At 38.5% G+C, this 139,008-nt stretch overlaps 15 protein-coding genes, 1 long non-coding RNA gene and 3 other non-coding genes across 31 annotated transcripts; 9 read left to right on the forward strand and 10 right to left on the reverse strand.

Moving 5' to 3' along the window:
• The first annotated feature begins 3,426 nt into the window (after positions 1 to 3,426).
• LOC103429179 (uncharacterized) lies at positions 3,427 to 5,784 on the forward strand. 4 transcript variants are annotated; one of them, XR_011571574.1, is made up of 5 exons: positions 3,427 to 3,906; positions 4,381 to 4,534; positions 4,679 to 4,850; positions 5,370 to 5,485; positions 5,649 to 5,784. XR_011571574.1 is itself a non-coding variant. In XM_029107996.2 (3 exons), exons 1-3 carry the CDS (start codon positions 3,724 to 3,726, stop codon positions 4,787 to 4,789), a joined length of 453 nt encoding a protein of 150 aa, XP_028963829.1. In that variant the 5' UTR covers positions 3,573 to 3,723; the 3' UTR covers positions 4,790 to 5,004. The 4 variants fall into 4 exon arrangements, 2 of the variants coding, with proteins under 2 accessions (XP_028963829.1, XP_070661596.1); XR_011571573.1 differs by having other exon boundaries at positions 3,573 to 3,906; positions 4,674 to 4,850; XM_029107996.2 differs by lacking the exons at positions 5,370 to 5,485; positions 5,649 to 5,784 and having other exon boundaries at positions 3,573 to 3,906; positions 4,674 to 5,004.
• Positions 5,785 to 10,163: 4,379 nt separating this feature from the next.
• On the forward strand, positions 10,164 to 14,037 carry LOC103442634 (uncharacterized). Of its 3 annotated transcripts, XM_070805491.1 has the most exons (9): positions 10,322 to 10,520; positions 10,660 to 10,834; positions 11,356 to 11,471; positions 11,641 to 11,700; positions 12,444 to 12,582; positions 13,068 to 13,134; positions 13,366 to 13,437; positions 13,525 to 13,590; positions 13,807 to 14,037. In XM_070805491.1, the coding sequence occupies exons 1-9, from the start codon at positions 10,463 to 10,465 to the stop codon at positions 13,939 to 13,941; spliced, it is 888 nt and encodes a 295-aa protein (XP_070661592.1). In that variant the 5' UTR covers positions 10,322 to 10,462; the 3' UTR covers positions 13,942 to 14,037. The 3 variants fall into 3 exon arrangements, with proteins under 3 accessions (XP_070661593.1, XP_070661592.1, XP_070661594.1); XM_070805492.1 differs by lacking the exon at positions 11,641 to 11,700 and having other exon boundaries at positions 10,164 to 10,520; XM_070805493.1 differs by lacking the exon at positions 10,660 to 10,834 and having other exon boundaries at positions 10,367 to 10,520.
• Positions 14,038 to 15,469: 1,432 nt separating this feature from the next.
• On the forward strand, positions 15,470 to 16,174 carry LOC103442930 (uncharacterized). The gene has a single exon (XM_008381716.2). It carries the CDS (start codon positions 15,470 to 15,472, stop codon positions 16,172 to 16,174), a length of 705 nt encoding a protein of 234 aa, XP_008379938.2.
• Positions 16,175 to 21,009: 4,835 nt separating this feature from the next.
• LOC103442642 (nucleobase-ascorbate transporter 1) lies at positions 21,010 to 25,782 on the forward strand. Of its 3 annotated transcripts, NM_001328981.1 has the most exon segments (17): positions 21,228 to 21,303; positions 21,465 to 21,478; positions 21,822 to 21,939; positions 22,042 to 22,139; positions 22,238 to 22,414; positions 22,451 to 22,567; positions 22,852 to 22,952; positions 23,041 to 23,116; positions 23,620 to 23,679; positions 23,765 to 23,952; positions 24,032 to 24,128; positions 24,240 to 24,371; positions 24,494 to 24,552; positions 24,647 to 24,738; positions 24,823 to 24,900; positions 24,980 to 25,140; positions 25,273 to 25,485. In NM_001328981.1, coding segments are annotated over 17 exon segments (1,857 nt in total).
• Positions 25,783 to 27,283: 1,501 nt separating this feature from the next.
• On the reverse strand, positions 27,284 to 27,364 carry LOC114827216 (small nucleolar RNA snoR77Y). The gene has a single exon (XR_003776434.1). It is a non-coding gene; the product is annotated as a small nucleolar RNA snoR77Y (small nucleolar RNA).
• A 57-nt stretch (positions 27,365 to 27,421) lies between these two features.
• Positions 27,422 to 27,576, reverse strand: LOC114827224 (small nucleolar RNA snoR2/U65). The gene has a single exon (XR_003776442.1). It is a non-coding gene; the product is annotated as a small nucleolar RNA snoR2/U65 (small nucleolar RNA).
• Positions 27,577 to 27,702: 126 nt separating this feature from the next.
• On the reverse strand, positions 27,703 to 27,769 carry LOC114827225 (small nucleolar RNA U49). The gene has a single exon (XR_003776443.1). It is a non-coding gene; the product is annotated as a small nucleolar RNA U49 (small nucleolar RNA).
• Positions 27,770 to 28,846: 1,077 nt separating this feature from the next.
• LOC103421564 (AUGMIN subunit 2-like) lies at positions 28,847 to 39,963 on the forward strand. Of its 2 annotated transcripts, XM_029107998.2 has the most exons (7): positions 28,847 to 29,157; positions 29,441 to 29,566; positions 29,654 to 29,758; positions 30,178 to 30,246; positions 30,610 to 30,723; positions 36,545 to 36,832; positions 39,575 to 39,874. In XM_029107998.2, exons 1-7 carry the CDS (start codon positions 29,035 to 29,037, stop codon positions 39,650 to 39,652), a joined length of 903 nt encoding a protein of 300 aa, XP_028963831.1. In that variant the 5' UTR covers positions 28,847 to 29,034; the 3' UTR covers positions 39,653 to 39,874. The 2 variants fall into 2 exon arrangements, with proteins under 2 accessions (XP_028963831.1, XP_028963830.1); XM_029107997.2 differs by lacking the exon at positions 36,545 to 36,832 and having other exon boundaries at positions 39,302 to 39,963.
• Positions 39,964 to 44,622: 4,659 nt separating this feature from the next.
• Positions 44,623 to 49,809, forward strand: LOC103442644 (uncharacterized). Of its 2 annotated transcripts, none has more exons than XM_008381448.4 (10): positions 44,623 to 45,143; positions 45,275 to 45,366; positions 45,724 to 45,865; positions 45,991 to 46,260; positions 46,347 to 46,494; positions 47,140 to 48,312; positions 48,432 to 48,670; positions 48,765 to 48,838; positions 49,211 to 49,319; positions 49,444 to 49,809. In XM_008381448.4, the coding sequence occupies exons 2-10, from the start codon at positions 45,302 to 45,304 to the stop codon at positions 49,474 to 49,476; spliced, it is 2,253 nt and encodes a 750-aa protein (XP_008379670.2). In that variant the 5' UTR covers positions 44,623 to 45,143; positions 45,275 to 45,301; the 3' UTR covers positions 49,477 to 49,809. The 2 variants fall into 2 exon arrangements, with proteins under 2 accessions (XP_008379670.2, XP_028963832.1); XM_029107999.2 differs by having other exon boundaries at positions 44,685 to 45,095.
• Positions 49,810 to 49,970: 161 nt separating this feature from the next.
• Positions 49,971 to 51,670, reverse strand: LOC103442645 (small ubiquitin-related modifier 1-like). 2 transcript variants are annotated; one of them, XM_070805472.1, is made up of 4 exons: positions 51,460 to 51,670; positions 50,391 to 50,540; positions 50,169 to 50,228; positions 49,971 to 50,098 (listed from the first exon to the last, which is right to left on the reverse strand). In XM_070805472.1, exons 1-4 carry the CDS (start codon positions 51,535 to 51,537, stop codon positions 50,087 to 50,089), a joined length of 300 nt encoding a protein of 99 aa, XP_070661573.1. In that variant the 5' UTR covers positions 51,538 to 51,670; the 3' UTR covers positions 49,971 to 50,086. The 2 variants fall into 2 exon arrangements, with proteins under 2 accessions (XP_070661573.1, XP_017190055.1); XM_017334566.3 differs by having other exon boundaries at positions 49,971 to 50,228.
• A 10,945-nt stretch (positions 51,671 to 62,615) lies between these two features.
• Positions 62,616 to 65,147, forward strand: LOC103442646 (glucan endo-1,3-beta-glucosidase 12). The gene is made up of 3 exons (XM_008381451.4): positions 62,616 to 62,865; positions 62,960 to 64,276; positions 64,856 to 65,147. Exons 1-3 carry the CDS (start codon positions 62,781 to 62,783, stop codon positions 64,894 to 64,896), a joined length of 1,443 nt encoding a protein of 480 aa, XP_008379673.3. The 5' UTR covers positions 62,616 to 62,780; the 3' UTR covers positions 64,897 to 65,147.
• A 2,367-nt stretch (positions 65,148 to 67,514) lies between these two features.
• On the reverse strand, positions 67,515 to 68,720 carry LOC139188247 (uncharacterized). Its single transcript, XR_011571558.1, has 2 exons — positions 68,564 to 68,720; positions 67,515 to 67,737 (listed from the first exon to the last, which is right to left on the reverse strand). It is a non-coding gene; the product is annotated as an uncharacterized lncRNA (long non-coding RNA).
• A 2,588-nt stretch (positions 68,721 to 71,308) lies between these two features.
• LOC103429090 (palmitoyl-monogalactosyldiacylglycerol delta-7 desaturase, chloroplastic-like) lies at positions 71,309 to 72,911 on the reverse strand. Its single transcript, XM_008367238.4, has 5 exons — positions 72,592 to 72,911; positions 72,380 to 72,520; positions 72,079 to 72,222; positions 71,874 to 71,980; positions 71,309 to 71,787 (listed from the first exon to the last, which is right to left on the reverse strand). Exons 1-5 carry the CDS (start codon positions 72,868 to 72,870, stop codon positions 71,523 to 71,525), a joined length of 936 nt encoding a protein of 311 aa, XP_008365460.1. The 5' UTR covers positions 72,871 to 72,911; the 3' UTR covers positions 71,309 to 71,522.
• Positions 72,912 to 76,429: 3,518 nt separating this feature from the next.
• LOC103429183 (palmitoyl-monogalactosyldiacylglycerol delta-7 desaturase, chloroplastic-like) lies at positions 76,430 to 77,853 on the reverse strand. Its single transcript, XM_008367322.3, has 5 exons — positions 77,491 to 77,853; positions 77,239 to 77,379; positions 76,968 to 77,111; positions 76,762 to 76,868; positions 76,430 to 76,667 (listed from the first exon to the last, which is right to left on the reverse strand). Exons 1-5 carry the CDS (start codon positions 77,776 to 77,778, stop codon positions 76,454 to 76,456), a joined length of 894 nt encoding a protein of 297 aa, XP_008365544.1. The 5' UTR covers positions 77,779 to 77,853; the 3' UTR covers positions 76,430 to 76,453.
• A 4,098-nt stretch (positions 77,854 to 81,951) lies between these two features.
• On the forward strand, positions 81,952 to 83,952 carry LOC103442663 (palmitoyl-monogalactosyldiacylglycerol delta-7 desaturase, chloroplastic-like). 2 transcript variants are annotated; one of them, XM_008381469.4, is made up of 5 exons: positions 81,952 to 82,344; positions 82,418 to 82,558; positions 82,769 to 82,912; positions 83,146 to 83,252; positions 83,355 to 83,952. In XM_008381469.4, the coding sequence occupies exons 1-5, from the start codon at positions 82,066 to 82,068 to the stop codon at positions 83,620 to 83,622; spliced, it is 939 nt and encodes a 312-aa protein (XP_008379691.1). In that variant the 5' UTR covers positions 81,952 to 82,065; the 3' UTR covers positions 83,623 to 83,952. The 2 variants fall into 2 exon arrangements, with proteins under 2 accessions (XP_008379691.1, XP_070661574.1); XM_070805473.1 differs by lacking the exon at positions 82,418 to 82,558 and having other exon boundaries at positions 81,986 to 82,344.
• A 696-nt stretch (positions 83,953 to 84,648) lies between these two features.
• Positions 84,649 to 105,961, reverse strand: LOC139187750 (uncharacterized). Its single transcript, XM_070804329.1, has 11 exons — positions 105,870 to 105,961; positions 105,474 to 105,589; positions 105,356 to 105,367; positions 104,945 to 105,130; positions 104,181 to 104,774; positions 86,445 to 86,743; positions 86,173 to 86,386; positions 85,946 to 86,059; positions 85,704 to 85,798; positions 84,981 to 85,527; positions 84,649 to 84,749 (listed from the first exon to the last, which is right to left on the reverse strand). The coding sequence occupies exons 1-11, from the start codon at positions 105,959 to 105,961 to the stop codon at positions 84,649 to 84,651; spliced, it is 2,370 nt and encodes a 789-aa protein (XP_070660430.1).
• Positions 105,962 to 117,891: 11,930 nt separating this feature from the next.
• On the reverse strand, positions 117,892 to 119,648 carry LOC103429093 (palmitoyl-monogalactosyldiacylglycerol delta-7 desaturase, chloroplastic-like). Its single transcript, XM_008367242.4, has 5 exons — positions 119,292 to 119,648; positions 118,968 to 119,108; positions 118,639 to 118,782; positions 118,420 to 118,526; positions 117,892 to 118,330 (listed from the first exon to the last, which is right to left on the reverse strand). The coding sequence occupies exons 1-5, from the start codon at positions 119,607 to 119,609 to the stop codon at positions 118,075 to 118,077; spliced, it is 966 nt and encodes a 321-aa protein (XP_008365464.1). The 5' UTR covers positions 119,610 to 119,648; the 3' UTR covers positions 117,892 to 118,074.
• Positions 119,649 to 123,128: 3,480 nt separating this feature from the next.
• LOC103429092 (clathrin coat assembly protein AP180-like) lies at positions 123,129 to 126,030 on the forward strand. The gene has a single exon (XM_008367241.4). It carries the CDS (start codon positions 123,576 to 123,578, stop codon positions 125,895 to 125,897), a length of 2,322 nt encoding a protein of 773 aa, XP_008365463.2. The 5' UTR covers positions 123,129 to 123,575; the 3' UTR covers positions 125,898 to 126,030.
• Positions 126,031 to 129,541: 3,511 nt separating this feature from the next.
• On the reverse strand, positions 129,542 to 132,867 carry LOC103429091 (protein ARABIDILLO 2-like). Of its 2 annotated transcripts, none has more exons than XM_008367240.3 (2): positions 130,650 to 132,867; positions 129,542 to 129,799 (listed from the first exon to the last, which is right to left on the reverse strand). In XM_008367240.3, the coding sequence occupies exon 1, from the start codon at positions 132,408 to 132,410 to the stop codon at positions 130,695 to 130,697; it is 1,716 nt and encodes a 571-aa protein (XP_008365462.1). In that variant the 5' UTR covers positions 132,411 to 132,867; the 3' UTR covers positions 129,542 to 129,799; positions 130,650 to 130,694. The 2 variants fall into 2 exon arrangements, with proteins under 2 accessions (XP_008365462.1, XP_008365461.1); XM_008367239.4 differs by lacking the exon at positions 129,542 to 129,799 and adding an exon at positions 130,127 to 130,289.
• Between the last annotated feature and the right edge of the window lie 6,141 nt (positions 132,868 to 139,008).

A 139,008-nucleotide genomic window follows, 5' to 3' on the forward strand; every position in this document is an offset into this window, starting at 1 on the left:
CTTCAAAAGCATTCCAAAATAATACATCAAATAAGGTAGGGGTATTTTCATCATTTTAACGGTATTTCTTTAATAATTTATTTTTTGGTGTTTTTTTTTTAAATTAGTACCTCACAATAAGCTAACAATAATGTGATTCAATTTCTTTATTTTTAAACACGTTCCAAACATCTCAAGAGGCATGTAATACCGGTTATAAAAAAAAAATTTTGCACACGGATAACAATGTGATTAAATAAGTTATCAAATGATTGTTTTTTTTTAACAAACGATATTATCTACACTAAGGAAGAGAGAGTGGGCTTAGCCTAAGAATGAGCTAGTAATAATGTGATTCAATCAGTTATTTATTAAATATCATTTTCTCTATTTTTAAACACGTTTAAAATATCATAACAGACGTGTAATGCCGGTTATAAAAAAGGTATTTCGCACACGGATAATAATGTGATTAAATTAATTATCAAATGATTTTTTTTAAATAAAGAATATTATCTATACTAAGGGAGAGGGGGTGGGCTTAGCCTCACAATAGGCTAGTAATAATATGATTTAATCAATTATTTATTAAATATTATTTTCTCTATTTTTAATGTAAATTCTATATAAACCGATTTTATTATGTAAATTCAGCTGCTTTAATTGGTTTATGAGGGATTTCTTTTAACATGATCTAAAATTATTTATTTACTTCAAATATTTGACTTTTTTTGTTTGTCAATTTATGCATATAAATACATTTAAAATATATAAGTTGCAAGTATCATGTCGTGATTTAAAATATATCTTTTACACGCGCGTTAGCCCGGGCATGAAGGCTAGTGTTCCTAAAAAGAAGAGGAATTCGGGAAATCTGGTACTGCTGCAGCTAATGCCTAATTTGCCTACAGTGACGATACCCCGTTTTGACTGCTTAAATCTGTTGTCGGTGCCACCAACATCCACTTGAGTTGACCATACAAGCCCGCCGAGGTTAGGCTCCTCTGCTTGCGGTGTGACCGGCGAAAAAGCAAAACCGGCGGAGCCGGTCAAATGGAAGCACCGACTGGCTGTGGACCTGGGCATGTTCCCTCGCTGTCGGCGAGGGGAATTTACGTAAACAGTGATCAAAATTTGATTTCGACGTCGGCACATGAAAAACGAAGCTTCCCACCAAAAGCATTGAAACGGAAAGTCAAGAATTTTTTCACTCGTTTTTGTTTTTCATGGGTAAAAATACATTTTCTCGTTTCCCACATGATCCTGACTGAGTGAAATAATTTCATAAGTAATTTTTAACTTAATAGAGTTGTCATTCATTTATCCGTCAAAATGCTTTTAATATAGTAAATAGTCTTATCTAAACTAATTCTCTCTATCAAACGAGACCTTAATGTCATTACAATATCAAGTATAGTAAAGCCTTGAGCATCAATATGCTGACTACCAGTGCTTAATTAATCTTGACATGAGGTGGTATTGAATTTCTTACACTCTTGGTCTTGGGTTATGCTCCGTACAACCAAACACTTTAAATGCCCTATTCAGTTATAATGCCACGTTACCAGACTCAGTTATGGTGCATTTTTGTTTATCATCCTCAAATTGTGGTATTGTTCACCACCCTACTTATTACCATTAGATGAATTTAAATTTTGAGATTTGTGTATATCTGCTACACAGATCTTAAAATTTAAATTCATCAAACGGTTGCAGATAGAGTGGTGAATATCACATCATTTGAGAATCACGAGGAAACATATTCGCTCCTTGGTTTAACCCTAACACGTAACGTAATTCAATCAATTGATATGATATCTAGCTGCTGTTGGGTTAGTGCAATTTTGGTCCATATGATCACATCGGTCCAAGTAAGGACTCCGGCCCAACTAGGGCTTGGGACCCAATTAAAAGGCTACACAAAAGTGACAAAACACTTGAATTGCGACGGCGGGTCCCCAGTTATCCTATTCCCTTGTGGGTCCCGCCCCCGACTTTGTCCGACCGAAAATCACGTGCAGAACACGTGTCACTAAGAATCTCCTTTCTTCTCAAATCATGTTGATGATCGCGCTCCTCCAGAAACGAACTCCCTCTAAGTCTACTGTGATCCGATGTGGGTGGCTACCACCGTACACGCCCTTCCTTCCAGTTCATCTTCACCACCGGTCCGAACCCGAAACTCGTGTATCATAATTTTCCGAAACCGAAATCGTTCCGTTTCGGACGCTTCGGTGTCCGGCTCCGCCTTAACAAGTATAAAGTTTCGGCGGCGAAGAAGCAGCTCACCGAGTTGGTGAATCAGAAACCAGGTCAAAGTATCTCACCTTATACTATTTATTTTACGATAATCAGAACGTTGTGATCATTTTACTGGCACTTTGTGCTTTGTACTTGATTTAATGCTTGTAGAGACAATTAGAATATTACCATGCATAAAGTGCTTGAGAAATTGAGAGCGGGATGTCTCCTATCCATCTCAGGTGAATACTCGTTACGCTTCTAATTATTCAGTCGGAAATTTTGGTTTGGTGTTGATTGGAGGTCAAGTTTTCATGGTTTCCACATTGACGTTTTGAAATGAATGTGGGTATACCGCTTGCACAGACAACCAGCAACCCTAAGAAAGTGAAGGGCATAATTAGCAGAAAGTTGGACATGAATTGGGGTAAAAGTCATTGTCTTGATTCTTAAACATGGTCTTCAAACTAAGAAGGCATCACATCTCGTGAGTTATAATGTTGACTTGATGTAGGAAAATATCCTAAGTTCGAATTTTTATTCATTTGTTGATTGAAGAACGAAGGTACCGAAATGAGTTTGATTTGATAAACCCCCTCTTTAAATTTGTTCACGATCGAGTTAATATGCATATATGAGTTAGGTTTGTTATTAGGTCAGTATATTTATCTCTTTAAACTCAAGTTCGAGTTTCTAATTTGAAGTAATTGTTGTAGAATATAGTCCTTATAAAAGAAGAGGCGGATCCGCAACACCACTTTTTCTACACAAGTTTTTACTTGGACCCACTTTGTAATGTATTTCAAAAATCCGACCCATCTATCTTTTAGGTATTTTCTCAAAGATCACATCTACAAAAAATCACTCAAATTTGAAGCCGTATTGGATTAAAGGTTTAGAGTTTCTTTGTTGAACTGTATTTATTCATTTTTTTTCATTACAAATAATTGTTTTAGTGGTGTTGGATTTGTCTTTTTTTTTTTTTTAATTTTTTTTTTACGAGGACGATGTTTTAAAAAACAGACTATTTAGATCGTTGAAATACTTTACGTGTAGGGTTCCACAAAAATTTGTGTTAAAAAAGTGGTACCACGAATTCGTCGCATAAAACAATATTAAATTTGAGATTAGCGTTTCTAAAGTCTAAACACGATATTAACTTAAAAAATAACCTTTCTAAAATGAATGCTCTCATATTAATTAAAGGAAAAAGAAGCTGATGGCGGGCGAGAACTTCAAATTGCCCGGGAAAATTCCAGCTGTCGATCACATCCAAGTCAGCGTGAGAGTTCAGCTCCCCCACTGGGCCCCACCCCGGTCGTGCCACGTGTACGTTGCCACCAACTGGACCGTTTACGCGTCGCTTTCCAACGAACGAACGCACACTGCATGAGACTTTAGCATTCGGCAGTTCTTCTTCTCCGTCCAGGAGAGAGTGAATTTTCGTCGGCATTGAAGGCGCCAAATTTTTCTAGGGTTTTTGGAGATTTCGGATGCGCGCGAATGTCGTCGTCGGCGGAGACCAGCGACGGAGAGCACGAGGTGGAGCTGATCGTGCACGACCCATCTGCATCGGGGGATGACGGTGGCGAGGCCGTCGCAGACGAGATAGCCCCGCTCTTGACGCAGCCGGAGAAGCCCAAAATCAACATTTTCACCCTCTCTTATCCTCGAGGAACATCTAAGGTACTAAAACTATTCCCTCACTTCAATTTGATCCAAAATGTCAATTTTTTTCCTCGAATATTTTTGGTTAGAGGAATTTTAAATGTATGAAGATGATAACATTTCTAGGGTTTTAATATGTTGCCCGGTTTGTTGGTTGTGAAAATTGGGGGAAGTGAAACTATGATCGACTTGTTTTTTATTTTTATTTTTTGAAATTTTGTTCAGTTTTCTAGTACTCCAAATCCAAAAGTAGTTAAACTTTAGTTCAGGAACCAAAGCAGTGAAATTATGAAAATGCTGTTGATGGTGGTTATGTAGTTTAATGCCTCAGTGGATGGGAGCGATTCATCGGTTTTGGTTCCGTCTTAATAGCCTAGTGATTGTGTTGTCATTTTGGAGGGAAATGTAGAAGGGAAAGTAAAGTATATGAATTCTGCAATGGTGGTTTTTGGTTGATTTGATTGATTGTTAATATTGTGTATCCGTGTATAGGATCGGGTACGGAAACCACTTGAAACGGAGACATCCTCAGTAGCTCAATTTATTTCGTGGGTATGGAGTGGATCGAGATGCTCCGGTGTATTGTGTATGGCCATCTCATGTACCATCTACTTTGTCATGGAATTTTTTGCTGATGTTTTTTCTGGTTAGTAAGTTCTGCATTCTATTCATCACTGAATTGCAAGTTACATGGCATATTATGCACAGAACCTTTTTCCGCTCTATGTTTTCTCTCTCTTTCGCCCTTTTTCATTATATGTTATGTTTTTGTTTTATTATGGCAGTTCAGTCCATTCCTTTGCTTGAGGCAGCATTTACAAGGTGTACGATTATCTTGGTATTGTCATTTGTGTGGTTGAGAAAGTGTGGACAGCCAGTATATCTGGATTGGCAACTGTAAAAAATCTTTTGATTTCCAGAGCCCTTACGGGGTATATCTCATTGATGTGTTTCATTTATTGGTAAGTAGCCTTGTATGATTTTTCTTGTTTCTTTGCAAGGAGTATTCACTCATTCTCTGGTGTCAATGTGTTCATGGCATGATACCTGCCTCGTGGACAAACAATTTCCATACTGTATTCTGCCTGTATGCAAATGATATGTTCTTTTTACCCATATGACGCTATATTTAGAAATAAATATATGATTAATATTTATCATATAAGAGCATAGAGTTAGAAATAAATATACGATCTCTTATAAGAGCATAGAGTTAGGATAGTGTAGGAGTCTAGTACCCAACCAGATCAAATAGTAATTCAGCTGTTGGCTCCAATGGAAAAGCTGTTGTTTTAGAGCATCCAAGTATTTGGCTAACTTATGTCTTTAAGTTTGTTCATGTGTCGAGTGTTCTTCATGTGCTCTACAGTATGTTTGAAATGCTTTTCAGGCAGCTTGTGGGCTCTGCCCTTATAAACTTGATTCTGTAATGGGTAAGCACCACATAAATAACCAGAAGTTGGCTCATTTTTTTATTTCAGCATTCAAAGGTTACCTTTGTCTCAGGCTATTGTATTGAGCTTCACAACTCCAATTATGGCTTCAGTTGTGGCCAGAATCATTCTACATGAGAAGTATAAGATTGCAGATGTTGGAGGTATGTAGTATATAATGATTATAATCATTGCTTCTCACTCTAGTTTGAACATAATGTTGCATATCTGTCTTTTTTTGAAGGTTTTAGCTTCTGGAAAAGTTTCTTAGGCTACCTTTTGATAGTCAGGGAGTGATGTCTTTGTCGATTGTCATTCATTTTCCAGGTCTTGCGTGCAGTTTCTTTGGTGTGCTCTTCATTTTCAGACAAATGCTTACCACACAAGGTACAGAAGTGAGTTAACATAATGTTATATTACATACTGGATATGGATGATTTTGATGTGTAGTAAGAGTTTAAACAAACTCTTCTGGTCTCTGTCTAAAAGTGAACAAAAATTTGAGCGTCACTTGGATGTATTGTGTATGTATATGGTGTTGCATGGCTTATCATGTCTTTTCACTTTAGTGAAAGAAAACTACTCTGAGATAGCAGTCCGCCAAGGGCACGTATACTGTCTTACAAATGAGGAAGAAAGTGTATGTGAGTTTTGTTGTGATTGGCTCATAGTTTGAGTTGGCAACAATTTTGATAGTTTAGCTTTATGTGCTACAGGGAAATGGCTGTAGCAAAGTGTTGTCTTTGTGTTTGTTTGCACGTAAATATGTATGCTTTCTATGCATGAAAAAAGTCTACTTTATAGGCTAGGTTTTCTTTTCATGTTTTCCCATTTGCATTTTTCCCTTGAAGGTGGCATTGTGATTTGATTAAAGGCAAAGGGAGGGGATGCATAGTTTCATGCAAAGCATGTGGAATGATAAAGGAAAAGCAAGGTTTGCTGTTTACTTTGGAGACATAATCATCATGGAAGCCTTCCGTAAAAACTGGGGGATGAAAATGATGGCCTTTATTTAAATGCAAGGAATTGCTTGCACTGTATATAAATGCTTGCCGAGTGTGAAGAAAAAAATGGGTGCATCCGGAAAACACAGAGGGAAAAGAAAATAGAGTGAGAGTGAGAAACTCTAGGGGAGAGTGAGGCTCTTGGAAAAATTTTGTGAGTGTACAAGAGATTGGGGTTTGGGTTATGTCAATTTAACTCATGTATATTTTGTACTAGTTATTCTCATAGTGAAGAGCAATATCTCTCCGAGGACGTAGGCAGGTTTTTGCCGAACCTCGTAATTCTCTTGGTGTCTTTATTTCTTGTATTTTAAATTGTTCAACTGTGGGTTTATAAGTTGGTGAGATAACAGGCCAAAGCACAACAATTGGTATCAGAGCTTTGTTGGAAGCTTTGGTTCATTGAAGGTTCAGATTTGTTATTCACCATGATGACTACAAACATGTCATTTTCAGTTAAGAAGTTTAATGGGAAAGGCAGTTTTACTCTTTGGCAGATGAGAGTAAAGGATGTCTTGACTCAACAAGGCTTGGCTAGAGCTTTGAAGGTAAAAGATGGGAAGCCTCAAGAAATGACAGATGACCAGTGGGAGGAGCTGGAGGCGCGTTGTGTTAGCACGATTTGACACTGTATAGCTGATAACATTATCAATAATGTTATGGATGAAGATTCTGCGCCTGCACTTTGGGAGAAGTTGGAAAAACTCTATATTGCTAAGAGTTTGACCAACAAGTTGCATTTGAAGCGGAAACTGTACAAGCTGAAAATGGATGAAGGTGGGAATCTCATGGACCACATGAATGTGTTCAACGGATACTTGGATCAATTGAGGAAAGTTGATGTTAAGGTTGAGGAAGAAGATAAAGCCCTCTTACTTCTTACCTCACTCCCAGATTCGTATGAGAATCTTGTGACAACCTTACTGCATGGAAAAGATACAGTAAGTTTGGAGCAGGTGCAGGCTTCTTTGGTGTCTTATGATACTCAAAAGAAGAAGACCATTGTTGATGATGGGTACGAGACTGCATTAGCTGTTCAAGGTGGGAATGGTGGAAGAAAAATGAAATGAGGTTTTGAGAGAGACAGTAGGTGCCAATGCATGTGCAGCTGCTGCAAGCTAAAAACACCATTTAGCTTCAGACAGGATCTCGACACATCCTCGTCTCATCCTGTAGGATTTCCCCCTCTTTATTGTCTGCAACTTGGAAACTCGTCAATGCACCCGTTTCCAGCAACAACCCATCGAGCCAGACAAAATTCCCCACACTTCTCTTCCTTCAGGACCATCTCATCACCTGTGAATCCCATAGCTCCACCTGCTGCAAATCCCTTGCAACACTCGAGACTAAACATCACCAAGAGAAGTGTTGCTTCGAGTACCTAGAGGGCATACTCGAAGTCTTCTGCCACAAAATTGCTATTACTCGGACCAAGATCATCCTTTCTTTTTCTCAAAGGACAATTTATCCTTTTATGCCCGAATTCTTTACAGGCGTGGCATTGTAGACCCTTACCTCCGGACTTGATTTGGACCTACTGTCTCTCTCAAAACCTCCTTTCATTTTTCTTCCACCATTCCCACCTTGAACAGCTAATGCAGTCTCGTACCCATCATCAACAATGGTCTTCTTCTTTTGAGTATCATAAGACACCAAAGAAGCATGCACCTGCTCCAAACTTACTGTATCTTTTCCATGCAGTAAGGTTGTCACAAGATTCTCATACGAATCTGGGAGTGAGGTAAGAAGTAAGAGGGCTTTATCTTCTTCCTCAACCTTGACATCAACTTTCCTCAATTGATCCAAGTATCCGTTGAACACATTCATGTGGTCCATGAGATTCCCACTTTCATCCATCTTCAGCTTGTACAGTTTCCGCTTCAAATGCAACTTGTTGGTCAAACTCTTAGCAATATAGAGTTTTTCCAACTTCTCCCAAAGTGCAGGCGCAGAATCTTCATCCATAACATTATTGATAATGTTATCAGCTATACAGTGTCGAATCGTGCTAACACAACGCGCCTCCAGCTCCTCCCACTGGTCATCTGTCATTTCTTGAGGCTTCCCATCTTTCCCTTCAAAGCTCTAGCCAAGCCTTGTTGAGTCAAGACATCCTTTACTCTCATCTGCCAAAGAGTAAAACTGCCTTTCCCATTAAGAATTTTTCCAAGAGCCTCACTCTCCCCTAGAGTTTCTCACTCTCACTCTATTTTCTTTTCCCTCTGTGTTTTCCGGATGCACCCATTATGATTATGTCTCCAAAGTAAACAGCAAACCTTGCTTTTCCTTTATCATTCCACATGCTTTGCATGAAACTATGCATCCCTTCCCTTTGCCTTTAATCAAATCACAATGCCACCTTCACGTGAAAAATGCAAATGGGAAAACATGAAAAGAAAACCTAGCCTATAAAGTAGACTTTTTTTCATGCATAGAAAGCATACATATTTACGTGCAAAGACAACACTTTGCTACAGCCATTTCCCTGTAGCACATAAAGCTAAACTATCAAAATTGTTGCCAACTCAAACTATGAGCCAATCACAACAATCTCCACCTTGGCGAATACACCATGCAAAAATCCTTGCACCCATCACCAAAGCTCATTGGCCTTACGTACCAGCATACACACCCTGAATCAACCTCGTTGGTCCTGTTCCGATTCAGTCACTGCCAATGCATGTGCAGCTGCTGCAAGCTAAAAACACCATTTAGCTTCAGACAGGATCTCGACACATCCTCGTCTCATCCTGTAGGATTTCCCCCTATTTATTGTCTGCAACTTGGAAACTCGTCAATGCACCCGTTTCCAGCAACAACCCATCAAGCCAGACAAAATTCCCCACACTTCTCTTCCTTCAGGACCATCTCATCACCTGTGAATCCCATAGCTCCACCTGCTGCAAATCCCTTGCAACACTCGAGACTAAACATCACCAAGAGAAGTGTTGCTTCGAGTACCTAGAGGGCATACTCGAAGTCTTCTGCCATAAAATTGCTACTACTCGGACCAAGATCATCCTTTCTTTTTCTCAAAGGACAATTTATCCTTTTATGCCCGAATTCTTTACAGGCGTAGCATTGTAGACCCTTACCTCCGGAACTTGATTTGGACCTGCTGTCTCTCTCAAAACCTCCTTTCATTTTTCTTCCACCATTCCCACCTTGAACAGCTAATGCAGTCTCGTACCCATCATCAACAATGGTCTTCTTCTTTTGAGTATCATAAGACACCAAAGAAGCCTGCACCTGCTCCAAACTTATTGTATCTTTTGTACTAGTTATTCTCACAGTAAAGAGCAATATCTCTCCGAGGACGTAGGCAGGTTTTTGCCGAACCTCGTAATTCTCTTGGTGTCTTTATTTCTTGTATTTTAAATTGTTCAACTGTGGGTTTATAAGTTGGTGAGATAACAGGCCAACACTACTACAAAAGTACCCATTAGTGTCGATTTAAAAACCGACAAGAAACGTATAATATTGTCGGAAATTAAGCAAAATCCGACAGAAAATGAGTGCAGTGACGGATATAATAAGCGACAGAATTGCCTGCGTCAGAAAATGAATTTTCCGACAGAAAAACTACTAAAACCAACAGAAATTGTGTCGGATATAACCGACAGGATATACATTATATAATAAAAAATAAGAGAATTTATGTCGGTTAAAACCGACAGAAAGTATTAAAACCGCCAGAATTTCTGTCGGTTTTATCCGACAATAATTCTTATTAATAAGAATAAATAAAAGAATTATTGTCGGCTAAAACCGACAGAAAGTATATTAATAATAAAAAAAAATATAAATCATTTTCTGCATTTTCCATATCCCCTGGCATTCACCAACCGAAACCTCGCCGGAGCTCGATCTCGAAAACCTCAGGGCCCTTAAAGTCTTAGGCGCAAGGGACACCGTTGCATGCCATCTGATTGTGTTGTCATTTTGGAGGGAAATGTAGAAGGGAAAGTAAAGTATATGAATTCTGCAATGGTGGTTTTTGGTTGATTTGATTGATTGTTAATATTGTGTATCCGTGTATAGGATCGGGTACGGAAACCACTTGAAACGGAGACATCCTCAGTAGCTCAATTTATTTCGTGGGTATGGAGTGGATCGAGATGCTCCGGTGTATTGTGTATGGCCATCTCATGTACCATCTACTTTGTCATGGAAATTTTTGCTGATGTTTTTTCTGGTTAGTAAGTTCTGCATTCTATTCATCAGTGAATTGCAAGTTACATGGCATATTATGCACAGAACCTTTTTCCGCTCTATGTTTTCTCTCTCTTTCGCCCTTTTCCATTATATATTATGTTTTTGTTTTATTATGGCAGTTCAGTCCATTCCTTTGCTTGAGGCAGCATTTACAAGGCGTACGCTTATCTTGGTATTGTCATTTGTGTGGTTGAGAAAGTGTGAACAGCCAGTATCTGGATTGGCAACTGTAAAAAATCTTTTGATTTCCAGAGCCCTTACGGGGTATATCTCATTGATGTGTTTCATTTATTGGTAAGTAACCGTGTATGATTTTTCTTGTTTCTTTGTTAGGAGTATTTACTCATTCTCTGGTGTCAATGTGTTCATGGCATGATAACTGCCTCGTGGACATAAACAATTTCCATACTGTATTCTGCCTGTATGCAAATGATATGTTCCTTTTACCCAAATGAGGCTATAATTAGAAATAAATACATGATTAATATTTATCATATAAGAGCATAGAGTTAGAAATAAATATACGATCTCTTATAAGAGCATAGAGTTAGGATAGTGTAGGAGTCTAGGACCCAACCAGATCAAATAGTAATTCAGCTGTTGGCTCCGATGGAAAAGCTGTTGTTTTAGAGCATCCAAGTATTTGGCTAACGTATGTCTTTAAGTTTGTTTATCTGTCGAGTGTTCTTCATGTGCTCTGCAGTATGTTTGAAATGCTTTTCAGGCAGCTTGTGGGCTCTGCCCTTATAAACTTGATTCTGTAATGGGTAAGCACCACAGAAATAACCAGAAGTTGGCTCATTTTTTTATTTCAGCATTCAAAGGTTACCTTTGTCTCAGGCTATTGTATTGAGCTTCACAACTCCAATTATGGCTTCAGTTGTGGCAAGAATCATTCTACATGAGAAGTATAAGATTGCAGATGTTGGAGGTATGTAGTATTAGTATATAATGATTATAATCATTGCTTCTCACTCTAGTTTGAACATAATGTTGTATATCTGTCTCTTTTTGAAGGTTTTAGCTTCTGGAAAAATTTCTTAGGCGACCTTTTGATAGTCAGGGAGTGAAGTCTTTGTTGATTGTCATTCATTTTCCAGGTCTTGTGTGCAGTTTCTTTGGTGTGCTCTTCATTTACCGACAAATGCTTACCACACAGGGTACAGAAGTTAGTTAACATAATCTTTATTACGTACTGGATGTGGATGATTTTGATGTGTAGTAAGAGTTTAAACAAACTCTTCTGGTCTCTGTCTAAAAGTGAACAAAAATTTGAGCGTCACATGGATGTGTTGTGTATATGGTGTTGCACGGCTTATCATTTCTTTTCACTTTAGTGAAAGAAAACTACTCGGAGATAGCAGTGCCCCAAGGGCACGTATACTGTCTTACAAAGGAGGAAGAAAGAGTATATGAGTTTTGTGTCTCACTCCTCTATTGTTGACAAAAGAAGTTTAAGCTTATATGTGTGATCGAGAGATTTTAATGCATGTCTTTAGATCATATGTCGGTAAATTGTGTAGTAACCATGAGAAAATTAATGTCTGTAAAAGAAATGATCATTTAAAAGGCCTAGTATAACAACTATGTTGTCTACTTACATTTCTTCTGTTATGGCCCCTGCTTACAGCATAAAGGTCGTACCCAGTGCACAAGGCTCCCGCTTTACGCAGGGTCTGGGAGAGGTAAATGTCGGCTAGCCTTACCCCCATTTTATGGAGAGGCTGCTCCCAAGTCTCGAACCCGAGACCTACCGCTCATGGGCGAAGGCACTTGCCATAATGTTACAAAATCTAATCCTCAAATGGGGCCTTCTGCATGCAATAATGTACATTTTGCGTGTTTCCTATTGCTCTTCCAAGAATTGTGGAATACTAACTTTTGAATTATGCATGAGGATTAGATAAAAATGGAGGAAAGAATACAAGTGTCAGGGGAAGCAGCTATATCTTTGCAGTCTTGGCCGGTTTACTCTCATCCATAACTGGTGGAATCAGCTACTGCCTTACAAAGGCTGGATCAAAGGCATCTGATCAGCCACTGTAAGATTACTGATTGCTTATTTGTAACTTTAACCTGCATAAAAATGGATATAAATTATTCTCTCCGCTTTCAATTATCCTTGACTCGATTAATTCTATAAACTTCAAGAAATTATGAAATGGATGATAATGTGCTCTTTCTCTTTTGTCTGCCAAACTTTTGACACTGGAAAATTGCCGTACTGTTAATTCATTTTCCAGTATCAGGTGCATTTTATACAAAGATGATAACCTTTATTTACGAAGTCTATAACTGTTTAGGTTCCATGATTATCCATGCTAGAAAAAAAATTAAAAAACATCTAAAAGTTATATGTTATTGTGTTGCTTCTCTTAAATGTACATAATACGTTTACCAAAAAAATATGTGCATAATACAGGGGTAAGCAAAACATATTTATTGCATCCAAGTGTTATCTTTGAAATTTTGGAAATAAGTTTTATGTGGTAAAGTTACCTAAGTAAATTCTCTGTCCAATTTTCAGGTTGACCGTATTTTCATTTGGTTTACTGGCTAGTCCAGCTTCAGGAGTTTGTTTGTTTGCCGTTGAGGTAAGTTGACTTCATGGTTTCAATGCTGTGCGTTGTTCTATTATCATTTCAAGTTTACCATATTCCATGTTTAAAGTATCGCTGATTGCCTAGCAACTTAAAATCATCTACCTAATGCTTGGATTTCGTCGTCGCTGAGAGTCACATTTAGCTTCAGTGCTTTCAGGTTATTATTTTTACATGTCATACACTTTTTAGGTTGTGCTAAATATTTACCCATCCTTTTTTCAGGAGTTTGTTTTCCCAAATTTATATTCATTTTCAGTTATGCTTGTACTCGGTGTTCTGGCCTTTTTCGCAGAGGTGTGGTTCGGAACTATTTATAGACTTCTATTTCTCCCAATATGCTCCAGTAGTTACGGGCTTCTCAACCTATGTGCTCGATGTCAGGTGTTCTTAGCACGTGGACTGCAGCTTGAGAAAACTGGCAAAGTTGCAAATGTTATATACATGGAGGTACGTTTCCTGTTCAGATGCCATTACCGCTCCGCTTGATTTGATTGTTAATCAGTATGAATAGTAATGAGATGCAGTAAACAATTAGGAAATCTGCAAAGTGACATTGATGACTGTATTTAATCGGATAAACAAACAAGATCAACTGCTACGATTCATCCAAACATACAATTTTTTTAACCATAGAAAATGCGTTCATGTTTTTCTATGTTTCAGGCTGCACTGTCACAATTATGGGGCATTGGATCGTCGAGGATAGCTCTATCTTTGGGTCGAATTATCGGTTGTGTGCTTATTTTGATTTCTGTTAGTTGCACCATGTATATTGGACCCGATAAAGATACGGCATGAAAGGTACAAATTCTTCTGATGTACCTCCTCTTGTATGCACTGACACCTGATTATTTCTCCGCTTCAATAGTTCAATGCGTGATAGCAAAAGAAAAAGTTTTTTTTTTTTTAATTTTTTATTTTCGAATAAACGATATTATTTATACTAAGAAGGAGGGGTGGATTTAGCCTCACAATGGGCTAAGCAATAATGTGGTTCAAATTCATCTTTGCGAGAATCGAACTTAAAACCTCTCACTTACACTTACAAGTAAAGAAGAATATCACTAAACCATAGTGCTATGTGTCAACAAAAGCAAAAGTTAAAGCCTTCATTTGCAACTGATTGACATGACTCGCTTTTCCATGGACCATTTGTGGTGATGGTTGGGATGAAGCTTAAAGTTAAAAGCTTTAAACCCCTACCAAACCATTTTCGGTCATTGGGCTAAAATAAGTCTAGAGAAAAATAATTTTTGAGCCAGATTCCTCCAAAGAATTAAGCATATAGACCCACCAGTACCCATGGGTTGAAGCCCCGCCAAACTAAGCATGACGGAGCCCATGCAGATGGCCATTTGGCCGCTACATGGCTCTTGGTTGATCAACAATCCAAATAATATGACCGTTGGATCCGTTAGCCAACGGTCATATTTCAAATTATTTTTGTTTTTATTTATTTTACTTATAATTCAATGGTTGTGATTACATGATATTAATTATGACGGTAAAAAAATCATTCAACAGCCCAAAATTTAACATCTCAAACAATTATTATTTTTTTATTTAATTCAAATTTCACCTAAAAAAACTCTATAAAACTTACATTGTGCTATTTTTCATTATTTATCGAAATTTGAATATTTTTATGTTAAATTTAGTCATAAAAATCAATGAGAATAGTTTACATAAAGTTTATTTTTGAAAAGGTCACAAAAAAAAGGCTAAAATTATTTTTTTAATAATCTTTGGCAAACTTTTTAAGTGGTAACGAACTATTAAAAGAGAAAAACTGTTTCTAAATAAGATTTAAAGTTTTTTTACTTAAATTTTTAAGCTTTATCCAACGTGGTGATAAAGCTGCAAACAAATAGAATCGGCTTTTAATCCGATAACATCACCTACATCCTATCCTACAACTGCCAGAAATTCTAAAAGGAGCTTTTTTCTGGCAGAATCTGAAGTGATGGTTGCCTACCCTTCTGTAGAAATTTGGGCTTTTCTCTGAGTTTGGCTATGGACGTCATGCTAAACTGGCCCATGCCTACTTAGCCTAGTACGAAATATGCTTGTAGGTATAGTACATACTCCATAGTCCTACGTCATTTTGATTGCTTGCGGCGACATATGAGAGTGGACAACGTCTGTGGAGTGTGGTGTTGTGGATGAGTCAGAAATTCATCTCTTCTTCCGTTGTAACCTCAACCACCTATTCTGGTTCTCCTCTCCGCTTCAGTTGAACTCCTTTGAACTGGTAGGTGTTGACTTCCTATCTAGCTGGGAGTTGTTCTGGTCTCGGGTCAAGGGGAGGGACACCGTGGAGGAGATCATGCAGGAGTTTGCCTTTGGGTTACGGAGACTGTGGAAAAACAGAAACGAGGTGGTTTTTAATGGTGTGCATAGGCAGCTCTTGGAACTTTTGGAGTCCTGGAGCAGGAACATCTCTGAATTCAGAGACGCTACGCTCAGTGCGACTGAGGGAAAACAGCCTAGGTGTCGACCGATGATCTCGTCCTTGGACCGTGGGGGTTGCAGATGGGAGAAGCTGGCGTTCGGGGTCCTAAAGGTCAACACCGACGCCTCGTGGTGCAAGACCACTCTCCGCACGGGGGTGGGATGGGTTTGCCGTGACTTTGCGGGACTTTTTCATGGTGCGGGGGGATTGGGTGTTGAGTTGTGTCACTCTGCGACTGCTGGGGAAGCCTCTGCAATTAGGACTGCTCTCATGGCTTGCATTGACTACGGGTATGACAATGTTGTTATTGAATCTGATGCCAAGGTGATTATTCAAATGCTTAGGCATGAGCTGCCTCATGATTTCAATCTCGAATGTATTCTTGGTGATATTGAGGTTCTAGTGCGTAGGTTGAGGTCTGTTTCGTTCTCTTCCGTGCCTAGGGAGAGCAATGTTGCTGCTCACTCGGTTGCTAAGTTTGTTTTCAAGGAGGGTCGTGAATTTGGGTGGGACTGTATTAGGCCTGAATTCTTGTTTAACATCCTAGCCCAGGATGTAAATCTCTCTATTCGTATCTAATATATTTCTATCTTCGGGGAAAAAAAAACGATATAGAAATTTAAAATACAAGTCAAAGTCGAGATTTTTCACTATCAAATGAAGAAGAATATTACTAGACTGTAACATTAGTGGCATAGTCCTCTAACATTTAACAAACGGTTCTTATGTCAAGGTTTAATTTTCAATCAAAATTTTATGGATAATGAAGTACATGCAGCTTATACATACTTCTCTAACCTGTCGCCTCCTACTTCATCCAAACTTGAAGTTGCATAACTTCAAAAAAAAATTTTTAGCAGACGATATTATTTACACTAAGAGAGAGTATGAAAACAAAAATGAACGGTGAGAGGGAGAGTGAAAGAGTTATTGTTGCTGAATGGTGGTGTCCTTGTTGATTAACTATAGGGAGACCAAGAGAGTGACAAGTCAGTCGCAGAAAGGGAAAGAAATATGTGCAGCCAGAGTCATCTGCAAAACCCTCAGCAACTCATGAGCTCACCTCACTTTATTCCCTTAAATATTTGGTGATATTTTCTTTCTTGGGTAAATCACTCATGATAGCTGTTGTCATAGATGAGTACGCAAGGAACAGCAAGCCCTTACTCTATGTACGAGCACAAGTCGGTATATAAAATGTTATTATATAAGTGAAGAGATTGATATATTTTTTAATGTCTTTTTATTTGTATTATAACACGTAATATACTGGCTTATGTGCCGAGCAAAAGCAAGTACACACTGAGACCTAGGTGGTCTCAAGATCACCGAAGTTCATAAAACATACATGTGAACCCTCCGAATGTTTTCTACGGGTACCTTTGTAACTACTAAATGTTTGATATAACACAAGTTAGGCATATCTTGACAGGTTACATAGACACACACTCGACAAATTCTCTCGATATCACTCATCAAATGTTCGATGAAATGCCATAGTGAAAAACTAAAGAATATGCGCTTCGCACTCTGTTTTTATCTAAAAAACTTGAATCTTTAACACTGGGACCACTCAAGATTTGAATCCTTGATCGCCATTTGTACCAAATATACTAAAAAGTCTCTCTGATATGGCACGTGTACATTGCTACTATATATAACGTTTTGTGTTAGTAATATATTGTCATCGTGTGTTAATTTTTATTATATAATAATATTGTACGAGCGGCACAAAATATCACAATAATAGTGCACCATTATCGTTTAAGTTGCTCTTTTCTTAATCATTTGAGGAAAAAAAACAGAAGAAAAAGAATAAGGTCAAGTAATTAGAGTGGGGTGCAGCAAAGAATATGGCCAAATTACAAGATTTGATTTGATGGTGGGGTTTGGGAGGTAAACAAGTTATTCCAAATTCGAAAAATATTAAAAAGGGTATTAAAGATGATTATTTAATTAATTTTGTTTTACAAGAGGGGAACAACATCTGTTGTTACAGACACAGACACTGAGACACACATGCTTTGACTAACGCATTGCAACTTATAAAATAATATATATATATATATATATATATATATATGTATGTATGCACATATAATAAACATGCATTATAATTTATCTTATGCTACACTGTTCCATATTACCGGACAATTTTTTCATTATACCAGTGTTATAAAAAACGCACCTCGATGAGTACTTAGGTGGCTTCGGAGGAGGGACGGAGGTGGAAACGCCTCTACCTAGGGATAGTAGGTGAAAACTCGCCTAGACGTGGTTAAGGAGCGTCTTAGGGACTGCTATGGCGGTCGAAATCCTTGCTTGAAATTTTAAGGGCACCCCTCGAAGTAAGGTTGGGCTTCTGAAGTTGTGTCCTTCATTATTATTATTATTATTATTTTTTCTGTTGTAGAGGCAGCATCTTCATGAAAAAGACGATCGTAAAGAAGAAGAAGAAGATTTTTGGCCCGAAACGAAATCGTTTTGAGCTAAGTTTTGTAATCTTTTTTATAACCCACAATAGTCCCCAATTATTTACATCACGTGGGCTTCACCTAAAACCTCAAGACTTTCAGTTAGTTGGAGTTATCGATGAAACGCCTTGGCTTTGCCTCCGTCTTTTAAAACATTATACTATCCAAAAATTGCATGTCCATCTAATTCTCATATGAAAAAAATGTTGAGATTACTGTCAGGGCATTTGAAGTAGTGATTTTACATTCTAACTTGTAATGCAAGTGATTATTTGGGATAGTTGTAACCACTGTCTTATATGCCCATTTAACAAGTATATCGATAATTACATAATCAAAGTATCCGTATTATAATCAATACGCACGAAAAATATGTCAATAGTCAATAACGTACCGATATAATTAACATGCCAATTGTATTGTAGGTGATGAAACTGTGTTTTTTTGTTTTGTTTTTGGTCGTAGGGCACAAGCAACGAAGCAATCATAGAGTATACGATGAACCTATATATATATATATATATATATATCTGTCCATCATAAACCCTAGTTCAAATGACATCATGCAAACTTTTCGTGCCAATAAAAAGCAATTTCAAAAACCCAAAAATTTCGGCCCTTATCTATTTTCTACAGAAAAATAAAAAAGTTCGGAGCCTGAAGCCACCCCACCCCTCGTTTTTAGGCTGGCAAATGCATCCAACAACACAAAGATTTTTAGAGAGAGAAAGTAGGGAGAGAGAGAGAGAGAGAGGGAGAGTGTTTTGGCTTTTGGAGATTCTTATCTTGTGAACTTGAAAACGAAACAACAGCTAGCTCAGACGACGATAGTTGGTTTTCGTTTTAGAAAAAAAAGGGATTGGATTGGATTTGTTTTTACGTTTTTAAAAATTAAAAAAAAAAAAAAGGATTGGATTGGATATGTTTTTGCGTTTTATAAAAAGTTTTAAAAAGTTTTTTTTTGAAAAAAGCTGGAGGAGGGGAATCGGATTTCGTGGGGAAGGGGAGGGAATGTCATGCTGGTGGTGGGAAACCGGGAAGTGGGAATATATGTTGCAAAGCAGAAGCCGAAAGCTCTAATTAAACACCCGCACGTGTCTTCCCTTTCTTTGACTTTTTGACCCACACTTTTTACCACTTTGGTCCCCCCTCTTTCCACTTATTTACCTCCCACTGCCACAGTCCGCTTCACTTGGGCAGCCTCTAATGTTAGTTATACTTTTAAAATGACTGAAAACGTTTTTGGTGAAAATATTTTTAGAACCAATATTTAGTAAAGATGCACGTAAATATTGAAATAGCACTGCTTCCTGAAAGAAGCACATAACTGATATTTTTTACAGAAAACATTTAAATGCTTTTGAAATCCAATTTTTTCTATATCTAAAAGAATTTTCAATCATTTTAAAAAGACATTCACACCAACTAATATTCCCTTACTTTCCCCTCTCACAAACAAAAACAAAAAATAAAAAGGGAAGGACAAGTAATGTAATTAAATGCTCCGTCAACTTCTCTGAAAAAATGTAACCGTAATTCAGCTCATTAACTTGCCCCCGGTCCCACATACCTGTGACGTTTCACTGTGGATTACCAACAATGACCTTCTCTTGACCAAAAGTTAAATCAACCAAGTTTCCAAAAAAAGATAAAAAAATAAAAAGTTAAATCAACCATCTTCTGGTTCTGTGCATAAATAGCTCTTGGTCGTTCATGTATTGCAATACAAGAGCATCTTTAAATAAGACTGTCAAATTTAAAATATTAAATTTTAATTTGATATCTGATTTGTTAATTTGATATATTGTCAATATTGTTTTTTCACTTGATATGCCATATTTATTGCTTCATTCATGTTTTTTTTTAACAAAAATAATAAAAGTTGAGTTGTTGTTGGTTTAAAAATAATAATATAATATTTAAATATGCTAACATTTAAGGTAAGTCGAGTGGAATGTCTTTTCGACAAAAAAAAAATGTGGAATGCTGTTGGAAATAGCAAAAATAAAATTTGAAAGCAGCTTCAAATTTGACATCTCTTTGTCCATGTCATCTTTTGATATCTCGATTCAAATTTGACCTCATATTTTTGGCACAATTATCATGTCAAACATTATAAAATGTTGTACAAAAAAAAAAAGAGGTTACGGAAAGTCTCACTTTGAGAGAGTCTTTTTATCATTTATCTTGCAAAATTCCTTAACCAAAAGTTAAGCTACTGAACTTTCACAATTAGTTATGTGCGTGAGTAGTTCTCAGTTGTTGATGTAAGTAGATTTTCTAATGCGTAAACAATTACATTCACTAACGCATAAATGGCCCATTGTTGTTTTGCCAGAACTCGTGTTAGTTAAACTAGAGAGCTCCATTTGGACTTTTACCTACAACCCAAGTATGGTAATGACAGTTGCTCGCATGCACGAGAGTTTATTAGATTTTGAAGCAAATGGACGCTACAATGCATCAATGACTATGTGTAACTGTGTCTCTAACGCTGTCGTGGACAACTGTTGCCATCACATAAGTTAAGAGTAGTACACTAAAGACCGATTTGTTAATGATGACATTTGTTCGGACGCACATAAACAATAACGAACCGTAAATTTGTATAACTCAGTTCAATTAAAGTTACTAATAAAATCCCGTGACGGGAAATACACTGAAATAAAATTCTGCGTCAAACCCAATGATCAACATGTCACAATTGAATGCTGATGTTATGAGGTTCTCATTCACAGTCATATAGAGTCCCATAGAGGTCATAGAGTATCCTTTCCTTGGGCCCCAAAAAACAAACCACTCATAAAAAAGATTTGCCGTACAACAATGGCATGGACAAAAGCGTCTTTTCAATGTTGAAGGAGGACAGCGGCCCCAAATGGGGAGAGGGCAAATGCGTAATATCGTATATAGACTGTTTAAAGAGAGGGTAGAGAGAGAGAGGCAGGCTGGCCGACGACAGCAGAGAGAGCGTCACAGAGAGGCTTTGCATGTTGTTCTTTCTCTTTTTTTTTTTTTTTTTTCTGAGTGTTCTCTCTCACTTTATATCTCTGCAACTTTACTTTATTATTCCTTCTTCTTCTCCTCTTTGGATTTCTGGGTTTTTTTGGTTTGTGTGGAAGTAATCTGAGCAGCTCAGTTCACAGGAGGATTCAACAATGGCTGACATTACCCACCCTCCCATGGATCAGCTCCAAGACCTGGAGTACTGCATAGACTCCAACCCTCCTTGGGGTACTCTCTCCTCTCTCTCTGTTTTTCAGAATATCTGAGTTCTGTGGGTGAAATAACAAATGGGGTTCTTTGGATTTTTCAAGTCGGTTGGGGTTAGCTATCTCTGCCTCTGTCTAAGCATCAATCTCCATTTTTGTTGATCTGGGTTTTGGTTTTTGAAGCCAAAGGTTATTGGGTAAGAGAAAAGTGAGGGGTTTTTGCTTTCAAGGTGTTTGCTTTGGTGGCTTCAATGGCTGCTGAGATTATATTTACTGGTATTTGAAATTTCTTCAGAGAGTATGAATTCAAGCAATGTCGCACTACTTTTTTCTTTAGGTGTATTTTTTGAGTGTCTGAGTTGTTGAGTTCTGTGAGTAATTAGAAAATCTGGGAATTTGAACATTTACCATATCGAGAGACTGGTGGGGAATGTGATTTTATTATCCAGAAGTTGGAACAAATATAAAAACTTATATGCCTTGTCTGGTTGCTGGGAATATTAAATTTGTAATTACTGGTGAAATGCAGCAACTCATTAGGAAATACTAATGAGGAGAGGAGGGTTCTCATTACCATTTTGCCCACCAGGGCAGAGCTTCTCCGCTGCTTGTGGAGCAGTTGGAGTTGTGAATCATGCTTTAGACATGGCATCTAATGGTCAATGTGTGCATTTTTAAGGATTAGGGGTGGTGGGAAAGTATGCAATTTGTTTGCTTGATCATTCATTTGTATTTATTTGTTGAAGATTTTGTCTTGCAGCTGAAACCATACTTCTAGCATTTCAAAACTACATCATGATGCTTGGTACGAGTGTAATGATTCCTTCGGCGCTGGTCCCTGCAATGGGAGGAAGTGATGTAAGCCAATCTTAGTGCAAACCAACAAATTTATTCTGGCAATCTTGTTTGGTCACTCTGTTATTTCTTTTAAATACCGTTTTCTTGATCATGACCAGGGTGACAAAGCACGAGTCATACAAACGCTACTCTTTGTTGCTGGAATTAACACCCTTCTCCAAGCGCTTTTCGGAACCAGGTTGCCTGCGGTAGTTGGGGGGTCCTTTTCTTATGTCATTCCCATAGCTTATATTGTGAGCGACCACAAATTGCAACGGATTGCTGAACCTCATGAAGTAAGTAACTCTCCTAGTACTCTTCACCATATGCAGTGTGTCTGGGATGCTTGTGGAAATAAATATATGCACCAAAAATTTCATGACATTATAGCGCACGTATTGGGGACGAATTGCATGCTGATTTACTGGCAGCTGGATCTGGAAGATCAAGTACCTGAGTTTGAGAGTAATATGCAGAAATGTAGCTTCATTGCAAGCTTACCCTGCAAAATGCGATGTCTCCCAAATGTGGATCATTTTAAGGCTGAATAGGAGGGGGAATGAGTGCATGCGATTCATAAGTTTTGTGACTTTAGATATTACAATTCATGTCAACGGAAACCTCAATCCCATCAGATATTTATGCCTTGATTTCCTATTTAGCAGTTGTACTTTAGCACCTTTCTTATTTGATAGGGTATTGAAAGAGATCTTCCCATGTCATGGGTTTGCAGAGATTTATACAAACAATGCGTGCCATCCAAGGAGCTCTAATTGTAGCCTCCAGCATACAAATCATTCTGGGTTACAGCCAAGTTTGGGGTCTTTTCTCAAGGTATGGCGATACTAGAAAATGTAAAAAAAAAAAAAAAAGCTCCTATTCTGTAATTGATTGATTTAGCACCATACGGGTTATCTTGCAGGTTTTTCAGTCCACTTGGCATGGCACCTGTAGTTGGATTGGTTGGCTTGGGATTGTTTGAACGGGGTTTTCCTGCGGTAAGTTTTTCTATGAGAGGCAATTTATCATTCCCTTAGGTTGACCCCGGAGGAGCTTCTATGCCACATAGTTTGTGTCTCATTTGGTGCAGCATTTCTTTTTCTAGAGAATCACAAAACTTTCGTCCATTTGTTCTAGAATATCCCACAATTCTGGAATTTTACTTAAAGAAGACCCCATTAAGCACTTCAGCATATTGTAAACATTTTGCCATAGGATATTTTCACTCTCAATGAATTTTGTATATCCCATATTTTCCTCCAGAACCTCTCCCCCTTTAATGAACTTTTCTAATATATCTAAATTGTCATGTAATAAGTCCTTTTTCGACCACAAAATTTAAAACTTGGTGAGAACTGAACCACATTACGTTTCTAAATAAGCATACTTCATCTAGCTTGGTTTTTTACTATATGCTACGGAAACCACATATTCCGTTTGCTATCTTTATGTTAATTTTTTGGAAAATTATGCAAGTATATAATCTCTATGTTTGTTTCAGTTGGGAAATTGTGTGGAAATTGGAATTCCGATGCTGTTGTTGGTAATTGGGTTGTCTCAAGTAAGTGATTTTCTATTAAAATTGCATTGACACGTCTACTAATCGTTTCTGTCCTTGACGAAAGTTTGTCTTTGTTTATTCTCAGTATCTGAAGCATGTGAGACCATTTAGAGATGTCCCTATTTTTGAACGGTTTCCAGTATTGTTTTGTGTCACGATCATTTGGATCTATTCCCTTATCTTAACCGCCGGTGGGGCTTACCGTGACAAGCCTGTTAGAACCCAAATCAGCTGCCGCACAGACAGGGAAAATCTCATATCTACTGCCCCATGGTATGTCAAAGAAGAATTTGCCTTCTCATCATGCTTCTGAACTCTTTTTGGTTTTAAGATCTTTATTCCGCCATTTTAGGTTCAAGTTCCCATATCCTCTGCAGTGGGGTCCTCCTACATTTTCAGCAGGTCACTCATGTGCAATGATGTCCGCAGTTCTTGTTTCAATGGTTGAGGTATTTATTCAATTTTTGAAATGTGGTTTTCATTCATGATACGCAACGCTTTATTGCTTCACTTATCAACAGCAGCCTCCTTAGTGTGCCATGTTGGTTATGTGTCTTAAGATTTGGGAATATGTCGGTTTCCTGACAATTGCTTATATGGTGCAGTCAACTGCTGCGTACAAGGCAGCATCAAGATTGGCAATTGCCACTCCTCCTCCTGCTTATGTATTGAGCCGGGGAATTGGCTGGCAGGTGAATGAATTTTGAAACACCTGCTTTTGTTATCTATCATGGATTGAGCTTGATAAATCTTTCATTCATCATGCTAGCATCTTGGAGATAACTTTAATCAGAAATTTTAACATATTTTTCAGGGCATCGGTATTTTGCTTGACGGACTTTTTGGTACGGGCACTGGTTCTACTGTTTCTGTGTAAGACACCACAATAGATTGCTGCAAAGTTTAGTTTGTTGCCTTCTCTGCCATTTAAAATTAGCTTGACTAAGATCAGGTTTATGCTTACCAGGGAAAATGTCGGACTTCTTGGACTAACCCGAGTTGGAAGTCGTAGAGTTGTTCAAATTTCTGCTGCATTCATGATATTCTTCTCAACCTTAGGTCAGTATTTAACTCTCTGACATTCAAGGAGGTTTAGAGCACGATCGAGATTCAGATTTGATTTCCTCTCTAATCCGTTTGTAGGTAAATTTGGGGCTGTATTTGCATCGATACCCTTCCCGATATATGCAGCTTTATACTGTGTTCTCTTCGGCCTCGTGGGTATGTCATGAGCCTAAGTAAGCTTCCTAATCATTTCCTTCTTTCACTCTCTTCACAAACATTACTTGCCTGTTTGCAGCTTCGGTAGGGTTATCATTTCTTCAATTCACAAACATGAATTCTATGAGAAACCTCATCATCACCGGGCTCTCTCTCTTCCTTGGGATATCTGTCCCTCGCTTTTTCAACGAATATTGGAACCCCTCGCACCATGGTCTCGTCCATACCAATGCTGGATGGGTGAGTAGCATCCTAACAAACTCTAGCATTCTGGTTAAGTTCTAAAGACATATTGGCATATCTTGTCGATGAAGTAATACATATCGATCCCGTTAAATGCAAAATGTGATGCCATTTCGTGTGTGTTTGCAGTTCAATGCATTCCTGAACACTATATTCTCATCTCCTCCAACCGTGGGGCTAATCGTGGCGGTGTTTCTTGACAACACTTTAGAGGTGGAAAAATCGAAGAAGGACAGAGGGATGCCGTGGTGGGTTAAGTTCAGAACATTCAGAGGAGACAACAGAAATGAAGAGTTCTACACGTTGCCGTTTAACCTCAACAGATTCTTCCCGCCTACATAGCAGCCGGCCGGCACGATCAACGGAAGTTGAGTGAGATCAAGAGCTCCACCCAAGCTTATCTAATTGCAAATTAACAATGATTAATCAGGTTGATTAGAGTAGTAATATATGATCCGAGGATAATTAATTTTAGCAAATGGGAATTTTATTTTATTTTTAATTCGGCTTGTCAATTTTTGGGGACCTTTGTGTCATAGGGTTCAGTTAAAGGTAGGGGAGATTGTAGGGCAATTGGTTGGTCCATATGCTGCTTTTTGTAGACTCAAATAATAAAGGAATATATTCTCCTTCTCTTAACCAACAGCTTTGAAAAAGCATTAAATTATATCGTAATCAAGTATCATCATGCGCCTTGTGTTCTCGGTACATAAATTTGTTTGTTTAAATGAGTTATATAAGTACACTTTGTTAAATGAGTTATATAAGTACACTTTGGTAGTGGGTTTCCACGACAAAAAGCACTTCTGACAATTTTGCACATAACATGAGAGTTTTTTCACTGTGAAAAAGCTCATACCAAGTGATATTTCAACAAGGGCTTAGGGTTTAAGGACTTCCAAATCCTTATTCAATAAGCACTTGGGGTTTTAGTAAAGGAAAAATTAGGTTCTCATCCTTCCTTTTACTACTCCATTGATTAAAATCCTATTCATTTTCAATTTTTGATCAAGGTCCTTGGTATTATTAAATCATTCATTATTTCAATAATAAAATATTTTTTATTTCTAAATATATTCATTTAATGTTAAAAATGTTACAATTAGTATATTTATATTTATGACTAAATTTTTTGTCATATATTTTTAGCTTTAGTTTGTATCCATTTTTAATTTGTAATTTTTTTTTAATTTGTACCAATTTCTTTTCAATTTTAATTTGTACTCATATATTAATTTCTTTTTGTGCCCATATTTTTTAAAGCTTATTTGTATTTGTACCCATATATTTTTTTATTTGTACTTTTTATTTTGCTAAATTTACCCATTCTAATTATATGTACCCATTCATGTAAAACTTTTTAATCTTAAAATGTACTCATTCTTAAATATAAAAATTTGTTATATGTAAAATGTACCCCTTTTTTAATATAAAATCTATTCAATTTTTTTCTAATCCATTTTTAAACTTATATGGGTACATTCTTTTTTCTTTGGTTTTAAAATGTATCTATGTCAAGTTTAACCAAAGAAATTTACTAATGTTATTAAGCCTAATATCTTTTTTTTTTTTGTGATTTTGAAGAATGTACCCATGTTTTGATTTTTTTGGTTAATTTTGATGAATGTACCCATGTTTACACACACACACACACACACACACACACAATAGTAGATTATATTTTAATATTTTTAATCCCACAAATTATGGTTTTTTTATTTAAAATCTCATTTATATAAACAACTAAAATTTCTAATTTTTAATTTAAAAAAAAATAGTAACGTACATAGAAATAAATTATCACATTAATTTCAGGGATCTCAATCAAAAATTAAAAACTAATAAGGTTTCAATCAAAGAATATTCATGACTAAGGACCGCATCCAAAGTCTCCCTTTAGTAAAACACTACCAACTAAAAGCTCGTTTAGATGTCTTTTTAAAAAGACTGAAAGCGATTTCGCTAAAAGTGTTTTAGGATTCAAAATGAACTTTAAATGTAGTTTGAAATGAGTACTAATTATGTGATTCTAAGCATTTCAATTGTTTTTTTTTTCTTTTCAAAATTCACTTAAATATATAATAAAAAAGTCCAATATTTTAAATTTAAATAAAAAAACCCCATTTAATTAAAAATATTTTTGAAGCCTCAGAAAGCCAGTTATTTGACATCAATAAAAATCAGTCGGTAATTCCAACTAAAACAAAATCCTCATAGGCTCATCCTTTAACAAAAGAATTTGTTTTATCAAAATTAAATAAAACTTCAAGAAACTTAAAAATGTAATCGCAGTAAAACGGCTCCGTGGACCAGTAAAAAATTAGGATCCACAGGTTCCTATCAGAATGCGAAACAGAAGATCCTCGCTCTCGGTTCAATCATAGCACAATACGGGTCACGGCTATTTAGCTACCGTCGTCACGGCATCGAACCTTTACAAAAATCTGATAAATACCGTTCCAAATCAAGCACGGCGGCGGCAAACCGGACCCGCACGCCAGTTTCCCGGCCAATAAACTAATCATTGGGGGATGGGAACGAGGCGGCCTCCGTTAGTGTCTGGGCGGCGCTGTATAACGTGTCATACGGCACTTCCTATCACTTCGGGCATTCTTCCTCATTGAAATCAATCGGAAAGAAGGTAAAAGATCCTGAAACCCTAGAAATAGACTGAGACACGAATTGGGAAGAGATGTGAGACTGCGTGAATACAGACAATTACCAAAGCGACATGCGAATTGGGAGGACGAGAGGGGTTTATATAGGGAAGGTGACGATGTTTGTAGAACCCTAATTGCCGCATGGCCTTTGTTTTGGCGGGTTGGGCTCTAATTTGGCCCAATTTTTCATTTTTTGTCTTTAATTAAAAGTAATTTTTTTAATTTACTTATAATACTTACACATATTTAATATAATCGTCATTTCAAAAGAAGTGTAAAACTCTGCCCATATAAAAAAGAAAAAACAAAACAAAACAAAACAAAAATTGCAAGAAGATTTCTCTGCCTGTTTCCAATCGTTCGGCTGCCACCTCCGATCGATTGCCTAGAATTCCTCTATTTTTGTTCGATCGACCGTCACTTCCAAATTTGTATCTAACACTTTAAATTTGAGCCGTAAATCACAACATGTTACTCGTTTATAATAATATAATTTTGAATCCTCCTTTCTATAGTTTATTAGCAAGGTTCTAAAAGATGTTAGGCGCTAGTTGGGTGGCGAGCTGGGGCCTAGCGCCTAGGAGGCTAGGCGGGCGCCTAGGTGGACTAGACGGATTTAACTAAATCTACTATATTTCATATAAATAAGTGTCTATTTATACTTAAAATATATATAATTTCACCATAAACTACAAAATAGAATGACATATATATTATGAGCTATTGGAACATAATGAAAACATGGGGAACAAGCATATAATGTGTGTTCATTCAAGTATTCAACATCTCTTACAAATTATTGGAAAAAATAAAATGTAAAATGAAAGTTATCTATCTTCTGTCTAAATGAGTGGCAACCTAGGCGGGTTTGAGCAGGCTAGGCGGGTGCCTAGGCGGTCTAGGCGGGCGCCTCAGTAGGTTTAGGCGTAATTTCTTAATTTTCAAACGTCTATATTAATCGGACGGTTACCAGCTGACTAATGCCTAGACAGAGATTTTTAGAACAATGTTTATTAGTTTAGACCTTCTATAAAACCATTGGGCCTTAAAAATTGGGCTGAAGAACGGGTCCTGCAGGTCCACCCGGCCTGCCAGAGGGCGTTCGTTGCGAACAGGTTTGAAATTTTCCAGCGCATTGCTGTCTCTGAAAGCAAGAACTCAGTGGAGAGAGACGACCAACAGAAGCAAATTGTGGTGGTTGCCGGAACGGCGTTGTTTGGGTGGCGCGGCAATGTCGATGGGGACTGACAGCACTTGGGTTGGGAAGAAACCGCTGCGGCGCATCGGCGGCATGTCTGACGCCCTCTCCATCGCTTCGGATCTCGGCTTCTCCGTTGCCGCTCCTCCTACTCAGGTAAACCCTCGCTCTCCTTTCTGCACATGTTGTCCTCCATGTCCAATTTCACTGTTTGGCTAGTTTGGACTTCGAATTAGCTCCAACCCATCGTGCTTTTACTCCCCATGTTTTAGCTTTTCCTACATTTTCCAGATTTATGAGCTTAATTTTGAAAACCCAATTGGAATTAAATAGTTATATATTAGTGGAAGAAGAAAGCTGATTACTTGGTTAAGTTTGTAATGTGGCAGCTTCCTGATTTGAATTTCAGAAAAGTTTGAATTTTACTTTTTTGATGTAGGAAGAGCTTCAGAACTTGTCCAGTAGTACTGGTGAAAAGGGTGATGACTTGATAAAGGTTCTAAGGGACCTTACCTCTGTACAGAGAAAAATAACCGATCTGCAAGTTGAACTCCAAGGGAGAAAGGTGAGCTGCTGGAGTCTCTTCTTTCGTGTTTCGAGTTTGCGAGGTTACCTTATCTGCTGAACTGGCTTGGGATTATATTGTCTGTAGGATGATAAAAACGTAGCACATTTGACACATGCGAGTGAAATGGAGAAGAAGTGCGAAACTTTAGCAAGGATCACTACCATTTTGAAAGATGTAATTCAAAATAAGGTAAATCGTTGTGGTACATTGTTGTTTTGTTATTGTAGTACATCTGATTTATTATTCGATTTGTTTATCTTTGTCAAATTCTGGATTGATCTAATATCTGTAATATCAAATGGACCATAGCATCTCTTTTCAAGCAATTGTTGCCTTTCCTATCAAGAATACGCTTTTGTATATATGTCCAGGCTAGTTGTGTTATAAACTGATGCTTTGGTTATCATGTTCTTTGAAAATTGAATTCTGGAAGAAAAAATTTAGAGTCTTATCATTCGTTGAGTTCCTTTTTATGCCACCTAGATTTGTGTAATTTATGTCATAAGTAGTTGACATAGTTCATATGCATGTTTAACTCTCAATAACAGCCCCTTCAAATTGTTTCTCAATAATTCCTCCGTGTTTGTTTTGTTTCAAATCACTGGCAGGATCGCATCATAGCCCGTCTTCAACAACCATATTCACTCGATTGCATTCCAGTAGAAGCAGAGTATCAGGTTGGCCATGGTTTGTGTTCAGCAGTGTAAAATCTCTTTGGTTTGGATTCATGTAGGTTGTCTTGTATTTTACATTCTAGGCTATGATTGTATCGGCCTTTTTTTTTTAACCCTTCTAAGTGTTTGTTACTAAATCCGTCTTATTTGGAAGGAGTTTAGATTCATCAAAACAACTGTTGGGAACTTGGGACAAACTTAATCGTATGTCATATTGTAAATTTTGCAATAGAAAAGTATGAACCAATTTTTTTTAGCTGTTGTGGAAATATAAATCTGGGACGGACTGCTACAAGACTATTTGTATTTCTTGTGAAAAGACTGTTTTCTTTATGTTTGTGGAATCTTTTGCTTGGGACTGTGCAGAAACAGTTCTCTGAATTATTGATGAAGGCTGCTGGTGATTATGGGGCCTTGACAGCATCAGTTGCAGATTTCCAGTGGAGTCAGACATTTAAGGAGCCTCCTTCGGTTTGGGGGGTATGATTGCAGAAGCTTTTCGTTTCTAAATTACTTAGAATGCATGTAGCACGGTAGTTCTTTTTCCACGTTAGTTGCTTCAATTTTGAGAATATTCCTGATGTTGCTTTGTTTATAAGTTGTTGATGCACAAAACCGGAGGGTCTTGGAACAAGGTAAATCCGACCGTGAATCTGCAATAATGTAAATAACACAAGATGTATCATGGTTCATCCCAATATTTGGGTTACGTCCACACTAATATTGTATTTCTTTGTTTGTGAGTGGATTGTGAGAAAGAGTGAGCTTCTGAGGATGAAAATGAGGCTTTGCTCTGAATCTTAGAGCTTGAGGATTGTTAGGGTGAGGAGGTCTTTTTATAGACTAAGGGCTCCTCCCCTTTTTACATATTTGCATCTTCATTTATTATATAATTACATTTGAGTCCCCCGAGTATGTATACGAGATCTAAATACGGAGGCCTTAAGTATGGTACAAACAGTAGTCCCCCAAGTCTTCAGTCAAGAGAGTCTTTTGGCTGAAGACTTGAAATTCAGTCCATGTGTGGGCCGAAGTAACTAGATGTCGTCTAGAACTGAATACTCGATATGAGGCGGTGCTCAATGTGAAATGATGCTCAACTAGAAGTAGCACATGTTGCGAGGCTGCTCAGCTTGTGGCTTATGTTGCCTTTGGTTGGCTCGGCTTGTGGCGTTGAAGGTGAGGGAGTCCCTTTTATAGAATAAGGGATCGCTCCTCAATACATAAATGATAGGCTAGAGTTGATGCTCGCGGCGAGGCGGTTGCTCAGCAGGCGGCGAGGCGGTTGCTCAGCAGGCGGCGATGCTCTTTAATGATGATGAGGGAGTCCCTTTTATGGAATAAGGGGTCGCTCTTCAATACATAAATGATCGGTTAGGAGTGATGCTCGCGGCGAGGCGGTTGCTCAATAGGCGACGATGCTCTCCAATGAAGGTGAGGGGGTCCCTTTTATAAAATAAGGGCTCACTTCTCAGTACATAAATAATGGATGCTCTTTAATAAAAGTGATGGAGTCACTTTTATAGAATAAGGGTTCGCTCCTCAGTACATAAATAATGGATTAAGTCCCTCAAGTATTTTTCATGAAACCCAGTTAAGGCCCAATATATGGTACATAATGTAGTCCCCCAAGTTTTCAGTCAATAGGGTCTGTTGGTTGAAGACTTCAAATTGAATCCATGTATAGGCTGAAGTGGCGGTTGTTCGGATGCGGTATTTGTATACCCTGCATTGAAGCTTTGTAGGTGAAGCTTTGCAAGTGAAGCTTTGAAGCTAGAACTCTGTAAATGAAGATTTCAAAGCTGGAGTTTTTATAAATGAAGCTTTTGAAGTTAGAGCTCTGTAAATGAAGCTTTCGAAGCTGATTGACATGAATGATGCTCATGAATGTTGACATGAATGATGGCCATGAATGTTTATGTATGATTGACATGAGTGATGCTCATGTATAATTTTGGAGTACTGGACGTACTTTTGATCACCTAGTAGGTGATACTAGCAGCAGGCTGCCGAATAATGTTGGAGTACTGGGCGTACTTTTGATCACCTGGTTGGTGATAATAGCGGCAGGTTGCCGAATAATTTTTGTAGTACTGGACGTACTTTTGATCACCTGATTGGTAATAATAGCGGCAGGCTGCCGAATAATTTTGGAGTATTAGGCGTACTTTTGATCACCTGGTTGGTGATAATAACAGCAGGCTGCCGAATAATTTTGGAGTACTAGGCGTACTTTTGATCACCTGGTTGGTGATAATAACGGCAGGCTGCCGAATAATTTTGGAGTACTGGACGTACTTTTGATCACCTGGTTGGTGATAATAGCGGCAGGGTGCCGAATAAATTTGAAGCCATAGGGCCTGGCTCTTTTGGGCAAATGGGCCTTCGCCCTCTACATAACATTCCAGCCCATTATTTTGGGGCCTTCGCCCTCCACATAACATTCCGGCCCATTATTTTGGGTTTTTTTTTTTATTATTACCCTCTGATGGAGTTTATACAGATGTCTCCGAAAGATAAGAAAAATAAATCACATCATTCAAAAATAAATCCGACCCTCTGCTCAATGGGTCACGCCTATAATGCCATCACCACCGCAATTATATCTGCTTTTTTTGTCTTCTTTTGCTTTCTGCTTTTGCTTTTGTTTTTCTGTTTTGCTTTTGCTTTTTCTGCTTTCCTTTTGCTTTCCACCGCACTTTCTCTGTCTCTTCACCTAGCAAACAAAAGGAATCATAATAATAGGAAGCTTATCTTTTGCTTTTCTCCAGACATCATTTTTCTTTTGTGGGAGTGGTTGAGCTGTCTGATGGTTTGCAATAATCTCTGAGACTGATCGAGTAGTGGGTTGTATCATGAAAGTTTCTTAAGATTCATGAGCACATTATCATCGACATCTTGACCAAAAGCCCAGTACCCGATCAGGGCCATTAAGAAATAGCAAATTGCGTTGATAAAGTAGGTTCCCATGGCACCTTTCCACATGGGAATTCTCGACGGCTTCTCGAGAGTCGATGGAATTGTGGCCTGGATTTCAAGCGCCACTGTATGCCCGGCAAATGCAAAGGAGATGTAACCTTATGGTTGCCATTGGTTCTTCTCTCTGATCCCCTGAAGAAACCTTAAGCAGGCTTTTCTTTCATATTTCTGCTCAAGGTTTCTTCAGGTGGCCAAGAGAGAGAAACAAAGTTTTAGAGAGAGAAAGAGATGAGAGAGAGAGAAAGAGAGAGTCCGACTATCGGCGCACAGTTCGTCATCGGAAATTCAGAAGAAGAAGACGAAAATGATGAGAATTTCCGAAAAGTGAAATTCCGACTGTGGAGCTGAATCTTCACGTGAACTGCTGCAATAATTCACAGTTTTCAAATCGCTGAAACTGCAGAGTTGCAGGCGAAGCAAAGCAATTGGTATCGAAAAGCATTCAGAGAATTCGAATCAAAGCTTGGGTTTTTGATTTTTTTGTTTCATCTCGTCTTCTAAAAGCGAAAGCTAATGTGCCTTCGAACTTTGAAGGCTCCCCGCCAATCTGTGAAGCTGAAGTAGTCGAAAGAACTTGAAAACGGAAGCAAAAATCACTGAAGTTCCTTTAAAATTACGAATTTTTCCGAGAAAATAATATCTAAGTCGGCGGCCTGTGCGGATATGGAGCTTCCTCAGCCCCGGCCGTCGGAACAGAAGGAAGAAAATCGACGCATGATTTTCTATCACTTTACAGTCATTCAACTGCCTAGCAAGATCCAAGATCACATGCTCAAGGTTTCTTCAGGGGATCAGAGAGAAGAACCAATGACAGCCATAAGGTTACATCTCCTTTGCATTTGCCGTGCATGCAGTGGCGCTTGAAATCCAGGCCACAATTCCGTCGACTCCCAAGAAGCCGTTGAGAATTCCCATGTGGAAAGGTGTCATGGGAGCCTATTTTATCAACGCAATTTGTTATTTCCCAATGGCCCTGATCGGGTACTGGGCTTTTGGTCAAGATGTCGATGATAACGTGCTCATGAATCTTAAGAAACTTTCATGATACAACCCACTACTCGATCAATCTCAGAGATCATTGCAAACTATCAGACAACTCAACCACTCCCACAAAAGAAAAAGGATGTTTGGAGAAAAGTAGAGAGAAAAGCAAAAGATAAGCTTCCTATTATTATGATTCATTTTGTTTGCCAGGTGAAGAGACAGAGAGAGTGCGGTGGAAAGCAAAAGCAAAGTAGAAAAAGCAAAAGCAAAGCAGAAAAACAAAAGCAAAAGCAGAAAGCAAAAGAAGATAAAAAAAAAGCAGACATAATTGCGGTGGTGATGGCATTATGGGCATGACCCATTGAGCAGATGATCGGATTTATTTTTGAATGATGTGATTTATTTTTTTTATTTTTCGGAGACATATGTATAAACCCCATCATAGGGTAAAAATAAAAAATAAAAAAATAAAAAAAACCCAAAATAATGGGCTGGAATGTTATGGGGAGGGCGAATGCCCATATGCCCAAAAGAGCCAGGCCCTATGGCTTTAAATTTATTCGGCACTCTGCCGCTATTATCACCAACCAGGTGATCAAAAGTACGTTCAGTACTCCAAAATTATTCAGCAGCCTGCAGCTATTATCACCAATCAGGTGATCAAAAGTACGTCCAGTACTACAAAAAATTATTCGGCAGCCTGCCGCTAGTATCACCAACCAGGTGATCAAAAGTACGCCCAGTACTCCAAAATTATTTGGCAGCCTGCCGCTAGTATCACCCACTAGGTGATCAAAAGTATGTCCAGTATTCCAAAATTATACATGAGCATCACTCATGTCAATTATACATAAACATTCATGAACATCACTCATGTCAATCATACATAAACATTCATGACAATCATTCATGTCAACATCCATGAGTATCACTCATGTCAATCAAGATAAACATTCATGTGCATCACTCATGTCAATCAGCTTCGAAAACTTCATTTACAAAAGCTCCAGTTTCGAAAACTTCATTTACAGAGCTCTAGCTTCAAAGCTTCACCTACAAAGCTTCAGTGCAGGGTATACAAATACTGCCTCCGAACAACTGCCACTTCGGCCCATACATGGATTCAATTTGAAGTCTCCAACCAATAGACCCTATTGACTGAAAACTTGGGGGACTACATTATGTATCATATATTGAGCCTCAACTGGGCCTCATGAAAAATACTGGGGGGACTTAGCCCATTATTCATGTACTGAGGAGCGAGCCCTTATTTTATAAAAGGGACTCCCTCACCTTCATTGGAGAGCATCGTTGCCTACTGAGCAATCGCCTCGCCGCAAGCATCACTCATAACCCATCATTTATGTATTGAGGAGCGAGCTCTTATTCTATAAAAGAGACTCCCTCACCATCATTAGAAAGCATCGCCGCCTGCTGAGCAATCGCCTCGCCGCGAGCATCATCTCTATCCCATCATTTATGTATTGAGGAACGATCCCTTATTTTGTAAAAGGGACTTCCTCACCTTCAACGCCACAAGCCGAGCCAACCAAAGGCAACATAAGCCACAAGCTGAGCAGCCTCGCAACATGTGCTACTTCTAGTTGAACATCATTTCACATTAAGCACCGCCTCATATCGAGTATTCAGTTCTAGATGACATCTAGTTACTTCGGCCCACACATTGACTGAATTTCAAGTCTCCAGCCAAAAGACTCTCTTGACTGAAGACTTGAGGGACTACTGTTTATACCATACTTAGGGCCTCCATATTTAGATCGCGTATAAATACTCGGGGGACTCAAATGTAATTATGTAATAAATAAAGGGGCAAATATGTAAAAAAGGGAGGAGCCCTTAGTCTATAAAAGAGTCTTCTCACCCTCACAATCTTCAAGCTATGAGATTAAGAGAAAAGCCTCACTCTCACCCTCAGAAGCTCTCTCTCACAATCCACTTACAAACAGAGAAATACAATATCAGTGTGGATGTAGCCCAAACATTGGAGTGAACCACGATACATCTTGTGTTATTTACATTCTTGCAGATTTACATTGTTCCAAGACCTCCAATTTTGTGCATCAACATAAGTTATAAGACATTTGGTTGTGGGCAACTACGGAGTATGAAACTGTTACAATTTGCTGATAATAGCACTAAAGGGATTATTCGCTAATTCAAGACACGGAGTCAAACATCAAAGATCTTTTAAGGATTTATATCTGATCTACCATGTACTGCGATCAGGATGTGCGAATCCAGAATGCAGATATATAAACTTTTACGTTGGGAAATTACTTGTGCATGATGTGATCTTCATTTTGTATAACTGACGCAGGAAATGCTTCGTCCAATTCCTGTGGCCTTAGCATCGTGCACCCGGTTCTTTGAAGCAATGTCTGCCATGAGGGAATCATTTTCGACACTTCAGCATCTCAGAGTTGGTCATACTGATGCGTCATCACCTATAACACCAGGCAAGGATTCTTCCCGAAGAATACCAGGTGATTCCGAATGTGTAACTCCACCTCCTTGGAGAAGTGAACCAAGCTTTGATGACGTAGCTATCAGAAGCTCAAGGAGGCCTGAAGTCGAGCATCGAGAATCAGAGGATGAAAACAGTGGGGTGGATGGAGCTAGCCACCGGACATTGTCATGGCCTCCGTCAGTTAAAAACAACGGTGTTTAGTCAGACTGACATTCGTTGCCTGTGACTCAGTGTATGTGTTTGTGTGAAATAGTCATTGTAATGGGCCTTTGCGAAAAAAATGTGCGGAAATGTTTTGAGTTAATCCTGCCAAACTTATATTCTTTTCGTAGGATTTGATAGGCATTTTTGTATCACGAGCAGATTTCGTTGGGTTTTAACAATTGTTGTTAATGAGATTTGAGCTCGAGAAGTGGAGGCTGAGTGTTGAGTGTCGATAAACCAAATGATCATGTGAAGATCTTGTTATTCTTTGACCTTGTAAAAATAAGACATTCAGAAGACACCACCAAGTTATCAGTAGCTCTATACAATTATACAGTCAATTCTCAACAGATCAGCCAGTAACTCCAGGAAGGTTCTCTCAAAGCCCCTTTCACATTTTAGGTATTGTAGTTGGGAAGTGATTTTCCCGCAATACTTTTAGCTTCTCACAAACTCCAAATCAAACGCAACATATAAAATTAAACAGACGTGTGTGAGAAACTAAAAATACTTTAAGAATGTACATAACGTCGACGTCTACAATACTTCTTTCATAATAACTAATCACGTTATTGGTATGTCTTAACAAATTAAACTTTACATGAACAGGAGTTTAAAAAAAATAAAATTAAATGAGAGCTATTATTAGCACTCGAATAATGTCGTTCTACACTACTACTTTTATATGTGCAATATATTTCTTCAATAAATAAATAAATCCTATTTATTTAAAATATTTTCATATGACATTGGTTGCATCCTGTGCAGTTCGTACGTGAAAATGAAAGATCAAATGCAAATATTATGCACCCATCTCAATGTGGTGGTAGGCTGTAGCAACAAATGCATATAACTTCGCCGCGTTAAATGTTCCAAATTCTGCTGCACCTTTCACATCTCCCACCCTAAAAAGATGTACTGCCTTGTGATACGTAAAAAGCCCAGAACGAGAGAATTAGATCTCATATGGATTTATTTTGTGAAGATTCTAGAGATCTTCACATCTTAGTTATTTATCGTATATCGATCGCACGATGTACGATAAACAGTTAGGATATGGGGTTCCTTAGGATCCCCACAAAGTGGTTTCGAAAATGATCCTCTTTCCAAAACGAGGAGCTATAACTTGGTCTGGAGATGGTAATGGTTTGTGCTTAGGTTTATCCATATCATGTTGTATTCGTGTCAAATCATGAGTTGGTCAACAAGTAAAACGATATGTAAATTAATATCGTGCAAAAAGAGCTTACACGTTAGCCTATATAAGAGTCTCAAACTCAGCACTTCAATTATCATACAATCAACTAAACCAAAATAACACATTGAAACAATTCCAATACCTTAACGTGCAACAACAGAAAATCAAAACTTATGTGACCGATTGAAACTTATCCCAAACTTTAAAGGTGTGAAATATAGTGAACCCATTTTTGTACGGATTTCAAGTTATATAACACGTTGTGTTAAAAAATGCAAGCTCTAACTATGACTCACGAGCATTCACCCAAAAGTTCAGCTCGAACTATTGCAAATGACGCTTTACTAAGTGATGTAAAATAATACTATCTATATACTCTTGTGCATGTTCGAACTCTACCGATACCACTTAACCATTAACTCATTAATGCTAAACAATTGAAGCTGCATTTATTATGCTAAAAAAGTCAAGCTGTAGTTGAAATAAAATTTGATTGAACAATTGAAAACCATGTATATTATTATATCAACGTCATCCATAAAAAATTAATATTGTTGCCTTTGCAGCTAAGAAACGAACCACCCCAACTTCAACATTCCTATTTACAATTATTAACCAAGTTTGTCAAATATTACAAAATCAATCAAATTATCCAAACAACCTCTCCTCCTCCTCCTCCTCCCAATTGACACGTAATTACCATAACCAAGTGCCACCACCAAACTTTTAGACTTCTAGTAAAGAAGAGATTTTTCCGTGTGACCGAAACACATGAGTCATCAAATGAATAAAAAGGCAAACAAAAACGTATATACTCTTTAACATGAAGATATTTAAAAAAAATACCGTATTAACTTATTCCTTGCCGTGTACCTCTCGTATCTCTCTTTTCATCACATTATTTGCGTAACTTATTCCTTGACGTGCAGTGACGTTCTGTAACATGGCCTTTGATACTTCTGTTTTTTTCTTCAGAAATGTTTGGAGCCACTGGCTTCCTCCCATCTTATGAAATTATCCACATCCCCGGCACATGAATGTCACTGCATCTCTGGCCTTGCTCCATTATTTTACCTAAGGATTTATATCTGATCTACCATGTACTGCGATCAGGATGTGAGAATCCAGAATACAGATATATAGAACTTTTACGTTGGGAAATTACTTGTGCATGATGTGATCTTCATTTTGTATAACTGACGCAGGAAATGCTTCGTCCAATTCCTGTGGCCTTAGCATCATGCACCCGGTTCTTTCAAGCAATGTCTGCCATCAGGGAATCATTTTCAACACTTCAGCATCTCAGAGTTGGTCGTACTGATGCGTCATCACCTATAACACCAGGCAAGGATTCTTCCCGAAGAATACCAGGTGATTCCGAATGTGTAACTCCACCTCCTTGGAGAAGTGAACCAAGCTTTGATGACTTAGCTATCAGAAGCTCAAGGAGGCCTGAAGTCGAGCATCGAGAATCAGAGGATGAAAACGGTGGGGTGGATGGAGCTAGCCACCGGAGATTGTCATGGCCTCCATCAGTTAAAAACAACGGTGTTTAGTCAGACTGACATTCGTTGCATGTGACTCAGTGTATGTGTTTGTGTGAAATAGTCATTGTAATAGGCTTCTGCTAAAAAATTGTGTGGAAATGTTTTGAGTTAATCCCGCCGAACTTATATTCTTTTCGTAGGATTTGATAGGCATTTTTGTATCATGAGCAGATTTCGTTGGGTTTTAACAATTGTTGTTAATGAGATTTGAGCTCGAGAAGTGGAGGCTGAGTGTTGAGTGTTGATAAACCAAATGATCATGTGAAGATCTTGTTATTCTTTGACGTTGTGAAAATAAGACATTCAGAAGACACCACCAAGTTCTCAGTAGCTCTATACAATTATACAGTCAATTCTCAACAGGTCAGCCAGTAACTCCAGGAAGGTTCTCAAAGCCCCTTTCACATTTTAGGTATTGTAGTTGGGAAGTGAATTTCACGTAATACTTTTAGCTTCTACAAACTCCAAATCAAACAACAAATAAAATTAAACAGACATGTGTGAGAAGCTAAAAATAATGTGTTTATCATTTTTCCTTGTAGTTTTTCTTCCAATGTTGGGCAAGAGAAAAGGTCGATGTTGATTTTAATACTTTAAGAATGTACATAACGTCAATGTCTATAACACTTCTTTCATAATAACTAATCACGTTACTGGTATGTCTTGTCAAAATAAACTTTACATAAACATGAGGTTTTTTTATTATATTTATTATATTTATTTTTTATAATAAACGAGAGCTATTATTAGCATTCGAATAATGTCGTTATACGTTGCTACTTCTATATGTGCAATATATTTCTTCAATAAATAAGATTTTTCTTATTTAAAATATTTTCATATGGCATTGGTTGCATCCTGTGCAGTTCGTGCTCTGAAAATGAAAGATCAAATGCATATATTATGCACCCATCTCAATGTGGTGGTAGGCTGTAGCAACAAATGCATATAACTTCGCCGCGTTAAATGTTCCAAATTCCTCGTGCACCTTCATCTCCCACCCTTAAAAGATGTACAGCCTTGTGATACGTAAAAAGCCCAAAACGAGAAGCTATAACTTGGTCTGGAGATGGTAATGGTTTGTGTTCGAGTTTGTTCATATCGTGTTGTATTCATGTCGAATTATGATTTGATCAACAAACAAAACGATACGTAAATTAATATCGTGCAAAAGTAGTTTACATGTTAGCTCATATAAGAATCTCAAACTCCTCACGTTAATTATCATACAATTAATCAAACCAAAATAACACCTTGAAGCAATTCCAATACCTTAACGCGCATCAACAGAAAATCAAAATTTTGTGACCAATTGAAAATTATCCCAAAGTTAAAATGTGTAAGAGTATCTCCAAATGAGATGTCAAAATGTTCAAATCAGCAATAACGGTAATAAAAGACAGCATTAATGTTTTTCAATCGAGAAGCCAAATCTGATGTGGCATGACATGGATTAACATCTCTCTCCCTTGCTGCCAAATTTGACAGCACCTTCAAATTTTTTAAAGTAATTATTAAATGCATTTTATTAATTTTTTATTGGTTTAAACCATTTTCCCTTTGTTTCTTTTCATTCCCAATGCAAAGAAAATACATATAAACTATTATTTTATGTTTAAAATTTGACATATCGGCTAGAGATCAAAAGTTTAAAAGATGCCAAAGTGCTAAGTAAGCCTTCAAATTTAAATTTTAGGTTTAAAATTGGACATCTCCTTTGGAGATGGTCTAAAATGCAGTTCACCATTTTTTATACGCATTTCAAGTTATATAACACGTCGATGTACGATGAACGATCACAATCACAAAATCTTTCGGATCCTCAAAAAAAGGATTCGACGAGGATCCTTTTCCTACCAAATGTAGATAAGTGGGCCCCGCATGACAGATCAGCTGCCAGCAAGTTACAGAAAAGATGAATCATCATCCAACTTCCAATAACATGCCTCATGCATGGCCTTTGACAGCTTTCTCTGTTTTTTTCCTTTTCTTTTCAGAATTTGAGGATTTGGAGACACTTGCTTCCCCCATCTTATGAAATTATCCACATCCCCGGCACATGAACGTCACGCTGCATCTCTGGCCTTGCTCTATTATTTACCTAAACGACGGTTCCGTTCCAACCGCTGCCTGGGCCCTACCACGAAATCACAGATTGTTCGGTTCAGATGCGGCCAAGGAGTTCGCGGGTCCCGCTGTTAATCATTGTAATTCCTGATCGTGGTGGGGTCATGCACTATGCAAGGATACTCTACGGTGCAGCGGCCCACAGGCTAGCCAAGAAAGGCCGCATGTCTATCCCAAAAGTCAAAGGTTCAAAACGTTCCATGGTCTAACCAAAGTTTTGCTAGGATTAAATCTGAACGGTTGCTTTATTTGAATAACTAAGCAACGGTTGAGATTGTTTTGACACGGATCATGCTTAGCCCATGCATTTTAACTTTTAACCAACATGCGCAAGAGAGACTAGTTATGTCATGGTATAATTGGCACAAGATGTTACTGTGACAATATACTCATTTGATGTAGATTAATCTCGTAGATGTTGGGTAGTTAATAATTATGTTGGCCAGAGAGATTGTAGGATCTCATTATTCGACTGAAAACAATTTCAAAGTATACAATTTACAACAAATAAGGACTTAGTAATAAACTTGTGATCAACTTCGAATATATGCACCCTTTAAGGCTAAGAGTGACTTAAGAATCAAAGGGTAAACAACCCGCACCGGTGCTCGGAAGTCTTGATTTATATTTGTTTTTGTAAGTGCGTCTTCTTTTGTCTTACACTGGAATTTTTTATTCTTTTGAATTTTACAATGCATTATTTTTTTTTGAATTTCTCTAATTTATGGGAGAGAGGATACAAATTTGGGATGACACATTATCTTGTTACGTTTGATTCTAAAAAGGGTGGGTGGATTTGAGTTTTTTGGTTTTCTCCTCTAATTCCAAGATTTTATGGGTGCGTTTGTTGTACCGGACTGGACTAACTGCAGGGACTAAGCTGGACTGACTTAGACTAGACTAAGCTGGACTAGCTTAATGAAGCGTTTGGTGTAGTGTCGGACTAAAAAGCAGGATAATGGATTTTTTTTGGGAATTTTAACGAAATGCTCCCGGTACTGTTCACTTTAACGAAAAACCACATTTTTACACTAAAAAGTCAATCCTGGTACTATTCACTTTACCCTTTATTTTGTCCTTATCATTAAAACTCAAAGTTTTCAAGCCCCTTTCATTAGTTTTCCTTTTTTTTTTTGGAAACTAATGAAAATTAACATTAGCCAATTGACATTTTTAATTTACTTTTGCCTTTAAAAAAACAAATATTATTATGTCATTCCATAAAAAACTATCTTCTACCATTGGAAGAAGAGAACTGACTCACAAACCAACCACATTTCTCAAATATCTGGATTCCCATTTCTTTTGTCAATCTCTCTCTCTCTCTCTCTCTCACTCTTTGCTTCCTCTCACAATCAACTACACCCACTTCAAATCCCACAGCAAGCTTATCCCACTCGCCACCGACAATCAACATCACCCACTTCACATCCCACAGCAAGTTGAAATTGTGCAGAGGCTTCGTCATCTCGGTACCCATGGCCATGGACTTTGCTACCTTTGTTTCTCACGCCTCGGAATTTTCTGGGAAGAGAGAAGAATTTTTATTGGGATTGTTGTTTTCGTTTTGCTTTTTTGTTTTGAATATGGGCATGGGTGGGTTAGGTTTCAAATCTGGGTTTAAGATCTGGGCATGGAGGCAAATGGAGTTGCAGAGAGGCATGCTTGTAGACGACACTGTTGCACACAACGCAAGCTCGGAGATGGGATTAGCAATCTCAAACGTTTTGAGGGGCCTCGCTAAGACCACGCAGTGAAGGACTTAGTCGGCACGAGTCCGACTTCGTCCCATTAAACTTTGTCCCGCTTGCACCAAATACTGGACTAGTAAGCCAGTCTAGTCCAATGAAACTTAAGAAGGTCAAACAAACGGCCCTATATTCTTATATTCGTATTGAAGATGGTTGACTTCAAAACCCGAATCTTATTTTACTCTAGTTGAATAACATTTTTTGATGTTGGCGTGGGCACACGCTACATACACCATTTTCCGGTTTTACCAACCAAAGTCAACTTTGCTGCCATTCTGACTTTATCCAACAAATACCATTGCGGGCTACTCCGTTGGATAGCAACCACATTCCATTTCGATCCTTCCTTTTAGTTTTATTAACTTTCTAACCCTCAAACTTTTAATGTTACGTCACTTTAGTCATTCTGTTAAATCTGCTAGTATTTCCGTTTAATCAGTTGCAAAAAATATGCTCATCACACCATATATGTGCTGTCCGGCTGTCAGCCTTCATTTTTATTCTTTCAAATTGGACTTGGAAACTTGGAAATTCAAATTTGGGTTGAAAAAAACAAAGAAATTGTAATCCACGCCTTCAATTTTGGATGAAGTACAAGAAGAAACTATAAAGTACATAGTAGATTTGTTTTGCAAAATTACGTTACTGTCATTAATTTTGTTGTTGTGATAAAAAACAAAGATGTCTTTTCACCATCTTTTAATTGACAAAAAAAATTTCATTAATACAATTTTGGATATCCACACCTGTTAATTTTCGATCGTCCCATCTACCCTTGACCATTTTTCCAGGCTTATCAAAACATATGGAGTTTCTAATTTATAAAAGAAGAAAAAATAAAAGACCCCACGTTCTCTCTTCCACATTTTTTCTAGAATTCCTCTGTTTTTTTTTTATAAATATTTTATATATTTACACGTAAATGTGTGGGCTCCGTTAAGTATGAGAGGACGGTAAAATTCAAGGGCCAAAGCGAGAACAAACGGTATATGATTAAACCACATGGTACAAAGCATGTAGACGAGCGCAGGCGATAATAGCTGGCTGACACGCAGGTCGCGCGGTAACTTCCCAGATTTCGTCGAATTTCAGGCACCTCTTGTCCTCTTTAGAAATTTCTCTGACTCTCTATCTCCCTCACTCATCCCCCAAACGACAGCTACAGAGGAGAAGAGAGAAAGTGGTGGCGGGAAGCACTGCACATGAGATCCGCAGGAGGGCGAATTTACCATTATACCCATCTCCCCGGCTGCTCCCGTCATCCTCCTCATAAATTCCCCCCCAACCGACGTGTCCCTGTGGAGTCGACCCGCCCCCTCTCCTCCTTCGGACACGACACCTTCCTCGTCGCCTTCGAATCCAAGCAAATCGTAAATATCCCAGAAAAGAAGGAAAAGAAGGAAATTTAATAATTAAAAAACGGAAATACAATCTGGAAAAAAGATGAGACCTTTGCTCTGGAAACCTCCAAAGGGCTCTGCTTCCCTCCGCCGTTGATTCGTCCACGTGGACTCTCCCATTCTATCTCTTTCCTTCTTCCGGCGTGCCTTTGCCCTCTGTTATGAAGTTCGCCGGTGATTGCTTTCTCTTCTTTCCATGGAATTTCCTTCTTTATCAACAAGGTCCTCCTCCTTTCCCTCTCTCTCTCTATCCCCTTTCTCTCTCTAACATGCATTCAATGTATAGCGTTGTGTATTTATATATTGGATTTTGGGTTGTTATTAATCTGTGAAATGGGAATTGTGGGAAGCAGTGTTTGGTGAAGAATTGGGCAGAAAGCATGAATTTGATGAAGAAAGGTGACGGTGGCCGCTGCATTTTCCCCCTCACCGGTTTGCAAATTGGGTAACATTCTTCAGAATTCCACATTTGCTACTTGAGTTTTTATTACTTAATTTGCTTAAATTCTCAAGTACCCTTTTGGTTTTGATCCTACAAACACAATATTTCTGGGCCAGAATTGGGTTTTATGGCATAAATTTAATTGCTTGAAAAAAAAAATATATATATATATATATATTTTTTTTTCAGCTCTAGTGTGTGTTTGTTAAGACTTAAGACTGTAATTTAGTATTGCTAAATGCAGAGAAAACCGTATGATTTTTCATCTTTTGAAACATACGATGTACTGATGTTTTCGGGGTTTTTTCTTTTTATGTAAATGAAGTGATTTGGTTTGTGCTTTGTGCTATATGGTTGCAGAGATTTGCAGTCTTACCTTTCGGATCTTAGCCTTTTCCTGGCCCTCGAGAGCAAGAAATTCTATATCTTGGTGGACAATCGGCCATGGCTGGGCGACCTAGGTTCGCGGTCAGCGCACTTGTGGCAATTGATGGTTACCAAGGTCAGACTTTAGTCAGTAGTCACTACACCCTCATTGATACTCAACTTACTTGTTTTTTCAACTTATTTGTTTTTTCAATTGTATTTCACTTAGGATCAAAGTTTATATTGGTTTGATTTTTTCAGTCAAGGTTGTCTCCTTTTGCAAACACTAAAGTACGGAAGGTGAGAACGGAAGGAAATGATGCTTGCTCTAGACCTAAGCCTGCAAAACCAAAGAAGCTTGCTAGGTGGTTCTCATTAATCAAGCATCAGAAGAAGGTGTTGTTACCTGTAAAGAAGCTGCGGAGTTCTTTACTTTTAAGCAGGGAGTTGCATAGGACCTTGTATGGTTTTATTGTATTTGAAGTTGCATGGAGCAATGTCCGAGGTATCAATTACATCAATGAGCTTCAGGTATCGATCCTTTTTCTATATCCTTGAACAGTTGTTTCTAGTTCTTTGTTAGTGCTCGTGTTCTATAGTTTATGTGTCCGTTGCAGACTGATACATCGCTGGCTATAGAGGCTAAAGTCATGCAAAGATGGGAATTTGACAGTATTGCTCAAGCTGCAAGCTGCATATCGTCATGGTTCTCAGGAACAGTCTCTGAGCAGCTACAGTTGAAAGAACTTCTGAATTCTGCCATAGGTAGCATTCTTTGCCCTCATGATTCCTTTTTTTTTTGGTCATCGACGTGTTGATAAATTTTTGACATGGGGTTTTCCTCTTATGGCATATGAGCATGGGATTTGTGTACGTAGTAGGAATATGGGGATGCCATTAGTGGTCAATTGTTTGGTTAGTCAAAACAATTAGTGCAGTATTGAAAACAGTAAGAGAAATTTTAGGGCTAATAATTGACATAGCTTCATTGAGTTGTTTCACGAGGTATGTCCCTTCTAAAGAAAAAAATATTAGATCTCTGACATGCACTGAGCCTTAAGGCGTGATGTATTCATCTTTGCTTGAATCTGTATGAGTTTTGCTTGAGAATAGAATTCTGTGATACGTATTATGATTTAAACGTTAAAAAGTTCTAACACCAGCATTAATGGAAGTCAAGATTGTGAGATGATGAGATACATTGTTTAATTACTTGGATAATCTTCATAAAAGTACTGGGAATACGGATCCCTTGAAGCTCACAGGGAGAAATTCCTTTTGGACATTTTTCCTTTGATGGTTTATTTGGATAGATTTATATTTGGAAAATTTCTTTATCTGCATGAAGTATTGTTTTACTACCAATTGAAATGAGGATTCTATAATTTTAATTAAATTTTACTTTTCCAGGAGAAGTTTTCTATGATGCTGAAGAGTATCCAGAGACAGAAACTATGGCCGTTGTTGATGAAAATATCTCCTACAACAATCTAACGTCTGAGGAAGATTCTCTCCACTGCTTCAGTCACAATTTTAGTGTTCATTCTGACACCTGTGAAAATAGGGCCGCTGTACCACATTCACCACCTCCACCTACTGGACCCTATAAGAGAAGGAAAATAACCACGTGCAGTAGTGGTGGAGTTGAAGTAGATGCTTATTCTGAGGAAACGCAAAGCCCTGCCAGTGACTCTGAAAATTCCGAGATGTACAAATGTTACTGTGAAGATGAAATGCAAAATTCTGAGACGTATTCCTGTTACTGTGGAGATGAAATGCAAAACTCTGAGATGTATACCTGTGACTCTGAAGATGATATACCGGTTACCGCGAGGGCCTATATCAGTGACTCTGAAGATAGCGTTAAAGCTACTCTGTTCAGCAAAGATGCTATACCTGTAACTGTCAATACCTATACTAGTGAATGTCTAGATGCTGTTGGATCTACACAGTACAGGGATGTGCTGATTTTGTTCAGGTTCAATGATCGTGACCTCCCATTTAAACTTAGAGAAATAATAATGTCTGATCTCCGGTTACTGACTTTGCTTGAGGCTGGGCTTCCATCTTGGGTTATCTTCCTTCAGTCATACCCAGGGTTTTGCCATATCTATCGCCCGTGGATGTGCCCTCTTGCAAGAGCATTGTATGTGCTGATCTCAGTTGTCACTGTTCTAATTGGATTTTTTGACCTATACAAAAATGTTCCAGTTCTGAAGGTAACTGCATCTCGTCTTTGTGGACCTCTATTTGATTGGATAGAGACCTGGTCGATGATATCAAGGATTAAGTACTTGGGAACAATGCTATTTCTACACCACTCTCAGAAAGCTGTTCAGTGCTTTCTGGCGATCAAGAGTACCACTCTCTCCTTTTTTTCAGTACTAGCTCAGCCATTGGCAGAACCTCTTGTGGAGTGTTTTGGATTCCTCCTTCCAGTATGGAACATGCTTGTTGATGTGTTAGAGAACCTCTTTTCAGTCATTTGGATTCTGATTGGATCTGCACGCAGTCTAGTGGGGAACCTGGTACAGGTTTTAGTGTTTCCAATATTATTTCTCCTGTCCACTGTCTGGAGCATTGGTAGGTCGTGAAATTCTTTGGATTACCCATCTTTTGATTCAAATAATCAATGGCGTTGTACAATTCACAAAAAAAATCTTGTATTCATCCCATGTACTCTTGTTTACATTTTGTTGCAGGAACTTCCATTGTATATCCTATATTTAGGATTCTATGGGAAGCACTCTATGCTCCAGTTCGCATGGTCCTTGCACTAGCCAATGTCATAGCCTTTATTGGTGCATGTATATATGATACGCTTCGAGATATATGGCAAGTTATTAGCAGCATATTCTGGTTTGCTTCAGCCTCTCAGGCAACTGTGAAAACGGTTGAAGTTTCCATATGGCGTTCACTTTGGAATGACCTCTTTTCTCAGGTTGGAAGAAAAAAGTATTATGTAGTTTCTATTTGTAACAGTGTCTGCTAGAATGGTTTTATTGATCACCATTCTCTTCGTTTTTTGGTTTCAGGTTTTCCGTGCTGTCAGGAGTATATTAAATGGTTTTGCTGCATTCTTCATAGCTTGTAACAGGCATCGCCTTAGGTACGCTCTTATTTTCTTTGGCGTCCTTATTTTGGTTTTAGTGATCTGCATTTATCCGCTCTGTGGGATGCATACACATCTGTCATGGTTGCTTAGGCCGTCTTCAGACCGTATTTGATGCCCAGGACAGAATATGCTGATGGTGAAGTTGGAGATTTCAATTCTATTGATTTGGAAAACGTTTGCTCACTGGTAGTTTGTCTTTTTAGCACTATGGTGTTTGCCTATTTAGTCACTGGCAGTTCAGCATGATCAATAATATCCCGTTTCTCCCGGTCCTGCAGTGCGAATAATTGCTTTTAATTATTTGTAGACCTATGTAAGATTTTGTTATAAACCTGTGCTTATGATTATTTTATGTGATTGTTACAGCATTTACAATCATATGCAAAAGTTTATCCAAAGAATCCTGGATCGAACCCGGAGATCATGGCGTGAAGTTTCAAGACGTTATAGGCCCACCGGAGAGACTCGGAATATGGTTAGTTTTCTAATGTGGGAAACTTTAGATCATGAATTTCACTTCCCTGCACAAGGTTGTAGCACAGAGATAGAATTGCTGCACCGATAATTGTCAACCGATTATTTTGGTTTTGGCTTTGCAGTTTGAAGTAACAAGGAAAATCAACATTGAATAGTGTTTCCCACAGCTGTCGGAGGATAACACTATCGAGACGGTACTCTGTTTGGGAAGTGCCTGCCACGTTGTGTATAAAACCACCTTCGACAATGTATGAAACGCTTTCGGCCAAACAAGAGAACGTAAAAGATGTCGAGACGGCGACATGATACCAGAGAATGTAAAAGGTGCTTCTCGTGCATGTAGCACCCATGTCTGAATACACATCATAGGAAGAGCTCGGTTTCTTTTTTGTCCTTAATTCTTTCCAATCTTTGTTTCTATTTGTGAATTGTAGAGGGGCAAACCATGGAGTTCAGTGTATATAATAGCGAATGAGTGTTTGCACTAATGAAGTTCCAAAAACGCTACTGTAACATCCCAAACCAGTAGCACAATGTTATGTGTTTTAACTTTTAACAGCCTCACATGGCACATCTTTGTTCATTTGGGATGTCACAACGACGTATAAGTCCTCCTCGTTAACCAGAAATCATAATTTGGATCCAAATATAAAGGAAAGACTAAATACATAAATGCCAAATCCCACATACAAGAGTTACTGACGTTTTGCAGAACGAGCAACATAAACAAAGATGATTAACAACTAAGAAATGTCTTAAACAAAACTAAACTCCTATTACTTGACAACCTACAATCCATAGAACAAGTTCCTCCGCTTGCAATAAGAGAATGGTAGCATCAAATCTGTACGGCTCCTCCAGTTTGGTGCAACATTGCATCGATCTCATCACCGTCCTCCATTTCCAACTGAAACACGAAAAAAAGGTCACAAACAATTAGCACATAAGCAGAAAACGCAAGTGGCTGTGCGCAAATGTGCGTCCAAGTGTTTGCAATCGCGAGTTAATCAATGTGCATCAAGCGTTTGCAATCGTGAGCGTGCGTATGTGAGAGAGTGGAGAGGAGGACCTCATCAGGGGTCTGCTCTGCTCGCAGACGACGGCCATCAAACAAGAAGGCAATTGAGTTCATCTCCACAGATTGGCGATCACAATATGCATTCATAAGCTTCTTCAGCTGAGTGCTTCGCTTGATCCTAAAAAACACTTCATTCCCATCCTGCAACGAAATACAAAAGCATTACTTCCATCCTGCACCGCAACATCTCATTCGCACAGTTTTCATGACGACAACCTGTCTTAACCACCACTCATAATCAAATTTGCAATCACCAAGTAGGAAGAGTCAAACTCCATCACAACGACGGAATTAGACGAACAAGTGTTGTAACGGATACATTTCACCATATCAGTAGTTTGTGCACTAAACTGTCAATCGCATAAAAGGAACAGCGCGAGAACTAAATTCATACGGAAAAGCTGGAGTTCCAAAGGCCATTAAACACAAAACACATCTCCATTTGTCATCACAAACGACTACATAAAACAATGGCAAGCGTATTGCAAAACGATAAGACCACAAAACCAATTGCTTGCGAGGCGAAACCGCCATGATCATAAAAAAAGGTCGTACCCAGTGCACAAGGCTCCCGCTTTACGCAGGGTCTGGGAGAGGTGAATGTCGGCTAGCCTTACCCCCATTTATGGAGAGGCTGCTCCCAAGTAAACAAAACCAACAGTAGTTTAACAAGAACAAAAGGCGTAAATAAGATATCGACACAATCACAATAACAGATGGCAGACAACAAATACATGAACAAAACAGCAGCAAAACACACCCTAATCAGATCATCAATCTAATGCCCTAATCCCAGCAAAAAACAGGCTGTGCAAATTGATCAACCCCACTAATGTATGCATTAATTTGCCAAAAAAATAATTAGTAATACTCAAATCATAACAAATTAAACAGATATTCTTCGAACAAAAAAAGGGGAGAACCCAAATTTTTCTCAGAACCCAGAAATTTAAAATCCCAAGCGAATCGGAAACCCCAATCATAACAAGAAATATAAAAAAAATACAAAAAAAGTAAATTATATACAGAAGGGTAAAGTTTGATGGTGAAAAATAAAGACCTGTCCTTTGACTTTGAGGTTGATGTGGGCGGCCTGGTCGTTGGGCTTCTTGTCCTCTTCTTGCTGCGGAGTCGACATCCTCCCCTTCCTCTTCCTCTCCTTCTCCTCCTCCTCTGTAATCTGTATGAGAAGCAGAATTAGGGTTCTTCTCCTCCGTAATCTCTATACCACCGACGCTCTTTTCAGTACATCCGGCAATGGATTTCCTATACGTGTAAGAGTTTGATTGGTTTCTGATGGGCCTTGTGAGGTTCATAAATCTCCAGTATTTGGGCTCAAATTCCCAATTCATTAATTACACAGGGCCTTTGAGATCCTCCAGGCCCGATAAGCTTTTGGGTCAAGGATAAATCAATCTTGTTAACAAGTGAGTTGTTTAGATTTTTTTTCTTTCTTTTTTTAGCATTTTTACACTAAAGGGAGAGGAGTTCGGCTAAGTTACACAATTGGCAACCTAATTTGGTATCGAATTCGCCATCCACGAGAGTGGAACGTGAGACCTCTCATTTCCAAGTAAAGAGAAATACCCCCAGACTGTAGTACTAAGTGACAGTGAGTTGTTTAGATTTAGAATATAAAGCACATGTATAAAGGTTCGAATCTCTTGTTTAAAATATTCCCTTGTAAGGTCATTTTCATGAGAGAATTTTCAGGGTGCCCAACGGTCTGGTACATCTAGTGTCATAATATGAGTAGCTAATATTTTTTTTTAACATATTCAACTATTTTTATTATGACACTTAGGCCATCTCCAACTGAATGAGGGCCAGAGGGCTCGTTTTAGCTCTCTGGCCCTCCAAGAAATTAATATTTTAAAAAACAGTGTATGACCATATTTCTTACCATCTCCAACCGAGGGTAAAAGGGCCATAGCCAAACATAGCCTTGTGACAAAAAATCATCTCCAACTAAAGGTCAAAGGGCCATAAGGCCAAACATAATTTATTATTTAAATTTAAAAACTACAACAACTTAAATTTAAAAACTACAACAATTTAAATTTATAGGAAAAAATGAGAATGTTGTTAAATGTTTTTATTTTTATTTTTATGTTGTATAATTTTTATGTTGTTTTGACACACCCCGATCCTAGAATCAAGGCGTGCCGGCCGTCACGTGAGCGTGACGTAGCCAAAAGTGCGACACGGAAGCAAGATATAATAGAAATATGAAGAAATTTAAACCAACCACTAGCAGTAATAACCTACTAGCATAAAAGAGTAAGTTATAAAGTAAAACACACGAATTCAGAGCGTAGGTATCAAGTGCAGTCAAGTAGGACTATAATTAAAAGTACAACACCCGCATGTGAGTCCTACATGAAGAACGTCTGTCAGAACGCCGAAAAAGACCTCGTGAGCCACCAACTGCTAACTAGAACCTGGAGGGGCGCAAAACAAAAATGAGTGGGTCAGTAAAACCAAAGATTTTCCAAAAACATTTCATTTAAAACATTTCTAACCCCTCACCGTAAAACCTGTATACTTTCCCAGAAATTTATTATAAAAACATATATATATCATCAAAACTCAGCTCACAATCTTTCAACGCTTTTCAGAAAGAATATGCCATGCCATGCCAAAATATAATATGAATGCATCGATATAAATCAGGTGAAATAATAAATCAACCGGAGACCCTACAGTGGTCTTGTATGGCTGATTCTATAGCTCAATATCCCACTCAGCCGAAGTCACCACAGTGACCTATACGGCCCTACTCTGCACGTCACTCGGAACTACGTAAGGTAGTCTGTACGATGAAAGGTGTAAGAATACGCTCTAGTGTTTATCTCATTAATCATCGGCGTGCATAACTAAGGTCACCCACTAGTCGGAATCACACCTAGTGATCTATACGACTAGCATGTCGGAACCCTCACATGGTCTGTACGACATTCACCTACTTGGATCCAAGGCGAGTGTGCGGTGTGGTGAATAATATAAGCACTAACACCTAGGGTGCAGGTTATGAGCTTCCAATGCAATTCACATAAAAATAAATCGTATGAATAATGTAAAAACTCACCTGTGCGTCCACCGCGTCAATTCATATATATATGCATCAATTATCAATTCAAATATCTCATCGATTGCGTGCATGGCATTTTAAAACATATTTTCATATAAATACATTTTCTGGGAAAAACAGTAGTATATAGGTAATACGAAAACAAAACTGCCCACTAACTGGTAAGTCGATGGGTCGTAACCCCCGTGACGTCCCTGGATGCGCTCGTCCTCGGGATAGGTGTCACCTATATGCGAAACAACTATAAAAACGTTAATTAAAACACATAACCAACAATTCGAAATAACTTCTCATACGGTGCCCAATTTAGGTATATGAATATACCACATCGACCTACTCGACGTCACGGACGTCGAGAAATTTTTAGAAAAAATTTTGGAAGCCCCACGCGCCGCCACGCGAGAGCCAAGGCACGGCCAGACGCGCGGTTACGCGCAGGCCACGCGCCGCGCGTGTCGTCTTTTACCCTAGGCTCGCCGGACTGGTTTTTCTGGCGGCCGGATTCTGGGCAAATTTTGTAATCGCTTGTTCTCCTTCGTTTCTGAACCGTTTTCTTCGAATTTTATATCAATTTGAAGCCCTCAACATGTAGAATCACAATGGACTAGTTTCAAGGTCTAAAATCCACTAGATTTTACCTGAGGAAGCACGATAATTCGGCCAATTTTGAAAGACTCCGTTCTCAGTCATTCGACGTCCAAATGTTACTAACAAAGTACCTCGAAGCTCGTGAGGATGTCCTTAAGCTCACTGTGAGCTTGAAATTCCCTGAAATGTAAGATTTCACGTGTGCATGAACAGTGCACATTTTCGGGGTTAGGGTTTCACGACGATTCCGAGGGTTTCACTTCCTAAAACTAGTATCATTCAACTCAGAACATCAAAAGGATGAAGAATCATACCTTATTTGCTTCGATCTGCGAAGTTTAGAGGGTTCTTGGGTGAGGCCGTACACTTCGAGAGGGAAAGAGTGAGAGAGAGTCATGAGGGAAGAGAGGGAGAGAAGGAGAGAAGGCACGGGGAAAGGGAGAGAGAGCAGGGAGTGTGTGTGTGTGGTCCAACACAAATCCACACCATCCATTTCTTTCCTAACTCCTTAACCACACAAACAATCCCACATTTAATTAATAAAATTTCCCAAACTTAGGAAAATAAACATTATGAATATAGTATATCACACACCCACCTAAGTAACATCGAGGGCAGCATCGTCATTTCACGTCCTCGATATATATTTTCGGTATGGGCTGTGACATGTTTCATGTTACTTAATGTTATTTAATGTTGTTTAATGGCTTAGGAAGTTATAGGAAAAAAAATAGAATTTTTAATTTGACGTTAGCTAGCCGTTGCATTCAAATTTATGGCCCGCCCCAGGGCTGGTTAGGTTGGGCCAGCAAGTTGGCCTTTGGCCATTTTTTGTCCCTTAGGGCCCACGAGCCCTTTGACCTAGTTTTTGGTTGGAAACGGTTTTCAGGCTATTTTCGGCCCTATGGACCATTCGTTGGAGATGACATTAAAGCTATCTCCAACTGAATGAGGGCCAAATGGCTATGTTTAGCCCTGTAGCCCTATAAGAAATTATATTTTAATGAATAATGTCATACCATATTTTATACAATCTCCAACCAAGATGGCCAAAGGGCCATAGGCCAAACATAGTCTTTTGACAAAAAACCATCTCCAACCGAGAAGGCCAAAAGGTCATAGGCCAAACATAAATTATTATTTTAATTGAATTAATATAGTTAATTAAATTAAACTACCATATTAAAATAAGATTTTTAGACATATTGGAAGATTATTGAAAGATGTGGCCATTTGAAAATTATTGAAAAAATTAAAGGAAAGATTATTGGAAGAGAATAGAATGTGAAGAATTAAAATAAGATGAGGTAGGATAATATGGAATGATGAAAAGTATATGAGAAATGATGCATGAAAAAAAATTAGAAATATATATATATTTTTTAAATTCATCCAAAAAAAAAGGGCTGGGCTCATCGGGCTGGCTGGAAATGGCCAGCCTACTGGCCTGATTTGGTGGTTTCGGCCAAGTGAGGCCAACAAGCCATTTGGCCTATTTCTTAGTTGGAGACGATTTTCGTATTATTTCGAGATATTTTTAGTCCTATAACTCTTTGACTGTATTGATTGGAGATGATCTAATGTATCAGAGCAGGTCCTGGCGCATTTAAAAATATCTCAATCTTCCGCAAAGAGCTATCTGCCAAATTTAGCCGTAAAGTTAACAAAACCAGTCTCACCAAAAGAAATGAGGCTACAGAGATCGGCCCAAATTTTGCCCAGCGCAAGCTACACATACCCAGCTGCCCACCTGCCCTTGGTTTACTTTTACGACGGTCCCACCATGTGCAGCACACAAATGTGAATTGCTATAGTGCAGCAGCACCGCATGGAAATAAAATGCAGCTGATGCAAGAAGGGCTCTGATATTAGTGCCGTTGAAATCAACGGCATTTGTTGTGGAATTGGGTCAGGTCCCTTTATTGTTGAATAACTTGAATGTGTTTTGTCATTTTGCTTGCGTTATTGCTTTGCTCTCCAACAGTCTTGGCATCTTTTTTTTCCTGAAAAGCTTTTTATAAATGATGGTTACTTAATATTATGATTTAGAAGTACTCTTCTTTATTTATAACTGAGAGACATTAAGTTTGATATCGTCAAAGATGAATTTGGACCAATAGCTCATTGTGAGGCTAAACTCATCTTTTCGGTTAATATAGATAATATCATTTGTTTAAAAAAAAAAACTAATGAAAAAAGTTTTTAATTTTTACATTTTAATCAAAAATCACTTACTAACTTTATTTAATGATAAAGATAAAAGAATAATTTAAAAAAAAAAAACAACTTGTGCTAGGGCGCATAGCTAGGGGTGGGCAAACGGGCCTTAGGCCCACAAGGCGGGCTGGTTCCATGCGGTTCAGGGCGGGTCTAAAATTTGTAAAGACAAAACGAGGCAAGCCGGGGCGGGTTCACAAAATTATTAAGATGGGACGGTGCAAAAGCCTTAGGAAACAGGGCCCCGGTTGGAACCGTTTCTCCCAATTCTCACAAAATTATCAGATCTCTGGTTTGGTAATCTAGTCTTTTCTCCCAATTCTTAGTCGTTCGATCTCTGACACACCCACCTCAAAAGCTCCTTTTCCGTCTCCTTTCTTTGTCTCCACAAACCTCAAAAGGAGCTCATTTTCTTTCTTTATTGGCTCTCTATTCCCCTTTTTTTTTCCTTGCACTTTCCCTGTCACTCTTCCATTTTGCTTGCTTTTTCTCCCTCCATAGAAAGGTGCAGCTTTAGCCACTGAAGGGTTTGATGAAGAGGATGAGGAGGAGTCTGACTTTGATTCTGATGATTTTGAATGTGATTCTCTTTCTTTACAGCCCATGTAGACTTATGTTGATGAGACCAAAATCAGTCGAATCACTAAATTTTGTTATGAAGGAAATGCTTTGTGTTCACAATCTGATGAAGAAACCATGTTGTCTTATTGTTAATGGCAGGTGACAATATGCTAGAACATTATTTGGCTGAGAAGTTCGACTCATCAACCCATTATTCAAAGAGAGTCACCAACTATATCTAAAAACAACAGGATGGCGAAGACGCTGGGGAGGGGAACAAACAAAATGACGAAGACCAAACTTAGGGTGAGCGAAGATTTGGACCCGTAGGAACCGGCTCGTTGCAACAGGTTGTGTTAGGTACGGATCCCATTTTGAAAAATCCAAAACCTGACCCGCCCTGTTCCATTTTATTTACAGACGGGTCTGGTTCGGTTCCTTCAATTTTGGGCCTGAATTGATCCATGCCTACCCTTACGCGTACCATCCCTTCCCTTCCATACTCCACTTTTTTCTCCCACCATTTTCTCACATTGTCAGCTACATTAATAGATTTCTTTTTTTTTCGCTTAGAATAAGAAAAGTACTTCAAATTGAATTACATTCTCCAGTTTTGTTTTTGTGGTGTTGTTTTCCAATAGTAGTTATGATGACGAGAAACTTTTCAATGTATTGGAATACAGGGTGGTACATTTTATACAAGTTGTGAGATTCTTGTGTTAAAAAAATTAAATAACATAAAAAATAAAAAATTTCACAACTTACATAATAACACGTGGTATATCGATTGTGCACAAGGAATAATTTCTTCAAGATGACACCCAAGCTCAAGAAATTGGATGGAAATCTACATTTATTATTGTAGGTATGTAAAAAATATGACGAAATTTTAATTTGGTAATTGAAAATAATTTTTTAAATTGACCCAATTAATAGTATAGTATAATTCAGTTTCATAAATAGTGTTCAGTTCATAAACAATGTATAGGTCCCATGCATCAGTTTTTTTTTTTTTTTTTTTCAAATTGTGTCATTTTGATTAAAATTTATTTTTTTTGTCATTTTTATTAAAATTTAAATCTTTTTCATTAAATAAAGTTATAGCATGATTTTTTTGTTAAAATAAACTTAGCTCAATCCATTTTCATGAAAGTTCCTCCCCCAAAAAAAAGGATAAAAAATGGATGTGTTAAATTCGATTTTTGAGTTATTAGTATTATTTTTTCATGTTGAGATTTTATTTGTTAAAATAATGAATGCGTGTTGAACAAAACATAATAGTAATCGGTAGATGTGTGAGTGTTTACCGTAGTTTCTCTTAATTGTATGTAAAGGTAATAAATTATGTAGGGAGTAAACTATAGTCCTGCATGACTAGATATGGTAAAAATCAGCCATGCGGTAATCTTTATAATATTATTTACGGGGGTAAAACATTGTCCGGAGATAAGTTTAGCTCCCAATGATTGCATATGGTCTAAATCATCTAATAGTACAGCATAGAAGTCTTTTTTTTTTTTTTTTTTTTTTGTGCACAGGTGTGTGGAGATGTGTGATGTGTCTTGGGTTGATCGACCCCCGTCTTTACTTGTGCATATTTTAAATAAGGATGATTTACCTTGCCCGTCTTAATTTTGTATGGGAGGTGCTAGGGGGGACACTTTGCGCCTTGCTTGGAGTGTCGGGTCTTCTACTTCTTGTTTGTGTTTTGGTTGATTGCCGGTGTTTTGGCTTTCATTGTACCGTTGAGCATCTCTTGCCTGGTTAATGTAGTCCTGTTTGCCAAAAAAAAATAAAAAGTCTTTTTTTTTTTTCCTTTTTTTTTCTTTCCGAACTTATAAGTGGAAGACAATAGATTCGAATGTCATATAGTGTGAATAGTGACGAAGTCAAGAATTACCGAGGGGAAGGGCGAAATTTAAAAGGGTAAAAGATCCCAACAACATTTAGAAAACCAAATCCTTTTAAATAATGGACAATATTAATTTTGTTCAATACAAATTTAGACAACCAAATCCTTTTTATATACTCTAATCCACCATTACAAACCAATAGACATTATCGATCAACTTATAATATCCATTTGATAGAGAAATCAGTAGCAACACAAATTAGCTAGGACATCAGCTTCCCCTTCATCTCTATTACCCTCACTTTCCTCGTCCACTACCTCAACATCAACAACGGTATACTCAGAATTACCACCATTTTCATTCTCATTTTGATTCACATTGCCCCCCGGGACTGTTTAGTCAGATAATGCTTTGAGTCATTAAATTAAACACATGGAGTGTATGACTAGCAAAAAGCAGTGCAAGAGATAGATGGAGGAAGAATATCAAACACTTGGAGATAGGTGGAGGAAGACTATCAAATTCTGCCGGCGGCCCATTCCTAATTTCGTTGTTTGATGACAAAGCATCAGACGCTTAGGGTTTCAATATTAACCGATCAATCAAGCAATTGGGAATCCCCAAATGACCAAAAAATAAATAAAATCTTTCAATCCGAAATCTCACATGAAACACAAAATTCAAATACCCAAAAAAAAAAAACGTTTGTGCAAAAACAAATTGAATTGGCGAAGAACGAACCTTTGAGTGTTTGGGGTTGGAAGGAGGGAAAGTGAAAATGGCGCTATTATGTGCTCTGATATGTTTTGGAAATAGGGGAACGGGGTGAAGAGTTAATGGGTTAAACGCGACGTCGTCCCACTTACATTTTTCTAAATCACTAAACTAGACAGCGTCGTTTTACCTACGAATTAAAAAAAAAAAAAAAACACTATGCTGCGCAACAGCAGAAACTCAAAAAACCAGAGCGTGGGCTGCGTAGCCATCACTTCCGACAGGACAAGAGGGGTGGAACGACTGTTCATAGGCTTGAGCAGCTGCCCCTCCTTGCTCCTCGGTAGTGAGTTTGATACAAATTTAGCTTATTTTGTAAAATATATAATTGCATCAATGATGCGGACATAATAAAATATGTATGTGTTTGAAACAAAAACAAGTAAAAACATGCATGTGCTTTGTCAATATCGTGGACAAGAACAAAATGGGCTTTTAAGATATGGCCGAGGGAGGGAAGGAGGGAAAGCAACTTCAACAGGCTGCTCTTTTTCCTTTGATATGATTTAATGGATATTAAGGAGAAAAAAAGAGGGGGGGGGGGGGGGGGAAGGGAGTGTGCAGCATGAAATGATTTCAATTGGTCAATCTAAAGGCGAGACGAGATTTCTTGTCCATCTCCTGTCTGCATATTTAGCAATCGAGAATGTAGTAGAGGATTAAAAAATTTATACGTGGGAGGGCTTCTTACATACATAGGTAAATTTGAACTTAGAACATAAGAGATTTGATTAAGTTATATAATAATTGAATGACCTGAAATTCAATAGAGAGAATTAAAAACATTGCACAAAACCCAGAAACTTGAACATGATGTACAAAGTAAGCAAGAATTTTTTTTAAATATGAGTTAAAAGAAAAGTTGATAGAATAAAGAGCGGAAGTGAATCTTGCACCGGAATAAGAAGGAGAAGAGAAAAATGAGAAATGGCCTAAAACAAAAAAGAGTTTGAATTGAGAACACACTTGAATTAAAAGATATTAGACTGATATGCAGTAACAACATATCTTATAGCAGCAAGAAGAAAAAAAGGCAGGATGAGCCAGTGATCTAGTCCCTTGGCTCCATCACTGCGAGAATATCCTTGATTGCGCACAAGAATGACTGCCAAACAATTTCAAACATGTCATATTTTAGCTGCGGAACGTTGCTAAAAAATAGAACTTTTACGTAATGAATTTTGCCAAGAACAGTTGCCTAATTATAACACCTCTCAATACCCAAGAAAATCATAGTTCATAAGTGACGGCATAAATCAATAATCACAAAATGGGCTTGTTGTTTCCCTTTCCCGTTAAGGACTGCTCCTTTTGCTTGTAGGATGGTTCGGTATGGGATACCATATTGAAACTAGAATCTCGAATTCTAAACTGAAAATTTTCAGGACGGGAATTTGAAGACCAATCCCAAACCAAATTTTCAGGAATCCTGAAATATTTTCGGGATTTCGGGACAAATCGGGAATTCCAAATTGAAATGTGAAATTATGAATTGTTCTTCAAATATATAATTCAAGAACACATTCATGAACTAGGAATTTCATTTCATTCACACTACCATTTAATCGAACACTGGCATGCCTGATTGTTTTTATCAGAGTCAAAATTCAAATTAATTAAACCTTTTTTGCAATCTGTTGAGAGACAAAAGAATCAAGCCTTCTGAAATCATCAGTCATGGCAGCAGCAATAATAAAATCCAAATGAATATCAAACAGAACATGAAAAATATGCAAGGTGTAGGGCATTCCAGGTTGCAGAACATGAATTAGAGACTACTAGCACCAATTATAAAAGAATAATATATATATAATATATATATATATATATGTATAAATATATATATATATATATATCATAATTAATATTATCTATTTTCGGTTCGGTATGGGATTTCCGAAATATCGAGAAGCCAATTCCGATCCCATACAAAAATTTCGGGATTGGTTCTGGATAACATCCTGAAAATTTCAAGAACTTCGATTTGGAAATTTTTTGATCTAGGATCGGAATTTTTTCGATTCGGTTCGGTATTTTTGGAAATTTTTTCTACCCCTACTTATAGCAGGTAGAAGCCAACGGTCGGAAAACATCATGACCTCATCTCTTCTATTTATTAATACAATTATTCCCCCAAACGTAGATTCCTCTAAATCCCCATGGACCCCATAGCATCCTATGTTAGCATCAACACTGTTCATTAGTGCCGTTACAAACTTAATTACAATTTACAAGAAAGTCAAGACCTAAATGTGGCATTCTTCCAAATTTATTAGGTGTCACCGAGTGTGACATGCTTCATGTAAATTTGTCGTCTCAACGTCTCTGTTTTAAGTAAGTTTAGTGGGTTGAAGACCCTATGAGTTGCATATTTTGTTCGAAGATAGTTCGGAATTTATTTATGGATTGACACTTGAGGATAGGTCTTTTATGTTGTGCGGGACATTTTTTTTCCTTTGACTGAGATGAAATTCCCGACAAGATTTTATTGAGATTCAATATGCACACTATCCTGAATTTATATGTATTCTAAATTTACTTGCAATGAATTATCATACTTCTATGAAGAAAAAAAAAGAAGAAAAAAGTAAGTTTAAATTAAAAACGGTAAAAATGTTGCCTCAACATCTCAATTTTTTTTAAGTCCACTGGCACAACATGACCGTTTTATGTAAGTATGTTCCCGTTCCAAGATTCCAGCTCATTCGACAGGATAGGTCAGTGGAGCAAATCAAACCAAAACAACGAAGAGAGGATCTTAGGTTTTTTTATTATATTCGTTCATCGTAAATTGTTTTGTTAATTTTTATCAAGTACTGTTTATATTTAATTTTAAATAAAAAAATTACAATAATTTATAACATGATCTACATTGAACAAATATAATTTAAAAATCGTCAAAATCCTCACACAAAACAACCAATTATTTAACAACAAAAAATAAATGAAATTTGACGAACCCAAGGAGCGTACTACGTACAATAGTAGAACGCAATTTATTATCTGCATGTGCATAGTTAATCCATGTTAGGTAAAGCTTTAAACGGTCGAGTTTGTGGGACAACGTGAGAGGGTGGACCCACGACGTAAGGCCCAAAGTCAAAAGTGGACGAGAAGATGGTCGACTGGTTCGTCGCGTCAAACACGTGGGTCCCGCCATCTCGATCCGCACGTTATTCCGCTAAAGTCATAAAACCCCCTCACCTCCCCCCCCACTCCTCACTGTCACTCCCCTCCGCCGTACAAAATTACAAAGAAAAGCCAGAAGAGGAAAGAAGAAGCTCTCCACCTTTCACGATGCTCTACTTCTCCAAGAACCAGAGCATGGAACGCCATGTCATCGCCGTCCTGCTCCTCCTTTCTGTCTTTTCATCTCTAGCGGGTAAAATGCTGAGCAATTTTACAATGTTCTCCTTCTCTGTATCTTGTAATGGTGTTTTGGATTCTGATATGTTGTTTTGTGATGCGTTTTGCAGATGCTGCCTCGGTCGGAGTGAACTATGGTAGAATCGCCGACAACCTGCCGTCGGCGTACAAGGTGGTGCAACTTCTGAAGTCCCAAGGATTGGAGCGGGTCAAGGTCTTCGACTCCGACCCAGCCGTGCTCCGGGCCCTAGCTGGATCCGACATCAAGGTCACCGTCGACCTCCCCAACGAGCTCCTCTCCTCCGCCGCCAAGTCTCAGTCTTTCGCTACCAACTGGGTCCAGCGAAACGTCGTCGCTTACCACCCCAACACCCAGATCGAAGCTATCGGCGTCGGCAATGAGGTCTTCGTTGACACCCACCACACCACCAAGTTCCTCATCTCCGCTATGAAAAACATCCACACCGCCCTCGTCCACTTCAAGCTCGAGTCATCCATCAAAGTCTCCTCCCCCATTGCCCTCAGCGCCCTGCAAAACTCCTACCCGTCTTCCGCCGGCTCATTCCGTCCCGAACTCGTTGAACCCGTTTTCAAGCCCATGCTAGAGTTCCTTCGTCAAACCGGGTCCTATCTCATGGTGAACTGCTACCCCTACTTCGCTTACGAGTCAAACTCTGACGTCATCCCCTTGGACTATGCCCTCTTCCGTGAAAACCCTGGAGTCGTGGACGCCGGCAACGGCCTCCGTTATTTCAACCTCTTCGACGCCCAGATCGACGCCGTTTTCGCCGCCATGTCGGCGTTAAAGTACGACGACATCAACATGGTTGTGTCGGAAACGGGCTGGCCGTCCAAAGGCGACTCGGTTGAAGTAGGCGCGAGTGTGGAGAATGCAGCCGCCTACAACGGCAACCTGGTCCGTCGGATATTGACCGGCGGGGGGACCCCCTTGAGGCCCAAAGCAGATCTGACCGTCTATCTCTTCGCTCTATTCAACGAGGACAAGAAATTCGGTCCCACATCAGAGAGAAACTACGGGCTCTTCTTCCCCAACGAGCGGAAGGTGTACGACATACCGTTTACCGTCGAAGGGCTAAAGAACTACCACGACCGCCGGTCGCCGGTATCCGGAAACCAGCAGGTGACTGCTCCGGTCAACGGGGACGTGTCGAAGAGCTTGACCGGGAGCACGTGGTGCGTGGCGAATGGGGAGGCCGGGAAGGAGAAGCTGCAGGCGGGACTAGACTACGCTTGCGGTGAGGGCGGGGCGGACTGCCATCAGATCCAGCCGGGGTCCGCGTGTTACGATCCCAACACCCTGGAGGCCCACGCCTCATACGCTTTCAACAGTTACTACCAAAAGAAGGCACGCGGAGTCGGCACGTGCTATTTTGGCGGGGCGGCCTACGTCGTCTCTCAACCACCCAGTACGTATATCTAACTTCTCACATCCCACTCAATTGTTTTTTTGCATGTAATATAAAATAGCGGCGCATGCTAGTGTGTTATTATGGTGGTTTTGCTAAAATGCGCCGGATGGAATGGGACACTATAGTCCTTTGAGAGTCCCGCGTGAAAGCTTGACTCTGGTCCAGGAAACGTTGGAAAGTGGTGCACGCTGAGCGCTGCACGCGGGTCAAGGGACAACAAATGGTGGTCACGTGACCATTGTTTGGATGTGCTGTCCTTCTACTGTTTACGTTGGTCTTACCTGCGGAAGGGTCTTTCCTCATTTTTTTTTCTAATCTATCAAATCAAGAAATCCGTCTTAATAAGATTTAATCTAACGGATGAAGTTATTATAATTTTTAAAATAAATTCTTTTTTTAATCGGATCAAAATTTTATTGACACAAATTTTCTGATTTGATAAATCAAGAGCAAGGGAATCCCTTTCCTTACCTTGGGTGAACAAAGCGCAAAAAGCATAGATATTTGCTTTTCTTGGTAAAATCGTAATATTGTTTTACTAGTATAAAACATTGGTGTTTGTTTCTGTTGTTGCAGAGTTTGGGAAATGTGAGCTGCCGACTGGGTACGGAAACTGAAGAATGCAAAAGGAAAAGATGATGGGGGTGTGGTTAGCAATTTTATGGCAAAAGAGGTGGGGGGGGGGGGTTTGTTTAGCCTAATTCTGCTTAGCTACTTGTTAATTTCTGTTTTAGGGTTATTAACCTAACTATTATGTTCATAATTATATACTTAGTAGTTTCTGGTTTAATTCCTATAGCGCTGTACCTCGAGGATCTTGATTCATTAAATCTACCAAGAATCTATTATTTTTTGGACACGTGAAAAACAATTGGATGCGTTTATCTGACAGTACATTTGGATTTGGATGCTTTCTATATATCATCAATAGGGATCATGGCCTCATGGGAAATAACAGCGATCTAGTATTGATTTTCCTAAAAGAATTTTCACTGGTTTAATGACTTAATATCTCAAAATAATGACTTAATAACACTGTTTTAAAAATCATTGTTTACCATCGCTTAGGTGCTAAGCAGTTAGTCACTGTCCTTATTTATATCTCTAGACTTTTGAAAATTAAGAACTAGCCGTTAGGTCTGTTTAAACACCCGTCTAGATGTTTGTCCAGACTCGCCTAAGCACCCGCTTAAGCGGTGGTGACTCTCATTTAAATAGCGCTTAGGTGGTGATTCTCATTTAAATAGAAAATAGATAATTTTTATTTTTATTTTATTTTTTTCAATAAATTGTAAAAAGCTTGTTAGATACTTAGATGAATACCTAATATATGCTTGTTTTCTATTTTTTTTATTATGTTTTAGTATTTTATAATTTATATGTTGTTCTAATTTGCTGTTTATGTATTTCAATATATTACGATATATAATAAATTTATTTAAATTTGCCTAATCTGTCGTCTAAGCTCTTCTTAATCTGCAACTCGCCTAGCGTCTAAAATCTTTTAAAACTTTACATAATAATGTCTTGCAATTTAACTTTCAACTTAACACTTTCATTTATGATATCAAACTCGGTGTAAGTAATTTTTTCTCGTCTCCTATTGACACACCCCGTCCCAAAGGAGGGCATGCTGGGCGTCATATGAGAGTGACGTAACCATTTACACAGTTCGGAAGCTTTTAAAAAAATACAATTACTAAGATGAAACACCCGAGGGTGAGTCCTACTTTTGTGAATTCTGTCAGAACACTGTTGGATTCCTTGTGGCCACCAAAGCTCTGCTATCTTGAACCTGGAGGGGCGCAAAACAAAGTTGAGTGGGTCAGTAAAACAAAGTTTTTCGAAAACATTTCATTTAACAACATTTCTAACCCATCGCTGTAAAACCTGTATACTTTCCCAGAAAATAGAGTATATATAATCATATATAACAGCAAAACTCAAATCACAAGTCTTTAATCATTTTTAAGAAAATATGTCATGCTATGCATCAAAACATAATAAGGATGCAACATTATAACATGTGAAATAAGGAATCAACCGGAACCCTGTCCAAAATTACTTTCTTTAATTCCATATCAATAAGTACACACATCCTGTTCTCTTGCATAAGCATGTCATCCTTCGGGACGGATGTGTCACCTATGGCATTTTTTTTTTCTTGTTTAGATTCTTAGACAAATAGGAGGTGCCGATCACCCAAAATAAATAGAAACCAAAGAGAATAAGGTAATGACAGCCTTAGCTTCCTGCATGACAATAAAATTGCCGAATGCATATCTAGAAATTTTTTCCAGTGTGATCGGTACATGGGTGTTACACATATGTCATTAAATAAATAGTGAGATATGTATGCTAAAAAGTTAATAACTTAAAAAATAAAATTTCTCACAATTTTTATTAAAATACATAATGTATCATTTCTGTTCCCGTCACAATTATAAATTTCTCCTTGCTCAAAAGAAAAGGGTACACACATTTCTATTTTTTGGACAAGGGAAAGGGTACACAAATGTTTTATATATTTTACTCCCAAACCCAATGGACGTTTGTCTTTCACAGAACCCCAAAAGTGTACAAATTTTTCTTACATCCACATCCACCCATGTGCCGTAGGGGCCACCCCTACTCGATACAATGCATTCTCTTTTATTTTTGGCAATAGTCACTAGGATGGGCGTGGTGCGGTTTCATTTTAATCGGAATCCGACTCGAAAAATACAAACATTTTGGTTTGTTGTAGTTCTGTTTAAATTTATTATAAAAATTATAAAATTTAGTTTACATTGATTCTAATTTGGTTAAAACTAATTTACGATTCTGAATACTAAGTTATTTGAAAACCAAATCAAAATGTTATTTAAAGTTTATTGGGCTTTTTTTTCTTTTTATTTTTGCAAGCTTGCATCAAATACGAGTTTTATAATGGTTATACAAAGTAACAAAGTTACAAACAAAACATGTGTTTTTCAAGGAGGAGGATTCTCCTCTCTCTCTCTCTCTCTCTCTCTCTCTCTCTCTCTCTCTCTATTCCTACTTAAACGGTTACAATTAATCCAAAATGGTTATACCTTGCTTTTGATGATTCATACGGTTTTGTTGAGTCATATGCCATGTATACAGTCTGTAACACGCATAATGTGACACACCCTAACCCGAAGACTAGGACGTGCTGGCCGTCACGTGAGTGTGACGTAACCATAACGCAAGCGGAAACGATTTAATAATAAAATACGAGTCAACGAAAACCACTAATTGCAGTTATTTACAACCTAGCATTCTATGTGCATAAGAGTGTACTAAACACACATAAACAGAGCATAAGCGTCTAGGTGCAGTCAAGTAGGACCATAACTATTTTACAACACCCTCGGGTGAATCCTACATTTATTTAGTCTGTCAGAACGCCGAAGCAGTCCTCGTAGGCCACCAACGCCTCAACTATCAACTAGAACCTGGAGGGGCGAAAAACAGAAAACGTGAGTGGGCGAAAATAAAGCTTTTCCAAAACATTTCATAAATCCACATTTATAACCCCTTTTTGGAAAACCTGTATACTTTCCCAGAAAAATAGTATATAGCATATATATCTCAACTGTCTCAATCATCAATCTTATAACAGATTCAATAAAGAATGTACCATGCCAATTTCAACAGTGTAGTATGAATGCATTAACATAACATAATCAGGTACAAGAAATAATCAATCGGAGGCCCTCTAATAGTCCTGAACGATTGAACCTAGAGCTCAACATCTATCAATCTCACTCTCTGCCGGAGTCACTCCGCGTGACCTGTCCGGCCTTCTGCACATAAGTCGGAACCACCTAATGTAGTCTGAACGACTCATGGTAATATTCGCTCTAGTGCTTCTCTCATCAATCATCTGTATACAATAACCTAAGGTCACCCACCAGTCATAATCTCACTAACACTCTACGACTGGCCCGTCGTACCCACTCCGCGTGGACTGTACGACCAGCATCTACTTGGATCCAAGGCGAGCGTGCGATGCGGTGAATACTATAAGCACTAAACCATGGTGCAGGATATGAGCTCAATATATCATCATCCTCAACATAACAGTAATTAAATACTTACCTGTGCGTCCACAGCACCATCATACATATATGCATCATACGACAGTTCATAATATCCATAACATTCTATGCATGGCAATCACATCATATTTCATTTCATTTCAATATATTTTTCATTTAAATTTGATTTCTGGGGAAATCGAGTATATAGGTATATATATAGAAAGCAATGCCCACTCACTGGTATGTCGCCGGGTCGTAACCCCCTTGACGCCCCTGGATGTGCTCGTCCTCGTTATAAGTTCCACCTAGAAGTGAAATAACTTAAAACAATCATTTAACGCACATTTAACGCACCTAAACCAAACTAGGTAATTAATTCTTCATACGATGCTCAAATTGGGTATACGAATATACCACAGTGACCTACACAACCTCAGGATCATCCCCATATTTTTAAAATAATTTTTGGATGCTCCACGCGCCCCCACGCGCCTGACGTGGCACGGACCTACGCGCGGCCCACGCGCAGCCACGTGCCAGGCACACTGACGGTACAGTGAACGGCGTTAGGAATATTCCGTTAAAAACTAACGGTTTCCATTAAAGTTAACTAACGGCGTCGGAATATTCCGTCAAACTTGACGGAAGATTCCCTGTCTTCTCCGGCGAGTCGCCGGTCGCCGGCGACTGTTCGCCGGTTTCTGGAAAAATTTCAAATTGACTTTTCTCCTTCGTTTTTCGTCCAATTTCTTCGAATTTTACACCAAAATGAATCATTTAACATGTACTAACACGTTGGAAGGGTTTTAAGGCCTAAAAACTACGAGATCATACCTTCCAAAATTCCTCAATTTCGGCCAAACTCGAACCCGACGATCTCGACGTCCATTTTGTTCAAACGAGGCACTCCGAGCCTCCTTGGGACTTCCTAAGACTCGTGGTGATCTCAGATTAGCCTAAAACACAACGAAATTTAAGTTCGTGAACAGTGTCAATTCACGGGGTGTTTTGAAACTAGGATTTCAGAAATGAAACTTACCTGAAACTTATACCCCCGTGCTCGTGAAGTTCCCAAGATCACGAAGATGATCTTAGATTGGACGTTGGTGCACGTTTGTGGTTGTTCTTGGTGTTTGTCCGAGAGCTTGAGAGAGTTCGAGAGTAAGAGAGAGAGAGTGTTTTCTGAAGAATAAGAGAGAGAGAGTGACTAGGGAGATGAGAGAGAGACAACAACACGGTTTTTGGGGAAGGATTTCAGGAGGTGGGGATCCCACCTAAGTCCAAACACAGATAATTTAACACATACTAATAATAATTCTAACCCTAGTTTAGGATCTTTAGGTAAAACAAATGTCAAACATTTACACACCTTAATCCCGTTTAAGGTCACATTGGTCATTTCACGTCCTCGGAATTAAAATTCCGGGACGGGCTGTGACATAATGTATGCCATGTAAGCCTTGATATATATGTCGAAATTCAATTTGTTAGTAAATATTTATTTCACCTTTCGTAATTAATTGACGTTGAACGAACCACTTCGGTTTATGAGCTTTGATTGCCACAAAACGCTCAGTTTAGCATGCTTAATTAATCCAAAATATTGTTCAAAACCCACCACTTCGGCGAGTTTTCGATCGGTGTGATTGTAACAACATTGTTTTGGTCTTCCCTCAATCTACTCATATTATAAATTTATAATTTGATGGGACACTTTATATGCGATTCCTAATTATTAATATTCTTTGAATGAAATCTTGTTGATTTTCAATTGTTAATCGAAGTTCCTGAAATTAATGTAATAATGTATTTCTATATATGTTACTATATTTTTTAAATTAAAATTAAAAATTATAGTTGTTTGTATTAATGAAATTTTAAATTTAAAAAACCCATAATTTGTGGATTAAAATTATTAAAATATAAATTATTCTCTCTAATATAGTGTGTGTGTGTGTGTGTATTTATGTATATAAACATGGGTACATTCATAAAAAAATAACAAAAAAATTATTGTACCAAAATATGGGTACATTCTTCAAAACCACACAAAAAATAATATATATTAGGCTTAATAACATTAGTAAATTTCTTTAATTAAACATGGGTACATTCTCAAATCAAGAAAAAGAATGTACCCATATAAGTATAAAAGTGGATTAGAAAAAAATTGAATAGATTTTATATAAAAAAGGGTACATTTTACTACAACAAATTGGTATATTTAAGAATTGGTACATTTTACGATTAAAAAATTGAAAAATTACATGAATGAGTACATATAAGATTAAAAAATTGGAAACCTTTTTATAAAAAATTAAGGGGTACAAACTTATTCTAATTTTTTATTTTTAGAAATGATTTGAATTGAAAATTAGTTATGAGTTTAATAAAGGTTTGAGTACTAAAATCTTAAGTCAATTATGAATTTTTACTTTAAAAATTATGTAATTGACATGTAAATTCATTATTGTATTAATGTTAGGGATCTGGCAAAATCTAAAAACTAATAAAGTTTTAATTAAAGAACATTAATAACTAAAGACCAGATACTAATTTTTCCTTATATATTCATATCATACTCTAGATACATGACATATCAACTTGATGTTTAGCCATAATGTCTAACGTGTGGGTTGAGTATTGTTTTAACACAATTAGGCACTTTCTACCCAGTGTTTTCAAGTTTACTTGGTATTATAATGGCCACCACACGACTCTTACATGGATGCTAAGTTATTAATAAATATTGACCATTTGCGTAACTTTGTTAGTATTGTAAATCTCAAGAATAAACTTTAGCATAATAAAATCACATTACTTAAAGTGACATATCGATGTGGTACAACTACTAATTAGGAATTCTTCCTTTTACAAGAAGGATTTACATGAATAAGTTCAACCACCCTTTCATCTTGGAGTATAAAGTTATGTGTAAAACCCATTCCACATAACCTCGTATTAATAACTTGAAACGCCACAATAACAGTTAACAACTCGTACTATGGAACTAGTTCTCCAATTTCATCAAACACATCCTCAATGTGAACAACACTACTTATTTCATGACTTCAAAGGGGCTACATAAAACAAAATTTAACACCACATTACAAGCATAACCGACATAGGACATTATTTATAATAAATTTGATAAGTTGGTAACTAGTGACATAAACGTATTTTCTAGTTCAAAAGCTTCAAAGCTTTCCATTGTTGATTTTTGCGTTGAGTTGTTTTTCGTTGTTGATTTGGTGGTTGTTGCTGGTTAACATTAAAGCTCTTCGATTCTTCTGAGTCTCAGTAGGAAGCTTTACATCCGTTGCTAATCCAACAGCTTCAAGAAATCTTATTACGTACCAAGTAATATCAATTTGCCACCACTCTAGGCCGTGCCGAGCTGAGTGTTCAAATGCATGGTGATTGTTATGCCAACCTTCTCCATGCGCCAGCAATCCAATTAACCTAAACATATTTGATTAACTTTACTATTAATTGCTATGTAATTAAATAAGAATGCATTTAAACTACAAATAAAAATACAACAATACCAGTTGTTTCGAGACAAATCACCAGTATCCCATACTTGTTGCCCCCAAGTATGGCAAATTGAATTTATTCCAAAAGTAGCATGGAGAAAAATGACTGACCTCACACCCTATATAATAATATAAAAAACACAGCAAGAAGAATATTGTGATTACCAAAACAACAAGAATATTTTGATTAATAAAGCAACAAGAATATTTCGATTACCAGTCCCCAAACCAGAAAGGGTGATCCTCCCAAAGCGTAGAGGAGAACTCCAAAACCAATTGCATGAAGGGGGTACGTATAATGAAGAAATCTATAGAATGGCTGCCTTTTCAAGTCTCCAACATTCTTTAGTCGTGCTTCATACTGCAAAGTTTCAAAGTTAACCAAGATCATCATTTATGCGTCGATATTTGTAGACATGCGATCAGATTATGTGATAAGAGAAATAGACGCAAACTTGTATAGAACTTAGCCTGAGCAATATTTATAAACATGTGAGAGGTCTAGATAGTTTGCGTACACTTCCAAACCGAGAACGATAATCGAAGATCCAACCAATGTGACTATACCAAAATCCTCTAACTGGACTATGAGGGTCCTTCAATGTGTCTGTAAATTGGTGGTGAGATCGGTGTATGCTCACCCATTCAAGCGGACTTCTCTGCAAACATTTAAAAAGTACAATGAGTCTAACAAAATCTTCTCTGCAAACATAAATAAAAGTATATTTACCTGAAACGATAGGACTCCACAGTAAGCAAAAAAATATTCAAGCCATTTGGGAAGCTTGAAACTCCGGTGGGAAAGTTGCCTGTGGTAAGAGAGATTCACACTCACTCCTACGACAAGATAGAGTGCAATTGCTACCCAAAATGCAGGCCAGTTGAAATGAAATGGAGCTAAAAGAGTAAGCAAATGCAAAGCCGAAACGACGACTACTGAGCCTATGTCCACGACGTTCCATTCCCTCCCCAAAAATTCTACCCTCCACTGCGTCACCCACTCTCCCATTGGGCTTGCCACAAAACTCTAATGCTTTTGCTTCTTTTGTATCTTAATGACTAATGAGATTGCATGGAAATGAATGAAGAAGCTAGTGTATTTATAGATTCAAAATTTAATCTTTAGGTGGGCAATGCATTTTTTTTTGTTTGGAGTAAATTTTGTTTAATACTTAAAGAAAAGAGTAATACTAGAAGACCATTATTTCTTTTTTATCGTATTCATGTATCATGTACGTAATGTGACAATTAACACATATGACCAATATCTAATGAGATATACCTATTAATTAACATGACATGTGCACCTTATTTGTCACATCATGTGGTACATGAGCGTGGTAAAAAATTATGGTCTCCCAATTTTTTTTTTTTTAAAGAAAATGATTTAAGTGATGACCATTTGGTTTAAGACAGTAAGAAATAGTATGGTCACTATTATTTGTTTTACAATGAGGTTGGTAAAAGACTTATGAGTGTCAATCAGGTAATTATTAGCTACAACTAGGCTTTTCACCTCGTCTCATTATGTACAACTAATATCAATGACTATCGTTAAATTTGTAGCAGTGATATTCGTTTTTACAATGTTAAATATCAAACTAACTTGAAGAAGAAACAAACTCATATGGTAGGCTACCTTCATCAACTATTTTCGTATTAGTTTCTCTTAAATCTTATCACGTGTAGTTCTTTTTAACTTGAATGGCTAAAAAGGGAAAGTAATAGTTGACAAATCATAGGACACAAGATTTTTATGGCTATGTCTTTGTGCAATAATATACATATAGGGTTCAAAGTTTGAGGTGAGAGAAATCCCGTGGGCTATGTAGCCGAACCCATCCATCCCCTATAGTTCACGGCCCTATAATCTAGTAAAAAGCAAATTATCCCAAGAAAACGACACTCAACTGCCGAAGCATGAAAGCAGCCACAAGGCCCAAGAGAAAGAAATTCAAACCGGAGATGGCCCCATGAAAGGAAACCCAAAAAATCAAACAGAAATTCAAACCGGAGATGGCCCCATGAAAGGAAACCCAAAAAATCAAACGCGGCATCTCACTTCACACTCACAAAGCACCATTGGATGACCAACTACATATATACCACATGCACTTAATTATACGAATTGGTGTCAAGCTATCCAAATGATGATCTAGTTGTGGTTTAATTCAACATAAGAGGAATTCAGTTTGGTTTCAAAGTCGGTCAGGCAGCTAACTACTAATCAATACCTATAATTTAGAGCAAGTCATGTTATCCTTCTTGGATCTAACTTTCGGTTCTCAAGATATAATTAAAGTAGCTAAATAACCTTATATTCATAAGTTTCAAAAACAAAAATTTGGATTCGAGAAGGATACCAAACAACCATAAACTATCCGTGCAAACACGAGTTTAGTCAAGTTGGCTAGAGCAGTGTGCTCATTCTTATATATCCACATTTGAATCTCTGTCTCGTAGTTTAGATAAATTTAATATATAATTTTCTCTGTTGTAAAATTTTTAACCACATGCTGTCACTATGTGGACTATTAAATGCTTCAACACAGTTTAAGGTCACCTTTGATATGGTTATAATGTGAGTGTGTTGATTGATATATAACTGCCTAACAATGTAACAGTTATACAAAAAATTACAGGCGAATAGAGCTTTTTCATAATCACAATTAATAACATTGCTCTTGCGCACCTGCACATGCATGGAAACTAAACCCCAACCCCCAAAGAAAAAAGGGTCCGACTAATGCAGGCCAAATTTGACAAAATATGTTGTCTTTAAAGCTAAAACTCTTTATTTCAAATCAAGATTACTTCAAGCCTTTAGAAATCAAGGACTTGTAGTTTGTCAATGGTTACTTTATGTAGTATGTGGAGCAATTAATTTGGTGACTTTCATGCATGTTGTATTATTTGGTTCGTTGCAGACAGTAGTTCAGCAATTATTTGGAAGATCAAAGAACACTGGAGAAATGGGGCTAGCAAGGAATTAATAATGCAGTGGGATGGGCTAGCTGGAAAAAAAAAATGCCTTACTAATATTATTTCTGTTAAGCTGTGTGTATAGAATTTAATTCAGAGTCTGCATTGTAAGACATATTCTGAAATCACAACAATAAGATATTAGGATCACGAATAAATCAAATCAATATAAAATAGAGATTAACTAATTATAATTAAACTTATTTGTGGAATACGGAAGACATTGCAGATTTCTAGGTTGTCTTCTACTTCCAGTACTTCAATAATATCTCTCTGCTATACGAATAGAGTTTAGCGTATATGAGAGATTAAGCGTATGGAAGCAGGGACTTAACCATAGTATTTAGATCCTTAGGGTTTAATCACAGCCAGCTTATTATTGGTTGTGAAAGTCAAACCCTATCACTTAAGTTTTTAAGTCCCACCATGATACTATATCTTTGTAGTGAAATCCATCCGATTTCTTTAGGTCAATTGCAAATGATAAGATTCCATAATCCTTATTTCATTAGAACTATCAGATTACTTAAGTTGTTAACAACTCAATAAATAAGTGGCCTACAACGTAAGTAATCCATTACATCATTCATTGTCATTCACAACCTTACATGCATTAGATATGCAGAAGATCCATCAATATGATATATAGATGTTCTTATTAATTTCTCCACCGGTATGGTGGATGTGGGTTTACTTATCCGGGGCGTCTGCAAAAAGTTTTCGGTAGTTGATGACAAGATTTTAAAGAAACATATCAGCGATTCAGTTCTAATCACTCTATCCAGGAACTTGCATTTTACAATCTGTACATACTGGAGGCGTGAAAACTTGATGCATGCGATTGTTGAGAGTTGTCCCACATTGATGAGGGACAAAGTTTGTATATGTACTTACACGATCTTGGACTACTCCTCATATTGTTAATTGGTTTTATGATGGAACTTCAATTTCATTATGGTATCAGAGTGGGTTGTCATCGTGTGAAGCCAAACGGCCACATGCGCTCCACGTCACCTAGTTGTTGTCAACGTGTAGGCTTGAAAATCCGCCATACGTGCGGGAGCGTGTTGAGAGTTGTCCCACATCGGTGAGGGACAAAGTTTGCATATGTGCTTATATGATCTTGGGCTACTCCTCATATTGCCAATTGGTTTTATGGTGGAACCTCAATTTCATTAGCGATGATATTAGGAGTAGAATCATTGATAATTGATTTTGTTAATTCTCCGATCGCTGTGGAATTCTTTTATTCTTACACAATAGGTTTCTCAACGCTGCTCTAGCGAAAGCCGCATTTATCTTTACACATATAGTTTCAGTGTATGGTTCTGGATTCGAATGGTGAAAAATTCAAATACAATCTTGACGAAATATAACAAGCAGAACTACTTATATACATGTGTATATGTATAAATTTCATACATTTTTTTTACTACCTAAACACTTCTGAATTTATCCATAGAATCATGACATGACATAGATGGAGTCTTGGAGATACAATATTACAGTATCTTCACATTTCTCACAGATGGGCGGAGTAATCTTTGAACTAATTATTGTATAAAACCCAGAAGTATATAATATCAATCATTCCATTTTCTACTTTTCCTTCAAGCCTGATTGATTTTATTGGATAAAGCTCTTCTTTTCTTTTGAGTCTCAGTCGGAAGTTTTACGTCTGTAGCCAAAGCAACAGCTTGAAGAAATCTGATCACGTACCAAGTAACATCAATTTGCCACCATTCAAATCCATGCCGAGCTGAGAACTCAAATGCATGGTGATTATTGTGCCAACCTTCTCCATGTGTCAGCAATCCTAAGATCCTAATTCAGAGCCAAAACTGTTATCCATGTGAATCATAAAAATATGTTAATTTCATCCAAAGATGCATGCATGTTGTAGTGTACGCTAAAATACCAGTTGTTTTTAGACAAATCACCACTGTCCCATACTGCTTGCCCCCATGTGTGGCAAACCGAATTTAATCCAAATATAGCGTGGAGAAAAATTACCGTCCTCACGCCCTACACAACAAAGAAACCCTACTTAATTAATTATTGCAACAAAAAAAAAAAGATCAATTTTAACAATCAAATGGTAAAAAGTGTTAATTAGTTTTTTACCATTCCCCAAACTAAAAAGGGCATTCCTCCTATAGCATACAATACAACTCCAAGAGCAATTGAATGAAGGGGGTACGTATAATGAAGAAACCTATAGTATGGTTGGCTTTTTAAGTCTCCAACGTTCTTTAATCTAGCTTCATACTGCAAAAATATTTAAATTTAGTAAGTTTAATAAAATCCTAGTTCATAGGTGTTATGAGATGTATGTAGTTATAAATCTATGATAATCAACTAGTTAAAATTGAGTAAGAGATAGAGAGGTTTATACACTTCCAAACCGATTACGATAATCAATGGCCCAACCAATATGACTGAACCAGAATCCCTTAATAGGGCTATGGGGGTCTTTCAACGTGTCAGTAAATTGATGGTGAGCTCTGTGGATGCTCACCCACTCAAGTGGACTTCTCTGCAAACCATAAACAAAGTCTACTAAATAGTTTCTCGATTAAAATCGTGAATTATAAACTACAAATAAAATCCACAAAAATTTCCCCAGAAACATTATATTTCGACACACCTGAAGTGAAAGAACCCCACAATAAGCAAAGAAGTATTCAAGCCACTTTGGAAGAATAAAACTCCGGTGTGAAAGGTTCCTATGGAACGATAGGGTTACACCCACACCTGTGATAAAATAAAGTGCGACGGCCAGCCAAAACGCAGTCCAGTTGAAATGAAACGGTGCTAGAAGAGCAAGGTAATGCAAATAGGAAAGGCCAGCCAAAGTGGCGATATCGACAAAGTTCCATTGCCTCCCCCAAAACTCTATATGCCACTTCACCAGCCACCGATCCCAATCTATCATTAGATCGACGAAGTGTGTTTTGATTTGTAGCGAAGCTTTTTATTTAAAAACAATTTCTTTAGCAAATTAGTTTTTGGTAAACTCTACGTACGTATAAAATGGGATATTTGCATGGAAATGTGTAGTAATGTGTAATTATATATAAAGGTGGGGTGGAACTTGCAGTTGCAGGGAGGAAACTCATTTGTTTATATTACGTTAGTTGTTGGAAGACGACTGTCTTTGCCCCCAACAATATCACACAATTCACAAAAGCATGAATTTTAAAATAGAAGTGAAGAACGGAAGTACTTCTTTGCTCCAATCAAAACACAATAGCCAGCTAGCATTCATTTGAACTTTGAAGTCATACTTCACCTTATCCAAATAAAATGATTTTATATAGTTTTTAAAAAAACTAAAAACTCTTAAATAATAACGATTCATAGTAGAAGTATGGTGGACAAACAACGTAATGGTGGACAAACAACGTAATCACTTACTAACTTAATAAGTTTGTGATTTTGTCACAAAAAAGTCTTCGGAGTAATTAAAAGTGAAACAGCTCAATATAAATTTTGTTTCATTTTGTCAAGAAGATCAATGGAACGATATAGAGATACAAAAAAGAACTTGCACATGATTTTTATAGAGTTGAATAAAGCGTATAATAAGGGTCTCAAGAGAAATTGTTTGGAGGATTCTAGAGGAAAAGGGAGTACACGTAGCATGTATCCAAGCAATAAAAGAAATGTATGATGGAGCAAAAACAGCTATAAGAAGTTAAGAACTCATGAAAGACAAATTGAAAGTTTTCCCATAACCATATGGTTACACTAGGGCTCAGCTTTCAGCCTTTACCTTTTCGAATTGGTAATAGACGAGTTAATGAGCATATTTAAGATGATATCCCTTGGTGTATACTTCTTACATATGCTATAGGCTAATAGATGAAACGCAGGAGGGAGTAAATGTGAAACTTAACCTTTGGCGGAAAGTGTTTGAATCTAAAGGTCTTCGCCTAAGCATGTCAAATAAAGTATATGGAGTGCAAGTTCAATGGGAATGGGGTTCCAAATAAGATAAGGACGAGGATTGGTCAAGAAGTACCAAAGAGTGAACGTTTTCGTTATCTTGGATCTAACTTGCAAAAGAATGGAGAATTAGATGTAGATCTCAATCATAGAATATAAGCTAGATGGATGAAGTGGAAGAGTGCATTGGGTGTGTTATGTGCTTGTCATATGCCATTAAAGCTAAAGGAGAAATTTTATAGGACGACAAAAAGGTCAACAATGCTTTATGACACGAAATGTTGGACAGTAAAAAAGAAACATGTGCATAAAGTTAGTGGGCACATGAGAAAATATAGGATTATGAACGAGAACATTCGAGGTAAAGTGGAGTGGCTGCAATTTAAGATAAGATGGGAGAAAATTTGTTAAGACGGTTTGGATATGAACCAAAAACCTACAGATGATTCGATTAGAAGATGTGATTATGAAACAGAGACTCGGGCTAGTTAAAGGAATAGAGAAAGACCTAAGAAGACTAAGAAAGAGACTTTAAGAAATGATATGAAATACTTGAAACTAACGAAAAACTTAGTACAAAATCGAGCACAGTGATGTTCTAAGATATGAAGTATTTTGGTGGTTAGTTTGCAGCTAGCACTTCCAAGTTATCAGCTAACCCCTTGACCTTGTGGATGATAAATGTTATCAATTGCCCTTTTAAACTTACATAACTTTCTTTGCACACTTCCAAGCTGTCAACCAAACTTTCCATCACCACATTTTGAAAAGAAAAGAAAAACTTAAAATATATCATCACACGGATTTTGAAAACTCGAAGTAAACAATAAGTATATTTCCACTCATATGAATTAGAGAGTTTCAAACTTGGGTACATACAATTAAGCACTTTACTTTAACCAACTTAAATTTGTAAAGAAACGCTCAATTTACCAAAAAACTTAACTTGAGGAATAAAAATGTCAGTAAAAAGAATTTTGGACTTCGGATAATTTTTGGGATGTATATTGTAGTCGGTCATTTTCATGGAAGTTTGTAGGCAATTCAAAACCTTTTTCTAGCCACTCAGTACTACAGTCTAGTGATATTCCTCTTCGTTTAGAACTAAGAGGTCTTAGGTTCGAATCTTGTGGATAGCGAATTCGCAACCAAATTAGGCTGCCCATTATGTGGCTTAGCCGAACTCCTCCTCTACCTAATGTAAAAATATCGATGTACTAAAAAAAAAAATTCAAAACCCTTTTCTGGAAAAATATATAATGTCCCAAATTTTAATTGCGGTGTCCTTTTGTAGGGGAGGCCCACCCAATTACCTGTAGCATAACATGCGGGTAGCCATATACTAATTGTTTGTATCGGTTTTTTAATTTGGGCCAGGGAAACATAAATTTAATCACAGGCCCTACGTAGAAATAGCTGGGCCGGCATTAAAGAATGTAGAATAAAATTTTTGAATGCTAATAATAATTCTCTTATTTATAATACGCGGTTTCATATTTGTGATAGTCCAAGTGGTGACGATTTCATTTCAACATTAATATCAACTGAAAACAGAAAAGAAAGATCACCAAAAACACTGGTAAATTCTTAATAAAGCACTGGGGATGTTTCCGTGCCACCGACATTTCTAATTCTTAATAAATGCTATTAATTTGCTTCAGGAGATAAATAAAATATTAAATTTAATTGTGAAATGACCTAGTGGGGTTATGTTTGAAACTTAAAAAGTAGGGTTTTAAGTGATATGTCATCAATAAAATATAAACATGTTAATTAACAGTTAAGTAATAATTTAATTATCAATAACCATATCATTTGATTTACAAAATTTGGTCTCTCTACCACGGAAAATGATCCTCACCGGATCATTTTCCTGAAGATCCTGGGAATCCCATGATCGTGACCGTTCATATACATCGTACGATCAGAAATCATTTCAAAATTTAAAATTAAATATAAATAGTACCTAACGAAAACTGATCGCACGATGTACAATGAACGATGAACGATCACGATCACGAAATCTCTAGGATTTCCAAAAAAAAAAAAATCCGACGAGGATCCTTTTCCCTCACACTACCCATTCCTTAATATAATTTTTCTTAAAAGTCAGAATGGGTCCGGACCAGCTCCCATGGTGCCTCCGCCAGTTGATTCCAGTGAGATGCTCTAATTTGGTAGCAACTTGGTGTTCAGCTCAATCTTTGATTTCAGATGAAGGTGAACTCGTAATCACATAATTATGAACAATGTCATCATTGTAAATTAATTAAAAATATTATATGGTACATTGTCATGTTGAATATGACTTTCATATTGGATGATGTTTTTTATATACTCATTTTTAGCTCTCATATACTTATTTTAATTTTTAGTTATCAAATCGAATAAATTGAACAACATCAAATGACAAAAATTAACAAAGATAACACCACTCTTTCCTTTTCAACCCACTAAGTGACGATATAAAAAATTTATTCCCCTCATTTTAATATAACTTAAAGTAGTAAATATAATAAAAGAAATTAATTAAAGACTTTTCCTGTGGGGGTCCGAACAGATTTGAAATTGGTGAGCCACTTGTAGCAATATATTTCTAAAGCATCTATCTCGGACTTGAAAAAAACTTAATAAGTATTGGTATATGTCCACACATAAAGTGTGTGTAAATTTTTTATTTTTTATTTTTAAATCAAAATTGAAGAAGAGAGGAAGAGAATGAGAGAGAACATAGGAGTGAGGAGAGGGGGAGAGAGAGAAAAAGGTTTGGTTTATTTTTTATTTTTTATATTTTTAAATTAGAAATATTAAAATTACCTGCACATGAGGCTTAAACAAAAAACAACAAAATTTTGTTTTGTAAAATTACGTTACTACCCTTAACTATTTGTTAGTTTTGTTGATTGATAAAGAGGGTTATATTAATATGTAGTTTTTTTTTTTGGTTAAATGATAGATTTTGTTAGATTAGCTAACAACGGGGTTCGAACCCACGTCGACATGCAAATGCTCAAAACCTTTCCACCACTGTAATAAATGATCATTTGCGTATTAATATGTAGTTTAAATATATAAATCGACCAAAAAAGAAATAATATGAATATATAGAAAAGGTGCGTAATAATTAGTATGTTACAAGCCTAGGGTATGGGTACCCTTCACTCTATATAATATGCAAATTCATTCTGCACCATGCACTATCAAAATTAGCAACTGATAAATTAAGAAGAAGCAAAAGAAAGCAGAAGAGAATTAGGGTTTTGTGGCAAACCAAATGGGAGAGTGGGTGACGCAGTGGCGGGTAGAATTTTTGGGGAGGGAATGGAACTTTGTGGATATAGGCTCAGTAGTTGTCGTTTTTGCTTTGCATTTGCTTACTCTTTTAGCTCCATTCCATTTCACCTGGCCTGCATTTTGGGTGGCAGTTGCACTCTATTTTGTTGTAGGAGTGAGTGTAAATCTTTCTTACCACAGGCAACTTTCCCACCGGAGTTTCAAGCTTCCCAAATGGCTTGAATACTTCTTTGCTTACTGTGGAGTCCTATCATTTCAGGTATATATACTTTTATTTACGTTTGCAGACAAAAAATTTTCAGACTCGTTATTGTACTTTTTAATGTTCGCAGAGAAGTCCGCTTGAATGGGTGAGCATACACCGATCTCACCACCAATTTACAGATACATTGAAGGACCCTCATAGTCCCGTTAGAGGATTTTGGTATAGTCACATCGGTTGGATCTTCGATTTTCGGTCTCGGTTTGGAAGTGTATGAAACTCTTTAGCTCCCTCATAAGTAGTTCTTGCATACAATCACATGTATATGACTTTGTGCCTATCGCTCGCTTCCCTTAATAGGTCAGAGAGATAGTCACATGATTGTATATTAGCAGTTTGTAAGAGAAAAATCCCTTTGATGCACCGAACTAAGCAAATGGACATACCAATGATAATTTTTCTGAACTTTGAAATTTTGCAGTATGAAGCACGACTTAAGAACGTTGGAGACTTGAAAAGAGATCCATTCTACAGATTTCTTCATTATACGTACCCCCTTCATGCAATAAGTTTTGGAGTGCTGCTCTATGCTGTTGGAGGACTACCTTTTTTGGTCTGGGGGCTGGTAATTAAATATTGGCTCTTTTCTTTACTTTATAAGTGAAAGACTACCTTATTAGTCTAAAGGAAAAGTAACTTAGATAATTAGAACCATATTACTTCATGGTGACTTACTATTTGATTGTGGTAAATAATGGTACCTTTATTTTTGGATATGAACATATCAGTTATTCTTATCCATATATATATACACACAGATACATATTAACTTCTTGAGTGTTTTTTTTTTTTTGGTAGGGTGTAAGGTCAGTAATCTTTCTCCACGCTACTTTTGGAATAAATTCGATTTGCCACACATGGGGAAAACAAGTATGGAATACTGGTGATCTGTCTAGAAACAACTGGTAATTTTAGCTTTATGTGTGATGGAAAATCTTCTCCAAGTTGTATATATAGGTAATAGCTAACAATATAACAAATTTTGATTTCTGTACGTACGTACGTAGGTTAATTGGATTGATGGCTCATGGAGAAGGTTGGCACAATAATCACCACGCATTTGAACACTCAGCTCGGCATGGCTTGGAATGGTGGGAAATTGATGTTACGTGGTATGTAATAAGATTTCTTGAAATTATTGGTTTGGCAACAGAAGTACAGCGTCCTACTGAGACACAGAAGAAACGAAAAGCTTTATTAAGCAACAACGTGAACAACCAAACCAGGCAGCTCGAGGAAAAGCTTGAAACAGAAATCAATGGCGGAAAGATTTGAACAACAAAATCATGGAAGCTTGAATCTCGATCCAGCTATGAAGTTCATCTCAGCTGGATGCTTTATATGGTTTTATCTTACATCAATAAAAATCGTACTTCTCTAAAAAAATAAAAAAATAAAAGAGGCAGCCTATATGCTCCTCAAGAAAAAAAAAAAAAAAAAAAAAAAAAAAAAATATATATATATATATATATATAATAATGATATGTATACTTGTTAATAAAGCTGAAGTTTAATTACTTTCACTGTACTTTCCTCAAGCTGAAGTTTAATTACTTTCCCTGTACTTTCCTCAATTGACTAATGTTATGCATACTAATTAATTAAGATATTGAGTTGGAGTTGTATTTTCATTATACCTAGCATAAGAGTATATATCTGCGTGCATATACTATATGGTATTTAGGCTTTTCCGTATGTTCCTACATGAAATTTTTTACAAATATGAAAATGGTACTAAAAAAGTTCCACTTGTCATGCATGCAAGTGGTCAGAATACAAATTGAAGACTGTAAGGATATGTTTAATGGTATGGTGCTAATATGTCTTTCTAAAATTTTGACAATACTTATATATTTGTACACTATATATTTTTTTTTGAACAAAATACGATATTCATTAAGCAATAAGAATTCGTACAAACTAAGGATAGTGTGCATAATGGGCCTTGATAAAAACCTTGCCGGAGATTTCAACCCGGTCGAAGGAAAATAGTGTCCCACACAAACAGAAAACCTATCCTCAAATGAACAATGAAACTTACAACTCTTCCTCAAACAGAATGTCATGAATTAAATCCGGAGGTTCCTTGAACCACACAATCTCCTGGGTACAATTAAGCCCTAATCGAGCAAGCCGATGAGGCGCCAAATTTCCTTCTCGATGCACATGACTAACCACCAATCTCGTCCTGTCCAAACAGAAATACCTCAGGTCGTTGATAATGGGTCCAAAATTAGACCTGTCTTCGCCTTGACCGGTCATGGCGGTCAATACCAAGACCACATCTCCTTCAAAGTGAACTTAGACATCAACCGAGTATATCCCTTTGACCAACTGTTCAGCGTGCCTAGCTGCTAAGAACTCTGCATGCAATGCTGACATTGATGAATCAATTGGACCAGCTGCAGCACCAAGAAACTCCCCCACATGATTGAGTAAAACAATTCCATATCCACCCCGGTGTTGATGTTGATTCCATGCTACCTCGAAATTGCACTTGACCCAACCCTCCACAGGTCGTTGCCACTTCTACACTTCCCGTCTACCTTTCCTTATGGCCGACTTATGACACCTGTGAAACTCTTACCATCCATCTGTCCGAAGGACAATCTTATCAGGGTTTAAGTGCTTACCATTCCATAAAACTTCGTTACGGTGTTTCCATAATGACCAAATCAGCATTAGACCAAGCTCAAAACCATCTGCAGATCCCTGTAACTGCATATTGGCCAACCAATTCAATAAACTCACACCATGCCCAGTATCCACCCTTAAACCCAAACCTCGAAACCATACCGCTCTAGCAACATGGCAATGACGCAAAATATGCTCTACGGATTCCACCTGGCACCCACACACAACACATCCATCCTCTACTGGCACCCTTCTCTTACAAAGATTTAACCTTGTAGGCAAAGAATCCAAACATGCCCGCCACACACAAATCTTTACTTTCCCGGGTACACCAGCCGTCCACAACTTATTCCAAAGCTTCTCCCCACCATTACTAGTATACGAATGCGAGCCAGCAGCCCATTCCCTACTAGCTGTAGGAATCACTCGAGCAACATGATAAGCATTTCGGACTGTAAATCTCCCATGGCGATCGTAATGCCAAACTTTGCAATCGCCAATATCAAGCACACTAAGTGGAATCCCTCGAATTAATTCCACTTCCTCCTGAGAAAAAAACGCACCCAACAAACTCTCATTCCATTGTTTTCCTTCCACCCTCATCAATCCTTCCACCGTGACTTCACCATTCCAATGTAATGGTGGCGGGGTCAGAATCCGAAGGCATGACTCATCGGCACCCAATTGTCTTTCCAAATACGAATCGTCCTCCCATTACCCACCTGCCACCGAAGTCCCTTGTGGAGCATCAGTCTCGAAATAGCAATACTACGCCAAACATATAAGCTATTAGATGTTACCCTAGCCTCAAGAAAATCTGTATTAGGGAAATACTGGACATTTAACACACGATACACCAAGGCCCCGAGATTTTGCAAGAATCACCAATCTTGCTTGGCTAATAGAGCCAAGTTAAAAGCATAAAGATCTATAAACCCAAGACCTCCCTCCTGCTTAGGCTTACATAACACCCTCCAACTAAGCCAACGTATTTTCCTTTTTCCCGAATCTCCACTCCACCAAAACTTAGCTATCATCATATTCAACTCCTCACGCATGCCAAGACTATCAGCAATAACTGCATATCATAAATATTGAGATTGAAACTGAATGAAACGCAACTCTTCTCAAAATTCACCGCTTGTCCAGAAGCCAACTCATACTTCTGCAACACTTATTTAATAACCTGACCTTCACGAATAGTACCCCGGGTAAAAAGAAAACAATCATCAGTGAAGAACAAGTGATGAATGCTAAAAGCTGCACGACACACCTTGATCCCATGTAACTTTCCTTCCCACTTGGCCTTAGACAAAAAGAGCCGATAGGCCTTCTGCACACAACACAAATAAGAAGGGGGAGAGAGGACCCCCTTGACGTATTCCTCTTTCTGGGTGCACATAACCTACCAGATCCCCATTTAACTTAAAAGAATAAATCATCGTTGAAACACACAACATGACCATACGGATACACCTGTCAGCGAATCCCAAACTTTGCATCACAGCCTCTAGAAACTTCCATTCCACCCGATCATAAGCCTTACTCATGTCTAATTTCAAAGCCATAAGCCCATTAAGCCCCGATGACCTTTTATGTATATAATGTGCAACCTCAGCAGCAACTAAGTAATTATCTGATATTAAGCTCCCCGGAATAAAAGCACTTTGAGTTATATAACCTGCGGAAGAATAAGCTTCAACCTGTTTGTGAGTACTGTGGATGCAAATTTCTTCCTTCTCGATCTTGGACGATTTTGCACCTACAAAACAATTAACACCTTAGGTTAAGGCCAAGAGCCTCACGCGCCCATGATGAATGGAGGGGGCTTTGGCCGAAGAACCTCCGATGCCAAAGTTAGAATTTAGAGAGAAAGAGTGTTTAGAGAATTTTGGGATTTTTGCCAAAAAGTGTTGGAATCAGCTTTTTGGTGAGAATGGGAGTATATTTATAGGGATAGGAGGTGGCTAGGGTTTTTAGGTTTAATTTAGGTTTAATTAGCCAATTTATTTGGCTATTAAACATAAGATGAATGTTTTGGTGGTTTTTGAATTTATTGGGTAATAAAAAGGAAGAAATGGTGAAAAAGGTAGAAAAAAGTGATGGATTAGGTTTTGAAATGGGGATAGCCGGCCATGTGGTGTTTTAGGGTTGAATTGGATGTATTTTGTAGTTATTTGGATATAATGGATGGTTTAATTGACAATTAATGGGTTAATTAGGCAATAAACCCATTAATTAGCCAATTAACATAATTTAAAAGGAATGTGTTTGGGAATTACCTTGTAGAAAGGATTTGATGAGATGGACTTTGAATTGTTACCTATTTTGGGCACTTCTGTCTTGGTTGAAAGAGGGTTGCCCGCTGCTTGCGCGTAGGAACCTCGTGGTACTGCAAGGGTATTTTTGTCATTTTTGTCTAAAAATCCACGTGTCGCCCTGTGAATATTTTTGGCTCCACAAATGCCCCCACACCTGTTGGGCTGCTCGCAGAAAATGGCAGCAGGTGTAGAGATCTTCTTGCTTTAGGAAACTTAGGACTGCTTCCTATTTTGATGTAGATTCTCTCTTTAATAGGAAATTAGATCATTCTAGGAAAGGGAAATAAATTTCTCTCAAAGCCTATTTAAATCCACCTTAAGTGGGTTATTAAATCAACTTTGGAGAGCGATTTATTCTACCTTACAAGAGAGAGATAGCTTAGAGGATATTTGTTCCCCCTCCTCTAGCAATCTTCTACATCTTGCCCGTGCAAAGGACCGTCTTTCGTTGATTTCTTCGTCTTCTTCGTGGGTAGTGCTACTGCGGGGCAGCCGTCGGGGTGGTGCGGCACGTCGGCTGGCATGGGCCAAGAGTCGACTCGGCATGGGCCGATGAGGTATTGTGGCAGGGACCACTGCTTTAAGCTGCTCGACTTGGCTAGAACCAAGGGCAGCTTGTGTGGCTGGGACCTCGGATTGTGGCACTGGGGCGCAGTGTTAGGCAAGTCACATGGCTCATGTCTTTTTAGGCTTTTGGACATGACTCGAGCTAGGCTGGTGATTGAGAGAAATGAAGAGGTTGCGAACCTCATGAACTGCTGGAATGTTGGGTTGAACTTCCCTGCTAGGTACCACGAATGACGTTGGCTACTTTAACTCTTTTCGTCAGGAGAAACGTGGGCTGTTCTCAAAAGATGAGAGGAATAGGATCAAAGCAGATGCACTGGCTCGTCCAATCACTGTTGTGGATCCTGCTGCAAGTGAAGGTGGGAAAATGGATATTCTCTGCTTGCTCAAGAGATGCTAGCTGAGAAAAAACCAAAGACTTCTTTCGCTGCTCATGAGGGTCCGCTTGCTACCAAGAGGTATGTGATTGACATGACTTCTTCCAATGGGAAGAAATGTAAGGCTGCTAGATCTGAGCATGTGGCGTCTTCCATGTTGAGAATGGCTAGTACAATTGTGGATAAGATTACTCAGCGTAAAGGTTTTATCATGCCCCCAGTGCCGAAGTCTGTACCAGGACGTTCTTTGGGAGCCAATTCTGGTTCACCTTTGTAGAGACTTGCTATTATGAAGAGTGGTAAGGTGGACTCTGCTGCTAAAGTGGCGCCAAAGCCTGCTCCCTTTGTTGCTGAGATTGATTCGCCTCAGATTCAAGATCTTAAGCTTGCAATTTCTGAGCTTCGTTTCGCTACTTATGCTAAGAAGAAAGTGGATGAGCTGTAGCGCGTCCGTGTTAGTCTGCTTAAGAAGAATGAGCAACTGAAGGGTGAGAAGGATGGGCTTGAGGTTTTAAGATCTTCTCTATTTCTCCGGAAGACTTGCTTGCTTTTACTTTTAAGGCTTCCATTGGTGAAATAGTTGGAGAAGTTAGTGCCCAGACTGGGGCAGCCAGGGGTGAAGCGTCGGATGATGCCGCTGCTAAGAGCGTTACGGCTGTTAAAGGTGTGGCGACCGAGTAGTCGTGGGATGTCCAAGCTGCTGTAGTGTAATATTTTAGGTAGCCTTTAGGATTTTCTTTGTTTTTCCTTGTAGCTTTTGTTTTGCTTGAACTCATTCGGCCTTTGCTAGTTGTTTATAAACATGTTTTCCTTCGTTTTTCTTCATCTTCACTTCTTTTGTTCATGCCCTAACCTTTAGACTTGATAGACCAGTGGCATGCATGCTACTTTTTTATAAGCAGACAAACTCGCGTAGCCTATGCAGCCGTAGGTGTTGGTGTAGAACTTTGCAAAGTTGTTAGCCATAGGGTTGGCAGCCGGATGCCTTACTTACAAAAGCAGACAAGTCCGCGTAACCACTAAGCTGTTAACCTTGACTTTCTTCAATTCCGTAGGTTGCGTAGCAAGTATCACAACACTTTAGGACTTGGTGTAGGTTGTTCCGCGCTTGGCAGAGGTGAAGCTTATCGACTACGTAGCATGTCGGCAGTGGATAAAACTTCGTATATGCGCGCTAGCTTGTTTAACCTTTCACAAAATGTGCAGTTGTATAAGTCTAGTGCGGCTTCACTGCTCGAAGGGCAAGCCGTAGGCAGTCTTCCGGAATCCGTAGGCTACCTTAGTGCACTCGGTAGCAGCTTTAGGATTCCAGGGCAGCCGTCCATCGGATGTACTGCGTAATGTGCCCTCTCCGTCTCTAGGGCCCGGTTCCCCACGGATTAGGCCAAGAGACCCAAAATCCTTTAGTTAGCTAAGCCTTGAAAAAGACCATTGCGGCTACTTCTAGGAATCCCGGCGCAAGCCATCGTGCATCTAGTTATACTAGGGCAGCCAGGCTCATCCACGTCTGGATATTCGGAGTGTAAAGTTTATCCTCCCATCTTGGAGAGCTGACCCATATGGGTATCGGAGAATTGGTTTACCCTCTCGCACTGGAGAGCATGGTTGGTCCCTCGGGGGGCGCAATTCCTGCGATGAGTCCCTAAGAAGGGCGCAGTCTTCTTTTGAAGTGCATGAGTGATTAGTTGTTGTAAGCATGCAGCCAAGCCAAGTTGTGATTACTTCTAAATTCCTCATTGAAAAACAAGTGAAACGAACGAGAACTTTAGCTGTAAGGTAGGAACTGCATAACAACTGGATAGTCCTCAGCTTGTGAGGTGGTGCCTGTCGAGCTTATTGAGTCTTCGGGTTTTGATGTAGCGGAATGTCACACATGGTACTTCTTCAGATTGTAGGCCATCCATTTCTTTTCAATCTTTTTGCCGCTTCATGGTGGTAAGGGTGTAATTACTCTTGCCCCCTACTCTGCTGATCTTGTACGGACCTTCCCAGATGGGATCCATCTTTTTGGAGCCTTCTCTGCCGGCAGTGATGAAGGCTTTTCTGCGTCGTCGACATGCAAATGCCAGAAGTCTCCATCGGGTGGAGTAGGCGCAGCTAGAGTGTGCTCGGCTACTTCTGAGGCATCGTTGGGCTGCTCTGTTGCGTCACCTAGGCTCGGCGTGAAGACGCAGTAGGGAGCTGTGGAGATGGGGCCATGTCATACGCAACAGGAGATGTTCAACTGCCGGTATTGGGCCACTCTAGAGTTGAATCATTGAGCAGGGGTCGGCTAGGGCCGTGTGATGCGCAGCAAGAAATGGTACTCAACTGCCGGTACATGTTGCTCCTATGTAGAATCTTTTAGGGTGACGATGACGAAACTTGCTTTCGAGTGTGTCCTTCCAGTGTTGCGTTCGTCAGAAAACTTTACATCCGCCAGGGTCTACGCCTTTATCGTTGCGCGTCTGGATTGGGCAGAATAGTACGTCATTAGGATGATTGCATGCGTTTGAAAGTAAAACTTGTGCTTCTGGGTTGCAACAACTATCGCCAAAGTTAGCTTTTGAATTTTTAATAACATCGAGGAGAGCTTTTGAATTGTAGAATACAGGTAGCTGTGGAATACAGGTAGTCGGGCCCCCATCTCTTCTCGCATGATGGTAGAGCTTATTGCTACTTTAGATACCGTCAAACATGTGAATAAGTCATCCGCTGCTTCTAGGGAGGTGATGTCGGCTACTTCTTCAAGTCCTTGAATGTTCATTGGCGAGCCTCATCCCAAAGTGCATATTTCTCTGCCAAAGTAAAAGAGTCTGCCAGAGTTAGCTCTTCTTTCATGATCAATTTTCTGAATAGCGGGTGGTCTGCTGGAAGTCCTTTTTGGAAGGCTGCTCTAGCTATCGAGTCGTTGCATCCGACTATTTTTGCCTTCTCTACTTTGAACCTCATCACATAGTCGCGAAGTGACTCATTTGGGTTCTTCTTGACGTTGAACAAATGATCAGATTTCTTTTTGATCGAGCGATAAGATGAATATTCTTTGGTGAAAACCAAAGAAAGTTCGTAGAAATTCTGGATGGATTGTGGCGGCAGGGTGTAGAACCAATCTTGCGCCTCGCCTTGTAGAGTGGTGGCGAATATCTTGCACATAAGCTCATCGTTGTTTCGATAAAGGATCATTGCGCTTCGGTAGCGCTTTAAGTGTCTTTCCGGGTCTTCATCCCCTTTGAAAGATGTGAAATGTGGCATGCTGAACTCTCGTGGAGGCTCTGCCTGCTCGATCTCATCCGTGAAGGGTGACCTGCTTATGTTGGTCATGTTCCGTCGTAGTGCCTCGTCGGTGACCTCGTTGCGTTGGAAATCATGCAATCGCTTGGTCAAGAGTCTCTATACTTCTTCCTGAATTTTCCTTTGTTGGGGAGCGGAGCTCTCGGCTGCCCCCAGCCATGACTTTCTGGTCTAGGCTGCTCTTCCATGTGTTTGGCTCGTCTACGCCGCAGATGCAGTGCATGTGGTGTGTTCCTAGCAGGCGAGCAAGTTCTTCGCAGGCTGCTGGTTGAACTTGAGCTGGATTGAGTGACTGTTTCTCTCCGTCCGTCGTGCTGCCTACTCTGATGTGAGGTGGATGATGCTCCTTGTGGGCTTAGCCGTGAATGAACACTTTGTCCGGAAAGTTCCTCATGTTGACTATCGGAGTGTGACCTCAACCGTGAATGTATGCTCATCCGTGGGCCTAGTCGAGAGTACACGCTCCTCCGCGCGCTAAGACGGGAGTATACGATATCTCGGGAGCCCAATCGGGAATGTACACTGCCTGAACGTTCGGCTTGTGGCTTGGTCGAATGGCTGCTTGCCGGGACGCTGCTGGAAAAGTTCGTCTGCCCTTGTCCTACTTCGGGATACCTCGTCCGGGGCACGTTGGATCCCGATGCGTTGCAAAAGTTGATTCACCAAAGTTGTCGGTTGTGCAAGGGCGCTCATCAACTCTATGACTTGTCGAGACAAGTGTTGTTCGCCATTTGGATTGGAAGAGCTTGGAAGGAATGCGCCTCCTTGGGCAGTGGAAATGTGGTAGACTCCGGGCGCGAGATTTGAATTGGGAAATGTCAAATCCGCGAAAAAATATGGTGAGAATGCCCCCGGCTCGATGGTAGGTCCGGATGGTTGAGATAGTCTTGGGTCGACTTGGGCTGCTTGGAAAGCCAATAGAGCATGATGGGCCGTGAGAGTGGGCTGTTCGTCAGGAGCAGGCTGGGTCACGAGAGCAGGCTGCTCGGCAGGAGCAGGTTGGGCCGTGAGAGTGGGCTGCTCGACGGAAGCAGGCTGGACCACGGGAGTGAGCTGCTCGTCGGGAGCAGGCTGGGTCACGAGAGCAGGCTGCTTGGCAGTAGCAGGCTGGGCCACAGGAGTGGGCTGCTCGACGGAAGCAGGCTGGACCACGGAAGTGGGCTGCTCGTCGGGAGCAGGCTGGGTCACGAGAGCAGGCTGTTTGGCAAGAGCAGGTTGGGCCGTGAGAGTGGGCTGCTCGACGGAAGCAGGCTGGACCACGGGAGTGAGCTGCTCGTCGGGAGCAGGCTGGGTCACGAGAGCAGGCTGCTTGGCAGGAGCAGGCTGGGCCACGGGAGTGGGCTGCTCGACGGAAGTAGGCTGGACCACGGGAGTGGGCTGCTCGTTAGGAGCAGGCTGGGTCACGAGACCAGGCTGCTTGGCAGGAGCAGGCTGGGCTACGGGAGTGGGCTGCTCGACGGAAGCAGGCTGCTCAACGCGCGGTGCATGTGAATGCGAGGCTTGGGCTTGGGTCCATGTAAACTTGGATGGCACGGCTTGGGTCGTGGTCTTGGATGGCACGGCTCGGGCCGTGGTGAAAGCTCCATGGACCTCGCCACGAATGGCTACCGAAGTAGCCACCGTGGTGGTTCCCATGGTGGCCGTGGTGAAGGCACCATGGACCTCGCCGTGTGTGGCTACCGAGGTAGCCACCGCGGTGGTTCCCATGGTGGAAACTCGTGGTGGTGATGCTGCTCCCCTTATTGTCGCATTTTGCCTCACGGATCTCCGCACTCCCATTTCTTGAACACTAGAATTTTCACTTATGGAATTTTCTAAATTTCTAGCCATTATATTTTGCTTATATGTTTTATCAAAGAACCTTTGCAAATAAAAAATTCTAATAATAAGAACGTATGAAAAATATTCAAATGGACTAGAAAATAAAGAAAAAACCTTTTTTGTGCGAGAGTCTTCTACGAGTATGGATTTCAACTCTCAATGAAAGCACCAATTTGTGGATGCAAATTTCTTCCTCCTCGATCTTGGACGATTTTGCACCTACAAAACAATTAACACCTTAGGTTAAGGCCAAGAGCCTCACGCGCCCATGATGAATGGAGGGGGCTTTGGCCGAAGAACCTCCGATGCCAAAGTTAGAATTTAGAGAGAAAGAGTGTTTAGAGAATTTTGGGATTTTTGCCAAAAAGTGTTGGAATCAGCTTTTTGGTGAGAATGGGAGTATATTTATAGGGATAGGAGGTGGCTAGGGTTTTTAGGTTTAATTTAGGTTTAATTAGCCAATTTATTTGGCTATTAAACATAAGATGAATGTTTTGGTGGTTTTTGAATTTATTGGGTAATAAAAAGGAAGAAATGGTGAAAAAGGTAGAAAAAAGTGATGGATTAGGTTTTGAAATGGGGATAGCCGGCCATGTGGTGTTTTAGGGTTGAATTGGATGTATTTTGTAGTTATTTGGATATAATGGATGGTTTAATTGACAATTAATGGGTTAATTAGGCAATAAACCCATTAATTAGCCAATTAACATAATTTAAAAGGAATGTGTTTGGGAATTACCTTGTAGAAAGGATTTGATGAGATGGACTTTGAATTGTTACCTATTTTGGGCACTTCTGTCTTGGTTGAAAGAGGGTTGCCCGCTGCTTGCGCGTAGGAACCTCGTGGTACTGCAAGGGTATTTTTGTCATTTTTGTCCAAAAATCCACGTGTCGCCCTGTGAATATTTTTGGCTCCACAAGTACCTTTGCCATTATTTTGTACAACACATTGCACAAACTAATAGGCCGAAGTTGAGTCATCATCGTAACATCTTTGACTTTGGGAATTAAAGTAACATGGGTATAGTTAATTTTTCGAAGAATAGTACCTGATGTGTGTTGGAAATGTGCCCTAAAACCAATCATATGATGATACTTTACGGACATTTCGCATGTTAAACTAATCTAGTTTAACTATAAAGGGCAAAGATTATTGTTTGAGCCGTCTCATATAAATATTATATGCTTAAACGATAAAGTCCAAGGAATATGTGATTGGGAGAATGCGATCTAATGAAGTTAGATTCATGAGACCATTCTTTCGTAGACACATCCTAAATGTTCCTGATCATAGGATTGCCAATTGGGCATTGACAGTCCGTTAAGATCAGTACGTACTGTGTCTTCTCTCAGGGAGAGTGACTAGTCTCGAGTCATTGGTGTGTGTGACATCAAGACAAGTACGTAGGTGCTCAATAGAGAATGAATTCACTGAACACGATCAACGAAGAGTTCTCATATTCATGTCACATGAGAACTCATGGTTGGGATAATGCAAAGTAGTCCTTTGATCTGAGGCATCGTCGTTGTCTTGTGGTTAAGTCCTTGATCTTTGATTATGTCAAACGTCATTCCATTGGAGTGTCCACGGCATCGTTGGGGTTAAGCCACTTAGCCATGGAGGCAAGTGAATGCGCAACAAGGGATCTCTAACCTTCAAACTGTTTGAGGGAGAATACTCTATGATATGATTTAGAATCTCTGGCCAGAGTATGAATGAGATTTAGGAATGCGTTCCAAATCACATTCAAGGTAATCATATAAGCACACGAATCACATTGGATAGTAGACATGAATAAATAAACTATCAAACCAAACAATGTGGTCAAGAGTATTGTATTAGAGAAAGACCGTATTGCATTTGTAATCCTAAACTGAATAGGTTCTCCACCTCTTCTGATTAGCTTGGGTAACCATGATATGCTGCTAGGTGTCACTCTTGGTTTGTGGAAGCCCTAAACGTGTATAATCACTAAAGGGAGAATTGAAAGTAAGTTTCAATTCACAATCGATTTGAAAGAGTTTGAATCGCCCACTGCCTCGCTAAAAGGAACCTAATGGATCGTACACTGTGTAAGGTGGAGATTGAAGAAACAATGGAGATGAGTAAGAATAATTAAATGGTTTAATTATTTATGGCAATGATTAATTAATATGTTAATTAATCAAACGAATAAGTTCGTTAAAGACATCGGGATAGTTTTGGACGTTTAGGCCCAATGGGTTTCGAACGTCAAGCCCATTGACTTAAGTTGTATGACAACTTAATTCACAAAAGCCCAAAAGCCCAAACAACACCCTAAGGCCGGCCATATGGTTAAGGGTAGTGAACTTGGACTTATTTACAAGTTTGCCACTCAAATGAATAAAGGTATAAATATGACTTTATAGCCAAAATTCATTAAGGGGTTTGTTTTAGAGAAAATTGGAGAGAACATGTCTCTCCCTTTCTCTCTAAAGAGGCCGGCCCCTTGAAGGGTGCATCTAGCAATCCCACTACTCCAAGGTCACTCATTTCTTCTCCAATCTAACCTTGGTGAAGATACTTAGAGGTTCTCTATTTTGGGAACTTGGAGAATCCTATTCTTCCATCCAAATCCATAGATTTAATATGCAAGGAATGAAGGCCCTCTCTTTGGGTGATTAGCCTTTGCTTATGCAAAGAGGAATCTACAAAGGTATAAATTTCAACTCACTTTGTTTTGAGTTGATTCATGGTTCACCAATCTACTAGGCTTTGAATTTCATAGTTAATGTTTTGTTTTTAAGTGCATGCAAGCATGATTCCGCCTTTAATTGTTAATTGCATGCTTATTGATGTTGCTTAAATGAACATGTTTTCACAAATTTATCCTTCAAGTGGTATCAGAGCCTAGGTCTAGTAGTTGGTGAATCCTTTTGGGTTTTGTAGTTCATAGTTTTGATTTAAAAGTTGTAATATGTTACAAGCTTTATTCTTGTTTCTTTGAATGTAAATTTTGTTAGAAAATTTGCCATCTCAAATGTTGTGGATGTAGTTCATATGAGCATGAATATTGGAGCTAAAATTTGGTGCCATGACTTTGGGGATTTTCGGCCAAATCCAAAGGGTGGATTTTTGGGTTCTTGTTTGACTTGTTAAAAGTGTTTTCAAGTGACTTTTGGAACCCCTATGTACCCTAGTTTGGTTAGATGTTATTTCCCTAAAGCTTGAATGGTTTTGGAATGTTTTTGGGTGAAAAATGTTCATGGAAAATTTTGAGTTTTTTCGTGAGTGTTCTTCATTGTTCTTGACATTTTTGCCAAGAACAAAAAGGTTTGTGTTTTGATTCAAAGTTTTGATTTATTTCATAAAGTTTATGTTTTATGTTTTTCAAATGATTTATTGCATAAGATATTTATTTGAATGGTGATGGAAATGGTGATGGGTGTGTAAGGATTAATTCCCTTTCACACACACCAATTGCACCACTTGTTGCTTTATGTCTAAAACTCACAAATCAACACACACATCACTATCCTCTTCCAAAGCCGGCCCTCCCTCAAGTGGGGTGCTTTTGGGGCTTTTATGCAATTACATAAAGTTTTGATACTTTTGTGTATTTGCACTTTGGCCCAAAAGTTTACGTTTTTACGTTTAGGTCCAAAAACGCTAAAGGACAAATTGTTTTGCTCCTTTAATGAAGTTTTTGCATTGATTAAATTTTGGGTTCTAGTGTAATTACATGAAGTAGTGGACTTTTGTGTCTTTACAAAGTGACCCCAAAAGTTTTGCAATATAGCCCAAAAGTTGAGGTTAATTGTTTTATGGCCCAAAAGTTGTGGTTATTGCATATTGGCCCAAATTAAGTAGAGAACAAAATTGTTTTGTCTCTTTAAATGAGAATTGGATTTTCATTTTGTTTAGCTCCATTTAAATCAATTTTATGGATACAAAAACCAAATGAAAATGTTGCATTCAATTTAATTAGTTAAAGTGTTAATTAATTAAAGGGTGATTATGAACCTAAGCCTAATATAATTGAGCTATGTGATAGGCCGTTTCAAATTTGTTTGAACCAAGGGAATGTGTAGATTAGATTTTGGTTGTAATTTGATTTGATCAAATGTTGTAAAAGGGCATAAGCTCTTCTTTACTTTAAAGTAATTTGTTTTATGCAAATGTTGTAATGAGCATAAACTCACCTTTACTTTGAAGTACTTCTTTCTTGCTTTATATGATATGCATGAAAATGAAGTAGTTGGGTCCAACGCCCCTAAGACAACACGCCTTAATGTGATTAAACGCGTAACTAAAATCAATCACCATTCCTAGACCGAGATTCAACACAAGGCTCGTGTTGAATCTAAACAAAGGTTCATAGTCATCCTAAGGCCCTAAGGCAACTATATAGTCCATCAAATGAATGCAAAGGTTATGTTAGTAGTATCATATACTCTTACTTTAAAACCGTTTTATAATCATAGTGGGAGTATTATATACAACTAAAAACAATCATATGGACCAATAGTTGTAATAGGACCAAAATTGTTTTAATAGAGATTAAAATGTATGTTTATATGTGATGAGACCTAAAACCCTCAACCAAACCATTATTAAGTTGATAAGCGTGAGAGTGCTTAGAACACTCTTTCGTAGGCCTTCCACCGTGGTGGGATCCAATCGTTTATGACTTGTACACCGGCTTCACCCTATCATGGGGGAGTACAAAGTGCATGCTTATACTCAGGAGGAATCCATAAACATATGATGAGGTGAGTGTAGGCAACGAGGATGGCCAACATCGTATCATCGTGAGGCTATTCTTGAACCCCTTCGCGAACTAAGCATGGTGGGAATGACTTAACTAAGTGCAATGGAGCCAACATCATATCATTGTGAGGTGACATTCTCTAGAGGCCAAATAAGATGGGTACTTGCATTAGTTGCAAATGAGTAAGCGTACTCTCTCATTATTATTAATGCTAGCCAACATCATATCATTGTGAGGTGGGCTTGGTAATAGTGAGCCTCCCATACCCTACTAGGAGTTTCATCCAAAACTCTCGAATTCCAATGAGGGATATGGAATTTGCCAAAAATAGTGGGTGGTGCTATTTGATTTAAAGACCCGAATCAAATGGCTTAAATCAATCAATTTATATTCGTTATGTATTTGTTTACCAATATATTTGCAAACGCTATCCAACACTTGACAAATAAAAGCCGAAAGCTTTAGTTTCCGGACTTGGTACTACAAAACCATAGATTGTCTTTAATGGCTTGTAAATATACCCAAGTAGTCTTATCCTCACAATCTTCCTATTTGATAATGTATCATTAGAAGAATATGTTAGAAGAAGTCTATCATAAAGAGGACAACACTTTTAATGTCATAATTCTTCAATTACAAATCGTTGTATGAAGAAATAGGAGTTGCTTTGAACAACTCTTAGTCAATGCAAACACTTAGTGCTTGTTTCTTTGTTACATGAACAAAGAACTTGGGAAGAAAGCACAAGGGCATGGACACTTTATGTGCCATGATTCTTCACTTACAAATTGTTGTATGAAGAAATGAGAGTTGCCTTGAACAACTCTTGAAAGTTTGTAATTATGTTTAGAACATAATGGTTGGTTGACAAAAATAGTCCATTAACATGGACTTATGATGATTTTGAATCATTGAGTGTTGAAGTGATAAACCACTTAACGAGACGGAAACTAGGCAAGGACTTCACCTTTGTTTCCCTATCCTTATAGTTCACTAAGTTTATTGTAAACTATGTAGTGAACAATAACCACATGCTCTCCAAAATGTTTGATGTGTATAACACAATTGAAATAAGTTTCAAGAGAGATAGTGGGAGTTTAGGGACCATGACTATTGTAGTCAAAGGAGAAGTCAAATGAAGAAGATAAAATTAACTCCAAGGGAACAAACTTTCTTTATGAAAGGATGGACATTGGAAGGGGTATTTGCAAGAAATGTCTTGCAAGTGTCAAGAACACATCTTTCGAAGGTGTTGTAAATTGTTCTTGAATAGTTCAAAACAGTTGGTTCTTCTACTTGAAAGCTTGATTCCGTATTAGTAACTATGTTTTACAATCGTTGTAAAAGTGTGACTAATAAGAAGTAAAAGATATATGAGAGAAGAAAAAGGTGCTTCACATTCGGAACGTGAATAAAATAAAGATCTCTGCGAAAGCAGATAGTACTTACTTCCTCATATGAACTACCAAAGAAATTGGAAAAACCAAAGATAGTCTTTACATTCCAATTTTAAGGAACTTAATTCCGTCACTATAGTAGAGATGGATGAATGTTTTGTTTGACAAAACATTGTTCTTTATTAATCAAAGATTGGATTATGGTAATCTAATTGATTGTCTCTATAGTAGAGATGATATGGTAGTGTTAACTGTTTAGAATACAATGATGCTTAAAACCCAAAAGGTTGCAAGATAGTGACTAATCCCAACTAAAGTTGTGATACCTCTAAAACATAAATTACGAGTTGGTAATAAATGGATGCTTTGGATCGTTAGATCCGGATCCAATGCCTTCTTGTTAAATTGTATAGAGGCGAAATGTTCGAATCTTTATTCTTTTGGAAAGAAGAAAGAATCACAAAATTGTTGAGGTTAAGTCACTTAGATGTTAGTGACACTTGTCCACAACATAATACTACTCATGTTATATGACATTCACCGAAGATCACTCTCGGTTGGACTATAGTTTATTTTGAATAAACACAAGTTCAAATACTTTGCAAAAGGTTTCAAAGAATTCAAGAAATGTAAGTTGATGAGTAAGACATCTAAAGTATTTACATCCTTAGATTTGATCCAAGGAATGGTAACACTTTAGAATAGTTTTCTTGAAAGATATCAAGGAAAATAGCATCATAAGATAATGAATTTTCTCCTTTAGGAGAAGAACGAACTCGAATAAGATTTAGTTCGTTAGATGTTATCTATTACCCATATATAGGATATATACTTCTAAAACAATATGATTGTAAATTAGAAGATCTTCCAATATTTTCATGACTCCATAAGATGTAGTTGGAAAGAAAGACAAGTCTCAAGCATGTTAAGATTTGGGGTTGTGTGCTAATAAGCAATATATGTTTGATAACAATCTTGTGGGATATCCTTAAATTAACTTTTGGATATCGCTTCTATAAACCAACTAACAAATGTTGTTTTGTCGGGTAGTTCATTGTAATCTTACAATGTGATTTGCCTAAGAGCAAATGAACGAGAGATAGAACTCAAAGAATGGGTTCTTTGAGAAACAAGAAAGTAATCAACAAATATAAACAACCTAGTTCCTATACCAAAAGCTCCAAGGTAGTCAAGAAGGATTTATAAACCGTCTCAGTTGAATGGTTTGAACTTTATGACTATGTCATAGAGTTGCATCTCTTAATTCGAAAGAAATAAGAATGAAAATCCTTATGACTACATTGAGTGCATATACGATATATACTCAAGGAAATGGTAAAGTACCATTTGACCCGAAATAATGAAACCTTCATAAGCTAATTGGTAGCTTAAGGTAACTACAATCAAAAGGATGGTTGACTTTGAAGAAACCATTTTTGACGTAGTCTTGGTTTCAATTAATTCGAAGATAGCTAGCTACAACTAAATGGTGATTCAATGTTTGGACATAATATGGGTTTTCGAAACCATTATTAAGATAGTCTTGATAATATATGTCTAAAAACTATGAATCACAAGACATGTAAGTTGTAGAGATCCATCCATCATGAATCTTAGCAAGCTAGTGGGAGCTATAAGCGTCTTATGAGAGAAAGGTCAAATCGTTTGATTTCTCATAAAGATGTAAATGAATCTTTTGTTTACTAGGTTTACAAAAGATTAGTGGGAGTTAATCATATTCCTAAATTTGTATATATATATATATAAATATATATATGATATATATGAATATATATATATATATATATGATATATTAATTTTGGAAATGAAAAGAATACTTCTTCGTTAAAGTTATGACTTTAAGCATTCTATAACGATAGAATGTATATGGGAGACATAGTCTATATACATGGGATGAAAATATGTATTGATAGATTTCAAGATATAATTTGATTATATCAATCCCTAATAATAGACAAAAGATTCTAGGAAGTTTCTCATATGATGATAAACTTCAATTAGAAGGATGACTCTAGTGTGACTAGCAAGTTGCCCTTCTCAAAGGGAACGTGCCCTTTTGACTCCCAAAGAAATAATGCGTAAATAGATTCCTTTATGTATACGCACAAAGGTGATTTATGTATTTCATATTGTATGAAAAACATTTATATAAGTTGTACCTAGAAAGGTACAAGACGATATCAGTGCAAGCCCAGGATCAGAACCATGGCAACTGTCAAGTGAGTCCTTAAGTATTTAAGAAATACTAAAGGATAGATTCCTCAAAGAATGAGGAAGAATTAGAGTAACGTAAAGGAAGCGTAAATGTATTAGATTATGAATCTAATCCATCATTGGATGTTTCTTCATTATGAATGAAGAGATAAACGGATATCTCTTTATTATGACTAAAGAGATATTTGGATGGAAACATTAAAGTAGTGACTTTAGTGTGTTCCATTATGAATGCAAAATATATTGCCATATAGAAGTTTACAACAATGTTGTTTGGATGGGAAAGTTCATTTATGAACTCTCTATTCGGTTTCAACCAGAAAGTGTATCTAGTGTACTGACACTATGACACTAATGGGGCGATAGCTCAAGCCAGGGAATCAAGGTCTCATCAAGATCCGAACTCAAATGAGAGACTGAACCACATGATTGAGAATCATGTATAATGGTGACGTCGTTATTCTCAAGGTTGCTTCTATGGATAACATATAGATATCCATTGTCTAGGCCTACTATTCAGCCATTTATGAAATGACTACAGAAGAGGTATCATCACTGATGACCAAGCTGATTGGCTCTAGTGCAAGTAGGAGATTATTGGAAATGTGCCCTAAAACCAATCATATGATGATACTTTACGGACATTTCGCATGTTAAATTAATCTAGTTTAACTATAAAGGGCAAAGATTATTGTTTGAGCCGTCTCATATAAATGTTATATGCTTAAACGATAAAGTCCAAGGAATATGTGATTGGGAGAATGCGATCTAATGAAGTTAGATTCATGAGACCATTCTTTCGTAGACACATCCTAAATGTTCCTGATCATAGGATTACCAAGTGGGCATTGACAGTCCGTTAAGATCAGTACGTACTGTGTCTTCTCTCAGGGAGAGTGAATAGTCTCGAGTCATTGGTGTGTGTGACATCAAGACAAGTACGTAGGTGCTCAATAGAGAATGAGTTCACTGAACACGATCAACGAAGAGTTCTCATATTCATGTCACATGAGAACTCATGGTTGGGATAATGCAAAGTAGTCCTTTGACCTGAGGCATCGTCATTGTCTTGTGGTTAAGTCCTTGATCTTTGATTATGTCAAACGTCATTCCATTGGAGTGTCCACGGCATCGTTGGGGTTAAGCCACTTAGCCATGGAGGCAAGTGAATGCGCAACAAAGGATCTCTAACCTTCAAACTGTTTGAGGGAGAATACTCTATGATATGATTTAGAATCTCTGGCCAGAGTATGAATGAGATTTAGGAATGCGTTCCAAATCACATTCAAGGTAATCATATAAGCACACGAATCACATTGGATAGTAGACATGAATAAATAAACTATCAAACCAAACAATGTGGTCAAGAGTATTGTATTAGAGAAAGACCGTATTGCATTTGTAATCCTAAACTGAATAGGTTCTCCACCTCTTCTGATTAGCTTGGGTAACCATGATATGCTGCTAGGTGTCACTCTTGGTTTGTGGAAGCCCTAAACGTGTATAATCACTAAAGGGAGAATTGAAAGTAAGTTTCAATTCACAATCGATTTGAAAGAGTTTGAATCGCCCACTGCCTCGCTAAAAGGAACCTAATGGATCGTACACTGTGTAAGGTGGAGATTGAAGAAACAATGGAGATGAGTAAGAATAATTAAATGGTTTAATTATTTATGGCAATGATTAATTAATATGTTAATTAATCAAACGAATAAGTTCGTTAAAGACATCGGGATAGTTTTGGACGTTTAGGCCCAATGGGTTTCGAACGTCAAGCCCATTGACTTAAGTTGTATGACAACTTAATTCACAAAAGCCCAAAAGCCCAAACAACACCCTAAGGCCGGCCATATGGTTAAGGGTAGTGAACTTGGACTTATTTACAAGTTTGCCACTCAAATGAATAAAGGTATAAATATGACTTTATAGCCAAAATTCATTAAGGGGTTTGTTTTAGAGAAAATTGGAGAGAACATGTCTCTCCCTTTCTCTCTAAAGAGGCCGGCCCCTTGGAGGGTGCATCTAGCAATCCCACTACTCCAAGGTCACTCATTTCTTCTCCAATCTAACCTTGGTGAAGATACTTAGAGGTTCTCTATTTTGGGAACTTGGAGAATCCTATTCTTCCATCCAAATCCATAGATTTAATATGCAAGGAATGAAGGCCCTCTCTTTGGGTGATTAGCCTTTGCTTATGCAAAGAGAAATCTACAAAGGTATAAATTTCAACTCACTTTGTTTTGAGTTGATTCATGGTTCACCAATCTACTAGGCTTTGAATTTCATGGTTAATGTTTTGTTTTTAAGTGCATGCAAGCATGATTCCGCCTTTAATTGTTAATTGCATGCTTATTGATGTTGCTTAAATGAACATGTTTTCACAAAATTATCCTTCAATGTGAGCATTGACTTAATCCCATTACACACATCTTTTCCAACCACTCCCCAATGCTTCTAATAGAAACCTGGTGACATACCGTCTGGTCCCGGCACCTTCGTAGGATGCATCTGAAAGACAGCACACTTTATCTCTTCATCCATAAATGGGCTAAGCAGGGAAGAATTCATCTCATCCGTCACCTTAGGTGAAATATGGCACAATATATCACCAAAGTTCTCTCCTCCACTTGAGCGAAAAAGTTGTGTGAAATAAGACACCACAATCTCCTCCATCCCCCTACGATCATCATGCCAACAAGCATTATCATCCATTAACCCATATAAACAGTTCAGCTTCTGCCTCTTATTAGCCTTCTGATGGAAATACTTTGTATTGCGATCCCTCAGTTTTACCCAATTTTCTTTCGAACGTTGTCTCCAAAATTGCTCATCTTGTTCAAGCAATCTGTTTAGCTTTCGAATTAGCTTTTTTTTTTGCTCAATAGACTCATCAGTGAACGGCTGCCCTAACAAACTCGTAAGCTTATCCTCCACCTCTCTAATTTCCTTTGGTTCTGCCCGTGCATTGTTCCAAGCCCAGTTAGTAAGCTTCATCCGTGTCATCTTGATTTTCTCAGTAACTTGGAACACTGGAGAACCGGCCACCTCATGGTTCCACCCATCTTGCACCACTTCAGTACAACCCTCACGCAAATGCCAGCTTTCTTATATCGAAATTGTTTCCTTCCTCTAATTGGGGATCGCCCAAACCAATTTAGTAATACCGGCACATGATCCGATGTAGTTTTGTTCAAATGATGTGCTTAAAAGTTTGGGAATAACTCCATCCATGCTTGAGTACCCAGAGCCCTATCCAGGCGAACCTTAATGCCACCGCCCCTCGTTGTGAACCATGTGAATTTATTTCCTGTGAACCCAAGGTCCACCAAGCGACACTGCTCCACCGCCCCTCGAAAGCCCTCCATTTGTCTATCATGCCGAATATTACCACCTTCCTGCTCATGGGCTTGAAGGATTTCATTAAAATCTACAATGCACAACCAAGGTGTGGAATCATTACCTACAAGTGATGTCAACAATCTCCAGGATTTAAACCGATCACAAGTAGCTGGATAACCATAAAACCCAGTAAATCGCCAATAATCAATATCACTTGGGACACCCACATCAAAATCAATATTGTTTGGAGAATAAGAATGTAAAAATAACTTTATTTCATCATTCCAAAGAACACAAAGGCCCTCTGAATTACCTCTACTATCAACTGAAAAACAATGATCAAAATTCAACTTAAAACGTAACCGTTCCATGCAACGAGAATCACTTTTAGTCTCGCACAAGAACACAATAGTGGGATCTTGATTAGATACTAGCTGTTGAAGCGCATGAACTGCCCGGAGGTTCCCAAGCCCCCGTCAGTTCCAACTTAAACAACTTATTACTTTCGGTGGGGTTGACCCCTGTCAACCTCTGCCGCTGAACTGGACTGCGTCAAATTCGCATTCAGTCTTCCTCGACCTACAATCTGAGAAGAGACTACCTCATCCTCGCGATTCATCCTTTTCCCTAGCACCGGAAACATTGCACCCCTTTCCTCTCTTGTCGTAGGCTGTAATTAAGTGGACATATTCCCGCCACATATACCCCGCCTTGGTCTCTTCTTCCTGAGCCTTTGATTATGTTCAATGATAGGCAAAAGGTTGAATGGGTCTGAACCAAGCCCCGAGTTCTCACCCACCCGACTTGATGGGTCTCAGTCAACTTGCCTGCCTATGAGATGCTGCTCAACCAATCCCATCTGCTGACCCACCACAGTCTCATCTCCACACCGAGGCCCAAAGACCTCAACATCAGTCATAGCAGCCCTTACCTCCCTGCTTTCCGGAGCCACAAAAATGTGTTCATCCTCCCCATCCACAGTAACTACTCTAGCTTGTAGAAATATAGCATTACTGGAAAAGAGACTTCATTCAATATAAAATAAGCACAATATATAATATCAGTACTACAAAATACTAAAGTGGTTCATCTCAAATCCAAACCTGAAAATTATCTATAAAAAGAAGCGATGCACGAAACTTTCAGAGAGGTAAAACAAAAGAAAAAGAAAAAATTCACACCTCGTCAACGACTTTTCCAAATCATCTCTTCCAAACTGCACTTGAAACAAGAAATAAGCCGACTCGAATAAAATAATAGATGAAATATCACAATCCCCAAAAAGAAAGAAAAACCACCTCCTAATTTCTACCTAATAAAAGAAGAATATTAGAAACAATGAAAAAACAAATAGAAAAATATAGCGCAAGAAGACTAGTTAGCAAAGTTTAAAAACCTGCGAAAAACAACTCAGAGCATCTCCAAAATCCAAAAAAAAAAAATAACTCCTTGAAATAGAAATTTTATATTTTTTTTGTTGGCCAAAAATTATGCTCTTAAAGGGAAGGATGTAAAATATACATCAATTTTCCAAATGTAATATACATCTTATTTTTCATCTTTAGAAGGTGTGCGTGTGCCGCATGAGTTGTAGAGAGAAAAATAAATGAGATACCAAATTTACATCTCTTCCATAGGAGTAGAATGTACATCTACATTCACATCTTCGGAAATGCAAAATAAGGTGTAAATATTGTGATTTTTACAATTTAGATTTGGATCTCTCCATGGAACTGATGCTCTAGAGAAGAGATACGCTGTTTCATGTCTTGATTTATGAATTAGTTGTTGATTCAACTTATTTATTTTTGTTAGCAAACTCTAAAACTTAAATTTAAAGAATATTAAGCCTAACAATGATAGAATGAAGAGATGTCATTTCATGCATTGGTTTATAAATTAATTGTTGATTCACATTGATATAAGTAAATAGTCTTCTTAGTCTCGGATGACTTACATGAATAGTAAATACATATTATGTTTATGTTGAATTCGATATCTAATTAGTTTTTAACCCGTTGAATAAAATATCATTGTATAATAAAACATCGATATAAGTACATACAATGTAAATAACTATTTAAAATTTCATGTAGGTATGGTCTTGTTTGGACCCAAATTTACACCATCGGCCCGTGTAATCGAGACCGTAGAGTAAACATAGTTCTCAGCCGTCGGATGGAAAAGTGAAGATATTTTTGTTAAAAGATAATATTATGGTTTTTATCATAATTATCTTTTAATTTGAATTATCTTGACATATTTTTAAACGGGATGGATAGGATGCAAATTATATCCTCAAGTAAGAGATACAGTTCAAATTAATTTGGATGTTTAGCAATGAACGTGCAGATTCAAAAAAAACTTGGGGATTTGATGATTTTAAAGTCATGGTCTTGGATAATGATGGGATAAGGAACCTAGGTAGACTAGGTCTTTTTACATGGTGATGGATGGTGTCAGATGGGGTTTTGATGATAAGAAGTTTAGGTGGGCTAGGCTTTTTATGAGATATGATAAAGCCTAACTTTTATTAGGTTTGAAGAGTCACAAAAGCTGGAGGATAGGCTTTGGCATTTCACACGGATCAATTTTGAAGGAGTCAGAGTTGCAGTTCGTGCCAAGCAAGTACAAAATACTATAAATACAAGCTATTCTGCGACAGAAAAGCCCTACAAAATCAATACAAAATTGCCCTGCGCAAACTCTCACAACTTGTGATTTTTCTTTTTCTTTTTCGCTGACACATCTTCCGTTGGCATCAACAGCACTGTGAAAGCAACCGGTGATATCTTAAGTCGGCATAGATAGCTCTGTCACCGTAGAATCAGCCGATCTCGCAGCATCTTCCGTTGGCATCAACAGCACTACGGCGAGGACGACTGGTTACCTATCCAAGTCTCGGTCGAGAAGGATTTCCGAATCCTTATTGGTCGAGGTCATCTCATCAGCCTTCTCGGCGAAGTGAGGTGTTACCAGGTTATTGTATTCGGCACGTTGAAAGCCGAATTCGGTTCGTGAACTTCGCATTTTAGCAGCCTTGTCTTCAGGCTCTAGAACCCAAGAGGCCGAGAATTGTTCCTTCCTCGGCCGCAATCGCAAGACAGAAGTCATCAGCGCGCTCAACGCAACATCAACAAATTTACTCCTCGGCCGAGCTCGGCCGACGAGTTGGCACGCCCCGCAATCACCGAAGGACGTAGTTAGCTTAGAAAATACTCGGCCTGCGCGCCACGTAGGCTCTGTAGTTTCTAGGGTCAACAGGTCTTCAATATCCATATCCCAGTGAAAAGTTGGGCAATGCACGTAGCAATTGAATCTGCAAGCTGTACAGAGAGCCTCTGTGATCTGCATGCATTTAGTGAGCCACTTGCATGTGTCATGTTTGAATTTTGCATTGATTTCGCATACTAATTAGTTAGTTGCATGTACGGATTACGTGTATTTGTTCATGTCATTTCGTTTTAAGGTCTGAAGAATTTATGCAACTGCTTCCCCTTTCCCTTTCCATTTCGAGGTGCATATATAATATTTGATCAGAGATTTTAAATGTGAGTTGTCGTTATTGCTTCTTTTGATAAGACATGGGGTCGGGGCCGCTATTGCACCGTAGTATTTTTCTAGCTTTGGTCTGCTCACCCGACACACCAAAACACATAGCTAAAACGTGCATTCTTTATTGGTCCCGTTAGTTATTGGAATGGGAATCATTTCCCAATCTCGCAAGATATATATTGTTGTTAATTGGAAATGGATGAATATTAGATTTGGGATTAGTTTCGTATGTTTGATTGGAAATGATAATTTCTTAATTTTAAAGTATATTGAAGGTCTAAGTGAATGAACTTTCATTTGGAGGGGAATAGCAGATGATAAAATATGAAGAAAACTCATCTCTTCCAATCGTACCATTTTGAAGAGGACTGTAAATAGATTAATTTTCTTCATAAGTAATCTATCTTCTATCCTCCAGTTGGTCATAAATTTACATTTCTCACCTCAACATATATAACTTGAAATTAGGTAGTTATCTATTCCAATCCAATCCACTTACCAAATGAGCACATAAGTGTATGAGCCAAGTTAAATTTTGAAACCATAGATAGAGCGACGAATCCAAACCCGACAGATAAACAGTCAAACTAAAATAGCCCACATGCGTTTCAATCTTGCGATGCAACCGTAATTCAATAAATTAAACAACGAGACAAGAACACAATAAGTTTCTCATCGTCTTCTCTTGGTCGCACAACTCTGGTCATGGATAAGCTTTATTGCACAACTTGATCACAAACAATGAATGATATTATATGATGGAAATTAAAATATTTCACTCAAATAACTTTCTAGTCTAACTCTCAATTAAATTCAACGACTTTGCTAGATGGAATTTACACTCAAAACTTTAGCTAAAAAAAGATTACTATCTCTGACATTCTCAGTATATATGAATCAATTTTACTAGTCGAGAGCCAGAAGCACATTAGCCCTAAAGCCATTTTTATATGCAACACCCTGAAAGACCTTGGGCAATTTTTTATCTTAGAAATTACAAAGCTTACGCCGCGGCTCGCATGCCAAGCAACTACTGAGATAACTACATTCTTCTTGCTGATGTAGGCATGCCAACTTGGGACCGAGTTCGGTTGAGGGAGGAACACTCTCGGTCTAGGGTTCTAGAACCTGAAGATTGGATTATGCAATATACTACTAAGTTTAGGATCTTCTACAACAGATTCAACTACTTCAACTATATTTGTAAAAATATAAGTACACCGAATCGATATTAGGCTGTAGAGACAAAGATGCTCAAAAGAGATGAGTGTCTTTATGGTAAATGTTTTTCAGCCGTCTAAATGCCGAATTTTGAAGTGCACTTGTGAGTAAGTAATTATAGATCACCTCACTTCATCGAGAAAGCTGAGAATTGACCTCGTTCGACGAAACAATCGTAGATTCTTCACCGACTAAGATTTGGATTGATAAGCAACCAAATTAGAAGTAGCGTTGTTAATCCAAACTGAAGGTACTTCGATTAACTGGTTTTACGGCTCTAGTGATGTTAATCCAAACTGAATAGGTCTAAGTTGTCAACACAATGATATTAATCCAATTGCTTATGAGTTGACGAAGGGGTTAGTGAAACAATTAGTATTTTCTCAAGGGTGTGAGAAGGGTTTTGCATAGAGCGTTCAACTGTTTGTTGAGTTAAAGGTCATTCTACGCAGCAAAACCATTTCTATTATAGGGGTGAATTTCGTAATGGCCAAACCTGTTGAAGTAGAGTCCTGCTAGAACTATGATTCCTCGGCACCCACATGGAAATCCTTGATGTTATCTCATCAAACCCCTCTTCTATTAGAACATTATCTCTATCTAGCCTCAACCTATTTGACTTGAACTAGGATTTGAACATAGTCCCTTTATGTACCCAATTCATTTCTGATTTGATCATCCACAAGTTTTGATTCTTGGAATGATTCAAATCCCATCATGATCCTTAGCAAGTTTAATTCATTTGAGACTCTACCGAGCCACACCTAAGTTGGATCCTTTAGTAATCTCAAATTCATTAGGACTCGGTCGAACTGCTGGCACTACATTCCTAGGCTAAGAATGCCACCGGCCTGAAGAATCACCATTGAGCCGAGAATCACGGCCTTCCGTTTTGGTTTATTTCCTCTCGGCCCAAATTCATTCTTTGAGGCACAAACACTTATGTGATTTAATTTTGTGCTCTGTAAAAAGTAAGTAGCAAGGACGGTGGAGTTATTGAGTTAATGCCCAAGGCTTCTAACAATTAACAATTGTTATTCTCTAATAGTAATTATCTAATACTAAGTTATTGTGTTAGATGTTTGATTCTGAAATGTTATTCGCCTAAAAATTACTCATATCCTAACACTCGTTCTTCATACAAGATGGCATAGTTTCTTCAAAGTTGCTGAATCACTTCATTGCATAGCATAGAAAAATACATAATAGACATTACAGAATAAAAGAAGAACCACCTCTTAATTTCTACCTAATAAAAGAAGAATATTAGAAACAATGAAAAAACAAATATAAAAATATAGCACAAGAAGAGTAATTAGGAAAGTTTAAAAACCTGCGAAAAACAACTCAAAGCATCTCCAAAAACAAAAAACAAAATTCCTTGAAATAGAAATTTTATATTTTTTTGTTGGCCGAAAATTATGCTCTTAAAGGGAAGGATGTAAAATATAAATCAATTTTCCAAATCTAATATACATCTTATTTTTCAAGGTGTGTGTGTGCCGCATGAGTTATAGAGAAAAAAAATAAATGAAATACCCAATTTACATCTCTTCCATAGGAGTAGAATGTACATCTACATTTACATCTACGGAAATGAAAAATAAGGTGCAAATAATGTGATTTTTGCAATTTGGATTTGGATCTCTCCGTGGAGATGTTCTAAAGAAGAGATACGTTGTTTCATGTCTTCATTTATGAATTAGTTGTTGATTCAACTTATTTATTTTTGTTAGCAAACTCTAAAAACTTAAATTTAAAGAATATTAAACCTAACAATAATAGAATGAAGAGATGTCGTTTCATGCATTGATTTATAAATTAGTTGTTGATTCACATTGATATAAGTAAATAGTCTTCTTAGTCTCAGATGACTTGCATGAATGGTAAAGGCATATTATGTTTATGTTGAATTCGATATATAATTAGTTTTTAACTCGTCGAATAAATTTATAGAAAAAACATTGATATAGGTACATACAATGAAAATAACTATCTAAAATTTCATGTAGGTTTGTTAAACGTGGTCTTCAATTTCCATATCTGAAAAGTTGGGCCATGCACGTAGCAATTGGATCTGCAAGCTGTGCAGAGAGCCTCCGTGATCTGCATGCATTTAGTGAGCCACTTGCATGTGCCATGACGTAATATTGAATTTTGCATTGATTTCTGCAGATTAATTAGTTAGTAGCATGTACGTATTTATTCATGTCCTTTCGTTTCAAAGTTTCAAGAATTTATGCAACTGCTTCCCCTTTCCCTTTCAATTTCCACTTCGAGGTGCATATATAATATTTGGTCAGAGATTTTAAATGTGAGTTGTCATTATTGTTTTTTTTTTTTTTACAATATTTGGTATTTCATTAATCAACTGAGAACAATACATATACATTAATTGGGTACAATCCTCTAGTGACTAAGAAAATGATCTGGAAGTTAATTTGCGCAACTGAGACAATTATAGTAAACCCCTAAGTAGCTACCACATGTACGAGAACTTCCCACAACACCCATACAAACCTGTCACGAAAACGGTATATAACATATTTGTATAGGTTATTGCAAACAGTCGCTACCAAATAGCACAGCCACATAAAGTCATCGCAGGAATGAGGCCACATAAAGTCATCGTTAGTAGGCAATACCACATAATACAACACTCAAGGCTAAAACCAAATACAGCCATCATTGCGGTGCGGCCACAACACTCACTAGGTGAGACAATAGAGCTAGACTAAACTAACTCAAAACTAAACTAACCTAAAATAAACTAAACTAGGCTAAAACAAACTAATCCAAGAAGGGAACCACACAACTGACACCATCCGATGGAAGGATAGGACCCTCAGGTAAGGACCACAGCGGTGTCATGGCACAAGACGTGTACGGCTACGTACCACATCCACAAATCCAGCGAAGCAACAACAATGAACTGTAGGCGGTAGAGGTTCTAGATGTGACCACCGACAAGAAGCCCAAACAGAGCCACTACCAGATTTGCACGCCCAAACTAAAGCAACACCATCAAAGAGTCATTGCGCTCTAATTTGAGCGGGGATTTCGGCAAGTCCACAACACTAAAGCAAAGTGACGAAGCGTGGCTCCAATCCACTAGCAGCTGCAATTCCTAGCCCAGATCACGCGTCATACCCCGAGGCAGGGAAGAGGCCTTGAGCAAGGCATAATCCGGATTTGGGGGAGGCGTGAAGCTAAGTCAAAATGGTGGGAGAGAAAGGTTGGGGGAATGACACGGTAGGGGAGAGGAAGGTGGAGGGCTGAGAAGACTGGGTTAGGGAAGATGGCATAAAGAAACAGAGGGGGTGGATGGGGAGGCGAGGGAAATCTGGGATGGGAAGGGGGAATAGAGGGGAAAGGGAGGACGTGAAGAAGGGAGGAATGCTAGGAGGAGAAGAAGAAGCTGCCACCGGCCCTCTTTTGATAAGAAATGGGGGGCCATGTTTTAGTCGAAGAACTGCTCGACCGGGGCCGCTATTGCACCGTAGTATTTTCCTAGCTTTGGTCTGCTCACCTTACACACCACAACACACGGCTAAAACGTGCATTCTTTATTGGTCCCGTTTGTTATTGGAATGGGAATCATTTCCCAATCTCGCAAGATATATATTGTTGTTAATTGGAAATGGATGAATATTAGATTTGGGGTTAGTTTGGTATGTTGGATTGGATTGGAAAAGTTTTTTTTTTTAATTTTAAAGCATATTGAAGATCCAAGTGAATGAACTTTCATTTGGAGAGGAATAGAAGATGATAAGACATGAAGAAAACTCATCACTTCTAATTATACCATTTTGACGAGGACTGTAAACAGATAAATTTTCTTCATAAGTAATCTATCTTCTACCCTCCAGTTGGTCGTAATTTTCATTTCTCACTTCAACATATATAACTTGGAATTAGGTAGTTATCTATTCTAATCTAATCCACATACCAAATGAGCACGTAAGTGTATGAGCCAAGTCAAATTTTGAAATCACAGATGGATCGAAGAATCCAAACCCAACAGATAAACAGTCAAACTAGAATAGCCCACATGCGTTTCAATCTTGCGATGCAACCGCAACTCAAATAAATTAAATAACGAGACAAGAACACAATGAGTTTCTTTTATGTATAAAACCCCACATTCAATGCACAAAATTCACAGGCACACTGCCGATTAAAGAATCCACTAAGGAAAAACCAACAAGTACAATGAATGGTATTATATGATGGAGATTGCCTTGCCCCTGTCTTCGTACTTGCTTCTCACCGTCTCCTCTTGGTCGCACAACTCTGGTCGCGGATAAAAGCTTTCTCGCACAACTTGATCACACACAATGAATGATATTATATGATGGAGATTAAAATATTTCACTCAAATCACTTTCTAGTCCAACTCTCAATTAAATTCGACGACTTTGATGGATGGAATTTACACTCAAAACTTTAGCTAAAAACAAGATTACTATCTCTGACACTCTTATGAATCAATTTTACTAGTCGAGAGCCAGAAGCACATTAGCCCTAAAGCCATTTTTATATGCAACACCTTGAAAGATCTTGGGAAAATTTTTATCCTAGAAATTACAAAGTTTACGCCGCGGTGCGCATGCCAAACAACCATTGAGATAATTCCAACTCGGGACTGAGTTCGGTTGAGGGAGGAACACTCTCGGCTAGGGTTCTAAAACCTAAAGATAAGGTTATGCAATATACTACTAAGTTTAGGATCTTCTACAAAGATTCGGCTGCTTCAACTATATTTGTGAAAATATAAGTACACCAAATCAATATTAGGCTGTAGGGACACAGATGCTTAAAAGAGATCAGTGTCATTACGGTAAATGTTTTTCAACCGTTTATATGCCAAATTTTGAAGTGCACTTGTGAGTAAATAATTATAGATCACCTCACTTCACCGAGAAAGCTGAGAATTGACCTCAATTTAAGAAAGAATCGTAGATTCTTCGTTGACTGGGACTTGGATTGATAAGCAACCAAACTAGAAGTAGTGCTGTTAATCCAAACTAAAGGTACTTCGATTGACTAGTTCTACGGCTCCAGTAATGTTAATTCAAACTGAATATGTCACAGTTGTCAACACAATGATATTAATCCAATTACATATGAATTGACGAAGGGGTTAGTGAAATAGTTAGGATTTTCTCAAGGGTGTGAGAAGGGTTTTACATAGAGCGTTCAACTGTTTATTTAGTTGAAGGTCATTCTACATAGCAAAACCATTTCTATTATAGGGGTGAATTTCGTAATGGCCAAACCTGTCGAAATAGAGTCCTGCTAGAACTATGACTCCTCGACACCTAATAGGGATTTTACTTCACACGTAAACGGGCTAAAAACTCCTATAATACTTGCAAGAATGACAAGGTTATTGTTGTATAAACGGATCTCGCAAGGTTGTTCTCCACAGGGATTATTAACTAATTTGAAACAAACCAAATTACAATTAGTTATTGTAAAGTAGAAATTGAGATGATTGATTTTATAACCTACTTAAATTAAAAAACAAATTTAATTAATAAAAGTAAAGTAATCTGCTATATTAAAGATGAAAGAGAAGGAAACAGTTTTGGAGAAATCAAATTAAGAAAACACTAGGGTTCCACCATCACCTAGCAATCCTAAGAACTTTTACCAGAAGGTTAGATTTTCCTAATTCATACTCTACTTGGAACCCCCAACATAGAACGTATATCTAACATGCAACCCGTCCAGACGTTCGGATCAAATCTGAACATGAAAGACTCATTATGCTCTATGAAAACCCTTCGAAAACCATGCAATCCTTAAGACGTGGTGTTCATCCTAAATGAAATTACAATTATTAATCACAAGAAGCCAGCGTTAATTTCAAGGAACTTTCCGACCAAAATTGCATCAAATTACTTTTCTAAAGATCCTAATGGTGATCAGGCATTAAGACAATTAGATAGTTTTAATCTCGGTGATTAATAATTCAAAGTATGCATGCAATCAATCATAAGCAATTAAATAAAAATCACATATTCATGTTAAGGCTTACGGCTTCGCCCTAGCAAAATGAATTAGTTACGCATATTCATAATTAAAATCATAGAAAATATTATTAAGAAAATGATTGAAAACACTTTAAAGTAGAAAATCTCCAAGAGCCCTAGCAATTCTCTCTGTCTCCAAAGTTGCATAAAAGAAAACGTAGAAAAAAAACTAAGAACAGCAAAGCAATATATTTGCTAAGCCATCCACAAACCCTAAAACATAGGTCTCTTATTCCAATTAGGAAACTAAGAAAAAAAATAAAATATCTTAGAAAATAAAATCCTAATTAAACTAGGAGAATCTGCTAAGTACTTGTCCAGCCACATTTTAGCCTTAGATCTCCTCCAAATCCGGCCCAAGATATCTTCTTTGAAAGATCAGGACGTTCTGAACACATCTCCAGAAGGCCACAAAACCATCCGACATCATCTTCGGCTCCAAAAATGCAATTTAAGCCCAGAAACGTCATTTTCCAGCACCGCGCATCGCTCCTTTATTTTATCGCCAGAAAATAACCGCTTGGTAGAAAAATCCCAAATTTTTATTCGATCAAGCTTAGTGACTCACGAACGTCCTGGAATTACTCCAAAATTCGTTCATTTGGTCCTGTTTTGCTCCAGATGAAGTAGAAATACCTATATTGAAAATACAATTCAAAGTATCTAAATTCTTCCAAAATATTAACCAAAATATACTAAAAATAGGGTAAAATATATAATATGAAATTGACTCATCAACACGCACATGGATATCCTTGATGTTATCTCATCAAACCCCTCTTCGATAGGAACATTATCTCTATCTGGTCTCAACCTAACTAGGATCTTAACATAGTCCCTTTAATTCATTCCTTATCTGATCATCCACAAGTTTTGATTCTTGGAATGATTCGAATCTTATCAAAACCCATGATGATCCTTAACAATTTTAATTCATTCAGGACTCTACCGAGCCACACCTAAGTTTGATCCTTTAGTAATCCCAAATTCATTAGGACTCGATCGAACCGCTGGCACTACATACCTAGGCTAAGAATGCCATTGGCCTGAAGAATCACCATTGAGCCGAGAATCACGGCCTTCCGTTTTGGTTTATTTCCTCTCGGCCCAAATTCAATCTTTGAGGCACAAACACTTATGTGATTTAATTTTGTGTTCTGAAATGTGTTCTGTAATGCCTAAAAAGTAAGTAGAAAGCACGGTTGAGTTATTGAGTTAATGCCCAAGGCTTCTAACAATTAACAATTGAAATAGTAATTATCTAATACTAAGTTATTGTGTTAGATGTTTGATTCTGAAATGTTGTTAGTCCTCTGTTTGGGTTTTCTTTGTATTTATTTGACGCTTGTTTTTGCCGAGTTTGACTGTTGTTAGTATCTAGTCCATCAAAAAAAGAAAACTCATTCCTACTTTTATTTGGTAGGTGAGTTTGCTGGGTGTTTGCTTGAGCTGTATTTGAAGCATATAGAAGTTTGTTTTGGAAGATGAAATGCATCCAAAGCTGTAGATGAGTTGTTACGAAACTCATCTTTATTCCTAAGTTTTTTGTTCACTAATTACTTGGACATCGTAAAGTCTTTGGCTGACACTGCGTCACGTCAGTGTTCCAGGGTTATCTTTATTCCTTTTGCAAGGTAAACTTATCATTTCATTTAGGTTGTGGAAGTCCAATCCCACAACCTATAGATCAAATGAAAATCATAGGATATTTAGTAAATATAGCTATTCTAAGGTTATCTTCAACTTAAGGGTCTAAAATCTTAAAATTTAGTCACAAATAGGTGAACAACCTCATACATATAGGTGAATAGTTAAACACAGGGCTAGATTTGAGATTTTAGCTTCTTAGGTTGGAGATAGTCTAATGTCCAATGAGAAATATTTGCATGTATATACTTAGAATAGTGTCGTGTAGTGTTAATATTCATGTGTGATAATATAAATGGACAACAAAATTGATATATCCTGCTATTAGAGTATAAAAAAAATTAAACACACCATTTTAATTAGAATGCAGCAATAACAACACGTGACATTTTCAAGTTTGCCTAAAAATTACTCATAGCCTAACACTCATTCTTCATACAACATGGCAACGTTTCTTCAAAGTAGCTGAATCACTTCATTGCATAGCATAGAAAAATACATAATAGACATTACAAAGCAAATCAATAACAATGTTCATAGCTTAAATTTGGGTCTCCGTTAGTTACTACTTTCAGTATTCTTTGGACTTTCCATTGGTTTTAACTGTTCCAAGCTTTTCCTTGCTGATTTTGTTGCTTAAAGCCTTTCGTTTCTTCTGAATCTCGGTTGGGAGTTTAACGTCAGTTGCCAAACCAACAGCTTGAAGAAATCTTATTACGTACCAAGTAAGATCAACTTGCCACCATTCAAGGCCTTGTCGAGCTGAGTACTCAAAAGCATGGTGGTTATTATGCCAACCTTCTCCATGTGCTAGCAATCCAAACAACCTAAAACAATTGAAGTAATTCATTACATTTACTCTTATCCATGGAAATTAGAAACTTTGTTCCATCAACTAAATAAAGTTGAATTTTACCAATTGTTTTTAGACAAATCACCAGTATCCCACACTTGCTTTCCCCATTTGTGGCAAATCGAGTTTATGGCAAATGTAACGTGGAGATAAAGTATCGTCCTCACACCCTGTAAAGAATGATAAACCAACTAATTATTATCCAACAAAAAAATGAAGAACGTCTGAGAAATTAGGCTAGGGCTTAATTAAACAGTAAACAGTAATTAAGAGCAAATTTACCAAGCCCCAAACTAGAAAGGGTAGGCCTCCCACGGTATATAGTACAACTCCAAGAGCAAGTGAGTGAAAGGGGTATGTGTAATGGAGAAATATATAGTACGGCTGCTTTTTCAGATCTCCAACGTTGTTTAGTCGTCCTTCAATCTGAATATATTCAAAAGAACCTTTATGGTGCAAGATGTATGGTAACGACATACATATATCATAAAATTATTTTTCTTTTGAAAAATATTCAAAAGAACTTTTATGTTGCAAGATGTTACGGTAATATATATATCATAAAATTATTCTTTTTTTGAGAAATATAATGAAATAGTAAGAAAACATACACTTCCAAACCGCGAACCGTAATCAAAGAGCCAACCAATATGGCTAAACCAAAAGCCCTTAATTGGGCTGTGAGCATCATTCCATGTGTCGGTAAACTGGTGATGGTTCCTGTGTGTGCTCACCCATTCAAGTGGACTTCCCTGCAAACCAAAAGCAGATCATTCTCACAAACTTTTCTACTAAAACAAGATACGTCAAATCCATGTAACGTTCTCTTTTCATGCAAATGCTTAATGTTGTGTGAGAGCAATCAACATGTTTAATATTTCCTTGTAAAATCTCCGCAATTAAAATATCTTAAGAACGATTTTTGTTTCACAAACCTGAAGGGACAGAACCCCACAGTAGGCAAAAGAGTACTCAAGCCATTTGGGAAGCTTAAAACTTTTGTGGGAGAGATTTCTATGGTAAGACAGGGTTACACCGAGACCTGTGATCACGTACAGTGCCATGGCCAACCAAACTGCACTCCCATTGAAATGAAATGGTGCTAAAAGGGCAAGGAAATGCAAACCCAAAACGACAACCAGAGTCCCCACGTCCATGAAGTTCCATTGCCTCCCCAGGAGTTGTACTCTCCACTTCACCAACCAATAGTACAGCTCTAGCATTGCCACAGCATCTCCTTCCTTCTGCTCCATATGGCTAGCTAGTAAATATTTTGCTCAACTGAAGCAAGAGATTTGCAGTGAAATGTAAAAACCATGTCACAGAAGCCTTTTTTATATAGAAGACCCGTTAGGAAGTATGGAAGTGAGGCAGACTAGTCACTTTGTCAGAGACTCATAAAACTGAGAAAAATTAATGAAAATAATTTTGAAAAATTTAAGTTTTAACGATAATGATAAAATAAAAGGTAAAATGAATAATATCATGATTAATTTTTTAGTATAAAAATATAAATTTTCGTTAAAATAAACAATTCTAAAAACTTTTCGTTAGAATTCTTAAAAAAACTGAAGTGAAAGACAGGACTTTGTGGATTAGCAAGGTCACAATTTCTCGTTTCTTTTTGTACTATTTTTACCCTCCATGAGGATGAAAAGCGAAGTACATAATTGTTTTATGTATCTTTACAACTTTTAGGTATGGATATTTGTATATGTACAACCCTTGTTTTATCTCTTTTGTTTTATAGGTGACTATAGAAATCATTTCATAGGTAACTAATTGTGTAGTCATCAAGTTGCTCATTAAAGATGGTTATCGGTTCAAGGAGGGTGCCTCCGATTTTTCAGGATAAGAAGGGGCACAGAAAACGGAAAGGACCCTCTTCGGATTCATTTCTTTTAATTTACCAAATTAACGGATCTATACAATTAAAATTTTATACAACGGTTACAAGTAAGAATTTATTTTAAAAGTTATAATAACTTCTATAGTTTGATCAAATTTTAATATCACGAATCCATTGATTTAGAAGAAAAGGATCCGAAGAGGATCCCTTTCCATGGAAAATGTCTCGAGTCAATGTTCGAGTACCAAACGCCACGATATGAAGTAATCCATGTCATACTCCTAGGAAAAGCTCTAACAACATAAATATTTTGCATATGAATATATTGATTCAAAATTCAATTTAATTCTGTGTTTATCATTAAGGGCAAAAAAAATGGTGTTTTTAGTTTTTCATAATGGATTTTCTTTGACATCTAAAATATTTTTGTACTGTAGATTGATTTTGACCCAGATGGGTTTTGAATGGGATTTTTAATTTGGGGACAAAGATAATGATTTGATGAAGAAATCTCGGATCTACAACTGCAAGCACATAAATGTGTTCATTTCTCAAAAATGGTCAATAAGCAAACACAAAACAGTATGGTCACGGTTAAGGCACGTCAACATTTTATATTACTATTTATTTTTGTGTTATTATATTTATAAAAAAATTATATAAAATATTGACATGACTTAACCGTGACTACACAAAACAGTAGAGCACCGGAAATGAAGAGCAGACAATCCTTGTCCATGAACTTGTTCATAATTTGGGATTTTAATATGATGTATAGGATGTATCGCTTTTGAATAGTTTCAAATTATTTTAACTATGAGCGATATTACTACTCTAGTTTATACTAAAATATGAAATGAAAGTTGAACAGCTAGATTAAAGCCGTCATTTTATAATATTATCCATTTTTTTACGTTCTTTTCCTACCTTTTTTTTTTACGTTCTTTTTCTTTTTCTTGACAAGTTGAATTTGAACTCCTCATAATAATATGGAGGTGGGTCGGTCAAAGGCTACAAAATTGTGCACGCACCAAACCCCACTGGGTTTAAGTTTGCCGGTGGGTGGGTAGTAGTTGTATCCATATCTGAACTTCTCATAGACAGGGTGATCATGATGATGAATTCATCCTGCAGAAACTCTGCACGATCACGATTCACATGCATGAATATAATTGCGATCATATCTTCACTTGTTTTACTATCCTATCTCGATGTATTAAGTTTCTTTTTTTTGTTTTTTTATTTTTGGAACAAGAAAACTTTATTAACTACAAAGAAACATAATTACAAACGAACGGCCCATAAATAAGAAAACATAAATGAGCAAAAAGAAGTGCCAAACACCAAACAAACAAGTGCCCAACCAAACAGTTGAGGCCGAAAAACAGAAAAACAAAAAAACCGAGAAGTCTGCTACTACCGTCTCCGCCACAACAGTGCATCTCGACCTGCATAAATCCATGCTCACCACCAAACATCACCATGCCGATCCCATCATCCAACACCGATCTGCTCCCCGAGCATAGCCATTGAGAAAAGATAACCAGAAACTGAAAGAAATCAGTTGGCTATCGATGGAAAGAAGCCCATGGAACACCATGACCAACACTGCCACACACGGCAGACAACAGAGAGAAAGTGGTGGTGTTAGAACACCCGAGTCGGTCGAAACATCAAAACTGGAAGCACCATCTCGAAAAGTATGGCTAAAGATCGAACCTTAGATGAAGGAGGAAAAGGGATGTTAACAAGGTAAGGATAAGAGGGCAAATCAAGATGAGGAGGAGGGGAAAAAAGCAGCAGAGAAGGGGAAAAGAAAAGAGAATAAAAGAAAGGGAAAAGTGGCAACCAACCCCAACCGGAGCTAGATCTAGCCAGTAAGTATTCGTCAGGAATTTATGTCGGATATCATCGACATGATTTTTCTAATATCTAAAAAAAAGTTGTACCCAGTGCACAAGGCTCCCGCTTTACGCAAGGTCTGGGAGAGGTGAATGTCGGCTAGCCTTACCCCCATTTATGAAGAGGCTGCTCCCAAATCTCGAACCCGAGACCTACCGCTCATGGGCGAAGGCACTTGCCATCGCATCAAGTGCGACCTCTATTTTTTCTAATATCTATCACTAATTAAATAATATATCAGATATAATTTATCTGATAATATTTTTCTAAATCCACCACCCTCATCCACCACTTAAAGTTAATCTTGTAGTAATGACAGTCGGTGTCATAGATCTGATGAATCAAGATTAAAACCCTCACCAAAAGAGAGAAGAACTCTCACGCTGGGAGAAAAGCACTCTCACGGAAGGAGAGAATCCCGATGTATTAATCTTCTTTGTTGCCGTAAAATATCTCAAGGTAAGCCACTAGGGCTAGCCTAGAGGGTGTGGGTAAGGGGTGGGCTAGCTTAGGTTTTAGGTTCGACTGAAAGAGAAACGAAAAGACTATCAAACACTTGATGACAACCACTTCTTTGGTCATATAACTTGCTCCGTTCTAGTTCTGTCTAACTACAACAGTACAACTCTAGCTTCTAAAGTTCAACTAGTCAAAACAATGACAAATGGTATGCAAAAACACAGCTATTACGACCCCCTTTTTCTCTGCAACGCCCAAAATTACACATGTTAAGGACGTTCTAAAAAGTAGCACGTACGTACCCTTCTAAACCAGGCCATAAACTAGTGCATGGATCACCATGATCAACTCTTGTCATGGGAACGTACTAGCAACTTCATTCATTAATTCAATTGAGATTTGATTAGTGAACAAAAACATGCAAAGGACTTGGTCAATCAAACAAGTGCAAGTCTCGGTCACGTCCACAAAGGCCTTTCCCTCTTCTCCACCACCCAAATTATCTCCAAACTCTCCCCACCCTCTCGTCCGTCCTCTCAAAACTGCCTTCCTTACTTTATCTTGTCTGTTGTTTGCCTCTTCGTAGGCTCTCTTGTATCCTCTCTGGCCTCTGTGCCCTGGAATTCACTTTCCTTGTTCTTCAAAAAAAAAAAAAAAACACCAAAAGCTTGTTCCACTAAATACAAATACAATTTCAATCCCAATTTCTACACAATAAGAAACAATTCTACACTAAAACATGGCAAAAAACCTCAATTCACGACCCAACGTTATTATTTCAATTGTTTCTTTGCACAAAACTCAATTTCTGTGCGTATAAATTAGAGTGAATTAGAATATTATGTTGTCAGAAGAAAATCTCTATCACCAATTCATCATCGTCAACAATTGTGGATTAGACTTGGTCCTTGCGCCCAATTTCGACCCAGATTAGAACAGTTTTGAATATCGGCCTGTCACAAGAAGAAATCTCATCGTAGTTGATTCATCTAAATCGCTAGCAGCAAAGATGCCAAGCAAGCTAAAGAAGGCAATTGGAGCTGTGAAGGACCAAACGAGTATAAGCCTAGCCAAGGTCTCCAACAACAACAACTCGGCCAACCTCGAAGTCACAGTCCTCAAAGCCACGTCCCACGACGTCGTCCCCATCGTCGACAAATACATCCAAGAAATTCTCACGCTCATTACGTCCAACAAGTCGTACGCCTCCTCCTGCGCCCAAGCCATCGCCAAGCGCATCGGCAAAACCCGCAACTGGATCGTCGTGCTCAAATCCCTCATGCTCGTCCTCCGCATCTTCCAAGACGGCGACCCCTATTTTCCAATCGAAGTCCTCCACGCCATGAAGGGCGGCGCCAAAATCCTCAACCTATCCAACTTCCGCGACGATTCCAACTCCTGCCCGTGGGATTACACCGCCTTCGTCCGCACCTTCGCCCTCTACCTCGAAGAGCGACTGGACTGCTTCCTCACCGGGAAGCTCCAGCGGCGGTTCACCTACCAGCGCGACCAGGAATTCAACAACAACCGCAGAAGCTCCCGGTCCAACGGGCCCGTCATCCGCGACATGAAGCCCGCGATTCTGCTCGATCGGATACATTACTGGCAGAAACTGCTCGACAGAGCGATCGCCACGACGCCAACGGGGGCGGCCAAAACAAACCGTTTGGTATTGATCTCACTCTATTCGATCGTTCAAGAGACGTACGATCTGTACCGGGACATATCCGACGGTTTGGCTCTGCTTCTAGACAGCTTCTTCCAACTGCAATACCAGTCGTGCGTGAACGCTTTTCACGCCTGTGTGAAAGCCTCAAAACAATTTGAGGAGCTAGCGTCGTTCTACGCGCTCTGTAAGATCTTGGGGGTTGGGCGGACCTCCGAGTATCCGAGCGTGCAGAAAATTTCGGACGAGCTTCTGGAGACGTTACAGGAGTTTCTGAAGGATCAGGCTTCGTTTCCGGGTCGGTCGCCGCCAACCCATTTGCAGATTGGTTCGGATCAAATGGCGGGGAAGGAGGGTAAGAATAAAGGGTTGAGCTTTGAACCGAATGAAATCGCTTCTTCTGATCAATACGAGGGGTCAGATAGAGGCTCTGCTTTCGGTTCGGCTTGCACTTCGTTGGAGGATTTGACGAGTATCGCCGACCACAGTGGGAATGTGAGTCCGTCTTGGTCGGTGGAGCAAGAGTTTTATAATTCAGAGGAACAGCTGGATAAGACGCCGGAGAATGAATCCATCAGACGGGCGAGTGGGAATGGATCAACCCAATCATTGCCGGCTGAGGTCGATCAACCTCAACCGGCGAGTGTTGGGTTTGATCTTGTTTCTTTTGACGACTGGACACCACAACCAGATCAAACAAAGCAACAAGAAAAAGGAGTTGAACAACTATTTGGAGTCGAAAATCAAGAAGGTGCGAAACAAGGATGGGAGCTTGTGTTGTTCGAGTCTACAAACAAAGAACCGCCGCTGCAAAGATCATCGCCACCACCTTCATCTGTATATAATCTGTTTGATTCATCAAACCTTGACAGTTTGTTTCAGAAATCTTCAGTCCCACAACACCAATACAATCCATTTCTCGAAGATACAATTCCAATCGAGAGCTTTGCAGCCTCTTCGAGTTCAAAAACCACCACCAGCAATGGCTTTGGAAATTTCGGAGACGATTTGCTTTGGTCCCCTAGTACATCTCAACCAGCGGCACCAACATTTTGTGCACATAATTCAAATGTTGGACAAATGGCGCCAACATTTCCCACGCAGAATACAAACAATACAACAACAGTACCAACAGTTCCCGCCCACAATCCAAATAACACCACAATGACACCGCCACCATTTGGCGGGCCGAGCCCAAAAGGGGGCACAATTTCACCAACATTGTGGTCGCAACATTCCAATGAGAGCACGATGGCACCGACATTTTGCGCGCGGAGCACGAATGAGGCCACAACGGCGCCAACATTTTTCGCTCAAAGTCCGAAAGAGTTGGCAGTAGCAACATTCTGTGCCCAAAACTCCAACGAGAGTGGAATGGCACCGACATTCCGTGCGGTGGCTCGTGATAACAAGAGTGTAGCTCCGAGATTTCATGCAGACGAAGCTAATGAGTTCTCAGCTGCGCCGACATTCAGTGCGCAGAGTGAAAGCGATACGCAAGAAGGATGGGGTAACGTAGAAAACGACCCGTTTGCAGTGTTACCAAATGTAACAAGTAGTAGTGAACCTATGTGTAACGAATTGATGAACCAAGATAGTCTGTTGCATCAACAGAGACTGTGGTTGGAACAGCAAAACAAGATTATTGCTAAACATATGTCTTGACTTTTGAATTGAGATTATTCTGTAGAGGTAGACCTTGAAATTTATATATATCAAATGTAATTTTCTTGTATTCAGAAAACTTTAATCCATTCTCTTTGGCAGAGTTGAATGGCAACTGCGAGTTTATAGCATATGCTTCACAAGCACCTCCGAGCCCAACAAATAGGGCCCTAGTGTTTTGAACGCTCACAGCCATGATATCATGCAGACTTGAATCGTTGCCCATTAAAGAAACAAAGGAGCCCATGAATCACGTTCATCCCACTTTAGCAAGCCGATTAGCTTGCATGTTGACATGGTCAACACCAATTAGACCTCCTAACCAGCTGGCTGGTCCGAGAAGCCATTAAGATGATGTGACGTCGTCATTAGTTACCTTCCTCCTACATATTCATTGACAAACATATTGACAGCTATGTATTCAAGCATCCTTAGTATCACCATATAAACGACAGGTCGATAGTTGATAACGGATCGATACGTTTGATGATACAGAATGGTTGGGTACGCAACATAGTAATCACGCCACCTAACCCAAGATTTCATCTTCCGAGGGACATAAAGAGTACTAAAAAAAAGGTAATTGATTTGATTAAGAGTATTCACCAATACACTTCATAAGCTCCATAAGCCAAAGAAGAGAAGAAGAAAGAAATGTATGGAGACATGGGACTTTAAAAGTGGTGGTTAACGTAAGGGTCATGAATTATAACCGTGGCAGTGTTGGGGGGATATGACAGTGAAAAGAACCACACAATGACCGAAAGAGAGAAGTGTACAGGCTTTACAGCTAAGTTTTGTGCAGTTGCTTTAAACAGAGAGATCTCACGATTCACGGGAAAATATGACCCCTCCCTCCCCCCACACAAAATAAAATTAAAAAAGTCACAAACTTTTCTTCTGCAGCATCAGATGCAAATGCAAATGCAATTTAGGGGAGACAAAGGCAAGCAACAACATGTGAAATTGTGAAAGAGAAAATGGTATATCATTGACACTAAATATTACAATATCACAATATCACATGACGAAAACTTGTCCGTGACTTTATATCCTTAACACATAACTGAAAGTCATAATATCAGTGTATTCATATTATACAAGTCATTTTTTGTAATTAAGTGTTAACATATACAAATGATAATAGATGCTCAAATTAACGTGGGTTGTGGTATTCAAATACCTCTTTTTATCTTTCAAACACATTTATACGTCTATCAACTTTCAGCTTTCGAATCAAATGAATTGAAAAATATCGCAAGACATAAATTAATAAAAAGTGTATAAATACAAGAAATAGTGCACGGATACCTGTTGATCCCAAAAACTACCTAGCCTACGTGACGCGCATGCCAAGTAATTAATAAGCTAACTACGTCATTCGATTAAATGTGAGGCGTGCCAACTTGTCGGCCTATGAGTAAAATATGTTGATGTGGCGTTGGGTGCGTTGCTGACTTCTTGATCTCGCGACTGCGGCTGAGAAAGGAACATGTTTCGGCCTTCGGGTTCTAAAGCCTGAAGACAAGGCTGCTATTTCTGCGAATTTCAATATCAAATTCGACTTTCAATGTGCCGAATGTAGTAACTTGGTACCACCTCATTTCGCCAAGAAGGCTGATGAGATGATCTCTTCCAACAAGGACTTGGAAATCCTTGTTGATTGAGACTTTGATAAATAACCAGTCGATCTTAAAGTAGTGTTATTTATCCAAACTGAAGGTGCTCCTCGATTGGCTGATTCTACGGCTCCAGTGTTGTTTATCCAAACTGAAGATGTTGTTGGTTGCCTCTACAGTGTTGTTTATCCAAACTGAATATGTGTTGACGGGGAAAGAATAAAATAAAAATCTCAAGGTGTTTGAGAGGTTTGCGCAGAGCAATTGTGTGTTGAATTGTAAGGGCTTTGAATGATGCACCCCCTATCTATTTATAGTAATGATCTCCTCCATGGCTGAGATAGAACTCCACTCGGATTAGAATTCCTCAACCCATTCTCATCAAGTCTCGAACAATCCCAACCCCTATAGGACTCTGAACCAAACTCTTTAATCACCCATATTCATCCCCTGATTCTCGGCATCTTTTATGACTCAAAGCATCCTTAATTTTCAAGAATCCTCATTGTACTAGGATTTGATCACCTAATCCCTATCCAGATAAAACCATTTCCTAATAGGATTCAGCCGAACTCCATTGGGCTCGGCCTATTACAGAATATTCCCAGTATCTCTTTCTGGTTCGAGAATAGCTCTAGACTTGACCCAAAGCGTTATTTCAGACTCGAACATTACCACCACCTGCAGTTGCACTTGTTGGCTTCATATATCACATCTAGACTTCTAGCCTCCCGTCTTCCCTACATCTAATATTCTATTCTATTCTATTTATATTCCGTGTCTTCCTTCTTAGCTAGTCTTAAGTTATCTTAACATTTTTCTTCCTTTTCCCAAATTTTCTACCTTTTCTAGATTCTCAAAAATCTAAGAAACCCCACCCCAATAAAATGACCTTTTTTGCTCTTCAATCTCTGTTTGGAATGATGCATATATCCAATTTAGCTCTAGGCTTAGCTGGGGTGCAAGTGACTAGGTTTCTTGCAATTGCGAAACACTTAACCTAAAAGTACGCTACTGTGACATTCTGTAGCATCGTGTGGTGAAAGTTAATACACTTAACATGTCATTTTTTTGTTTGGAATAACACTGGCATACTAAGGTGTAGGTAAGCACTTCTTTATGTGGGGATGAAGGCAATACAAGCGCTCAGTATTGACACATATTTAATCACGATCACTAAAATTAAATTATTAAATTGAATTTTACAGTCAAATATGTGTCGTGTCACTAAGTAGCTTTTAAGTACTCAAGTAAAAGCTGGATGAAATTGAAGGGGCTTTTATCATGCATACTAAATACAAAGCAAGCATGAGGGGAGCGCCACCCAGGAGTCAGGACCCATCTTCTGTCAACATATCTGTTGAAAGAGAAAGTGTGAGAGAGAGAGAGAGAGAGAGCCAACTCAACTCAGTCTTACAGAAACGAAAAACGAAATACTTTCGTCATATGCCCATTACCTGCTCAAAAAGAAAGTAGAGAGAGAGAGAGAGAGAGAGAGAGAGAGAGAGCCAACTCAACTCAGTCTTACAGAAACGAAATACTTTCGTCATTGCCCATTACCTGCTCAAAAAGAAAGTCTCAGATCCTACGTCGTCCAGGGAAGTGGATCCTCTATGTCATATATGTACATGCCCACTTCTCTATGTCATATATGTACATGCCTACTTCCTTTAGCACGAGATATTTTGGGAGCTCATTGACTTCGGACTCTGTAGGAACTTCGAAATTAAGCGAGAATGAACCAGAGCATTCCCATAATGGGTGACCCACTGGAAAGTTCTAGTCACGTGAGTTCTCAAAAACAAAACGTGAGGGCGTAGTCGGGACCGAAAGCGAACAATATCGTGCTACGGCAGAATCAAGCCTGAAATGTGATGGAGCCCGGATCGGGATGTGACAGAAAGACATAAATATACAATACAAGAAGAAAAATGAGAAGAAAAAAAAAACATCTAACTTGTCCTAAAAGCTTTGGGCTTTTTGCTTTTGGCTGAATGCTATTGGCTCTACACTTGCACATCCACATCCATTAATCAACATTCACATCATCATCATGACAATCATGGTACATAAAAATGAATTGAAGGGCTCAGATAACATCACCATTCACCAAAGCAAGCAAACAAAAAGAGTTGCACTCTTTGTAAGTAACACGCTAAACCCATGTTCAGTTCACGTCCATTACAAATCGAACCAAAGGAGAGCAAGGAGAGCAACTCGCATTACATTGAAGTACATTGTCTTCGTAACATCTCGTACCAATATTACAACGAGAGAAAGAATCTACATTCTCAAACAAAAAAACCAGATAGGTGTTAATTAAAAACCACAACCCAAAAGAAAAAAAATTACAAAAAAAGAAAAGGAAACAACAAAACGAGGACGCTCCCTAAAAACCGCATCCATGCTTTTTTTTTCTTCCTTTACCAATACAATGTTTTACTAAAATATTAAATATAATATATAACATACTGAAATCCTTTTGTGGTAAAAGCTCATACTTGATCAAGATCTGTTGGGAGTAAAATCTTACACTTGACGGATTGAGCAGGTGGTAAAATTAAGAATAATATCGATAGCTTTAGAGTGAGCTCTCAGAGCCCTTCGATCTAAAATAACTAGTGCTTGATTTAAATTTAATGACAGATAATACGATACAAATAATTAGGTATATGATGCGTGTGTATCTGTTGCTTTTGTCCAAGCCACGTAGCTTTCACATTTCACATTCCCTGGACGGTTACAAAATCCAAACAAACTCCTCCTTCCTCCTCTATATTTTGCACAACAAACAAAATTTAAAATATCTGTCAGCCAAATTGCACGATCCCCGACACCAACAACAAAACTAACAAAAGCATTTGCTAAGACCCTGCCATTTGCCGCTAAACTCCCATTCACTGAGTTCACGAGTCAAACGGTTAAAACTTGCCCCTTCTAGATAGATTAAAAAGGACTGGACCCACCAGGCTCCGTGGGCCCACCACACTATTTACAATCTTTCACAGTTTTTCGGCGAGGGGTAGAATTGTCATTTTAATATCAATCCAGGTTGCCATGCCGACATGGCACACGCGAATTGGATAGAAATATGACACGTACCCTTAAACAAAACTGGAATTCCAAAACTAACCTTTCGTTTGGCGGGTTTTTTTCTCTGCAGGTTAATTACTAGGATCTATTCCCTCCAAGTCCAGGAGAAGATGGTCCTTAGCCTACCGCCGGTGAGTCTCTGCAACGCCTTCTTTGCTCCGGCGACCTCCATTTCCGCCAGTCTCTGCATATGCGGATAAGCTCCGGCGGCCACCAGCCTTTTCCGGCAACCACCGCTCCCTCCGCTGAGCACCGCCGCGACCACCGCCACCGGAAAGTCACTGCCCACCATCTCGTGATTCTTTGGGTCCAGCATCTGGACCAGCCTCATCACGCTCTTCTCATCTCTCACCAGCTCTTTCCGGTTCGACCGGACCGTCAACAGCGACAAAAGCGATTGGGCTGCCGATGCTTGTAGACCCACCGGTTTCGGTGACTCCATGAGCTTCACCAACGACCCCATACAGCTGCCCAACGCTCGCTTATTCCCATCGCTCACATGCACCAATAAGTGAGCGAGTAAGGAGACTGAGATTTGCTGTAGCGTTGTGTTGCCCTGCTTTATGAACTCGGCGAGTTGAACCAGGAAAAGGGTTGAAGACGACAGGATTTTAGAGCAGGAATCTGATGCTGAAAGCGATGTGATGGCTCGGAGGACGTGTTCCAATGTGTCCGAGCTCGGTAAATCTTGGATCAAATGCATTAATCTCTGCAACGCACGTTCTCGAATGATCAGAGCTCGGAAATACTCGTCAGAGGAGGCTAAAATCGCTATGCAATTGGCTGATTTTTCTTGGGCGGTGATGGTGCCGGAGAGAAGTAACTGGATTAGTACTGGCACGGCCCCTTCTTCTCCCAAAGCAATTTTTATTTCTTCCACATTAGCAATATTTCTAATGGCGCCGGCAGCATGGGTCCGGGTCGCCGGAGACCCAGATCGGCAGGCTTCAATGAGGACCGAGACGCCACCGTAGGCGGAGACGGCCCAGGCGTTTTCTGGGTCGGCGGTGAGTGCCTCTACCGCCATCACGGCCTTCTCTTTCAAATGGGTAGACCCGGATTCGAGTATTCTCAGCAGAGGACCCAGACCCCCTTCTTCGAACACTGCCTTGCGCGAGGACTCGTCGTCCGCGGAGGCCAGGAGGCAGACGGCTAAGATAGCCTGCTCGCGGACGGAAGGCTGCTGGTGGAAATCGAGCAAGTGAATCAAATATGCGACATTACCTTCCCTAGCGACGAGGCCAGGCGACTTGTCGTCGCCGCCGTTGAGGAGCTGAAGGAGCGACTCAAGAGCCTTTTTCTTGAACTCGACGCCGCCGATTTGCAACCGGGTGAAGAGGTCTCTGATAAAGAAGGCCAAATCCTCTTTATCCGACCCGGGAGCCGGGTGGGACAAAACAATTGCGTTTGACTGGTGGAGGACTCCAGATCTGAGCAATAAGTCGAGGTCGCGAAGCTGATTGGTGAGCGAGGAGGAGGCCATATCGAGGTCGCTCTGCATTAGGAGCTTCCCGCCGGCGAACTCGGCGTCGGTACATTGATCGGCGAGGGCGGTAAGGCGCTGGAGAGTGGAGAGGAGTTGAGGGAGGAGGGTGTGGAGGAGGGGATTCTGGGCCCAGTGTGGGGAGTCGGAGATGTCGGCAACGGAGGAGTGGAGGGATGCGAGCTTGGAGTTGAGGGCGGTCCAGCGGCCGACGAAGGAGTGGACGGTGAGGGAGGAGCGGAGGAGGAGGGATAGGGTGGAGTTGATGAGGTCGAGGAGGGTTTGGAGTGGGTTTGCGGCGGCGGTGGCGCGATGCATTTGGGATGTGGTCCGGGTTAGAACCTGGTCGGGTTCGGGTCTGTCTCGTGCACTGCTGAGCAATGCATGAGAGAAATAGAGAGAATGCTTGGAAGTAAAGAAAAATGAGAGGATGGAGAAAAGTGAAGCGAAGCGATCGAGAGGAGTGTGGGGAAGAGAGAGCAACAATGGCGAACAATGAAGAGAGAGAGAGAGGAGAGAGAAACTGAAAAGGAAGTGACAGGCATATTTTTTTTCTTTTTTTTTTTTTGCTGGATTTTGGGCAACGACTGGAGTAGAGGTTAACTACCAGGAATCGGTGGGGACTTGGAGGGTAATGGACGGATTACGAGAATTTTTTAAAATTAAAAATTAGATGTTTCGGACTGGAAATTTGTTGTTGGTATGGAAGTCAAATTTGTGATCAGAAGAAGGTTAAAATGTATTTGTGAGTCTTCCTGATTCCTGAAAAAAGTATATAACTGTAATTTGTCACTAGTTATCTCCTTTTTTTAAGAAAAAAAATAAATTATACAAGTCGTTAATACTCGCCTAATTTACGACTAGTCTCTCTGTACTCGTTTTTGCGTGCACAAGGCGTTTTATTTGAGTGTCTAAGGCCTCGTTTGGCAGCTCAGACTGTATTGACTATTTCTATCGGATAGGATAAATAATCACCGGATAGTACTGACTAAATTAGTCGAGCGTTTGGTGCACTATCAAACTAATGATCGTATTATTTATACTGTGTTTGGTATTATACCGGATAGGAGGAATCCAACTTAAAATAAAATTTAAAAAAAAACTGAAATCATCTTTTTTGTTCCCAGATCTCTCCGCCGCACCCCCCAAACTCTCTCCCTCTCTACCCCACCACAAAGGCAACAACAAGAAACCCAGCAAAACCCACCTTTCAAATTCTCATCGTTTTTTTTTCCCAATCTTCTCTTTTTTTAGCTACAAATCAGCCCAGCAAAAGTAGAATGGTTATGAAGGATATGACCCAAATGAGGCTTTGTTCTTTAGCAATTGAAAATTTATAAAATCAAATGCAAAAATTTGAGAGAAAAACAACAATCGGATTCAATTTGATTGAAAAAAAAAGTTGGAAGAGAAATAGGAGGGCAGAATAGAGAGAGAAGAAGAAAAATTGCAAGAAAAATAGGAGGGCGGAACAGGAAAGAGGATGAAAAATCTCAGATTCAGAAGTGGAGGAAGAACCCTGGATTAAGAGGAGAGAGCAAGCGATGTGAGAGGAGTAGAGTGAGCGGCGAGAGGAACTTTCTATAATTTGAAGCACTTTGCTTCTCCCATTCGAGTTTCGTCAGTCCACGCGCGATTGTCCTCTTACACCGTTCTCGGTGATCAGAGAAGAAGGAGGATGAGAAGTTGCAGGAGGGCGGAACAGAAGAGGAGGATGAGGAGTTGCAGAAGGGTGGAATAGAGGAGGAGAAGAACCTGGGATTTAGATTAGAGGGCAAGTGATGCGGGATGGAGAGAGCGAGAGAGGCGTGTTTCTACTCAACTAAATAATACTGAGGTTTTGAACGGTATAACTAAGCGAGTATCACATGGATAAAGGATGTGGGGTTGGATTATTTAATCCGGTGGTTATTTAATCCAAATAGACACCAAACACCGTACTCCGTATTATTTGTATTATCCAGTACCTTATTCGGTGTGCCAAACATGGCCTAATTCTGTTTTGATGGTCTAATTTGTCAAATATTTGTAAGACACTCTTGTGCTCTCATAAAAATGTGAAATGTAATTTCTGTAATTGCAGTCTCACAAAAATATAATCATTTTTTATATTTGGTTGCTTTTTTCGGTTTACTAAAGAAAGGTTTTTTTTTTTTTTTTTTTTTTTTAAGGTTTATATGAATGTTTAACGATAAGGCCTTCTGCCTAATAGTATAGATGCTTGATGAGTCTAAGTCTTCGTGACTTACGTTGTGTAAATGAGTAAATGATAATGTTGAAAGTTTTCGGCATAGAACATTACACTGATAACAAATACGTATTTTATAAAAATAAACAAATAAAAAAATAAAATCAATAATATTATATAACAATTTAACCGTCACATTAAATGACAAAAAATTCATTATATGCAAAAGTTGATGCGGATAAATACTTAAAGTTTAGCATCTAAAATCCTTTTCAGTCATATTGTTTATTTATGATTGATGCTTGCTTTTTTCCTAAAAAATGAATGAATGATTGATTGAAATCCTATATTCTTCAATATTTAATTAAATATGGTTTGTTGTTTCATATAAATGCCAACTAGCCAGCACTCTCCGTTCAATAATAATAATAATTATATTAATTATTATAATAATAACAAGGAGAGAGAGAGAGAGATTGGTAATGTGAATATCTATCGAAACAAAAAGAGAAATGCTAAGAACACTCTTTGAAAGTGTGATTCTATGGATTTTTGTCACTTCACGGTTTAATATCAATTTTCGAGCTAACATTATAAAACATTATATCTAAATCAAAATCTATGAAAAATCCTACTTTTGAAAGAATTTCCTTATCATTTCTCAAACAAAAAAATATTCATCTGTAAAATATCACAATTAAGAAAATTCTCCTTCTAGATGGGCTTGGCTAGTATGGGCCTACTAATAATAATGTGTGAATTGTTCTGGCCACCCAGAACCCAATTCTGCATTGGCCATGAGAATCATTTATTGGGATAGGACTGTGGACCAATAAATCCCAATCTTCAACCACTAAATTGGGTATGGGTTGAACGATGCAGAGGAGTGAGTTGAATTTTTTGTTTTAATACTACGAAAAATGAACTATTGTAATTGTAAATAAAAAATTTATCAATTGTAGAATCAAATCTAATGGTTAATTATTCTATTATATGAATGATTCGTATTATTAAAACCAAACCCGAGTGAGTTAGATGAGCTAGAAACATTATCGTTATTATATAGCCAAACTCACATATGTGACTATTACAACATATGAAAATGAGAACTCAAATTGATGAACAAAGAGTCGAACAAGATAACTAAAATGATCATCTGACTTAACCCACGTCCACTACGTAGTTGGTAATTATTATTATTTTTTTAAAAGGGGGACAACTAGTGACAAGTCATGGTTATCCACCCCTTACGGGGGTTGGGAAGACTCACAGAGGCATTTCAACCTCTGTTGGCCACAAGTCTGGCTTCCACACCAACAACGGGTTTCGAACCCAAGACCTTCAGTATTTAATTTGAAGGAAGCCTCGCAATCCGTTATTTACCACTGGGCCACTAACTCGTGGTTGTAGGTGGTAATTATTGACTGTTGTGTAAACATTTTGGTCACATAAAAACAAAACAAAAATGCAACCATTGATATGTTTAAACCTCTTTGACGGGGTGTGCTGTTAAGGTTACCTTCATCGGAGGATGAGGAGCTTATTGGAGGTCTAGTGTGCAATACGAGCTTCTCCCAACGTACTGTTTCCTGTGTAGGTTGCTTGATTATAAGTGTAGTTATTGCCATCTCTTTAAAGGTTGAGTGATGGATGGTACATATGTATCGTATGGCAAGTGGCTACAGGCAGGTAATTTTACGTTAGGATCGGTGCATGGAAAGCTTGGGGTATCGAGCAATAATGGAGAAAAGAGGATGGAGATGCCGAGGTTTTCCCCAGGGCTGGGCCACGACGCTGGCACTTAAGTGGTTAAGATGGCTGGGGTTCATTTAAAACATGCAGTGGTTGATGGGGAGACGAGTCTAGGGATGGGTTCAAATGTCTCAAAATGAGGTGGTGTAGGGTTGGGTCAGGACGGTGGGAGTAGGGTACAACATATGGAGGCTGACACACCATTATTACTTGGGGGTTTATTTCCTATCAACAGCAACCCATATTTTAGCTTGGGAAGGACGAAGTCGGTCGATGGTGTAAGGAAGTCAAAGAGGTTGAGTAGTAAATTGTGACAAGGTAGGCATGGAAGTAGTGGGGCTAACTTGAGTTTGCATGTTGGCTCAGTGTTAGATGATTCCTTGGTAACGAGATTGAAGCGATTGGGAAAGGTAGACTCATCTGCTAGAACTATGGAGTCAGTACCTATGAAGAAAGTATGTTCTAGTCCATCGGTAGGTGGTGCTGGCGAGCACACACGCAGTTCACAATGAATGCTTTATGTTGGAATTGCTAAGGATTAGGGGATTATTGTGCAGTTCATGTCACATCCTGACCTGGGCCCCCCAAATCTCGGGCTGTACTCCATCGTAGCACGATATTGTCCACTTTAAGCCCCAACCACGCCATCATAGTTTTGTTTTTGGGAACTCACACGAGAACTTCTCAGTGGGTTACCCATCATGGGATTGCTCTCGTGTGAACTTGCTTAACTTCGGAGTTCCGATGGAACCTGAAGCCAGTAAGCTCTCAAAATGCCTCGTGTTAGGTAGATATACATATAATGCTTACAAGATCTACTCCCTTGAGCGATGTGGGATGTTACAATCCACCCCCTTAGGGGCCCGACGTTCTCGTCAGCACACTTCCGGGCATGGGTTGGCTCTAATACCAAATTGTCACATCCCGGCCCAGGCCCCCACCACATCCAGGCTCGACTCCGACGTAACACGATATTATCTGCTTTAGGCCCCGACCACGCTATCATGGTTTTGTTTCTGGAAACTTACACGAGAACTTCCCAATGGGTCACCCATCATGGGATTGCTCTTGCGCGAAGTCGTTTAACTTCAGAGTTTTGATGGAACCCGAAACCAGTAAGCTCCCAAAAGGCCTCGTGCTAGGTAGAGATAAGAATATACATATAAGGCTTACATGATCCATTCCCCTGGCCGATGTGGAATGTTACAGTTCAGGCCTTGTTAGGGCTCACCTAACAACATCATCATCTTGTTGTTTTCTTATGTGAGACAAACTGTAGTGAGACTATGATTTTATAGAAGCAGCGTAGTTTGGGTTTTGACAAATCTTTTGCATAGGGGTTGACTGTATTTTGGATTGACAAGGTGGAGATTGTGATTTTATCTTCTTCAGTGAACCATATAGATATGGAATGTAGGGTAGAAGGGGCGGAGCAGAAGTGGAGGTTAACAAGTTTTTATGGAAATCTGATTAAGGTAACTAGACATCTATCATGGTCATTACTTAAGACCTTGGGTCAACGAGGCTCTTTGCCGTGGATTTGTATGAGGGACTTCAACGAAATCCTGAGAGTAGTTAGGTGGCAATCAACATCGTGAAAGTCAAATGGATGGTTCCAGAAGGCGATTCATACATGTCAATTGATTAACCTTGGCTTTGTAGGGACCGTGTATACACAGACAGACAATAGGAAGGATGAAGTTATATGTAAGCTTGACTGAGTTTTCGCATCTCAACGGTGGCTTAATCTGTTTCCGGTGACAAGGGTGTGTCATCTTAATCCTTCTAAGTCAGATTATCTCCCTACTTTGGTGGAGATTAGAAGTTCAATAGAGTCATCCAGTAGGAGGAAGTGTAAAAGGTTTCAGTTTGATGAGATGTGGCTCTGGGATGATAGTTGTGAAAAGACTATTAGCTCGACATGGAGTAAACTAGTGGTGGGCCTTCATCTTATCCAAGTGTGTGAAAAGATTTGTTTTACCTGGTGTGCTTTGCTTGCTTGGAAAAATGAGGTATTTGGTTCTATGAAGGCTGAGATTGCGAAGGTTCGGGATAAGTTAGGGGTGTTGTTTGAACACCCTATTTCAGTTGAGGTTCATGAAGCAATGGGTGAATTGATGGGGTGATCAGATTCACTTCTTAGAAGGGATGAGACTTATTGAAGACAACGGTTATGGGTCAAGTGGTTACAAGAGAAGGATAAGAATATGAAGTTTTTTCATTTATGTTCGTCAAACCGTAAACGGAAAAATCATATTAAAGGGTTGTGGGATATGAATGGGGTTTGGCAGGATTCGAGGGCTAGCATTGAATACATGACTATGGGTTATTTTCAGAATATTTTTCATTCTCGGGGTGTTTTAGACCGTGCGGTGCATGAGGTTTTGGGGGCATGCTCACGACGTGTTACTACGGAAATGAATGAGGAACTGTTGGGGCCTTACTCGAATAAGGAGATCCGGTTTGCCCTCTTCCAGATGCACTTGTCCAAAACCCCGGGACCGGACGGTATGTCACCTCTATTTTTTCAAAATTTTTGGCATGTTGTAAGTCATGATGTGGTGAATGTTGTTCGGTCTTTTCTCACATCTCGAAAATTGCTACGGGATGTGTGTTTCACTCATGTAGTCTTAATTCCCAAGGTGAATTAGTCGCAGGAGACGTCACAGTTGTGTCCGATAAGTTGTGTAATGTCATTTATAAGATCGAAACAAAGGTGATTGCGAATCATTTGAAGAAATTTTTGAATTTAATAATTTCTCTGCATCAGAGTGCTTTCATTCCAGGGCGTTTGATTTCTGATAATACTTTGGTGGCGTTGAAAATTGGTCATTATCTACATAATAAACGGTAGGGACATGAATGTTCTTTTGCTCTCAAACTGGATCTTAGTAAGGCCTACAATAGGGTGGAGTAGGACTTTATGGAAGCTATGATGTTGAAGTTGGGGTTTGATAGTAGATGGGTGTCAGTGGT

This window comes from Malus domestica, chromosome 09, assembly GCF_042453785.1.
Source record: "Malus domestica chromosome 09, GDT2T_hap1".
Lineage (NCBI taxonomy): Eukaryota > Viridiplantae > Streptophyta > Magnoliopsida > Rosales > Rosaceae > Malus > Malus domestica.

Bases quoted from the DNA above. Each gene is read 5' to 3' on its own strand.
- LOC103429179 (XM_029107996.2), top strand. From the start codon at position 3,724: ATGTCGTCGTCGGCGGAGACCAGCGACGGAGAGCACGAGGTGGAGCTG. The intron at 3,907-4,380 runs GTACTAAAACTA...ATCCGTGTATAG, and splicing joins ATCCTCGAGGAACATCTAAG to GATCGGGTACGGAAACCACT. The intron at 4,535-4,673 runs GTTAGTAAGTTC...TTATTATGGCAG, and splicing joins TTTTGCTGATGTTTTTTCTG to TTCAGTCCATTCCTTTGCTT.
- LOC103442634 (XM_070805491.1), top strand. From the start codon at position 10,463: ATGGCCATCTCATGTACCATCTACTTTGTCATGGAAATTTTTGCTGAT. The intron at 10,521-10,659 runs GTTAGTAAGTTC...TTATTATGGCAG, and splicing joins TTTTGCTGATGTTTTTTCTG to TTCAGTCCATTCCTTTGCTT. The intron at 11,472-11,640 runs GTATGTAGTATT...TTCATTTTCCAG, and splicing joins TAAGATTGCAGATGTTGGAG to GTCTTGTGTGCAGTTTCTTT.
- LOC103442930 (XM_008381716.2), top strand. From the start codon at position 15,470: ATGCAGGAGTTTGCCTTTGGGTTACGGAGACTGTGGAAAAACAGAAAC.
- LOC103442642 (XM_070827296.1), top strand. From the start codon at position 21,228: ATGGCTGACATTACCCACCCTCCCATGGATCAGCTCCAAGACCTGGAG. The intron at 21,304-22,041 runs GTACTCTCTCCT...TTTGTCTTGCAG, and splicing joins AGACTCCAACCCTCCTTGGG to CTGAAACCATACTTCTAGCA. The intron at 24,553-24,646 runs GTAAGACACCAC...TATGCTTACCAG, and splicing joins ACTGGTTCTACTGTTTCTGT to GGAAAATGTCGGACTTCTTG.
- LOC103421564 (XM_029107998.2), top strand. From the start codon at position 29,035: ATGTCGATGGGGACTGACAGCACTTGGGTTGGGAAGAAACCGCTGCGG. The intron at 30,247-30,609 runs GTTGGCCATGGT...GGGACTGTGCAG, and splicing joins CAGTAGAAGCAGAGTATCAG to AAACAGTTCTCTGAATTATT. The intron at 30,724-36,544 runs GTATGATTGCAG...TAACTGACGCAG, and splicing joins AGCCTCCTTCGGTTTGGGGG to GAAATGCTTCGTCCAATTCC.
- LOC103442644 (XM_008381448.4), top strand. From the start codon at position 45,302: ATGAATTTGATGAAGAAAGGTGACGGTGGCCGCTGCATTTTCCCCCTC. The intron at 48,313-48,431 runs GTAGGTCGTGAA...ATTTTGTTGCAG, and splicing joins GTCCACTGTCTGGAGCATTG to GAACTTCCATTGTATATCCT. The intron at 49,320-49,443 runs GTTAGTTTTCTA...TTGGCTTTGCAG, and splicing joins CCGGAGAGACTCGGAATATG to TTTGAAGTAACAAGGAAAAT.
- LOC103442645 (XM_070805472.1), bottom strand. From the start codon at position 51,537: ATGTCGACTCCGCAGCAAGAAGAGGACAAGAAGCCCAACGACCAGGCC. The intron at 50,541-51,459 runs GTCTTTATTTTT...ATTTCGTTGCAG, and splicing joins ACCTCAAAGTCAAAGGACAG to GATGGGAATGAAGTGTTTTT. The intron at 50,229-50,390 runs GTCCTCCTCTCC...TTCGTGTTTCAG, and splicing joins CAGAGCAGACCCCTGATGAG to TTGGAAATGGAGGACGGTGA.
- LOC103442646 (XM_008381451.4), top strand. From the start codon at position 62,781: ATGCTCTACTTCTCCAAGAACCAGAGCATGGAACGCCATGTCATCGCC. The intron at 62,866-62,959 runs GTAAAATGCTGA...TGCGTTTTGCAG, and splicing joins TGTCTTTTCATCTCTAGCGG to ATGCTGCCTCGGTCGGAGTG. The intron at 64,277-64,855 runs GTACGTATATCT...CTGTTGTTGCAG, and splicing joins CGTCGTCTCTCAACCACCCA to AGTTTGGGAAATGTGAGCTG.
- LOC103429090 (XM_008367238.4), bottom strand. From the start codon at position 72,870: ATGGGAGAGTGGGTGACGCAGTGGAGGGTAGAATTTTTGGGGAGGGAA. The intron at 72,223-72,379 runs GTACGCAAACTA...GAAACTTTGCAG, and splicing joins ATCGTTCTCGGTTTGGAAGT to TATGAAGCACGACTAAAGAA. The intron at 71,788-71,873 runs GTATTGTTGTAT...AAATATGTTTAG, and splicing joins GATTTGTCTCGAAACAACTG to GTTAATTGGATTGCTGGCGC.
- LOC103429183 (XM_008367322.3), bottom strand. From the start codon at position 77,778: ATGATAGATTGGGATCGGTGGCTGGTGAAGTGGCATATAGAGTTTTGG. The intron at 77,380-77,490 runs GTGTGTCGAAAT...TATGGTTTGCAG, and splicing joins GTGGGGTTCTTTCACTTCAG to AGAAGTCCACTTGAGTGGGT. The intron at 76,869-76,967 runs GTAAAAAACTAA...TTTGTTGTGTAG, and splicing joins CCTTTTTAGTTTGGGGAATG to GGCGTGAGGACGGTAATTTT.
- LOC103442663 (XM_008381469.4), top strand. From the start codon at position 82,066: ATGGGAGAGTGGGTGACGCAGTGGCGGGTAGAATTTTTGGGGAGGGAA. The intron at 82,345-82,417 runs GTATATATACTT...TAATGTTCGCAG, and splicing joins GTGGAGTCCTATCATTTCAG to AGAAGTCCGCTTGAATGGGT. The intron at 83,253-83,354 runs GTAATTTTAGCT...GTACGTACGTAG, and splicing joins GATCTGTCTAGAAACAACTG to GTTAATTGGATTGATGGCTC.
- LOC139187750 (XM_070804329.1), bottom strand. From the start codon at position 105,961: ATGACTGATGTTGAGGTCTTTGGGCCTCGGTGTGGAGATGAGACTGTG. The intron at 86,387-86,444 runs GTCATGTTGTGT...GGGATCTGGTAG, and splicing joins CTGACAGGTGTATCCGTATG to GTTATGTGCACCCAGAAAGA. The intron at 86,060-86,172 runs GTCAGGTTATTA...TATGATATGCAG, and splicing joins CCGGGGTACTATTCGTGAAG to TTATTGCTGATAGTCTTGGC.
- LOC103429093 (XM_008367242.4), bottom strand. From the start codon at position 119,609: ATGGAGCAGAAGGAAGGAGATGCTGTGGCAATGCTAGAGCTGTACTAT. The intron at 118,783-118,967 runs GTATGTTTTCTT...GAATATATTCAG, and splicing joins ACGGTTCGCGGTTTGGAAGT to ATTGAAGGACGACTAAACAA. The intron at 118,331-118,419 runs GTAAAATTCAAC...CAATTGTTTTAG, and splicing joins GATTTGTCTAAAAACAATTG to GTTGTTTGGATTGCTAGCAC.
- LOC103429092 (XM_008367241.4), top strand. From the start codon at position 123,576: ATGCCAAGCAAGCTAAAGAAGGCAATTGGAGCTGTGAAGGACCAAACG.
- LOC103429091 (XM_008367240.3), bottom strand. From the start codon at position 132,410: ATGCATCGCGCCACCGCCGCCGCAAACCCACTCCAAACCCTCCTCGAC.